The sequence below is a fragment of the Clupea harengus genome, chromosome 11 (assembly GCF_900700415.2).
Source record: "Clupea harengus chromosome 11, Ch_v2.0.2, whole genome shotgun sequence".
NCBI classification, from domain to species: domain Eukaryota; kingdom Metazoa; phylum Chordata; class Actinopteri; order Clupeiformes; family Clupeidae; genus Clupea; species Clupea harengus.
Window position 1 is genome coordinate 29,879,770 of NC_045162.1, and position 108,369 is coordinate 29,988,138.

The 108,369-nt window shown below is 40.8% G+C and overlaps 3 protein-coding genes across 6 annotated transcripts; 1 reads left to right on the top strand and 2 right to left on the bottom strand.

Moving 5' to 3' along the window:
• Window positions 1-2,769: 2,769 nt before the first annotated feature.
• On the bottom strand, window positions 2,770-7,505 carry psenen (presenilin enhancer, gamma-secretase subunit). Its single transcript, XM_012828711.3, has 4 exons — window positions 7,352-7,505; window positions 4,499-4,586; window positions 4,282-4,386; window positions 2,770-3,262 (listed from the first exon to the last, which is right to left on the bottom strand). The coding sequence occupies exons 2-4, from the start codon at window positions 4,557-4,559 to the stop codon at window positions 3,123-3,125; spliced, it is 306 nt and encodes a 101-aa protein (XP_012684165.1). The 5' UTR covers window positions 4,560-4,586; window positions 7,352-7,505; the 3' UTR covers window positions 2,770-3,122.
• Window positions 7,506-19,241: 11,736 nt separating this feature from the next.
• Window positions 19,242-77,865, top strand: kmt2bb (lysine (K)-specific methyltransferase 2Bb). 3 transcript variants are annotated; one of them, XM_031576841.2, is made up of 37 exons: window positions 19,242-19,638; window positions 27,281-27,356; window positions 32,160-35,284; window positions 35,551-35,762; window positions 35,911-36,024; window positions 38,646-38,802; window positions 39,697-39,907; window positions 40,076-40,140; window positions 41,089-41,325; window positions 42,566-42,657; window positions 43,545-43,658; window positions 45,685-45,798; window positions 47,010-47,156; window positions 47,415-47,507; window positions 47,850-47,967; window positions 48,550-48,663; window positions 50,396-50,610; window positions 53,138-53,239; window positions 54,329-54,439; window positions 56,266-56,342; window positions 57,320-57,534; window positions 58,923-59,026; window positions 60,016-60,153; window positions 60,307-60,465; window positions 60,586-60,703; window positions 60,815-60,893; window positions 61,002-61,162; window positions 61,460-61,615; window positions 61,760-64,835; window positions 64,948-65,043; window positions 67,076-67,179; window positions 69,117-69,251; window positions 70,075-70,327; window positions 73,287-73,394; window positions 73,552-73,635; window positions 74,302-74,431; window positions 75,647-77,865. In XM_031576841.2, exons 3-37 carry the CDS (start codon window positions 32,251-32,253, stop codon window positions 75,920-75,922), a joined length of 10,719 nt encoding a protein of 3,572 aa, XP_031432701.1. In that variant the 5' UTR covers window positions 19,242-19,638; window positions 27,281-27,356; window positions 32,160-32,250; the 3' UTR covers window positions 75,923-77,865. The 3 variants fall into 3 exon arrangements, with proteins under 3 accessions (XP_031432701.1, XP_031432703.1, XP_031432702.1); XM_031576843.2 differs by having other exon boundaries at window positions 64,951-65,043; XM_031576842.2 differs by having other exon boundaries at window positions 61,463-61,615.
• A 3,666-nt stretch (window positions 77,866-81,531) lies between these two features.
• igflr1 (IGF-like family receptor 1) lies at window positions 81,532-95,387 on the bottom strand. 2 transcript variants are annotated; one of them, XM_031576845.1, is made up of 7 exons: window positions 95,124-95,387; window positions 94,292-94,475; window positions 90,229-90,268; window positions 85,835-85,916; window positions 85,473-85,553; window positions 84,653-84,757; window positions 81,532-82,269 (listed from the first exon to the last, which is right to left on the bottom strand). In XM_031576845.1, exons 1-7 carry the CDS (start codon window positions 95,221-95,223, stop codon window positions 81,944-81,946), a joined length of 918 nt encoding a protein of 305 aa, XP_031432705.1. In that variant the 5' UTR covers window positions 95,224-95,387; the 3' UTR covers window positions 81,532-81,943. The 2 variants fall into 2 exon arrangements, with proteins under 2 accessions (XP_031432705.1, XP_031432704.1); XM_031576844.2 differs by having other exon boundaries at window positions 84,653-84,763.
• Window positions 95,388-108,369: the final 12,982 nt, after the last annotated feature.

The following is a 108,369-nucleotide window of genomic DNA, read 5'->3' on the forward strand; positions in this document are numbered from 1 at the left end:
CTCTAGGCATGTCAACCTCAATCACCGTGTTGATATGCCTCTTTTAAATGTCTCTTTCTTCCCCAGTAGTCATGTTGTATTGTCACCTCAAGCTGTACATACAGATGTATTTAATGCATGTAAAAATAAGGTGCTAGTCCTCAAGTCTCCAGTTTGAAATATATTTCTCCTGCTTCTTTAATGATTTGAACGTGTTAAAGAATGTAAACAACCTCAGTTCTCCACCCCTGCAGCCATCTACAAATCTTTGCAAGGTTTGCGTGTTTCAAGGACAACTGAGGGGGTGACATATTTGACAAGAATTAGGAAAATGTATAAGATTACCAGATTTACCTGGTTACATTATCTTGGCATATCGGATACAGCACAGAACAATCGTTTGTTATGCAAATTAAAACCGATGGAAATAAACTAGCACATAAATACATGTTCAGTGTTTTTATTCCACAATGACATGACAGTGCAGATATGGCATGGCCTGTGCTTCATGTGTACATGAGGACCAGAGAGGGCGTTGTTCCGGTCTGTCCCACAGGCTTCAGGCATCGCTACGTGACCTGAGTGATTGACATTTCTCTATCTCTTTTTAATCAGATTGAGAATGCATCCCAAAAAGAAAACAAGCGATGTACGAGTAACTTCAATGGGAATAAAATAATTCTAAATAACCTAGGGGCATTGGCTGGACCATCAGGGGCTGAGCTCAGACTCTTGGTGTTGGATACTGCACTGAGTGTACTGGCAAGTGTGTCATAGTTACCATTGGATACTGCACTGAGTGTACTGGCAAGTGTGTCATAGGAGAGAGTTACCATTGGATACTGCACTGAGTGTACTGGCAAGTGTGTCACAGTGGAGAGTTACCATTGGATACTGCACTGAGTGTACTTGCAAGTGTGTCATAGTTACCATTGGATACTGCACGGAGTGTACTGGCAAGTGTGTCACAGTGGAGAGTTACCATTGGATACTGCACTGAGTGTACTGGCAAGTGTGTCATAGTTACCATTGGATACTGCACTGAGTGTACTCATGCAGTTCAATGGGACTTCTCATCCACAAAGATTATTAGCAATAGTTTAAAACACATAATTGACAGAAACACAGTCACAATCACAATATAACTTTTACTTTTCAGATTTGGCTACATAAAACAATATACAGTATATAACTCAATGACTCCCATCTCAGTAAACTAATACAGGCACCAATAGGACGAGGCAACTGCAGTGACTGACTAATACAGGCACCAATAGGAAGAGGTGACTGCAGTGACTGACTAATACAGGCACCAATAGGAAGAGGCGACTGCAGTGACTGACTAATACAGGCACCAATAGGAAGAGGCGACTGCAGTGACTGACTAATACAGGCACCAATAGGAAGAGGCGACTGCAGTGACTGACTAATACAGGCACCAATAGGAAGAGGCGACTGCAGTGACTGACTAATACAGGCACCAATAGGAAGAGGCGACTGCAGTGACTGACTAATACAGGCACCAATAGGAAGAGGCGACTGCAGTGACTGACTAATACAGGCACCAATAGGACGAGGCGACTGCAGTGACTGACTAATACAGGCACCAATAGGAAGAGGTGACTGCAGTGACTGAAACCAGCATTGGAGTGAAAATAGACAGAGGGTACACAGCTCACCCAAGAGGCCCAAGGCACAGGGCACCGCCGAGGGGGAGGGGGAATAGGAGGGTAACCGTTTTATCATAGGTTAGTATAGGCTCCCATTATACAAAATAGCTTACTAAACAATAAAAAATTGGCTAAATCGGTCAAGATAGCGACCTCGGTTATCATCTGTCACTACAAGACCAAACTCTCTGGTTACCCCTGCATGGCTTGTGCCTGAAACAAGAGGTTTTGCTCTCGTGCAGCTACACTCTTGTGTCTCGGCCATAGCTAGCAAGTCAGTCATCTTTCCATCAGCTAACAAACAGCTGATTTTTCCACCATTAATGCACTTTTGTTTGCTAATGTTAAGGTAGCCTATACCGCCTGTAGGCCCTGTGACATTTTTTTTTCCTAACAGCAGTCTAATAAAAAATCCAATATCTCTGGTCTAGGAAGAGGAGAATATCTGCCTCACCTTTGAGATGAATAGGCTATATGGTTGCATCACCTATTTCAGGTGACAGCTGATTGTCCTGCACTTAAGCAACATTTGCTTGCCCTAATATTAAAGTAGCAGGGCCTGATGTCTAATCAATCGACATCTGAAAAAGTTTCCATTGCAAAGCCTTAGTGTCACTGCTAGATTAGACCACTTCCAATCAACATGAGATTAGTCCCACCCGTTCCATGTTGTTTCAAGAGAAACTAGACCATTTCAGCAAGCTAGCTTCTGTTAGCTAGCAAACTTTCAAACATCTTTCCCCCAGTCGTTGGCCCTCATCTTCCAGTGCATCTTCCATCTCAACAGTCAACATTTAGAGACTTCTAATTTTCAATGTCAAATTCATTATATCTGGTGATCATTTCGAACACAAACTGTCCGAACATTCCTAAACATTTCAGATATTTGGGTAGACTATATGGATAGAGATCTTTCTAATGACGATGGCTATCTGGCAGAAGCTGCAATGTGTGACACTGTTCTTAAAACTTAAAACCAATCTTTCTGTCCATTATTATCTGTTATCTGAGATCATTGGGCAGCAAAAGTAGTAAATGCTTATGAGTGTGACCACTACTCTGGGGGGTCTCTACTCGACCAAACCATTTATTAACAAAATAACGACATTCTTCCTTGTCATGCAATACACTTTCCTCACAGAATATTTATTGAAGCCAGGATAATACACTTTATTCAGATTCCACTGATAGTAAAAAAAAAAATAGTAAAAAGAAAAACAGTATCAGAGCTTGATGAATCACGAAAACATTTTATATTTAGCAAGATTTTAATTTGATAACCGTCTATTCACATTCTATTTTAATATAACTCATAAAATCATGTCAAATCATATTTTGTTACATAATTGGTCCCAATTGTTAATGGTTAGTGAGAATTCATAAATGATTTTGTCCTCAGTAATTGTGTCTTAAAGGCCTCACAGAGAAATGCTGTTTTGATAGTAGATTAGGGATCCAGGGCGTTCAGGGCTCTTACTCCACACCAAGAGGGATGGTGAAGGATAAGTAGTCCGACACTTCTCCCCACTCTGCTCTCAAGTGCTGGAAAATTGTGATCCAAGTTGTCAGCACTGCCACCCAAAAAAGTAAGCCAAGTGCTGATCTCTTTACATCTGAAAAAGAAATATAGGAAAAGCAGAAATATAACTGTTTGTTTTCAAATTCAAACAAGGAAAGATCCCTTTGATAGGGGAAGGTACAGACCCTAGCTGAGAGCTAGACAATATTGCTGTAGAAGAAGCTGGCGGGGCGTTTATGTTTGCAAATTCAGGTGTACGAGAACTCGCATTCAATTTAAGAATCAGTGCACAGCTAAGAACACTTTGGCGGTTTAAGAGCACATTTCCACACGTTCATGAATCCGGTAGGGGTCTTTCTGAAGGTTGGTCTTACGAAGTTCGTAAGAAGACAACGTTCGAGAAGGAGTTCCATTGTTACTACCGTGGCTTTGAGATACAACTTAACATTTAGCTGACTTCGTAGAATAGACTGATATATATTGTGTATCGTATTCAGCATGAAAATAACGATATGATTTTTGGTCCCTATCGCTCGGCCCTATAACAAGGTCATCAAATGTTTATTCTGTTGTGGATGACACTTAAAGCCTTTATGACCTCAAGCATATACGACATGAGGCTCGTAATAGCAGTTGAGACTGTTTCTAAACAGACGAGGCTACCATATCTTGGGTATTTCCATAGGCAATATAATCACAGGCTATCCTCCTGCATTTAGGAAACTGAAAACAACTCATCGTACATAGACACGGGGCAGCATAGCTGCCTTAGTAAAAGTATAGTACTGATATAAAAACACATAGGTAAGGTCTAACCTGCAATTATTCTATAGGCCAGCCATCAACAAACATTCCATAGGCAAACAGCTGCAGCCAAATCGAACCTATTATGGTAGCCTGTGTTCATTTGGATAGCTGCTTAGATAGTCCAGATTCAAATGTTAATGTAGAATTGCCTACACGGTTGCTCTAATTCACTACAGTCTGGACATAGGATTGAAATCATATCGGACACGACACAATTTACAAACATTAGGTTAGAAGCACATTTCGGCAATAAAATAGCTTTTCAGATCATGTGACTGCCTTGCATAGAATGTCAGTGGCACTCACATGTTTTAATCAGAGGTTGCTCATTGTATGTTGGCTTCACAAACGCTTCTTTGAAAAACCAGACGACGTTCACCAGCCACAAGAACGGAAGAAATGCAAACCCTCCTGAGGACAGAGAGAAGTACAACACTTGGTTAACACACAGGGGTCTTAACTTGGACATTCAGCAACTTTAGTTTAGAAAAGACAGTTGCCAGTTTGCAAACGTGCAGCATACCAAGGTAATATTTTCGGCAAAGGGTGAGCTTTTCCTCGTTAGGTACACGTTCCAGATTCATTTCCGTTTCGTCTTGATGTCTTGTAATCTAGTTGAATTGAAGGTAAATGAAAACAGCGAGTCAATGAAAATACACAATATCAGTTATTGTTCCAATAACTAATTTGGTCTCTATTAGTTGTCACACCACATTATGATACCATTGTGATGATAACATTTACATAATCCTTAAAATCATATCCTTACATTAAGTTTCATGACAAATGAAATTTAGTAAAGTTTGAAAAGCACATGAAAATGAGTGAAATATTCAAGTATGCACATCTCTCAAAGCAAAAACGATTTACTCATTCATTAGTTCTACTCACATAGTAAAATCTGTGATTTTCGTTTTAAGAGAAGAAAGCCCACTGTAAACAAAGCGACAGTGGGGTCCAAACATGATGACTTCATTTGGAGGCAAGCCCTACCATTGGGAAGCTGAAGGTGTGAAACCCTACACTGACTGTGCACACATATTATGCGTCTTGACATAACCTCAGAGTCGGGGCTTTTGCTCAGTGGTCATCCCTCAGTAAAGCCAGTTCGTGGAGCAACTTTCAACTGAGTTGAAAGGCAAAATCAGTTATGTGTCTACTAAAATAGACAAAAAATACTTTAACTTAAAACTAAACTAACTTAAACACCCAAAATGTGTGGTCACATATGTCTTAGGTACATAAATGTTCTCACCTGTTTATATTGTGATATAAGTATAATAATAATAATAATATCTATTGTTAACTTTAGAACTTGTCTACTGTTTACATAGAGCACAGCCTAGTGTTGTGTTGCTAGGCAATAGGCTGAGCCATTAATCAAATTATGTTTGAAAGAGACTGAGAGAGAGAAGACACATTCAGCAAATTAACTTTCTTCGTATCATTTCAGGGTGAAATTACTTCGGTATTTTCAACATATTCAACATTCAAGTGTTCAGGGTCTTACAACAACATGGCTCTGCAAGACCCTGAACACTTGAATGTTGAAAATGTTGCAAATACCACGAGTCAGACAAAAATGGGCCTTGCAACGGTCTCACTTAGTGAGTCGAAAATGAATGTATGTCAGTACAATACAGTTGTTCCCAAACTTTTCATGGCAGGCCCCATTTGACAATGGAAAAAAAACTGCAATCAAATCAAATCACATTTCCCTGTCATTTTAGAGTTAAGTCTCTTCATCATCATCATCATATATCAGCCTAGTCCCTCCATTTAATATGAAATGAGCACAAATATATTTCAGGATACATTTGTATTAAACTAGTACAGTTTATGTTAATGGCCGTCCTTAACATTATCAATGTGCAATGTTGAGTGTCACCAACAATGTATTTGAATGCATCTCCCTCAGGGTGTACGAGTAGGCTACAGTCATCTTTTTGACAGTAACAGCTATTAGATGATTGCTGTTTGTTATTGAGACATTAAGATGATGGGACTGTGCATGGCTACCAAGTTAGGTCTATGTGTATCGCATACTGTGTGTTCCTTACAGTAACTTTTTTAGACTGTAACTTATTTAGACAGGAAAATTAGTAGCCTAACTGAACTGGTGTACTGTTATTGATGCATATGTATTGAATATCGGGTACTGCTGACTGTATTGGTAGCATAATATACATTTTTTGTGACATAGGAATATTTGATATTTTACATTTTTGATTTACTTGAGTTTTATACCAAAATCACACTTAATGGCTCACACATGAGCAAATTGTTTAAATATTAATTGTATAACATTGTTAATAATACATTAAGAAAGTGAGAGTGAAGACATGTTGAGCACATTTTTCATTTTTTGTTCATATCTTTTCTGCTTTTCAGTCCTCCTTCAGACTTCTTATCTGCCAACACCAACATACTCCTTTGAACCCTATACATTCCCACTTGGTAGTAGGAATGTTGAGATTAATGGTGCGTTCCAGTTGTACTCGAAAGTCATAATTGACCTGTTCCAAGTCGGAAATGTCAACAGGAACTCCCCCTGAAGTCGGAATTCAAGTATCCTACCAAGTACTTCTCATATATACCAAGTTTCTCCATTCCGGTCAGGTGACTGGTCTAAACCAAGCATTCATTAGAAATACTTCCGGGTATACCGATTGTCTACACATTGTCTACCAACAGTTGCTTCTGCAGTCATGTCCATACAGGGAATACTGCGCTAGCTTGCTCTAGCTAGCAGATGTATTTATTGTTGTGCGAGTTGGTGCCATAAAGCATAGTTCTCGCCAGAGAACTCGCGCCCTGAATCCCAAAGTTACAACAGAACAATACCAAGCGCTTCAGGCGTACTGATCCAGTGGCCCAAACGCCATTGTCCATATTACAAATCAGTGTACCACCAAAATGATTTTCAAGCTGTTATTTTGAGGTAGAATTGTTATGTAATTACTTTGTTATTGTGGTGAGAACACTTGCAATACCTGATAGGTACCTGATCGATAAAGCTAGTTAAGGTTAACATCAGCTAAACTTGTGAAATTGGTGATGTATTAAGCTAAGTGACTTGCCTTATAGTCTATTTGCTAGACACTGCCGTCACCTACGTTTGTTAGCGTTGCTTTGTTGACTTTACAACCAATGCAGTATCCATTCAAATATTATGCACGATTTAACTTAACCATAGCTTTCCTATCTGCATTCTAAAAAAATATCCACTCTGACGTTGGTTGATGTTGATGTCTGTGACTTCAAAGTGAAGTTACACATCATATTTGTGTCGTATTGTGAATTCCATAACCTAACGCCAATGCAAGTGAGGAGTACATGAATGAAACCACCTTATTAGAGGGAATAAAAACCATACCTTCCGCAACTGAGGACGATAACTGGTAGTTGGATCACGGCAGTAACGTAGGCTATGGATTCGGTTGTCGATCACATTTCAGCTGTATCCTCGATTCTTCTGAGCGTTTAGCCAGCGACAATAACAAGAATTAAGATATGGCCGCCATTCGAAGTATTTTCAAAATAAAAGTGGAAACATATTTATAAGCTTTAAATTATACAATAAGAAAAATTAAGGAAAAAAAATCTTTATTTAAACCACTTTATGTGGTACGAATACGATAGGTACAATAAACATAAAGGTGGGAAAATACAAACCAAAGAGGCCTGTTTTTTTTTTTTAATACACAGACAAATCCAAAAATGTATTTACAAGTGGAAAAGGTGTTTGAACATCTACATGAATCATTCCACCTGTCTGAAATGCATATAATTGGCCTACACTAATCACCTACTGATGAACTTCAAATTGTGTGGCTGAGAATACAACAATTTGTGCATCCTTGATATGGGGGTTAAATGAAATCCTTATGACAAGTACTGTAAGGAAATACATATGTATTGACACTTATGTTTTTTTTTTTTTCTACCTTTCAGCAGTACTATTTATTGTCTTTTTACATATGAATGACATACATCACAATACATGTTGCACCTGTGTAACATAATAGGGAAAGTTCAACTCACAACTGTGTTCTGCCAACTCATATTAAGCACAGTCTATAGGCACAATTTATTCTATGACAAACAAGCAATATAAATAAAAACTTTTTTTATCAGCTATGTGGCTCTTGTGTATGAAATGCAGCTTTCTGGATGTGGTGATCTATACTAGATTTAATGGAGAAATGAATGATAATAAACAACAAAAAAACCTAAATGTTGTGTAGCCTACTTAATAGGTTACCATCTCATTCCATGGTTATTTGCCAGATCAGTCTGCTAAAATGACAACATTTGCAAATTTGCAAACATTACGCAGTATATTTATCTAGAGTAATTGAAACATTTGTCAAAGAAAACTTTGAAACGTACTTTTATTTTGACGCTTTCGCCGCCATATTGCCGCCTATTGTCGCGTATGGTTGCTTATTGTCGCTAGCTCCACGCTGCTTCCTTTTCTTCTTCTGTTAATTTATTGGCGGTTGACGTTCCAATTTGGTGCATTACCTCCACCAACTGTTTTGGGTGTGGAGCTCCAATGCGGATAAAGACGTTCAAAGCAAGTAAACAAATACAATTTAAAAAATAATAATACTATTACTAATTCATAGTGATACACTCCATATCCTTTCAAAACCATTCAAATAAACCTGTTGGTGTCATATATAATATAATATAATATAATATAATATCATATGTTTCCATACATACAACTTTTTTTCTGGTGAACAGGCCTAAACCTTCTAAGGTTAAATGCATTTAACTCTTTAACTTTCATTAATAGAAATGTCCTCTGTTTGTTACAGGCTTCACACTCCAACAGTACATGTTCTACAGTTTCTCTCCAACCACATCATTAACCTTTTCCTGTAAAATTCCCTATTAAATTTAGATTATGATTCAGACTTGTTTCGCCTCTTCTACTCCAACTACCCCTCCACCTGTTTTGTTACATTAAACAAATGTTTACCTGATATTTACTAGCTCAATAAAATGACCCCTGTTTAAACTAAGAGCAGATTCATCATGCCCACAAAATCCTAGTTCTTGCTTTTCCAAGTACAATACCACACTGATTAGAATCTTCATTATCTCAAGTTTTTTATTTACTTGGCTAATGTGCTTTTGGGTGCTTATGGCAACTGCTTGATCGAGGGCCTGGTCAATCCTTACTTGGCTGAATAGCTTTAATTTAAAGTAACACTATGCAACAATTTGACACATTTTGAGGTATGGATTTATAGGCAATTCGTTTTCGTACCATTCTCAAATTAATTTTGATAGCATATGGTCATGTGAAGGACAGATAAACATTATTGTAAAGATTATTGTGTCTTTCCAACTAGCCATCCAGGATATGCCCTATGTAGTTCTGTGTACCGGGCTGGAATACCTTGCAAAAATGGAAGAAAAGCTTTCACAGCATGACTTTGCCAGCTATACTGCCGAAAGACACCAGTTAGTGTGTTGGCAAGCTTCTATCAGTGTCAACTGGGCTGTTGGTGGTGTTTGCAAGGTTTTTGCATGCCTTTTAGGTAGTTAGCTTGCTAGTTTTGGAACAGAACTCCTTATTGCTGCTTTAAGACTAGATGTAATGTGAAACATGATTTCTCGAGTCTGTCCATTGCTCTAACCAAATTAGATAAATCTGCAAACCCCATGGTAACCCACGGATTGCTAGCACATGCAGCTATCCTCTCAAAACAGTACACATGGCCAGCAGTATAGCCTCTTGTGTATCGTGCTAGTAGTTAACCATGCAGTCTTAGCATATTGTTGCTTAGAAAGAGTTCTTACCTTGTCGTTACTTTTATTTGCACTAAAGCAATATCTGAGTCACTACTAGTCTTTATTTACAGATGATGGGGCATTCTGGATCATTCTGGATCAAAATGTCATATTTACTGAATTGTAGAGAGGTAGAGTAATACATGGGGTTTCCGTTTTCTGTTGGTCCAGGTCCTAGAATCAGAAGATTGCTAGTTGGATCTCGACTTCTGTCTTCTGTCTTCTTCTCTATCCCTACAAAACTACTTAAACACACACTACTCTTATTAAATGAGACACTACTTAAAGTAATGAACAATTTACTTATTTCAGGACACGTTCCATAATCATTCAAAATAGCAGTGATCAAACCATCTCTCAAAAACCTAACCTTGATCCAGATCATCTGGCTAACTATAGGCCTATATCCAACCTCTTTCTTCTCAAAAATACTTGAAAAGTTATTAGCAAAGCAATCTACATAAAAACAACACAACGAAGAAGACCTCAAATCTGATCACAGCACTGAAATGGTTTGAAAGTTTTGAATTACCTATTAATCGCATCTGATCATAGGTGCATTTCAATACGGGTTCTTCTAGACCAGGGGTACTCAATTAGAAACCCAAAAGGTCCACTCGCCAAATTTCCATTCAGTCCAGGGTCCGGAACAGTGACGATCAAAATCCAAAAACATAACTCCAACAAAAACGTTCAAACTATGCACGAAAGGGGATGTGGTCTGGCCTTATTTGTGTGAAAGGTGACACTTTGTGGTTTAAACTTAGGCATAAAAGGTGTAAAGGGCAGGCGGAGGCACTGATGTAAGTGTTCCTTAGTGAGTGTGCTCCTGTATTTGTTTTTCACCATATTCATGGTTGAAAAGGCACGTTGGTCTGTCAATCACGCACACTCGCACGCACACAGAGAGAGAGAAATTGCCAGTATCTCCACAAGTAGCAATACACACTCACAGCAAACAGAAAGTAAATAACCAACACACGAAAAGGTAATAATATCAACCAAAAGTAAATCAACCCAAAGAAAATAGCTACTTGTGATAGTACCATACAAAGTAGAGCTGCACGGACTAACACGTAATTCCTCAGCTTATTAGCGGACAAGGCACACTCACCATTGAACCGAGAGCAGACGAATCTAGCTCTCAGTCAATATTCAGTCAAATGGACGACTCAGGTCAGCTCTTTCCTGGCAACCCACGAACGCAGAAGATGGGGGATCTCACCGGCCTCCACTCCAACGCAGTAGGGAGACAATCAACTTCGGATCTCGTTCAACAGACTTCCGGCAATCCAGCAAAAGCCAACAACTACAAAAGCTCTGTCACAGACTTGGTTCCTCCGTCCTGCGTGATGTCCTGCGTGATCCACAGACTGTTCAGTGTTCATGTTAAAAAGGGTCTCAATCAAAGACATAATTATCCGCACCTGAACCATGCAATCAGGTGTTTGCGAGGCGCACCAGTCAAGGGGGCGTTGCCCAGCAGAGTTTTGAAAGTGAGCGGTCCTAATTAAAGAAACGGCAACGGCACAACACAATAAGCAACATCATAACAAACATACAGTCACTCAACACCCACATAAGGCTCACATATGACACTTGTAATTCCAAGTCTTGATAGCCTTCTGCTATCAAGACCCCCTCCTGTGGAATAATCTTCCTGCTTCCATCCAAGATGCAAACACCCTTTCCATATTTAAATCGAGACTAAAGACATTCCTCTTTAGTGCATCCCATAGCTATGAATAATGCATCAAAGACTCGTCACCTGTCGCAACATTTTTCACTTGCTGGCCATGTTGTGTTTAGCAGGATACAGACAGCTCATGTTGTACCTTTGACACTTTCCAATCTGGCTTTCATTCCAATCATAGCACAGAAACGGCATTACTCAAGGTTGTAGATGACCTCAGGATTAATGCTGACTCCAAAAAACTGGCCCTTCTGGATCTGAGCGCAGCTTTTGACACTGTCGATCATGATATCCTTATTGAAAGACTTGAAAATTGGGTTGGCCTCGCTGGTCCAGTAGAACCTATCTAACTGGCTGGGAGAACTTTGTCGCCCTTGGAGACTAAAGCTCTAAAAACATTTGTATGACCTTTGGGGTCCCTCAATGATCCATTTTAGGGCCTTTACTTTTCAGTCTATACATGTTACCCCTTGGTAGTGTCATTAGGAGGCACAACATCAATTGTCATAGCTATGCAGATGACACCCAGCTCTATATTTCTGTAACACCCAACAATTACAGCTCTATTGATTGTTTGGTAAATTGCATTGCTGATATAAATGTATGGATGTCACAGAACTTTCTCCAGCTCAACCAAGATAAAACAGAGGTATTAGTCATTGGTGAAAAAGCCGAAAGAGAGAAACTATCTGCACATTTAAAAACACTAGCACTTAACACCAAGCACCAAGCAAGTGTCATATTTGAATCAGATCAAAATTTTGAAACATATATAATATAATTAAAATATCTTTTTATCATTTAAGAAACATTGCTACGGTGCAACCATATTTTTCTCAGGCTGACACTGAAAGACTGATACACGCTTTATCACGAGCAGGCTAGACTACTGTAACTCGCTTTTGTCTGGTCTACCAAAAAAAGCCATTAGTCAACTACAAACAATACAGAATGCAGCAGCATGAGTCCTCACTAAAACAAGATGGAGGGCGCACATCACACCAGTATTAAAATCACTGCACTGGTTACCTGTTAGTTTCAGAATAGATTTGAAGATTCTCTTACTAGTCTATAAATCACTCCATAGTCATGCACCTGAATATATATCAGACATGCTCTCAAGGTACACACCCAGTAGATCCCTGAGGTCTTCTGGCACTGAACTCTTAACAGTTCCAAAAGCCAGGACAAAGAGACATGGAGAAGCAGCTTTTAGTTTCTATGCTCCCAGCCTTTGGAATACTCTGGCAGAATACCTAAGAGTGGCTGAAACGGTGGAAACCTTTAAACATGCACTTAAGACATACCTCTTTGATCACTCTCTGTAATATTGATCTGTTCTGTAAATGTGTGCATGCCTTGTGATATGTTTGCACTTACATGACATGGTTTTTCATCCCTCTGGAAAATCTGTGTCTCTTACAAGTGTTTGTAACCCCCCCCCAGTTGTATCCTGCCAGTCATCACATTTGCTCTCTCTTATAACGTGACCTTTGCCCCATATGCTGATGGCTGAGGAAACACTGTCCCCTCATCACCATACCCATTAAGTACATGCACATGTATTGGCAACAGAACTCTGACCACTCACTATGTCTCTTTTCCCCCTCCTGGTCTAGACTATCTTCACTGTGGGATGCTGCTGTAGTCTCTCCACCTGATCCACACACACACACACACACACAGTCTCTCCACCTGATCTACACACACACACACACACACACACACACACACACACACACACACACACACACACACACACACACACACACACACACACATACACAGACACACACCCTCCTAGTCTAGACTATCTTCACTGTGGGATGCTGCTGTAGTCTCCACCTGATCCACACACACACACACACACACACACACACACACACACACACACACACACACACACACACACTCACACACACTCTAGACTATCTTCACTGTGGGATGCTGCTGTAGTCTCTCCACCTGATCCACACACACACACACACACACACACACACACACACACACACACACACCCTCCTAGTCTAGACTATCTTCACTGTGGGATGTTCCTGTAGTCTCTCCACCTGATCTACACACACCCACACACACACACACACACACACACACACACACACACACACACACACCCTCCTAGTCTAGACTATCTTCACTGTGGGATGTTCCTGTAGTCTCTCCACCTGATCCACACACACACACACACACACACACACTCCTAGTCTAGACTATCTTCACTGTGGGATGTTCCTGTAGTCTCTCCACCTGATCTACTTGTAGAAACCCTCAGACTACACCTACTTACCCCCACCACACTGTCATACACTTATTTGACCCCATACTGTGTGCTAGCATACCCCTGCAATGTAAATAATTGCCACCAGTTTTCGTTTCCATTACTCTACTTACCCATGTAATGAAGTCAAATTAAGTCAAAGTAGCTTTAATGTCAATTTCTTCACATGTCAAGACATACAAAGGAATCGATAGGACGTTTCCCACTCTCCCACGGTGAAACATATAAAAGTGCACAGGCACAACAGATAAGACAAGACATTTCCTAATACTAAGTAAACATAAAGATTCACGTACAGTGGTTATAAATACTATATATATAAATACTATATATATAAATACTATAAATACGTAATACAATTTTAAACGTAATACAGGTGATAAAAGTGCAGAGTCCTGCGTGATTTTTAGGGGGGGGCGGGGGGATTTCAGCTTCCTGTCAGACTGGAGGATATGGCTGGGGGGAGTGAGGGGAGAGAATTTAGCTTCCTGACAGCTTGGTGTATGAAGCCATTTCTGAGTCTGGTGGTGCGGCAACGGAGGCTCCTATACCTTCTTCCAGAGGGTAGGAGGCTGAACAGACTGTGTGCAGGGTGGCTGGTGTCATTCACAATCGAGGTAGCTTTCCGGGTGAGGCGGGTGGTGTATGTGTCTTGCAAGGAAGGGAGTGGGGCACCAATGATCTTACCAGCTGTGCTCACTATGCGTTGCAGTGCTTTCTTGCTGTGTTCAGTGCAGCAACTGCCCCACACAGTGATGCAGCTGGACAGGATGCTTTCAATGGTGCCCCGGTAGAATGTGTTCAGGATGGGTATGGGAGCTTTCACTCGCTTGAGCTTGCGGAGGAAGTAGAGGCGCCGCTGGGCTTTCTTCGCCAGTGATGCAGAGTTGTTTTCCGGGGAGAGGTTGTGTCTTCCGCAAACTTCACCATGTGATTGGTGCTGTAGGTTGGTGTGCAGTCGTGAGTCAGCAGGGTGAAGAGCAGGGGACTGAGCACACAGCCTTGTGGGGCCCCTGGGCTGAGTGTGATGCTGCTCGAGATGTTGTTGCCGACTCGTACTGCTTGTGGCCTCTCACTGAGGAAGTCCAGAATCCAATTGCAAAGGGAGGTAACCTAATAGTAACCTTACAAGCACACTGTATACCCACTAAGCTTTTCTTTAATACTCGCATGCTCTCCCCACCTTATCCTTTTTCAAATTTGTATGTATCATGTATATATCCTGTTATGTTTGTATGTATGGTGTACATTTACCACATGTATGTTAGCATGCTCATCCTGATACATGTATGATTTCATCTGCCATGTTCGTCATTGTTTCCTATCCTTCTCCCCCCTCCCCTTTTTGTCTTTCTCTACCCGGCCAGCTTCAAGCAGATGGGTCCCCCCTTTTGTGCCACGGTTCTGCGTAAAGGCAGATTTATGGTCGTCCGTTTACGGAGACACGGAGACCCCTCTCCGTCGTGGCAAACCCTCTCTGAGCACCTCTCCGTGGCCTGATGTGCACCTCCCAAATTTTTTAACTATCCGTCTCCGTCTATCCGTACATACATCGCTGTTTACCTTGTGGGTAGTAGTATGCCAACATTAGATTGCTGGCTCAGACACCTCGCAAATCCCCTCAGACATATTTTTCAGTTACAATAACAGGGTTTTTACATTGCACAGTGTCTATTTCTCTGTAACTTTAAAAAAATCTAAGCAAAAAAAAGTCAAACAAACAACTTTTATGTACAAATACGACCGTAGAGTTTAGTCCGCCGCCATCTTTTTTTTTTTTTATTGCTTTTCAACACCCACAACCGTCGGAGAACCATAAATGAAAACGAGTCCGTCTAGGCAACTGCGTGACCACGGAGAAACTGATGCGTAGAAGTATATTTTGGCCTTAAGAATTCTTCCTGGTTAACAGGAAGACATTGGATTTACCACTTCATATATTTCATATATTAATGCATTGGCCTATTTGCATACCATTTGATTTGTATGTACTTGGTTAATATCTTTTTAATCTATTATACTTTTTAAAGTGCTTGTGATTTTTAATCGTATGTTCTTGTTTTTGTAGTCTGAGGCTATCAATCACTCTGTCAGTCAGTCAGTCAATCTACAATATGTTAATATTATATGAATTCATTAAGCTCATTATGGTTAATAGCTTTTAGTAAAGTAACATCTCTCTCTCCTCTGCACATGCATCCAATATATTTTGACTTCATAATTTATCCTTTTGTCTTTAAACGTCACAAACACACATTTTCAATAAGAACACGTTAAAATTGACCACTAACTAAGTAAAATAAACAATATAAAACAATATATTATATACTAAGCAAATGAATTAGACAAAGAATAACAGCAAAATGTTAGAACATGAAGCCCCCCTCAAAAAACAAAAAGGAACAATATGAGTTCAAATTACTAGGCAGTGTGAGCTAGGTGAAAAACCCCACCATATGACGACTGAATTGAGAAAAGTTATGTTTGAGTCGTATACAATAGCGGCTCGAGCCTAGAGAAACAGGTGGGGCTACCAGGTTTAATCAGCTGGGTGGGCCAATCCGTCGCTCAGTGGAGTTACTGGATTACTGAAACATCGAGAACAAGCGGATACCAGATCAGGTGGAAACTGGCTATCGATGGCCTATGCTCCACTATGGAGGGAGAAGGCCAACAACAACAACATCAACAACAACAACAACAACAACAACAACCAAGTTTAATCAAACACAAGTTTTATTTTTTGCAACGTGCTGCACATACAAATGCGTTGCTTGACAGAACACCATGTGGACCAACACCATGTGTTCTTGCTTCATTTCCTGTTATCCTCTGGAGCTTTCACTATGAAAAAGTTTAGGCCTACAGAGGACTCTCAGCCGGCCTTGACGGTCCGCCACTGTTATTATCCTTTCCTTACTACCAGTGCATACCAGTCAATCAAGTCATCGAACTCACAGCAGCAAGCGAGTACTCTGACCCTTTCCATACATGACCATACAATAGAGATCTTATTTGCCATGGTGGGCAGGAATAAACAAAAATACATATGCCGACCCGAAGTGCAATGTGGCCAGTAAGAGTCGACGCGAGGGGCTTAACACGACAGTGCAAAGCTAGCTAGCAGCGCTAATGGCCAACGGTTGTAGTCTTGATGTTTTCCCTCTTGAGTCTATGTGTATTTTTAGTTAGCGATGTGGAGTAATTTGTAAATACCCCAGTGGAATTTTCTTTGTGTTTTAGCGTTTTCGTCCACCCCAAGTCAGTCTGACGTCTGCGTAGGCTATATTAACCCGCTTCAGTTGACCTTCCCCATCAGTAGGCCTATGTGAATACTGGAGGTGCACTTCCTTATCTGTCTCTGTATCTGTTAAACCAACAACATTTCTCTATCGGTATCTGCATTTGGATAGAAAACCCGAAAATGGGCGTAGCTTATACATGAAGTCGTGTTAATCAGGCAAATACTGTATTTTCTAAACTAATATTCACTGGTAATGCAACTGGTGTGCTTTCAAAGCATCACATTGATTTAGTTCATTATTTATTTAGCATATAATTCATGGTTAAATATATTTCCACATACCCATGCTGTATTTTTCATCTCTTTTCTTTATTTTTATTTAGAACTAAACTTGTGGCCTCGCACAATTTGCTGCTAACTTTAGTCCCCTCAGTTGCGCTGGTTGCTAAGTGCTCCCAGATAGCACTGGTTATTTGTTTTGCTAGGGGTGCTGTAGAGTCCATTGCTAGGCCCTAAAAAATAGTGTGTGTGTGTGTGTATATGTTTACACATACAAACATTACATACATAGAAAGATATGTGTTATCAGTATTTTTTTGTCTTTTACTTGTAATGTACACCATCTGAACTGGGTGAATTGAATAACCTGTATTATGAATATCAAATAATGAAATATCATCAAAGCACATAGGTCTACTGTATAAAGCATGATAGCTAAACTCAGATTATTTGAGGCTATATCAAAATAAATGAAAAATGCTTCAGAGTAACACCTTTACAAGATAACATAATTATATGCTGATATTAATTTCCAAATTTCTACATAAGATGATTTTAATCAATATCATTGTGTGAAACCTTTGTCAGCCTACTAATATGAAAGAAATAGTCTTCATCATGGCCAGAGGAAGCATATTTAACATGTTTTATACAATTACCATTACTCCAGACGCTGTACCAGGATATGGTTTTGAAAGTTTCTTACATATAATGGAATAATGATCATTGCTTTGTTTTGAAAAAGTGTATGATTCCGCACAAGTCACCGGCTTCTGCCTACGTACGTCTGATGATACTAGGGGCTGAGCCCGCGCCCCCTCTCACAATTCTACAGCGGACACTGAATAACTCAATTGAATGTAGTCTACTCGACTGTCACATACACATGGCTATGTCCTAAACTTGTTTCTGTCTGTTTAAGCGTCCATTAAATACTTGGCAGCGTGTTAGTTGACGCCAAGTAAAAAAATCTATGAAACCTATAGTTGATACATTCAGCACGTTACATCTTAAACGGATGGATATTGACTGGTTGTTGTAAAGGGTTTTGAAAGAAATCTGCACAACATTGACACCTCTTCAATTAAACGCTGACTCGGTGGGGCGACTACAGAATATAGCGATCTCTTTCCAATCATTTGTAATAAATGAAACAACTAGTTTCATGTGTCGTGTTTCAAAAGTCATGTGTTGCAAACATAATGGACATTTCTATCTTGTGGTATATGATGATACTAATCGATTTAAAGAAACAGTAGTTGATGTATGTCAGTCATGGAGCAGTCATTCGCGCAATTTCGGGTAGAATACATATCTGTTCACATCGCATAATCTGTGCTTTCCCGAATAACGTATTTTGATTCGGGTGCATCCTTTGGCATCCACCAACTCTGATCACTGTAATGATACGTTTAACTGGTTTGTCCCCCATGAGATTGTCTAGGTTCAATTTTTTCCTAACACCGGTCTCGGCCAGGTAGCATAAAAATTCTAATGCGGTGCCGTTACAATTTGGGTCACTGAGCTACCTGAGGATCCAGTAAGAGAGTAGGCCTAGAGATTGCACAGCGACAGATGAATCAAAATACATGTGGGTAGGCTTCTGAGTCAGAACACTATTTAAGAACTCAAACTAACAAGAAAAACACAGCGGTTGCATAGCTTATGAAGCAACAAACCCAGTGTGTTCCAGGTTTAACCATGCACACTAGGCTACGTCATGTTCTGACGAAGTCAAACCGCAGTAGAACCAGATATTTCTTAACTTTCTCTTGCGATGCGAACCAAAGTGTCGAACTCCACTACCTGGGTGCCCCATGGTAAAGTGTGCCCGATAACCAATGCGAACTTGTTTACCATACGCAGAGGCGGGTCTTGTAGTTCTACGTGACGTATCAAACAGCAAGGTATGTTCTTGGTTGTCACGCGAAAAACTATCCTACCCAGAATGCAGTTGATTTTCTGTGGCGTCTCACCTCGCGCCTTCCCTCTTGTCTCACCCCAAAGTTGCCATCTATCGGTGTTGTTGTTGGAGTAATGATGGCGGCAACGGGATGCGGATCCGTTACTGTGCCAACTGTCGGAGTCACAGGTGGTGTGGCAGCAGCTCGAGGTCGGTTTCCCGGCCGACCATTTTCATCTCGTAGCCGTTTGCGATCAGAGAGACGATGGCAGTTAAGCCGGTCAAGGACAGAACCTGACGACAGTCCGACTGGAGGCCTGAGGCCTTCCTGCCTGGCACTTGGGTTGAGCGAAGACCAGTCTCATCTGCGCTTGTTGGGAATAGAAGCAAGCCACAAGAGCCTAGGAGAGGTTGGGTACAGCTCAAGTGGAAGCGAAGAAGTAAGTTAACTGTGAATAGAACCGTACTCCAAGATGATTTTGATGTAGCCGTTGTTCGTGATGTGTGTTTATCTACGTTGTTGAATTCGTCAACTGTGATCAGAGATTAAATGCGCACCTACCATATCGTTAGCGAATGTTGTGCGGTAGCAACAGCCAGTTAGCCCTGCGCTAGCCAAAGGTTGTTCGATGGGGATTCAACAAAGACTATGCAGTTAGCTAATGTAATTCACGTCAGAAGGCTAATGCTAGATACTGAAAGGTCCCCCCTCATGTGTTCTCGCAGTGTATCATCATTGCGATCTTAGAAGGCATAACGCTAAATAAGGGTAACTTAATTCAAAATCGGTTTTGCAATATAATAAACATGCAATATTTTCAGTGGCAACTTAGCTAATGTAGCAAGCAAAGCGACCAGCCGTGCGTGATATCGAGGCGGAGGGGGTGGGGATATCCACTGTTGTAAGTGGTTAGCAAGATACTATACAGGCCCCAACTGAGTTTACATTTGGGTAGCTGGTTATTCTGGTGTTTTTAAAAAGCCAAGTTGATATTCTGATGATTTCTCTTGGACAAATGTTGAGAGTGTCTCATTATTATCCTTCGTAAGCTGTAAGGTTAGCTAAGTATGGTAACATTAGCTAGCGAGATTGAGCAATGTGGTGTAGTTGTGCAGTGCTCTGAAGTACAGGCTCATGGAGGGAAAGCACATCGCCACAGCTGCATGACTATTCTTTTTTTCCCGGTATAAAGAATATGCCATTATGAGCACTACCTTTTAAATATGAGCATTTGTCCGATTTTAGATCGCTTTAAGTTGGTGTTGTTCCATGGCTTCCGTACGTCTCTGTACCAGGCTATCCTAGTCAGGTAACGTCAGGTGTACATGGTTTCCAAAGCCTCTGTATCCCCTGCAACGATTCATGTTTTACTGTGACAGTCAGTATGCAGGAAATGCAGAGAGGGTGTAAATGAAACAAAACATGAAAGGTGGAAATATTAGGGCAAGTAATGAAGAGTTTTGAATAGAAAAGGGTTTTCCCCTCAGTAGATAAGCTAAATGCTTCAAAAGGTAATGTGTTTAGCAAGAACTAGTGTGACTAGTGCAATACATTCTAAGCACTCACCTACTATCGTGTATGATGTCATTTTTCTTGTTAACACATCAGCTGCACAGTAATAAATCAGAAGGCAACATAATTCGGTGCAGAACATGTGATACGGTGTACCACCAAGTGGCTGTACTTACGGCATTATGGGTGAATAGCATTCACCAAGACCCCAGCAATCATTACTCACCCACGTCTCTCCCTCTTCAGAGATACTGAAAGTGCTGGTTTCACTGGCTGTTGATCAAGCGTATGTTGTTTCAGTGTGCATCTTATTCGTCGACACTGTGTTCTGGCCCAGACTTAACTGTAGACTTGCGTTATTGTCATTTCAACCATATACAGCTAATATAGTTAGATGAAACAGCGTTCCTTCAGGACCATACTGCTACATAGAACAACGCCGCTACTAGAAACAGATGTTAATGTTAATACTTTTCAATTCCCATTGCTGAGACTAGGACTCCAGACTGTGACTTAAGGCACTTTACCACTGCAGGGACTTAAAACTTGGCTTGAGCGTTGTGTCTTCAGGAACCACCAGACCTACAAGTTGATGTATTAATTTTGCTCTTTGACCATAGCATCAATTCCGAGCATGACAAAACTATACATATGTCTAGCGGCAGGGGCGGATCTACTTTGGGCGGCAGAGTGCGGTGTCCCACCATAATGACACTGACTTGTCACCCCAGCTTTGAGTTGTGATCGCATTCTTTCATATACACTTTCAGTGACGTTTGATGCAAGCATCGAGATGGTAAACATAATGCAAGTCATGAATGTGTGACAAGAAAGAGAGGACACAGATTGTATCCGAACATGTTTCATTCTCTGCGAAGCTTCGGTCTGAGCTCCATCCTCCAAAGCCTTTCTCATGTCCTCTGTAGTGTCAATAATAGATATTTAGATTTTCAAATTGTTCTATTTCTATGAGGAGGGTGTAATCTACCTGAAATACCAGCGGCCAGAGCCTTCTCTGGGTGTGGCTTGATATAACATCGTCGTAAATGCAACCTTAAACCAGGGTAGGCAGTTCTGTTTGCCAAAGGAGGCTTTGCTGATGTTGACAAATAAACAATATTGATTATTGATCTGCATTTTGTCAATATGCTTTTTGAGGCATTGATGTATTAAAATTAGCCAGCCTTTAAATGAGATACCTAATATGTGTGCTTTCCAATTCATTCAGTTCACCTTCCATTTGATGTAGTGTGGAATAATAGCTTTCCAAGATCACTAGGGTGCCCTGAGTCTTGCATAGGTATTACTGGGTAACCTTGCTCACCTCTGGCACCTACTTTTGTGCTGCTGGGTGTATGATCTTTCTGCAGGTAAAGTAGCCTAATGTTATGGGTCATTCCACGCCAAACGGGACAATGGCTCCCACTCGGCCGTCTCAGATTTGGCTGAAAAAATTCAAGGTTGTTCATACACTTCTTAATAGGTATAGTCCCAAATATTAGCTCTCTACTCCCAATAGTTTTGTCACAATAGGATGTTTTAGGGGTGAGTGGGTGCCTTGTACTTAAGATGCTTTTTTAGCAGCGTTTTCTGTACAGCCATTTTCAAATTGCTATAACTAGAAAAGTATTTAAGATAGCTCCTTCAAACTTTCTAGGCTTAAAATCTGATACCATAACTTGAATAATATGGATTTCAAGGGTGTGGCTTGGGTGATCATAGTATTCGGTGTGCTTGAATTTGCTCGGAAATTTTACTCTACGCTCTGTTGCAGCATCTTTGAAGACCTGTGAAAAGCTCAATGTTAAAGCTAGAGACTTGATATTATACACAGATTTTATACACAAGCGCAGTTTAAGCTCTGTGTCACAAACGTACCTTTTGCTTCCATAGGCCATTGAATGCTGGGCGTGTCCAAAAATCCCATATTTACACCATCACAAATGTTTGATATGTTAAGAACAAATATCTAATCTTTCCAATTAAATGCTGTCATTTTTTTGCTATAGCATTCCAAAAATTGAACAAAATGGGTTTTCATCCATTTTCAAGCTTTAATATCTTCCAGACTATTCATCACATAAGGACATCACATAAGGTTTTTTTAATACAGCATCCAAAGAATACATAGGAAGGTCTGTGTACAATATCAAGTCTCTAGCTTTAACATTGAGCTTTCCACAGGCCTTCAAAGATGCTGCAACAAAGCGTAAAGTAAAATTTTTGCGCAAATTCAAGCACCCCGAATACTATGATATACCCAAGCCACACCCTTGGAAGTCCATAATCTTCAAGTTATGGTATCATATTTTAAGCCTAGAGCTAGCTTAAATACTTTTCTAGTAATAGCAATTTGAAAATGGCTCTTCAGAAAAGGCTGCTCAAAAAGCGTCTTAAGTATTGCCCCCCCCCCCCCAAAACATCCTATTGTGACAAAACTATTGGGAGTAGAGAGCTAATATTTTGGACTATACCTATTAAGAAGTGTATGAACAACCTTGAATTTTTTCAGCCAAATCTGAGATGGTCGAGTGGGGAATTTTCCTTAAATTGTAACGTTTGGCGTGGAATGACCCTTATGGCAGACAAAAATATTGGAGAGTTTTGGGGAAAGGGCAAACGAAGCAACGTTAATGGTCATTTTGGATTCTGCGTTGGTGGAGCTGGCAATACCTGAATAAAACAAAAAAGGTGTGCAAAAAGTGCAAATTGGAATTTCTATACTTTTGGGAACACAAGCACTCTAATTTCACATATACAGATATCATAGTGAAATGCAGAAATCTATAGTGAAAGGCAGTACACTAGTACAACCTAAAGTTGTGGAAAATATGATCACTAGGAAGAAGTTACCAACTGATTCGCCACATGCCAAAAAGCTACCAAGTTGCGTTTATTTCAAATTTATAGTCAGAGATATGCAGCTACTTACCGTGGTAGAGAATCCCTTTTTTCTAAACCTGCAGGAGGAAATGAAAGCAGAGATTAGGGTACCCTGTCATTCACACTTAACCAATCTTGTGTTGAAATAGAAGTATGAAGATGCAAAGACTTCTGGTGCAACATGAGAAGGAGCAGGGCATCGCTCTTCCAACCCACTCCTAAATGTCACGAGCTACTGATAACTACCTAATGGTAACCGCACATGGAACTGATTCAGCATTTGCCATGAACTCTTCTGTCCTGTAATTCTCTCCCATCAAATGCAGTCACACAGCACCAAACCTGTGTTTTAAATCATGCAGACATGGAGAGGAAGTAGGACCTCCTACTGCGTGACCCCCAGTGTGTGTGTGTTACTGACAATGTTCACAATACACACCAAATGCCCTGCGGCTTTTTGGCCGATGGTGCGATGGTGTCATGGATGAGGTTGGCCGTGTCTGTCCATCTTTCCATGGTATTCGGAGGGACCCACTGATTTGCATTAAGTTTTGGTTTAGAATCTGAGTCTTGGTGAATATCACAGACATTGTGCAGTATGTAACAAGCTGCAAGTACATCTGGTGTCATCTTAGTGTCAATATTATTATATATAACACCACAGTCCTTTCAACCGCCCAAAAGTTTTCTCAACTCCCATCCTAGCTGAACTGAGGGTGTGTGTCTATTGTGACTGTTGTGACCGAGAGTTGATGATGCTGCGTGAAGACTTTCATAAGCCATGGCTTGAGGGGGTACGCTGAACAAATGGAAAAATCCGCTAAAGATCATTTGTAGTGGGTGTGCAAATTTATTTTCGACAGATTCTCACTGATACTGAGAAATATGCAATGAATTTCAGCTGGATTCTCGAAAACAGTTTTCACACCACATTATCATACAAATGCAATAATAGCGGAATAACTTTTTTCCAATAAACACATACAATTACTGTTTAAAAAGTACTTACAATTGTGATGAGTTAAATCTCTTCGCTAGTTGTCCTATTCACATGCTAAAGACTTTGTCATTACCTGTGGTTTAAGGGACGAGTCCACTGGAAGCAAAACACTACTCGGGTCCCATTGGGCTTCCTTTAGTAGTAGATGAGTGTCGCTATGGAATTCCATTGAAGGAGATTTAACTTGCGTGTGTATAAATATATATATATATATATATATATATGTATATGTATATGTATGTATGTATACATATACAGTACCAGTCAAAAGTTTGGACACACCTTCTCATTTTTTAGAAGATTTTTCTTTGATTTTGTTATTTTCTACATTGTAGATAAAACTTTTTTTGTTTAGTACATCATTCCATATGGGTTCTTTCGTAGTTTAAATGTCTTCAGTATAAATCTACAATGCAGAAAATAATAAAAGTAAAGAAAACAAGCTTTTAAATTCCAAGGACAATGAGATGTGTAATATGATGAATTTCTATCTGATGAGAAACTGGATGAGTACGTTTATTTCTTATTATCTTCTAACTAACACTAGGAGATTTGTGTTTTGTTATAGGCTAACTAGTTAGCGTGTAGTGGTGTATGACAAATAGTAATGTGCCACATATTTATAAACAATTCTCATACTTTGTGATTCTGTGTGCCATAGGTAGTGTTACATGGCCAGTCGTGAGTATTTTTAGATAGGTTAGTTTGCTGTGTAGCTCCTAGGCTATTTACTGCTTACTCCTAGTGTACTGTGTTTGGATGGTAATGGAGTGTCATTTGTGTCAAACTTTCTCTGAGCTCTAACAGTGGACTTTCTCCCGTCTTTAGCATCATAGATAGATAGATAGATAGATAGATAGATGGATACTTTATTAATCCCGAGGGAAATTTAGGATGTGTTTTAGGATTTAGGATGTTTAGCATGTGAATAGAACAAGAAGTATAAAAACCAAGTGGGTGTTTCCCCTGTGCGGCTGGTGCTGCGACTGAGCCGTGTGCAGATTTACTTCACATTACATTTACATTGTTACTTTTTTGGGTACTTTTCAAACAGTCATTTAGTTTGGCAGTGGATTCATTAGAAGGATGGTATGATAATGTGGTGGGAAGATTGATTTAGCAACAATATACATGACTTATAAAGGTCTACAGGGCTGATTGATTTAGCTATATAAAGGTCTACAGATTGATTTAGCTATATAAAGGTCGACAGGGCTGACACATTTTCAAAATCCCTGGTAGCCCTTCGGGCAGTTTTCAAATTGTGCTTGTTTGAAATTAATAAGACTAGCCCAAATAAAAAAGACAATTTTTCATGTAGAATTATATATATATATATATATATATCCGAGAAAGCAATAAAAAACATTCACATTTACAATCATCATAGATATCATCATATCAATATTATGCATTTTAATACATTATGCTCTCTGTTCTTTTCATGGCCGCTGCTCGCCCAAAACATTATTACTATAGTTATGTATCTGAATCTCACTAACACAAATGTTAATGCAAACATTTCAAGCACATAAAAGGCCTATACCTTACAGGCTACACAGATATTCTCTTCTTTATTTGGTTGAAATGGCAAATAACATATTTAGCTCATCCTTAGATTCTCTGCTTACTTTTTAAATATTAAGTTAATAAGAAATGTTGCCACGGTGATGCTGTTTGATCCTGTATTGATTAATGGTGTATTGTCACTTCAAGATATTTGCTTTAGGCTACAAATTTAGAATTTTTACCAAGATGATAAATGGGAGTACTGTTTTTGCTGTGTATGGTTGGGGCATAGTTAAAGTGACCTGAACTAGGTAGGATACTACAATATAAGACCGTTAAATATTGCACTAAATGAAATATTGTGTTTTTGTTGATTTTAGGACTTAGACTTTCAGGAATGACAGATCAGATGAGATGCTACTTACGAGAGTCTTACAATAAACCACACACTCACAAACTTAAATGCTAGCTAGTGCTAATGATGCTAGCTAGTGTTAGTTTTTTGTCTCATAGACAAGGCTTGTAACATGAAATCAAGCCTGTAAGATGACATTAACTATTTAAACTTGGACATTTATTGCTTAGTATGCATGCATTGTGTAGGCTGATGTTTCAGTGTTTTAAGAATTAACACATTTAAACATCCGCAGTTTTCTTTCCTTTTCTCTTCTGCTCCCGACTCTGGCTGCCTTCCCACCATGGATTTCATAAACTGTTACTTTAGCCTTCATATCATGTTGTAGTGTAGATGTTATGAGACATACACCTTTGTCCTTTATCTGCACCAAACAGAAATGTTTCATAAGGATTTAAAGGCTATTTAGAAGATGAACTAAGCCACGCCAGAGCAACTGGGGAAACATGGTGTGCCTTGTTATAGCAACAACTTATGCCTGATTTGGTTGAAATCAGGAAAATAGCGTCTATATGTAAAATGGATGTAAGATGGGCCATTCACATTGGCATACATCATCTGGGTCCTTCTTCAGTTCTTGAGATAATGTAATGTTTTAATTGTAGTGCCCACTTGGACACATTTTGGCACATCATTTTGTTGATTCTGTTTTCTGATTTAGGTGGTGGAACACACTTATCATGTTACTAAATACATTTACATGGACTTGACCTTTTAATGTGTCTGTGTGCAAGTTGTCATGGTGTTTTTTTTGTGTCATAGGGAGACGATTTCCGAGGTTTTGAAAGTGAGAATGGAAGCCCGCTGCGTTCGAGACAAAGACCTGGTCTATTAAGAAGTAAGTGCTCTTTGCCTACTTGAAAAAACTTACATGATTATTCATTGTTGTCATTTTCCTTGTGAAGTCCTTGTTAAGCTTTAACAGTTCAGTAGAAATGCATTCCATTTGGACAGAGTGAGAGTGTTTGCCAACAGCCAGACGACCACAGAGCATGTTTTCTTTGACGTAAACAGGGCCAATAGCCTCAGGTTCAAGCCACAAGAACCAAATGGATTTTCATGTCCAGCATCAGGCCATTGTCTCTGCAGTGAGCCCAGAAATAGCCCCTAGAACCTGCCCAACACTGTCTTGGTGCAAACGCATCCAACCCAGTTCACAAGCAAGAGTGTGGAGTTTAACCCAAGAGTGCTCCTGCCCAACACTGTCTTGGTGCAAACGCATCCAACCCAGTTCACAAGCAAGAGTGTGGAGTTTAACCCACGAGTGCTCCTGCCCAACATTCTAGTTCTGGTGCTGGATGGACTGATTCTGGAGTGTATTTCATACCATCAATGGAATATACATACCATTGTATCAGAAGGAACAGTTTTATAAATAGTGTAAAATACATATGGTAATTTTGATACAGTAATTAACAGTCTTTGAAAATCCTCTCCAAATATATGTCATAAAATCGTCAAAATGAGCAGTGGATGAAATGTGGCAAAACTATCCAAACACATTTTCTTTCTCAAAAATATGAAGACAGAGTAAATGAAGACCGACACAGTGGTTTAAATTGATTTAATCTGTGTTTGAGCAAAACAAAGACGCTATGTTTTTTCCATGTTAATGCAGATTTGATTTTTTATTATTATTAACCAATAATGCATAATAGTACTGTATATGGACAAAAGATGAAAGATGAAATTTCATTACACTTTTAAAAACATGTTTAGTTGTCATGTAAGCGGTACAGAAAAGATCTGCCAAATATCTTCTACATTTTTTTAAGTTATAGATGATTACCAGAATGTCTCTGAAAGTGCTAGTGTCACCCCCCTTATGTACTATATACAAAACTACGTTTAAAAACAACATTTGTTCCTGGTCATTTTAATGTACACTAAATACAACTATAAATACATCTAGAGCAAACAAGCTAGAGTAACTACGAACCAAGAGCAATTCACTGGAATACTGGAAATGATAATAAAGAATACGATTCCTTTCCAGCACACGTTTAGGAAAACGTCATGACATTTGCTATTTTTGTGCCCCTTCAAAGCATAATTGCATCAATCAGTGTATGCATATGGCATAATGTATAGTCTGCCAGTCAGTATGTAAGGGATAATATATAGTCAGTGTGTAAGGGATGATGTATAGTTTGCTGGTCAGTATGTAAGGGATGATGTATCTACGCCGGTAGACTGTGGTTATTTTGACATTAGTTAAGTTATTGAGAGATACTGAGAAATCGCGTGGAGCTAAGCATCCATGCGGCTGCATCCATGCTAGCATCCTAGCTCCACAAAGCCACCGTAAACACAAAGCCACCGTATACAGTCACAGGTATCATAATCCATAAATTAGCCGCGTCATTGTTTAAGCCGCGAGGTTCAAAGCGTGGGAAAAAAGTAGCGGCTTATAGTCCGGAAATTACGGTACCTGTTGCTCCAACTCCTCCCAGAACTCAGGAATGGAGTATTACTGCGGCCTCTTAAGCAATAGGTTGTTCTGATGTTCAGCACAGTGAAACTCAAATAAAATATAGCTATTTACAACAAACTTGTGGATAATCAGTGTCTTTCACCACCTTATGCATCTCCTGAGGGCATTGTTCTTTGCAACAACTGGTCAGAGCAGTTATGAAATTGTTGTAGCAAGTGCTTTTGGTGGGAGCCAACATTCTGCCATCGAACATTCTGCCATAGATGACCAACTTTCTCTTTCCTTTCTACTATGGCAGTCATTGGCGTTCTCAGTGGAAGATAACAGTTACTGGTTGCTTATCTTTCCACTGCTGTGTAAGGCACTCTCTGTCTCTCCTGTAATCCTTGTAGATGATGTTCCAAGGTTGAATACATCCTTGAGTTTGACGGGAGTATGAAAATGATCAAAGTACAAGTGGTTGCGTTTGATTTAACAGTGGAGTCACTAGCTGCATAATCATGTCATAGACCAGGGGTTTTCAACTGGTTTTGTCCCAGGGACCACCATTCTGACCAGAAAGTAATCCGCGGCCCACTGATGTGCTAGTGATTCCCAAAATATTTTACAGTCCCGTACCCTTCTTTTTCATGTTTGTAACCGCCGCCGCTGCCACGCCCCCTTCCCCCCGCACACATATTCTGCCTATAATACTTGTCAGTGTAATTTCTTCGCTGAATATGGGTCTACATCAGTATTTTGGACAATGCGACTTGGCTATTCAGACATAAATATGTCGACGGGCCCAGGTATATTTATAAAAATAAAAAAAGTCTATGGTGAACTGATCAACATAGGCTCATGTCGCGGACCCCCTGCAATGCCTTCGCGGACCAACAGGGGGCCACGGACCCCTGGTTGAAAACCCCTGTCCTAGACCATTTGCAGTGGGCTCATGTCCAGCTGAAGTCACAACTGTAACTGCTGTCAGCCATAACTGTTTTGAGTCCCCATTGGTTGGGTTGTTCTTTATGTATTGTCTGGTGCCTGATCTGTCAGTCCCTCCAGTTTAGTTTTCCTGACCTTTGCAAATTCAACACGAAATCAGCAATTTAGAGCATTTTTCGCCCATCCTGATTCTGGTATAAGGTTAAGGTATAAGGGTTGTCTCAACCACTGCTTCAAGTCCCTTTCGTTTTGTGTCAGGTGTGTGTGATGGATTGATTACCGTGGTAAAGTATGCAGGTATTAGACAGCTAGATCTTTAAACGGTTATCTCATTAAAAGTTAAATTAACTACTTACGCGTTGTGTTATTCTGTCTTGTATTCAATTGTGGAATAAAAAATAGGGTGCAAGCCTGATATTAAGGCATTTTGTTGGAGCCAGTTGTTTATTCAGCTGTTTGTCGTACATGATGGTATTTCAATATAAATTACTACATTTATTCGCATATATTGGGTAATTTGAGTGCGTAGAATATCAGCAATGTAAGGCCAGGAATGGTTAACAAATTTTGAATAATCATGTTTTCTGCTCCGTTTTCAGTACAGGGTTACTGTTCTGAATACTAACAAGAACTTGAACTTGGAAGAGAGTTGAAAGGTTTCAACCAGGGCATGGCATTGTATTTGGATAGAATGGATAAAATGACCATATAAGTACGGTTGTGAAAGTTCTCAGAAATACGGTTGCAAGGGTACTTATGTTGCCATTGCATTAAATGCAGAATTAAATTGACTATACTATTAATACTATTACAAAAAACAGCAAAGATATTCATAAATAAACTCTCAGCATGTGATTTGTGTATCTCATTCATTTGTTTTCCTGTTTATGTGGACTTAAAGTAGGGTTTAAAGAGAAACAAAAATCGTGACATTTCTCATAAATGTTTAGAAATCACCACCATCTTTTTTATCACAAAAAAAATCACAAAATCCGGGAGGGAGGGGCTGCTCTGTGAGGAGATTGGCCCATCCTTTCATATCCAACAACCTGTTGGAATGGCTGAGGGTGCTTTACACCCGATTTTCATGTGGCTGAGAGAGCTGTTTACTATCAGCTTCGTTCTTTGTATCAGGGTCAACTGCATGAACTGCATTTCCCACAGTGCTTTGAATCATTGGAGCCCACAGACCACGATGCAATGTCTTTGCCCTCATTCTGTACTGTGGGCTGGTCAACCTCAGTTCATTTCAATGCTACTGGAACACAATCCATTTATTGAGCTCATCTAGGGTTTTCTTCATCCATATGCCATGTTTATCACCATAAGAAGACGTGTTTGTATGCACACGAATCTGGCGGCATTAGTTCTACTGTAAAAAAAAATACGGCAAAGACTTCTGTATATAGTGAGTGTTATTTCTTATCGACATGTCAACTTCCATTTTACCTCATGCCAATAAACCAATAAATAGTTTGGAGGGCCTTGTAAGGGCTTGTTGTTGTTCCTGGTATGTTATATATTTAATCCTGTGCTTACTTTAACAGAATGACAGTTCTGATATAAATAAAGTGACTAGATAGCCTATTAGCTGGCTAGCTTGCTAATTAGCTTGCTAGTCCAGTTTGTTACGCTATTTTCCACACGCCATGACACTTTCCCCACTCAAAGCGAAGCAAGCGTTTCTATAGCATATATATGGAACTGATGCATTTCTGTAGATGAAATCCTCTCTGGCTGGTTCTGGCTATTGCTCTGGCTATTGTGGTTACATGACAACATAGCAAAGTTTCTTTATCTGCACTCAAAGTACATGTGCAGTTGTGCAACAAGTCCTACCTCTGAGAGTATATTTAGCATGCCTGTGTGTGTGTGTGTGTGTGTGTGTGTGTGTCTGTGCGCCGTGTGTGTGTCTGTGCACTGCCTGGAAACATTGTAGTCTCTGTAGGACAACATGTTGGTGCCCATTTGTTGAACCATCATATACTCTCTCCCCTTACCCTCTTGTTTGTCATTTATGTCAGTGGATATGTATGTGCCTTTTCTGTACACACAGTAATTCTTAACTTCACTGTGTTTGTAACGACGATACTGTAATGCACATTGTTTTCATGCCAATTTAAGTCACTTCAAAATTCATTAGCAGGGGAGATGAGTGCTTTTCATCAGCTCTCCCCCCCCCCCCAGAATCCCTTATTCTCTCTTTTTTTTTATAGGATACTTGTTTGGTGAAATATTTGCAATGGTTCTCTGATTGTGTCTTTTTCCTTCTCTATACAGGAAATGTTGCAACAAAGCCTTCAAAAAAAGGTTGAAGAAACCCCCACATGCGATTTCCTCACGTCGATCCAATCCTTCAAATGATATATTTATGGAAGATAGCTCTCACACAGAAGAGGCTTCTAAAAAAACAAGGAAAAGGGCCTCTCCGAAACAGGAAGTGCCATCTCCAAGGATCACAATTAAGTTGACAACTAAAGCAACACTGAAGAAGGAAGATAGTGCTCCTCCAAAAGCAGTGCAGAAAATGAAAGGACTCAAATTCGCATCAAAAGCCAGGAAAATACAAGGCGCCCAAATATCTCGTGTCCATGTGAAATTAAAAAGAGGAAAAGAAGTTATTGGAGAAGCACTTGGCTGTGGAGAGGGAGATAAGGATCAGCCTTTAATAACGAAGCGCCGTGGCCGCTCCGCAAACAAAGCAGCAGATTCCAATGTTCCTGAGAAGTCCGAAGTTCAACGTCAGGACCAAAAATCAGATGCTAAGTATCGAAACGTTGCACGCAAGCCAGATTCTGCACTGACCATTGAGAAAGTGGCCGAGAACGTTGAGAAACTTGAAGAAAGAACTGATGATGACAAATTGCTCATCAGGACCTGCCACAGAACCACTACTTTGCACCCTAATGATGATGGAGGATCAACGAAAAAGCAAGATCAAAGTATAAAAGGCTTGGCAGAATCTTTATTTGAGGCCTCGTCTTTCGATGATTTCAAGCCAGTGTCCAAAAAGAAAAAGAATAAACGGAAAAAGAAAAACCACAAAGAAGCTCGAAGAATCAATACTGTAATCCCTGTTGCAGGAGATGCGCCTCCATCCGTGGACTCCGAGATGGGACATTTTAAAACTGGCATAGACATGGGAATCCCTGGTTTAAAGCTGACGAGGGTCAGAAATACCAAATCTTCATCAAAAAGAAAGCGTAATAAGTTTGTATGGACCCTGACATTGGTCCAAGGCAAAAGTAAGGGCGGTCAGATGCAAGAGCTAGAAAATTCAAGCAAAGGCAATTCTAGCATAGATTCTCTTCAAATGCACAGTTCTCCTCCAGATGAAGCACTTGTTCCTCTGAGTGAACCTCCCTCAGATGAAGTGGAAGCTACCATTGAAAATCCTCTGGTCAAACACGAGGATCAAGATGAGTCATCTACACAAAGTGCAGAGGTTGGCACCCTGTCTCATGAGCTGGAAACTCAAGAGCCTTCTTCTCCACAGGAAACCACTCCAGAGGAAACCACTCAGGCAGAATGCGATGAGTCGCATAGTAATGAGGTAGTCCCTCCCCTTCAGATTAAGGTTGTTTCCACACCAAGAAAACTTGGCAGCTCAAAGCAGTCGTTTTTAATGAATCAAGTCTCTCAGACTCAGAGGGAGGGAGAGGTGTTTACGAAAGATTTTTCAGAAACAGCAGAGTTGATTGAAAGCTCTTCTCCAATTCCACAAGTTAGACAGAGCTCAGCTGTCAGTACCATAAGAAAAAAACGCTCGAGGCATAAACCATGGACAACCTACAAACGCAAGCCCAAAAAGAGCTCAGAGCAGCAGGACAAATCATCTTTTGCTGCGGAATCTGATTTGGATCCCTTGACACCAACAACCCCAGAACAGAATAGTAGCCATGGTGGATTTTCAGGACAAAAATCAAGGCCAGGTGTGAAGAGGCCCCAATTGACTGATATAACAGGTATTCAGAATGCAGAAATGCCTGAACCTCTTTTACCAGAGTCAGTCCCATGTAAATCATCTACTTTCCCAGATGTTCAAACAGAAATTAAAGATGAAAGCGAAAAACAATCCTTCCAAGAAAGAGATGTGTTGGTGTTGGAGCCCTCAGGCAGTGAAGATCTCAAAACGCAAACACGTATCGTGAAGTTGCCACTCAGACATGGAAAGAGAAGACGCAGGGTTTTGATTGGACGAAGGATGAAGATGCAAAAGCAAGGGAAATTACCAAAGGGTAACGATAGTTGCTCCGCACTAACCTCGTCTAGCCCTGTCAGTAAACGAATCGGTGTTCTCAACACCAAATATAGGAAAAGACAAGTACACACAGGACTTCATTACTTGGAAACCCAGAGGTACAAAGCCAACATGGATAATACATCTAAACAAAGGGACAAGGTCTTCGGTGGAGAAGGGAAGAGTGGTGCTGGTGATGAAACTATGTCTGATTCTACGGCAAGTCAGCGTGGCAAATCAAAGTGTATCAAAAATATAAAGCATTTCATTATGCCAGTTGTTACCGCTCGATCCTCTCGAGTGATTAAGACTCCGAAGAGATTTATGGATGACACTGGTATGTCTGTTCTTCCACGTAGAAACTCCCCAAAGAAGGCACACCAATTTAATGTGCAATCAAAGTTGCAGAAGATCAGCCTTGATTTATCTGACATAGAGGCCAAGTCTGTGTTTTGTGTGAAGGAGGAGGAGGAGGAGGAGGAGGAGGAGGAGGATGAGGATGATGTGTCAACAGAATCTCAGTTAAATCTGGATGTGGCCTCAACTCCGCCACTGAGTCAAAAGGAGGATGTGGATGTGGACAGCAGAACACATCTACAATCTCCGAAGATTGCTGGAAAAAGGAGATCCCTCTTGAGAGACCCCAGTTTCAAGTGGCACGCACTGGGACCAGTGGGAGAAGAAGTGTACACATTGGACACAAACGATGAATATGATTATGAAAGGTTTCTGGGTACCAAAGAGTTCCAAACTCTGATGGATTCTGATCCATCCACTTTACCGCTCTCCACCACTGAGGGAAAAAAGAAAAGATCTCGAAAGTTCAACAAGAAAATGTCAAACCTGAAGAAGCCCAAGAAGCTGAAGAAACTAAACCAGGGACTAGCATGTCGGAAGAGGAAAAAGATGGCACCCAATGTGGTTGGAAAGACCCCCCTGTTGTTGCCTTGTGATTTAGACAAGATCAAACAAGAGGACGTAACGGGTCCAGATCACTCCCCTCCCAAGGGTGATAAATCAAAGCTGAAGATAGAAGACCTGGATTCTCCTGGAGTTGTACGAAAGGTCTCTGTTAGTGTGCGTGCTCTTAGCTCCAAACTCTTGGCGATGCAGTATGGTGCACATGACTTCTTTGAGATGAATTCCCTTCCAGACAATGTACTGGGTCAGTAAATCATTACTGTTACAATCATTTCTGCAACTGCTCTTGTGAATTATGCATCATTAAATATGATATTTTACATGGCAGTTTGCCATCTTTACATTGATAAGCAGTATTGGTTACAACATTCTTAGTACCAGTAAATAATTTGTTATAAACATTGATGTTGAATGACTCATACTTAGTATAGTAAACTGCCGAAATGAATGTCTGCTTTTATTTATTTATTTATTTATTTATTTATTTATTTATTTATGTCGATATTTCAGACGAAGGCCCTGTGGTCTCTGAAGTCAGCAAAGTTTCACAGGATGATGACTTTGAACATAGGCTTGGCAAAAAGCTTTTGAATGCCGAAGAGAAGGGTGCATCACAGCGTGTTCGCCTCACAGGCGCAAACAAAAGGATGTTCAACCTTCTCAAGAAAGCCAAAGTTCAACTAATCAAGATCGATCAGCAGAAACAGTTAAAGTCTGTTGGGGTATGTATGACTCTTGCAAGACTATTCTTTTTTTCTTTGGTCTTTGTGAAGCAGTGGAACTGTTGTCAGAAACTGGTAGTATTTACTGGTAGTATTAACTTTGCCAGTCCCTACTAACTTTTTCTTATCCTGTGATTATTGTGCCCAGCTTGTCACAGGTTCATTTGCATCACAGGAAGCTGGTGTCGGAGTAGTTAAGCGACGAAGAGGAAAACATAAGAAGCTTTCCAAGTTAGAAAAGGGGGATTGTCCACTAGACCAGGTACAACCAATACTGAAGCCTGAACACATGTTCTTGTGCTCCTGCTTGGGCCACAGCCATGCTTCTTCTTCTTCTTCTTCTTCTTCTTCTTCTTCTTCTTCTTCTTCTTCTTCTTCTTCTTCTTCTTCTTCTTCTTCTTCTTCTTCTTCTTCTTCTTCTTCTTCTTCTTCTTCTTCTTCTTCTTCTGCAAGGGGTTAGGGTCCAGCCTTACTGTGTGACATGAAACACGCATTGCAGTTTGCTGTTTTATATAGCCAATTCTGAAGCATTTGTTTTGCCAGTTTCTTTGACTTATATTAGCAGAAAAACGCTTGAGGCGAAAGCTTATTTTCTTTATCAAGTCTCCGGACAACTCTCTCCCTTTGCCTGCCTGAGGGTGAGCGTGATTCAATAGCTTAAATGTAGGGCTTAGGAAAAGATATGTGCAGAAATGGAATATACAGTATACATAATTATGTTTCATAATTTTATAATCACCTGTAACTATGAATGGCGTTTTCGCTTAGAATGAGGTCTTCATATCTGCATAGGGAGTGGTACCGCGCGCGTGGGTCGTCTTCCATGGAGCCCACCATGTTTCTACAGTGGCCCAGAAGGGCCAAGCCACAACACTGGCTCTCGAGAAGGCCTTTTTACGTTGTAGCGACAGCTTGAATTTGGTGCTGCTACCAGTTAGAAGTTGAAGAAGAAGAAAGAACAGTAGGCAGTGCTACTGCTGTTGCTGGCTAACCATATTATGTTGAGAAGTTTGAGAACCCACATTTTGACAAATGGAGGATTATATTCATTCTTTAGCACAAGGAAACATGGATAAGCAAAATGAAATCGGGACAAGCGACGGCAGAAAACAAGGATAAACAATGCTACAATTTTCTGCTAGACTGGTAATTTAGCCTACCAATCTATAGGCAATTTGTTTCATAGCTTTAGCTAAAACATTGTTACCAACACGGTTAACCTTTTTCAGTGTTGAAAATATATTGCTGCCAGGACACTCCAAAACTAGAAATGATCCTGGTTATTGGATCCAAAACACCTCCACACGTTATCGTGATCATCCCACAGCTGCTGGAAGTTCTTGCCACTCAGGAGCATTGTGCCCAGATTAGAAGTGCGTGGCTACATATCCAGATTAGAAGTGCGTGGCTACATATCCAGATTAGAAGGGCATGGCTACATATCCAGATTAGAAGTGCATGGCTACATATCCAGATTAGAAGTGCGTCGCTACATATCCAGATTAGAAGTGCGTGGCTACATATCCAGATTAGAAGTGCATGGCTACATATCCAGATTAGAAGTGCGTCGCTACATATCCAGATTAGAAGTGCGTCGCTACATATCCAGTAGGGCTGAACGATTTGGGGAAATAATCTAATTGCGATTTTTCCCCCAAATATTGCGATTGCGATTTAATATGCGATTTTTTTTATTTTATCCAAAACATTTCCCCAACAAATCGTAATGAATGATTTAAATAAGACCAACACAATATTAGATACATTTAGTGTAAAATATTATTTCCCACATTTTACATTTTTATTTAACGGCTCATTACAGAATAAAGAACAACAAATCGGTGGCTTTGTCACTGTGCATTTAAGTAATTTAAACAAAGTCATTGTAAGAACAAACACAAGCATGCACTTTTTAAACACTGTGTGCAAAATGTACCATCTTAAGAAAAAAAGATTTTTTTTTTAGACCACGTTTTTAATCGCGAACCTTGCGGTTAGAAAATCGCGTTCTATCATATCGCGATTAAATCGCAGATGCAATTAATCGTTCAGCCCTAATATCCAAAATTAGAAGTGCAGGCCATGCCTGCTGTATGGATTTTCTTTCTGATTGAGAATGTGTGGCACATTATGAAGCGTGTCATGCGGCAATGAAGGCCGTCTATAATTTCACAGCCGGACCTGAATGATCGACTCATTATGGACAATTCCACTTCATAATCTTAAACTGGGGTCTTCAGTGCCCAAAACTGTTGGTGATTCACAGTGTACACAAGCTTGAAGTCATACTACTCAGATTTGAAAAAACATTACATTTACCTCAAATATTTGTGTTGATGTAATGTTTTCAATATAGTAAACGGTGAATAGATTTTCTTTTAGGCACTCTTAATGTTGTCCCAGATTTCTTCAAAATGGTGTTGAAGTGATATACCCCTGCCTGCACACTCTAGTTGCTGCTGATTGAACTGAATGCAAAGGGACTAGACACATCCTTAACTGGTGGTGTCCTCTCGCCCTCATTGAACTGAATGCAAAGGGACTAGACACATCCTTAACTGGTGGTGTCCTCTCGCCCTCATTGAACTGAATGCAAAGGGACTAGACACATCCTTAACTGGTGGTGTCCTCTCGCCCTCATTGAACTGAATGCAAAGGGACTAGACACATCCTTAACTGGTGGTGTCCTCTCGCCCTCATTGAACTGAATGCAAAGGGACTAGACACATCCTTAACTGGTGGTGTCCTGTCCACCTCATTGAACTGAATGCAAAGGGACTAGACACATCCTTAACTGGTGTTGTCCTCTCCCCCTCATTGAACTGAATGCAAAGGGACTAGACACATCCTTAACTGGTGTTGTCCTCTCCCCCTCATTGTTAGGACGTTAATAGAGCTGGACCTCGAATTAAGCACGTGTGTCGAGCGGCTGCTGTCGCTCTGGGACAACCACGTGCCATGGTGCCTGATGACATCCCTCGGCTGAGTGCGCTGCCCCTGCATGAGCGTTCGGGCATCTCCCCCTCCCTCCTGGCACAAGGTAAACTGCAATGGTGATGGTGAAATGATGGTCCATTCTTCCTTTCGCTAAGTTCATTCTTCCTTTTGCTGAATGTAAAAAAGAAATGGCATCTTCAGATTTTTGCATAAGTCCAAGAAAAAAAATGAATCATTCCATTTGTATCGGTTGGTTTTCTTACCTTTTTTAAATCATCAGGAGGAATGTTCAGTGGCACAAAAGTCTAAAGTGTGTTTCGATGTTTAATGTTTCACCCCCTTCCACTGTTTAGTGCTGTCTTTGGAAGGGAGAAATCTTGATTTTAAATTTGTTCACCACAATTTCATTTTTCAGTACAGAGAATGTTACCATGTTTTTGAGCTTTTATAATGACATTAGATCCCCTCTAAGCATATCTGCTCATTAACCAATAACTAGAAAGCTATGTTTTGAAAATAGTGCTAAGCTCACAAACAGTTATGCGGAAATCTGACCATTTTAGAATGTTCTGCTTCAGTAAGATAGTGAGTGGATTGAAACACATTGAAATGTATGCAACTGGAAATTCATAAATCATACTTTCTGAAGTGGGAAACGTTTGTTGAACTTGGGGAAGAGTGAGTTCTTGGGATTTCAAATTATATATTTTTTAATTATTATTGGCCAAATGATATACTTGTGTCTGTAATTTGGTGATGCGACTGTGATCCGTGGTATACTGCACTGTGGTATTGGTTTCTTTTGTAAACGGATCCATTGATGAGCTCATAAGCAATTCACGCTTTACTTGAATGGCCAGGGCTTGTCTGAGAACCACTGCTATACAGGACATTCTGATTACAGGAAAGGATTCACAATAGATCCCATGAACCTATTTGACATTCTAATGTGTTTTTTTTTTCTGTCTTGAATTCAATTTGTCTTTAAATATTGTAGGTGTTGGATCAGTTTGGGATCCCGAGAGCCCAGATCTACCTGAACAGAAGCCCCTCAAACTCCGCCGCCCCTCGCGGAACTGCTTTGGGCTCCGATCCCGGAGATGTGGCGAGTGCAAAGGCTGCGCACACGTAGAGGACTGTGGGAGGTGCATGAACTGCCTCGATAAACCGAAATTTGGTGGGCCCAACACTAAACGGCAGTGCTGTGTGTAAGTGTTTGAGCTAGCTACCAGTCTCATTATTTAACAAATTTAAACATTTGTTTAGCAAGTTACTGCTTCCTTTGTCATGTAACTGTCAAGTTTGAGTTTGATTCTCAATGTTTTGTAGCTCTCTTAAAATATATTTAAAGCATAAATTATTTCCTATGCTGAAAGAATGAAGAGGTGTGACCAGATAGAAGAAAGGAAGGCGTTGCGTCTCTCAGGAAAGTTACATAAAGGTACGTCTGGTTTTATTACATACTTTTTGTTAGTGATGCAGATGAACAAATGTATGCTTTCCTTTGATCAAAGAGCATAGCATCTCGAATCCAGGCAGAAAGCGTACACATCCCCCGAGGTAGATGAGTGGCAGTTTACCCCTTTAATCTCCATTACAGCCATTGCGTGACCTTAAATGCAAAAAACAGAAATGCTTATGTAAACAAAGAATAGCATTGACATCAACCTTTGAAACCTTATTCTCAATTATCCAATAAATCTATTTCTCACTTAAAACCTATGTAAAATAAATAAAATGTCAGTTATGCAGTCACAGTTAGCAGTTCTATGTGCCTGGCAATGACTTCATTTCTTTATGTGACACACGGGTGAAAGCCCTTTACCTGATCAGTGGTTTAAGCAGTTCTCTTCGCATATTCAGTGTGCAAAGGCCATTACTCCACTCACGGATACCATTTCATACCGTAATTGTCGTGACAAATCCTGGTTGTCAAACGTTAGATTGACGCTTTCAATAGGACGGCTGAAACATGGCGGTCAGTCACTACCTTGGGGGCTCAGGCACAAAAACCTTCTTTGAAATAAACGTGTGTGTGTGTGTGTGTGTGTGTGTGTGTGTGTGTGTGTGTGTGTAAAATGGGATGTGTCGAGACTGAAATGAACGTGTGTGTGTGTGTGTGTGTAAAATGGGATGTGTCAAGACTGACATGAGTGTGAGTGTGTGTGTGTGTGTAAAATGGGATGTGTCAAGACTGACATGAACGTGAGTGTGTGTGTGTTCCTCCTCGCCAACTCCATGTCTGGTCTGCGCACATTTGTAAAGGTTTCGGTCATTTGGCGACACCTAGAAGTGCACCTTATGCTTGGAGTAATTAGTGTTTCCAGCGATGTCTCAGCTACCCCACTTCAGTTGTGTAATGTTTGTCATCTCTGCCTATTCTGTTTAGGCTACTTAAAGCGCAAACGTGTGAGTCAGAGTGGTGGCCAGTCCAGCACTGAAGAGGGAGATGGTCCAGATGGCATGGCGGAGGTTGGAGACAGCCCATCCGTGCGTAAACTGCCCAGACGTTGTGTGAGGCCACGATCCTACTGTGACCTGCTTGATTATGACTCTGATCTGGACATCCTCACAAGCTCCCAGTCCACACCAGCTAAACGCAAGGCCCTTGCCGCCCGCAACACCGGTACATTTGAACACTTCCTGTTCCTATTTCATTAAGATTTCAAGAGCTCAAGTACGTGAAATTCTTAAAGAAGGCAACTGTGTACAGTACAGCACTTAAGCTACCAACATGGCCCTTTGTCATTGATTGCAGCTTAATGAATCTATACTAAATATATCTATGCTTTACTCTTGCCCTAGGAACACTTACCTAGAAAAGCACGCAAGAAAAAAAAAGCAGGAGCAAAATTGCAACTCTGCATGAAACTAGGATTGCATATGTTTGTGGCCCAGAATCATATAGATGTTTTACCATCGTGCACAGGATCATATAGATGTTTTACCATCGTGCACAGGATCATATAGATGTTTTACCATCGTGCACAGGATCATATAGATGTTTTACCATCGTGCACACAATCATATAGATGTTTTACCAGCGTGCACAGATTTGTAAACTGGAGTGTTGACGTAAATGGTCGCTGCTCAAGCCTACTGCGGGACGTATTTTGGTGAAGTTGTAAGTGAAGACTATAGAAGTGTTGGGTGCATCCTGTGCAATATGTGTTTGTAGTTGGTCGCTAGAGGCCATTCCAACTTCTGGTTACCAAGGTGCCCTCCCTGTATGTTTCCCGTTAAGGTTTTCCAAGTGAGACGAGCAGTAGGCTAGTTAACTAGCATGATATTAGCTAGTCTGTACTATGTCTACTGTTGCCAATGTATTTCATAGTCTCCCTCTAGGCTCCTAGCTGTTCTAGCCTAAGAGCCTTGTTGAATTCAAGAGAATGTGTTGTTGTGCTTTAGCGGCATTTGTTTGACCAAAGGATGTTGTGAACGCTTCAGGTAGGCTATGCTGTCATGAAGGCTTTCACTGGGATGTCCCCTCAGACATCAGCTAGTCTGTATCCATCACTGACAAATGGCAAACACAACAAGAGTTTCTCTAGTTTTAGCATTCAGTGTCAAAGCATTTAACTGTACATTGTAATTAATGCTGCCAGTATGAAAAAGCTGTAAACCCAGTTTTATGCAATCTTTTTTAAAATTAGATTTTGAACTGTTAGTATGGATATTGATTCCATGATCAATAAAAGTAATATTGAGTAGCTGCACCCAGTGTTTCACAAACGCAGGTCCTTGCAAATGCCCAAACTGACCACATTAGAGACATAACATCAGACTGCAGATAAACAGCTTAGACACAAGATCTTTTTGTCATTTCAAATAAATATATTTTGTTGTCTTTTTTTTATTTTTTCCAGACGAATTCTTGGGGGCTTGTTTGCAGGAGGATGCACGACATCGCAAGCCCATCTTTCATAGAGGATCGTCTGGACGGCGTAAGATCGAGAAGGTAATGGGGGTGGCCAGGCTCACTCTAAATGATGTTTTCTACTCTGAGTCGGATGCTTTCAGAGTCGTATGCAAGTCAAATGGAAGAGCCCATATTTGTACGCCTTGACTGGTTTGTAGCAGATAGGTCGGGGATGTCTGGACGAAGCCCATGGTATCACTCAAAAGATCTGATTTGAGAAACGAATCTGACTTGCCTGCCTGCGGTCTGAACATAGCTGGAGTGAGAATGTTCACGGGTGGATGAAATCTCCCTGGTCCAAAATGTTTTTTTTTTTGTATTTTGATTTTGTTTTTCCAGTTTGCTAGGCATAATAAAAGATTGTAGAGACATAATCTGCGTAATTATAGTGTCAACAACATTACCAATCTGATATTTAATAAAAAATATATATATCCTTATACCAGAGGCCCTCAGAAACCCTGATAATCTGATTGTGACAATCTCTCTGGCTGGGGGGTTTATATACAATAGAAGAAAAGGAATAAGGGCTTACACACATTTGCACATTTGGCTTTGCCATTTTTCATACAGTTTCATGTGATTTTCAAACGGTACATTTTGAATCTACAATGAATCGTTTTCCCTGCATATCTGAAATCAGGCATATGTCCTGGGAGTTATAGAGAGGATACCGGTGATCGGAATTCATGACAGTTGGTTCAGGGTCTGAAACGTTCTCTGTACTGGGGTGGCACAGAGAACCTTTCAGACCCTGAACCAACTGTCATGAATACAGTGATCACTGATTTCTCACTTCTATCATGCAGTGAAAACACACTTTTCTTGCAATGTATGCAGCACGTGGCGTCTTGTTCTGTTGGACGAGCCATTATTGCTGGAATGGTGTGAGACTCTTGTGTGGTTTGATGTTCCCTCCTCTGCAGAGCCCTCTGGAGCAGACCCCCCCCAGTGTCCTGGCGGCTCTCGCCAACGGCTTTAATCAGTTCGAGAGGGAGCCCTCCTCGGAACCCACGCACAAGATCAGAGTCGACTTCAAGGTAATATGCTACAGTCAGTTCAGTAATGTTCTGTTTTGTTCATGCCACACATTAACCCATTAAAAAGAAGAGTTCATCTTAGCATACTTCATTTGGTGTTTGGTCACATGGGTCTACTGCGTTTCTAAAGAAATCTGGCTTAAATGGCTTAAAAGTAGTAGTTGGCATGAAGATATATGCGCAGTGCTCATATTTACATAGAGTTGTCTGTTGTTTGGCTTAATATCAAATATGTATACTTGTTTATGGAGACTTTTCCATCGTATTCAATGGGAATTTAGTCAACATTCAGATCCATGCATGTTTGATGATGTTGGTTCATCTAGCCTTACAGCACCCTTGAAACATGCATTGAATTGGAAAGGAACTACACTCCTATTGAAAACAATGGAAAAGTCTCCATAAAAAATGTAAATTTTATCTTATGCCTAACATTAGTTAATAACAGTTAATGTTGGTATTGTTGGTAAACTATCTTCATGCTGCTAACTACTTGTTTTAAGCTATTTTGTACCATTTCTCTAAATATCCGTAGTCACATGTGACCAAAGACTAAATACAGTATGATAAGAGAACAGCCATGTCTCAGAATTGGCGCACAATCAAATAATGGGTATCAATAAACTCAGAAGATGATTAAAAGTGCACACTTATTTGGGTATCAATGAACTCAGAAGATGATTAAAAGTACACACTTATTTGGGAATCAATGAACTCAAAAGAAGATTAAAAGTACACACTTATTTGGGAATCAATGAACTCAAAAGAAGATTAAAAGTGCACACATATTTGGTGTGTAAATATTTGGAAAATACCCAAAATTGAAAAACCAAACCCAAAAAATTCTGTGGCCCTTTTCCTTATCATATTAAATCTAGTCTTTGGAGTGCGTTAAGCTGTATAACAGACTTATCATATTAAATCTAGTCTTTGGACGAGAGTGGGGTAAGCTGTTTAACAGACTTATCATATTAAATCTAGTCTTTGGAATAGTAGAGTGCGTTAAACTGTATAGAAGACTTATCATATTAAATCTAGTCTTTGGATTAGAGTGCGTTAAGCTGTATAACAGACGTATCATGTTAAATCTAGTCTTTAGAGTGCGTTAAGCTGTATAACAGACGTATCATGTTAAATCTAGTCTTTGGACTAGAGTGGGTTAAGCTGTATAACAGGCTTATCATATTAAATCTAGTCTTTAGAGTGCGTTAAGCTGTTTAACAGACTTATCATATTAAATCTAGTCTTTGGAGTGGGTTAAGCTGTTTAACAGACTTATCATATTAAATCTAGTCTTTGGAGTGGGTTAAGCTGTTTAACAGACTTATCATATTAAATCTAGTCTTTGGAGTGGGTTAAGCTGTTTAACAGACTTATCATATTAAATCTAGTCTTTGGACTAGAGTGGGTTAAGCTGTATAACAGGCTTATCATATTAAATCTAGTCTTTAGAGTGCGTTAAGCTGTATAACAGACTTATCATATTAAATCTAGTCTTTGGACGAGAGTGGGTTAAGCTGTTTAACAGACTTGTATAGTCTCCCATGTCTGCCACAACGGAGCTCATTCAAGGAAGCTGTACCCTGTACTCTGTAATGGATCGGCATGGGCCTTATTAGAGCAGCTTTCTCTAAAGCCTGAAGCACTCATCAACTACCAGATACAACTAACTGATACAGTTTGGACTAACTTTTAATCATATGTAACCATAGAACCAGATATTGGGGGGGGGGGGGGAATCGATCGAAAACTATCAAAATCGGTCCAGTATTGACTTAGAACGCTACAACTGCAGAATGGTTTTACAATTTAATCTTATGATGCAAGCATCTGCGTCGAAGTAAACTGCTTGTTTTCACCACTGACGCGCTCATAATGGTGTGATGAGTGTCTGCCAACCCGTACAGGGGTAGACGGTGTCTCTTCACCTCAGTGAAGCCAAAGAAACTGTAGAGATTTCAGTAGTGATTTCAGTTTCTGTAGAAAGAGAATGACACAGTCATGTTTGTGTTGCCTCCCCTCCCAGGAGGACTGCACCGTAGACAATGTGTGGCAGATGGGAGGCCTGAGCATCCTGACCTCGGTGTCTCTGGTGCCACAGCACGTGTGTCTCTTGTGTGCCAGTCAAGGCCAGCATGAGGTGAGTGCTCTTGATTTACTCTCTTCTCTAAATGGCACACTTATTAGTTTGGTCCCGTGTACTATCAGTATTCCTGGTTCTCATTCTTCTTGATTAGTTTTCACTAGGAATGTCATAAAAGATATGACATCTCAGTATATTTTTGATGTATTAAAGTTAGCCAGCATTAATATTAGACGCCAAATATGTATGTTTTCCAATTCATTCGGTTGGCATTCTGTTTAATTTAGTCTTGAAGACTTAGCTTTCGGAAACCTCAAGGGGGCAATATAAAGTCTAGTTCTTCTGAAGTTGCCTTGCTCACATTTCTCACCTCTACTTTTGTGGTGAATGTGGTTTGCAGACTAAATAGGCTAATGTTATGATGGATAAACAATATTGGAGTTTTGGGGAAAGGGCAAAAAAAAGCATCGTTTGGAGTTTTCTAAAACTAGGGTTATAGTTTAGTTTAGTCAAACAGACTAAGCTGTGTCACAGGGTCTCTTCTGCCTCATTGAGCACGAGAGGTGATAGACGGGGATGGTGCTGAAGATGTTTCATCCACTTGAGTTAACGGAAGGGAAGGGAAGGAGAGGAGAGGAGAGGAGAGGGGGAGGCCAGAGAATCAGAAACATGGCAGATGAATTCATACACGTATCAGGATAAGCAGGCTAGCATACGTGGCAAACGTGCACAATACATTCAAACATAAAGATGATATATACATGATACAGACCAAATGAATAGTGGATTAAATGGGAAGAGAGCATTTGAGTGTTGTAGAAGAGCTTTGTGGGTATACAGTGTGCCCGTAAGGTCAATATTACAAGGGGGAGTGGGTATACAGTGTGCCCGTAAGGTCAATATTACAAGGGGGAGTGGGTATACAGTGTGCCCGTAAGGTCAATATTACAAGGGGGAGTGGGTATACAGTGTGCCCGTAAGGTCAATATTACAAGGGGGAGTGCCCGCAAATGCTCTAAAGGTCACGCTATGAAGAGAGAAATGTGGTCAGTAAACATTCATTTCAGTAGAATAGTAAAGTAAAGCCATTAGGACAAAACTATGTTGAAAAGTGAGAAAAGCATACTGTGGGTCGCACCCTATGTAGATTTCCTGGAGTGGTCTTGTTGGTTTGTACATGCAAAATGAGTTTCATTTCTCTATTTGTAATATGTGTCACTCAAACCCGTGTAACGATGCAGTAAAACTAAAGATTGACTGGTATGCAGATGCTGTACTGCCAAGCGTGCTGCGAACCATTCCATCGCTTCTGCCTCGATCCCACGGAACGTCCGTCGGAGGAGAAGAAAGAGAATTGGTGTTGTCGCCGGTGTCGGTCCTGCCATGTTTGTGGACATAAAAGCAAACTTTCAAAGGTACTAGCATAATGTGTGCACATTCATTTTTTTAAAACTGTGCCAGATTTATTCATTTCTCTAAATTCAGTGTGGCAGTGTCGGATATTTCATCTGGGTTAATTCATCGGTTTCAAGAATGTTTTTATGACTTACCAAAGCATTTGTCAAACTCACACTGAATTACCCCCTCTGTTCTGTCAGTCCTTGCCCAAGCTGAAATAAAAGTCTCTGAAATCTTGAGGCTAAATGAGATGAATGAGTGTAAATGTTTCACAGCCTCTGCTGGAGTGTGAGCGGTGTCAGAACAGCTACCACCCCTCCTGCTTAGGGCCGAACTACCCCAAACCCAACAAACGCAAGAAGACATGGGTGAGTCAGATGCTGACTGCAGTATACTACAGAATACAGAAGACAATGGCTACTAGAAGCATCTAGAAGTACACTTGGTTGAAGCAGAGACTTAGCTTGTGAATGCTATTTCCTTTTTTCTATAACTTTGATGTCCCCTTAAAGTGGTTCATCTGTCTCGAAGGTGTTATGATCGAGCAGTATAGTTCACACTATCCTTTTTGCTCATCTTTAATGGAGTTATGCCATTTCAAAATATCCTGGATAATTCAGCATGAATTGTGAGGATACAGCGTCCCTCTCAACAACACATCATTGGTAGTAGAACACTTAGGTGATGCTCTACTCGTGTGTGTTGGTCAGGTATGCATGAGCTGCATCAGATGCAAGAGCTGTGGCGTGACCCCGGGGAAGAGCTGGGACACCGAGTGGAACCATGACAAGGGCCTCTGCCCCGACTGCACCAGACTCAACTCCCAGGGTAAGATCATCATCTGCAACATTTACCATTTCTTTTTTTTTTTTTAAACACTTTATTTATTGTGATTTTTTTACCACTTTACAGACAATACATTTTAGAAGTTATATGATATAAAATGATATTACAACAACAATTGACACCTCACATGACAAATGACAGACATACCTAAGGGAACAAGAAAGAAAAAAAAAAGACAAAACAAAACAGCATCGCAGTATTTCATATATTATTATTATTATATATTATTATTATTATTTATATTCATATATATATATATATATAAACATTTACCATTTCAACTGAATGGCTGCTTCATGTTAGATCCTCTGATATCCAGTTTCATAGCTCGGGTTGAGCTGTGTGTGTAAAGGGTCATATTCTTAACATTAGAGCCTTTTGGAATGTAGTTCCAGAACATAAACAAAATAATTTGCTCCTTAAGTTGGTCTTGAATGAGTTTTCATCAACTTCTTACAACTCATTAAACTTTGCTCTTAGATTTCCGAGTTTTAAATGATGTTGAATGACCTTTAGTCTAGCACCCTTACTAACGGTCTTTTTCCAACCCTTCTGTGGGCTTAGGTAACTACTGCACCATCTGCTTTAAGTGCTATGAGGACAATGACTACGAGAGCCAGATGATGCAGTGTGCTACCTGCAACCACTGGGTGCATGCCAAGTGTGAAGGCTTAACAGGTGAGTCTTAAAGACTTATTTCACCAAATCTGATTATTTTTTTTGGATGCCTAGAAAGCGGATTTCTACAGGTGCGTCACTCTCTCTGAAGCAAAAGACACTTTGTCAAATCTAGACGAACGAGAGTGCTGAAATGCATGCTGCTATTAGCAGAACGCCAAAGGACTGATATAGAGCGCTTCATTTCTTTCTATACTGTTCGAGAGCACTATGGGGGTTCTTGGAGGAGTGTTGACATGACAACATGGTGAACAGCAGTCCATGGACAGATGTGTTGACATGACAACATGGTGAACAGCAGTCCATGGACAGATGTGTTGACATGACAACATGGTGAACATGGACAGATGTGTTGACATGACAACATGGTGAACAGCAGTCCGTGGACAGATGCCCAAATCCATGGTCTGCTGGTGCTCTGGGGTAGACTCCTGTGCAGGCAGGCAGCGCTGGAAAGAACCAACTGGAGTTACCGACGCCTACATTGTTACCACAGCAACCCATGCATATAGGTTGTTGATGTCTGGTCACACTAATTCGGTCTGATCACTTTGCAAATAACAATACGGACAAAACACAGTCGTCTCAAAAGATTGCTTTTTAAAAAAAAATCAAAAGCAAGAAATAAAGGCGGTATTAAATATACTCAATTTGTCAGACTTCCAATGTGTACAATAGGTACAGTCAGTGAACGCAAGTCATATTTACGGGGAAACGGTTGGTCGGAAGAGGCTCATTGACTTGATGGGGCATCATTTCTCAGAAACGCCTGCAGACCACCTTAGGTAGTAGGAAGACCTCTTTTCTCAGAAACTGCATCTATGTTTGTCGTTATTTGGTTAGACCACTTCCTGCCATCTCTTACTCTCATCTCCATCCATTTCCATCTCTCGTGTCAGATGATCTTTGATGTTTACCAATATGTCACTGGCTGTTGCACTGTGCTCTTAATAGTTCACACTAGACACATCTGTAATGTACTGAAAGTGTGATACCTGGATCCTGAATCCATAACCTTTGTGTTATTAGCACTAGATGGTGTGAATCTTCACTGGCCTTAGGATTCGATCCAGGTCGATTCTCTCCTGTAGGCCCTTAAAAAATATCAAACCAAAAAAAGGCCTCCTTAGTTAATGAAATAAGATCAAATATCTTCTATACCACAAGGTAGCGTAGACAGAAATGGATATATAGCTGAAAACTACATGGAAAGTTTATTGAGAAGTACCATGGATTGCTTTTTGCTATTATAATGCCACCAGTGGTAGCAAGTACTAGCATTAAGCTAGTTAGCAGCTTAAGGAATGAAAGCAATGTGCCTGTTCACTGATGCGATGGCCGCACATAATACAACGTGTTAAAAATATGGCAAACTTGTAGCTGTACTTGGCTAGTTATCACAAGATAATGGGTATTATGTACAGGTACTATGTCTTTCAAGAGTTATGTGTAAGTTAACTTTTCATTCATGGATATTACGGTTGGTTGCAGTGGAATGATTTGTTTTCACAATCTGTAAGCATACTTGCCTACAGTGTGTATTGTCAGTGCTGTAATTTAAACTTCGCATGCATTATAACAGCTACATGTTGCAGATAAATGTGTTTGAGCTGTTTATGTTCATTGTGTTAGCATGTATGTCAGGTCATTTCATTTGAAAGATATCAAATCATTTCATTTTAAGGATTTAAAAACAACCTGTTGAGCTACAGCAATGCTCTTCTCTTTTTAGATGACCTTTACGAGATCCTCTCCAATCTGCCAGAAAGTGTGGTGTACTCCTGTCAGCCGTGCACCACTCATCAGTCCTGTCTGGAAGGGTCGCTGACGGGAGAGGGAGTGGGCTGGAGGGACCTGCTCCAGCTGGAGCTCCGCGCCGGAGTGGAAAAGGTTCTGGCCTGTCTGCTGAGCTCCACTCTCAGTCAGCACCTAGTCACATGCAGCCAGGTAAGGACACTCAACTGCACTCTGTACGTGTTCAGAGATCAGTATGTGTTAGATTAGTATGCCTTAGATCAGTATGTGTTAGATTAGTATGCCTTAGATCAGTATGTGTTAGATTAGTATGTGTTAGCCTAGTATGTGTTAGATTAGTATGCCTTAGATTAGTATGTGTTAGCCCAGTATGTGTTAGATAAGTATGTGTTAGATTAGTATGCCTTAGATCAGTATGTGTTAGATTAGTATGCCTTAGATCAGTATTAGATTAGTATGCCTTAGATAAGTATGTGTTAGATTAGTATGCCTTAGATAAGTATGCGTTAGCCCAGTATGTGTTAGCTTGGTTATCAGAGTTGAGTCTATACTTAGTATGGACTTTTAGAGCCCACATTCTAAATCATTAGTGCATTATCCATCTAGAGCTGAGTGCTAGATTCAGGTACTTTGGGGATTCTGACAAGCTGTGATAGTTTTGGAAATTAAAGCAACTTGAAACAGTGGTGCCAAAGTCAATTGTGCACAGGTTCAGCTATGATAACATGTGCGTAGCATGCAGCATGTCATTTTTAAAACCCTTAGAAATTGAAGTGTGAAAAGAAGCTTTGGCTAGAATTTGTACAGAAACATGTACTGGTCATAGTGATGACGTTTGGGTCGCTTGAGGTGATTTCATAAGCTCTTGACAGATTGTTTAGTCATTCATGTGGACCGTTAAGTGGCCATATGATATATTTCTGTCCTCATGTTACACAGTAACAGTGGAGGGATAATGGCCTTTGAGCACACCTTTGTTCAGGACCGTTGATTCTGCCTCCCCATGCTAACACAACACGAAGCTTTTTCACAAGGGAATGTCATTTCTTTTAGTTATACACAAGAGATGTTAAATCAGCAAGGGAGACTGAGTAACATTTCATGGATTATGATATAAACCCCTAAAGACTACGTGTAATTTAAGGTTGGCCTAAATCAGAATAGAATCAGACAAGAATATATGTCAATATATAGTGTAGAAAATGCACCCATATCCGTGTAAAAACACTATGGGCCATGACACTTCATCTGACTGCAGACAAGCACTTAGAAGATTGCTTTAAAATGACTGGCTTGTTTTTTTTGTGTGTGTGTGGGTAAATGTGAATGCATAGGGTTGGCAAGCCTTTCCTGTTTCGTTGAATTCCGCTCACGATGCCTCTAGCTGGCAGTGGTGTCTTGTGGTGCTTATCTACCTATCCCTCCCTTCCTATTACTCAAGTGGTCGACGAAAGCCTCATCCAAAAGCCACTGGCTAGCCCTTTCAGCTGAATCTGAAAACTTCTTCAGCGGAATTGTTAGCTCAACAAAGTAAACTGTTTGCTCACCCTCCAAGTCCACTCCCATGTAGAGTCGAATGGTGGTTACCACAATGCCCTCTGCAATGAAGTTTTCTACCAGCATCAGCTAGCAGTTTTCAATTCCATTATTTACCACATTTCCCAAACTTTGATATTCTAATCCACATGCAAGTCAAACCTTGTTTTACATTTCAAAAAGAGAGGCTAGAATCTACATTGGAAGTGGAAGTTGGCTGATTATTTCTGACATTTGTCATGGCTAAAGAACTTCTTTGGTGATGCACTGACACCACTACCACTTGAGTTACTGATGCCCTGTACACACTAACCCGGGTTTATACAAATATGCATACTCGCTGTCCACACTACTGTTTTCATATAGTTTACCGAATGTTTGCCATCCACGTTGAAATGACAACTGTTGTCATAATTACGCCACTCCTGCCCCTTAAGATGGCAATCAATTTGTAAAGGCTCCCTCTCGACAACCTGAAGTTTTCTCTCCACTCCTTAGGCAAAGCGATTTGGTGTACAAAATTGTCCCACCAGCTAGCTGTTCGGCCAGTCTTACCCAGAATCGCTGCTCCATGTAGTGTTTAAAACGTCTTCTTTGCCTTTTCCCCCCATCGTTCAAGCACACCAAGTACAATGCTCGCCCTCTGCGTACGAGTAACGCGTATCTATTCAGTATAGCTACTTCTAACTGAAGTCAATTGTAGAGACAGAGCAGCATATTCATTTCACCTTCCATCTTTATTTTGATGTTGGAGCGTCTCGAGCGTAAGCTAGCCCCAGTGCCATGGCAACCGAACATCAGTGTATCTGAAATCCTCCGTTTCCCCTGTACACAACACAACGCAAACCCAGAGTTTCAAATGTATCCACCTCGGCGAGCATTTTTGAAAAGCATCGTTTTTAATGTCGGAATACGCCGTGTACGGAAGGGCTAAACGCAGAAATGTTAGTTACCCGGGTCAGTGTATGCACGGCATTCATTTGAGAATTACTGAAAATTCTTGTACCTCATTATGTAGTGTTTGTTTAGCTTGGTCTTTCTACAGTATTTATTTCTTGTGTGTCGTTATTTTATTTTGCATTGTGTATAGTAATTTTACATTGTGTATAGTAAAGCCATATAGAGAAGACCATTTTCTCAGTTTGTATGTGTGGGTTAATACTGTCTGTCGTATGTTCCCCAGTGCTCCATTCAGCAAGATTCTGAAGGTGATTCTGAAGAGCTAGCAGTCTGTGATCTCAATTCCGTTGGGAAGAAATTCGATAAAGGCTTGTATACCACTCTTGTAAGTCTGTCTGGCATTCGGCACACAATTTTAGAATAAAGCCTAATTACTGCTGACTCACAGTACGCTCACACAATGGACTTAAAAGTCTTAATACAAATAAAAATGTATAAGAACAACCGTATATGGTGAACGTTATAGCAGTACTCATTTTGAAAAGACCAGAGAAATCTATGGTTTATACTGTAAAAAAAAATCTATAAGCCCTGTAGCATCATAATATGTATTCTATGTTTTACTCAAGCAGTAGCCTACTAACCAAGGCTGTATCAAAGCAAGTATGCGAGCTGAGATAAATACTATAAATTGTCTATTGGTCAATAGCAGCACAATCTGTTTTGTGCAAACAGAAGTGCCCAAGTAAAGTGAAAGACTGTTTTCAGGTTCCTAGCACTGACTGCCTAACTGGGCCTGCAATACAAGCAGAGGATGCCTTGGGCTGGAACGTTTCCGACATTACAACTCGGGGTTTCCCCGACTATTCAGTTAATCGGTTAGCTACCAAATGAACCACCAATAAACTTAATTACAGTATATATTACCATGCTGATAATGAAGCTGGAATCACAAAATCACATCACAATTTGTGCTTCTACAATATGGTCATGGCCTACTGTTTTAACCTATAAGTTAGAAAGGATAGCTAGCCTTATTTATTAATACAATGGATATGTGCCCAACATGGTTCTGGGGGATTCTAGCTCTGGGATCTGTAAAGGTCTGTGAATGTTTGAGTTGCTAGAACCAGAAGTGGGAACGTTGGGTGTGCTAGCACCACCCTCCACCTCCCTTTGACTAATGCTTATGCAAATGAAGGCAAGGACTAGATTCATATGCCAGTACATTTAAGAAAATGAATGGATATTGGTGCAGATGTTGGTAAGTGTATTATTGGCCTAATTTGTAAGTTTAGGAGCTACCTTTGCCAATAGAAGTACACCTTTTTGTATGCATAATTAACATATTTAGCTTTGTAAGACTTACAAACAAGAGAAATGGGGAATAAATATACCTCTGCACATGCACACGTAGTATATGCAACTCCTTATTGAAGTGTCATCGTAACTTCTCTTTTTTTTCTTCTTCCAGAAATCTTTCCATGAGGATGTGGTAGAGGTGATCTGCAAGCAGATGGAGGAAGAAGAATCTCTGCCCGAAGACGAGAGGCCCACTGCTTTGGCCCGGTCTTACTATTTAAAGGTCAGTGTTTATATGCTTCAAAATGATTAGTTTGCTCAATCTTTATCAATGCATAAATTGCAGAAGTTTCCTGTCATATCCATGGTTTACAATGGAAATGTAACAACCTTCGTTGCATAGGTTACTTACCGACATTCACTGTCAATCAGTCGAAAAATCTTAAATACAGGTAATATGGTAATGATGAGAATAGCAGATAATGATGAGATTAGCAAGAATCATCTGTTCATTTGAATCATGTTCATTTAAATTCAAATGCATTTTGTTGTATTGGCTTTTGAGTAAAAAAAAAAAAAAAAGGCTTGAGCTTTTTTGTGCGCTGGTAAGGACAGTGCACAGATATAGTCACAGGATATAACTGTTAACTGCCCTAACATGGCACAACTGTAAAGCAAAACAAGAAAGCAAGCATATTTCTAGGGGGGTGAGGAGACGGCATTCGTGCACAGTTTAATGAAATACATATTTTATACTTCATGGAAGGCATTGCAATTATGAAGAATTATGAAGAAGTTTATTGAAAGAAATGCAGAAGTTGGGATACGAGAGGATGGACAGAACTCCGCTTACAGACATATCTTCATGTAAACAGGGTTTATCAATGAACCACTTACCCAACATTGGGCCTCATTCTCGAACATTTTCTTAAGTGTCTTCCTAAATATGTTCTTACGGACTTCGAAAGAAAGAAAGAAAGAAAAATCTCCGCCGGATTCATGAACGCCTGGAAACGTGTTCTTAAACCGCCAAAGTGTCCGTAGCTGTGCACTGATTCTTAAATTGAACGCGCGTTCTCGTGCACCTGAATTTTCATACAAAAACGCCCCGCCAGCTCCTTATAAGGGCATGCAACTAAAGACACGCACATTCCACAGACTCCACAGGCAACGCAAAATCAACTTCAGACTGATCGAAATCATGTCAAAGCGGAAAGTGAGCACCGATCGAGTAAACGCAGACCTAACTTCACCGGTGCATAGGTGGAGGTACTGTTGCAGAATGTAGATGTGTCCATTCTATTCCACTATGGCTAACGTTATTGATAAATAATATATAAATATTCTCGTATTTATTATAATAAATTAAATATATTAAATCCGAGGATGTGTGTAGAATTGATGTGAAAGCAATCACCAACGATTTCTCACTAATTCAGCCCTTAAGAAAAATCTGGCCGATTTATGACTGCTACTTAGCGTTCTTAAATGCCGGTCTAAGTTAAGAACAAATCCCAGATGAAGAGAACTTTCATGAATGCCAGATTTGTCCCGGAAACTTCGTAAGTGGAGATGTTCTTAACTGCGTTGGAGAATGAGGCCCATTGTCCTGTTAGCCCAGTTCATTTCAATATACACTGCACTCCGGTGGACATGTGAACGTACTGAATAATATTGTACAGTTTCAAAAGCACATGCCCTGATTAACAATGTAACACTCAATTTGGAAGGGAAGACATTTTTCAAAACGTCTGATATGCTCCAGTTACGTGTCAACAAAGTGAATTGTTTTAGACAACACAAGAAGTACTGCCGTTTATTCCTCAGAATCCTCCAGAATATTCCTCTAGCTGAGACTATTGCAGCCGGCATATGTGTTGTTGAGAATATAAACTCTTCACGTTCAGCTAGAGGATAAGCCATGCTATCAATCCGTTGGGGGAAAAATGAATGCTTATCTACAATAACTTAATTCGTTGTGTTTCATTGTTTTCATTGTGATTGAAGATGTGTATAGAGGTGAATAGCTAGGAAGAGACCCTTATCCAATTGCTTAAGATGAAAGTTTCTGCTAGCTCACATTCTAAGCGGCCATTTTGGTTCTTTCAGCTGATGGAGGAGGTCTTCACTTGGTTCAACAGTCAAGACCCTAAAGTTTGGGAAACCCGTGCTAAACATCTTCCTCCGTAAGTGAATTCTTGTCAATGTTTCATCATATACTGTGATTTAAATGGATGAAATATAGAAATTCCCTTTTGCATTTGATTCTGCAGTTGTATGACTTGGATGCAGAGTAGCTATATCTCCAACATGAGTTGGGTTTCTCTGGGAAGAACAGGGTTTCCTCTTCACTTTACTCCATCATCCATGTCTCTTTGTTAAAAGCAGGAGGGAATTCCCATCTCTCAGGCCCTCACTCCCCCACAGCCCTGCGGCAGGAACAGCAGTATCAGTCAGATCAGGCTAGATCAGTATAGAGGAGTATCCCAGAGTGGTAAGACATGATGATGATGATGATAGAGTGCTAAGCAAAAGTACACAGGTTGGTGGCTTGAGTCCAGGAAGTGTGAAGTTTCTAATTTTGAAGTGTATGAGAATTACAAGGTTTGCAAGGTCTCCTAATTCCTCCAGAATAATGTCACACTCTTCAAGTGTGAAGTTTCCATTCCAGGTTGATTCCCTCCATTGCATTAATCCGAATATATGAGATTGCGCAGCTTGATGCAAATTCAAGGAGTGCACGCAAAACACTTGCAATGGGTTGCATTTTTCATTTCTGCAATTTTTCTGCAAAAAACTAAATAATCTACAAAATTAAGTGCGCGCGATTGATTAATACATTCAGTTTAGTCAATGGTTTGGCAAAATGACTGCAAAGAGATGTTGTCCTGGAGTCAGTATGAACTGCTTGTGCAGCTTTTCAGTGATCAATGACATTTAGTGTTAAAAGTTAGTTTTCCATGTATATTGGGTAGTTAAATTCTCCTCTTATTTTTGGTGGAGTACAGCACAGAACAAAAAGGTAAGATTGACTAGCTCCTTAAGATGTTGACAAGTTAGAGAGTATGCAGTCAAAGGTTTGAGTGTGAACACATTGCTACACCTGTGATATGTCACCGATCTCCATACTCTTCTCTAAACTGGCCATCATTCTGTCTCCTAGGGGCATACTCTTACATGCAGTAATGCCTCCCACCGCGGAGCACGTGTATGCTCAATGGTGTGGAGGGGACGAAGAGTGGGACCAGGATGGGAGCAACGGTCTGCTTGCTGTGAACATGGCAGACGTGTCCAACCTCACTACCCCACTCACACATAACATCAACAGTACATTTAACCCAAAAATCCACAGAGCTGCTGCCGGACTGAAGTCAAAAGGTACATTTGCATATTTTTTTGTAAGTCAAATCTATGAGACTGAAACTTCAGCTAGGTATCTTTTCAGGCAAATGACACGCTGTGGTTTCCGTAGCTAACTAACACGGCAACTATAGCAACCTGGCAGCAACTACAGACAGTTGGCTGGAAAATTTGCATTTCTCAACGTCAACTCACTGATAAAAACTAGTCTTAGGCAGAGTCATCACCACCACCACCATCACTCGCCCACTAACCAATCCTGTAAGAAATAATGAGGCATCTATTGGCCAAGGGCTTACTCTGAAAGGGAAAGCGGATAAGTACTCCCCTGTGCATTACTGATACATGTACATTTACATTTAGTCATTTAGCAGACGCTTTTGTCCAAAGCGACGTACAAGGGAGAGAACAGTCAAGCTAAGAGCAATAAAAAGAATAATAAGTACTCCCCTGTGCATTACTCATACATGTAAATCTGTTCCATTCCCATGTATGCGGTGGGAGATGTAGCCTATCTGTTAGCTTCCATTAGCTTCCATTCCCATGTATGCTGTTGGAGATGTAGCCTATCTGTTAGCTTCCATTAGCTTCCATTCCCATGTATGCTGTTGGAGATGTAGCCTATCTGTTAGCTTAGCTTATATTCCCATGTATGCTGTGGGAGATGTAGCCTATCTGTTAGCTGTTAGCTTATATTCCCATGTATGCTGTTGGAGATGTAGCCTATCTGTTAGCTTCCATTAGCTTCCATTCCCATGTATGCTGTTGGAGATGTAGCCTATCTGTTAGCTTAGCTTATATTCCCATGTATGCTGTGGGAGATGTAGCCTATCTGTTAGCTGTTAGCTTATATTCCCATGTATGCTGTTGGAGATGTAGCCTATCTGTTAGCTTCAATTGGAGATGTAGCCTATCAGTTATCTTATATTCCCATATAGCCTGTCTGTTAGCTTATATTCCCATGTATGCTGTGGGAGATGTAGCATATCTGTTAGTTTATATTCCCATGTATGCTGTGGGAGATATAGCCTATCTGTTAGCATCTGTTAGCTTATATCCCCATGTATGCTGTTGGAGATGTAGCCTATCTGTTAGCATCTGTTAGCTTATATTCCCATGTATGCTGTGGGAGATATAGCCTATCTGTTGCTACTCAAAAGCTGGTAGTATGCAGGAATGGCACTGGCGCGTATTCCCACTAACACCAACATAGCATATTGCCAACAAAATCATGGATGTCATTGTTAGTGGAATGGGATGTATGAGAAATTAAAATGAATGTACTTTTTGTTGATTGGGGTTATATAAAAAGTAACATCAATCCAATAAGTTGTGAGAAACTTGATGTATTATTATAAACGTATTCAGAACATAATTTGTAAATGTGTTTGGGTGCATGAACGCAGGTATGAAAGAAAGGCTGTCTAAAGTGGACATGGACACAGGCTGGTCCAAGGAGGATGAGAGGCAGTGTGCCCTTTGTCAGAAATACGGGGACGCAAAATCAAATGTAAGTATCAGAAACTCCAAGGTTCTAAAATCCCTTTTTTTTAGTTTAAATGGCTAGCTCATGGACTATGTATTTTAATGTGTGTTTGTAGGAACAACACAATGTATTTGTAGATCGTGTCAATGTAAGTTTTATCATATGAACTTGACTAGGACTGCCAAGTTAGAGAACAATGTGACAGTGCAAGGATACACCCTAATAAACCCCAAATAAAGCAGAGCAGAAATAGGATTGGAATGGAAGCACTGCTGACGACTTAAATACATACGGTTGTAGGTTTGACACTGCGCTTTTTGCGCAAACCTAGTTCCGAAAAAACAGTGCTTCAGACATGGTACAGGCATAATCAGTGGGAATCAGAGTTTCGGTGACCTCAAACTGTGTGTTCGGCAAGAAAACAAAAACGTTGCTTCTTCTTCGGCACAAAGAAATGCCTGATTCATTTTGGAGGCACATTCTTTGGTCAGATGAGACTAAGATAAATATGTTGGACTTAGATGGTGTCTAGCATGTTTGGCAGGAACCTGGCCAGGACTAGCACAGTGAATGCATAGCCCTTACAGTGAAACACAGAGGTGGGTGTGTGATAACAACGGAGCTGCAAAAGCCTTTGGGGAGATGATGACATTAATAGATGGCGCCATGAATACCTGTGGAGAAACTAAGATACTGGCCGACAAGATGACTTCCAGTTTCTAGAAGCTGCCAGAATATTCCAGCAACAAACAAAAGTATAAGATTAAGATGTGATTGCTTGCTCAACCAAAGAAATTGTTTACAAGAGCTCTAATGTTCAGACGGTTTAGCTTTTCAGTAAATGTAGAGAGTTAAATAGATTCATGTTGATATGTTGGAGACAACAAAAAAAAAAATTCACAACTGCCTAAAAGTTTTGCATGGTACTGTACGTGAACAAATGAGCTTTCCAGTAGCTTTAATACTTTTACTTCTGATCAAGCTTTCATCTTTCTTTTCCGCACTTTCTTCAGGAGGCAGGAAGGTTACTCTACCTCGGACAGAACGAGTGGGCCCATGTCAACTGCTCCATGTGGTCTGCGGAGGTGTTCGAGGAGGATAACGGCTCCTTGATGCACGTCCACAGTGCTGTAGCCAGAGGAAGACTCATGGTATGTTTCTTTTGTTACCCTGTTAATTAATGTCTGTTTCCTAATTCATCCTTATCACCTCCAAAATCCTTATCACTTCAAAAAGAAGGCCCAATACTTTGCTTATCTGTTCTATGCCTTTTTCTGTCCTGCCTGGCACCATGCTGTTCCCAGCGATGTGAGCGCTGTTATCGGACAGGAGCAACAGTAGGCTGCTGTTTGACCTCTTGTCAGAGCAACTACCACTTCATGTGTGCCCGCACTCGTAACTGTGTCTTTCAAGATGACAAAAGAGTTTTTTGCCACAAGCACCGCGATCTCATCAGTGGGAAGGTAATGCCCTGAGCAGTTTTGTTTTTACTATTTGAGTATTTTAGACTTAAGAAGCATGCCTCCGTTTGTGATAGGCATATTGTATGTTTCCTGTTTTTTCACATTGTTATTTTCCCCCAGATGATCACTGGCCAGGGTTTTGAAGTTCTTCGGCGGGTCTATGTGGACTTTGAAGGGATAAGTCTACGCAGGAAATTTCTCACTGGACTGGAACCGGAGTCTGTTAACCTAATGATAGGTATGTTTCTTTAGTTTTCAAATGTAGAGTGGTACAAACGGGGTTATTATTGCTTTGTAGTGTCATTTTAGGATTCAAGGATCTTGGCACTAACTTGATTTTCATGTTCAGGTTCTTTGCATGTCAGCAAACTTGGTAAGCTGACCGGGCTCTCGTCTAACCAAGGAAAGCTGTTTCCTGTGGGTTATGAGTAAGTAGCTGACTGCTAGTGTCGTTGTCATCTGACTGAACAAATGTGGTTCTAGTGTCGTTATTTCCCATGTGCCATTCTTATTTCCATTTGATTGTTTTGACTCAGATGCTCTCGCTGGTATTGGAGCACCAAGAATCCTCTTCGCCGCTGCAAGTACAAATGCAGAATTTGGGAAGTCAGACCACTGATGCAGGAGAAGCCCGTGGAGGAGTGCCTAGACCAGGGGGACAACTGCACAATAGCCCACAGCCCCTGTCCAAATTCAGGTGAACATCCACTCAAAATACAAATGCTTTACATTTGCAGCAGCCATTGATCCAGTCAGTACAGGACCTTTGGTTCAGTAGAAGCTGATTTTTTGGTTTGGTAAGCAGCTGTGTGGTTGTATGTGGTTGCCTACAGTGAACTCATGTTTAATCTGTGTACAAGGTACTGAAACATTTGTTATTTAGGTCTGTAATCAATGGCAAGCGTTAAATAATCAAACACATAATCAAGGTACTCTGTTTCTTAAGTGTAAAGATGAGTAACATGCGAGTTTATCCTTTTTTGTTTTGACTCAGAAGCAGAAAGGATTGATGTCACCCTGTCTGACTGTCCTCCAAGTGAAAACAACCCCAGAGTATCCCCATTTGCTAGACCAGCCCTGGGATCTCGACACAAAGTCCCCCAAATTCGACGGCCTGCTGGAGGAATGTCCAGGCCATTGCCATCTCCAGGTACACATTGGTTAATCTTCAGCAAGACCGACAGCTCATGCATTATGTGATGTTTCAGTTTCCAGTGTCAGTCCACAATGGTGATGCTTTCAACATTATTCCAAGAATCGTTTGTAATCTATTTTTTTGCGGTTCTCTCCGTAGGTGCGGCTAGGACAAAATCTCATCATATACTGACTATAAGTGACTATGATGAAACACTCCTGCCACGACGCCACAGTCCTCACTACCAAACTTCGAGCTCTCGTCACGCGACAGTTCCTCCTCTGGGATCCTCCTCTGGATCATTTGCTCTCCGAGCTGGGGGATCTATGCACCCTAAATCCTCCCAGTCTTCATCTTCGTCTTCGCTGGTACCCCTTGGTGCTGCTGAAAACCTACTGACCTCATCGAGTTGCCCTGTAGGTCGAAATGCTTTCTCCACTCGTATCCCTCACTCTACCTCTGGGTCGCTCGCCCAGCCACCCTGGCCAGGGGTCATGGATAGCCCCTCGACCTCTCTCTGTTCTCCCAAGCACTATCCCCCAAGATCAAGACTGTCTCGTGAGTCCAGTCACTCTGACTCTATAGAAATGCCACACAATTTCACGTTGTCCTTTGGGAGTGTCTCAGCTGAGAATGGTTCATCGCTGCACGAGCCCAAGGGGGGGACACAGAGGCCTGGTCATGTGGACCGTGGGCAGGAATTTGCCTACATACCTTTCCACGTGGACACAGACATGACTGTTAGCTCCGAATTGAAAGCCGAGCTTGAGATCGATGAAGCGTTAATAAATGAAGGTGTGGCTATGAACTGTAGTGCTCAGATTGATGTGGAAGGAGAGATAAACCAAGACGATTTCTGGGACAGGGACTTGGACGAAGAGAAAGACAAGGGGCTCACTATGTCTTGCACCACTACTACTGGTGCCTCGAGGGAAAACTGGGATAATGCCTCGTCTGATGAGGAAATGGAGAACTATTTTGACTTTGCTCGTACAGTTATAACCCATCACACCCAGAAAGACACCCAGGCCCCTCTGTCTCCCTCCCTCAGGCCGATACCTCAGCTCGATGGTGTGGACGATGGAACAGAAAGTGATACCTGCCTAACCAATGTAGACGTTCAGAATCTGAAATGCCCTGGTCAAATCCCAAATCCTCTGCAGTCAGCTGAAGTTTTACCAGCAGTTAAAACAAGTAATGGTCTGAGCATGCAGTTAGAAATCCCAGTCTCTAACACTCAGCCTGATCCCACTGGTGGACGCAATCCAGAGGAGTCGATTGTGGCTGGATCAGTTTCCCTTTTTGAAACGAGTAAAAGCTTACAAGACAACAAAAGGCCATCTTCTTTGACTAATCCCATCTTAAATTATGAAAACTCCCAATCATACAGCATGTCCTCACATAAAGGCAGTGACGCCTCTTGTCTGCCTTTGCCACAGAAATCCACATTCATGGAATCCCTTCAGGAAAATATTAAAATGAACTTTGAGGATTTGCAGGATGAGAGTGCTCTTCTGTACCAAGGTCCTGGTTTGGACCTGTCTGTGGAAACACCGCTGATCTTAGACAAGTGTGAGCCGTCTTCCCCGAGTAGTTTTACGGAGTTAGTGCCAGTCCAAGACGGTGTCTCAGTGGACACTCCAGATTCGGAGAATTCGAAAGAAATGTACTTAGATCCAAGTAATGGGCACTTTGTATCATCTATGAACGGCTACACTGTTTACACGCACCAAATGTCAGGGTCGTCATCGGTCAGTTCACTCCCAAATGATCTGAGTGAAAGTAAGAAATCTGCATCTGATTTGATTCAGCCAGGCTTTGTTACTCAAGGAGATTCTCAACAGCCGTCGGTGCATCGATTACAGAGCAATCCTACTGACCACCCTTTCTTTACTATGTGCAAGTCTGTCTCTGCTCCCAGCCTCCCGTTGGGTCCTACGCCTCCATCCCCTGTGGACGGTTTAAGGACTAAACTAAAGGCTCCGGTAGAATGCCACCTATCGGCTCCGTCTGTTCCCATGGGAGGTGTGACATATGCATCCACAGAAGTATCACAACAACAGGAATTCAAACCATTTCCAACGTCATCATCTTCTACTCTGACCTATAGTCCAGTTTATCCCACTGTTTCACAAGCCCTGAGTTCTACCACACTTGGTTTCCTTGCATCATCATCTTCAATAACCTCTCAGACGCCAACTCCGTGCCACTCTGTGTTCTCAGTTCTACAGCCAGGCTCGGCTCCTCTGGTCATAAATGGATACAACTCCAGTCGCGTTCAGAAGGAAACGACTTTGGGTCGGACCATCTCTATCAATTTTTCAACCCCACGATCAGCAATAGAGCCACAACAGCAGATAGTAAATCAAGCGTTACCTGGTCATGCAATTCTGACTGTGAAGGAGGTAGGTGGGCCAAACGTTGATCCTACTCCGCATGTACTGCTTGTCAATCGCCTTGGTCAGATCTTCGTCAAAAATCCTGAAAGCAATACCTTTCAGCTGCCAAGTCCTAATTCTCCCTCGTACAATTGTGTCACTCAGATCGCAAGCCTACTTCAAAGTAATGCCTTTTCTGCAACATTGGCAGCTGCAGGAACCATGTCTGCCACTGCCCCAGTAGTTCCCTTGTCAACACAAGTTTCAAAAATGATGACTCCTGTTCAAAGTTCCGTTGCCATCACTCAGTTATTAAGTTCTAGTAGTAATGGGGTGGACCTGGAGATCAGAAAGTCCCAGAAAAATTCTAATTCTGCTGTACCTGGATCGAAGAAACCCAGAAAGAAGAGAGAACCCTTGTTATCGAAAAAGAGCAAGTCTGAAATCAAACCAGACTCCAAAGGAAACCTTCCTCTTGTGAAAGCAAAGATGTCTTCAGATTCTACAAGCTCAGTGGACAGTGCTCAAGCTATAATCAATCAGGCAATGGCGGGCTATTATAACCCAACTCGGACTGTCAGTCATACACAGAGTACCTCCTCCGTAAAAACCACCTCAGCAGTGGGCAAGGCCCAGACTCTGAGCTCTGTCCTCCCCACACCATGTGTCCTCACTGAACCCGAGCCAGCAGCCACCCCTCCGTCAGAAGCGTCACGTCCACGTACCCAAGTGCGCATAAAGAGGGTGTCCTCCATCTCCGATCGGGCCGGCACTAAGCGACCCAAGTCTGAGATCGTGGAAATGGAGCCCCTATCTGGACCGGAGGACCTGTGCAAAGTGAGCTTGGCTGTGGCCAGGTGAGACGCTGTTACCAACCCTAAATTGTGCCATCTCATTATTATTATTATTATTATTATTATTATTATCATCCCTGGTTAATTGGTTAATTTACATTTTTCCCCTTGTTAGTAGGTCTGGAGCTCGGATTAAAGCTCCAACAGTCAAAGGAGTTCTAGACTTGGACAAGCTACAGGAAGAGGGTAGCAGCGACTCTGAGAGCATAAGGTAAACCTTTAAGCAACACAGCCTGAGTCCTGTTTGGTTCACTCTCACAGGATAGTAGTGTATGCACCTGCCCCAGCACCTTTTATATATATAAATATGCATGGGTATGATTATAGTATTTAGCAGACGCTTTTGTCCAAAGTGACTAAGAAAACATTAAAAAAGACAAAAGGCAGTAAAATAGTTTTAGCAGTAGCAGTAAAATAGGCTATAATAAAATAATTCAAGAAACAATATTAGGTACCGAATAATAATATTAATAATAAAACCGATTAATAATAATAATACCAAATGCCAACATTTGGACTATACAGTAGGCCTTAAGGAAATGAACGAATTAGACAGATGATAATTAAAAAGGTTAAGTAAACACTTTTTAAATGTACCAAGGCTGTTGTTGAATATATAATGAGTCCGCAGCACAGTCGACAATGCCTCAATCAAAGATTGCAAATGTTTAGATACCACCACAAAATATCATTTTGATAGCATAGCAAAAATATTGTAAAATCCTGATGGGACTGTTATACAACAGGCCTGTTAATGGTTAATTAGCTATTTCATTAAATCATGGCTCTTATTGTGTGACTCTATTAGTCCTCTTCTCAGTAACATAGGCATTACATGTACCTTATGAAGTTTGTACCTATTTTATTGTTCGGTTAGACTAGTCACGTCATTTGACCACGGTGAAGTGACATTGACCACATAGCTGGATCTCTCTCATTAAAGGTTAAATAAACTACTTACTCATCATGTTATCCTGACTACTATTGGCAGTTGAGCTTCATGATTGGACCATGAAGCAATGAAAGAAGGTGGCCTGGTCTGATGAATCAAGTTTTCTCTTCCATCATGTGGACGGCCGGGTGCAAGTGCCTGGTTTACTTGGGGAAGAGATTGGAGTAGGATGCACTATGGGAAGAATATAGCACCACTGTTTTTATAAAATATTTGGGGAAACATTGACATCCAGGGGGGCACTGTGGCGCAAGCCGATAAGCCCCCCATTTACGGGCTTCATTGCCCGCGGGGACACAGGTTCAAGTCTGGCCTGCTGTCGTTTCCCGGTCCTCTCCCCACCTCTTCTCCGCCTCGCTTCCTGTCATAACACTTCACTGTCCTGTCCAAATAAAGGCATAAAAAGCCCAAAATAAATCTTTAAAAAAAAAAAAAAAACATTGCCATCCAAAGATGCTTTGTTGACCTCTTTTTCTTTCCCAAACTCGACAAGGACATTTTCTTCCCTTTCTGCACTGGCCTGCTCTTTCTCTGTACACATAGAAGGCATTTTCAAACGCTGCGCCACTTTACAATGAACCAAAGTAAATGCTTGCTGACCTAGTGGACCCTACCAGTTGCAACTACAATTCAGGGGAGAAAACCTGCCAGGGCTTTGAATAGTCAACACAACATAAATGACAACGTGCCCCCGGATCACAGAAACTCCCCCAAACTCACTAATGAACTGATTACGGCTAAATCTCAAGGCTAGTTCAACTGAAGACCATAGTCTGTAGAAGACTGTAAACGAAGACACACACTATTCATTGTTTCAACACACTGATCATTGAAAAGTTACAAATATAAATACCCATCGTCAAAAAAGTTTGATTACATGAAATGTACATATAATTTGTAGGTAACTATTTAGTACATCATCCACAAATGAGTTTTGATTGTATGTGGTCACATGAAGGAGAGATAATCAGACCTGTGTAGTTTTGTGCTCAGGGTTGGAAACACCAAGTGTAGTGTGATGGCTAGCCCAAAATAACACCAAGTATAGTGTGATGGCTAGGCCAAAATAACACCAAGTGTAGTGTGATGGCTAGGCCAAAATAACACCAAGTGTAGTGTGATGGCTAGGCCAAAATAACACCAAGTGTAGTGTGATGGCGAGGTAGCTTGCTAGTTTAAGAAAAGAAAAAAATGTAATGCCTCTTTAAATAATAATCACACAATTTTTCAATAGTTCATCTAGGTAAAGGTATAGCTTGCTCAACCATACTTTATCCGTTTCCTGTAACAGGCCTGGACCTTGGGACCGTTTGGCCATGTCCCGAGCTGGAGACAAACTACATGCCTGGGAAGGTGCAGGGCGATACTCTATGACTGACTGGAACAAGTACTCAGGTAAGCTACACACAAATACAACCTCTGGTGATTTTCTTAACGTGTGGTTATTCATCATAGTGAAAACAAGGAACAAAACATTTAAATATGTCCTGGTCTCAAACCTCAGAATATAACCAAAAGAAACACATCTGTAATAATTAGGATCAAATACTGATCCAAGGTTGTAAACATAATTTCAAGAAAAACTATGGCACTATTTTAAGTGGAAGATGTGAAGATCTCTCTCTGAAACAGTTAAGGGTTTACTCTTACAAACAGCTAATTGACCACAACATAAAGGAATACAGACACCGGAAACTTAGAAAATAAAACATTTATTTAAGGCAACGTGAAGATGTTTTGCCACATGCAAACGAAATGAGAGGAACCTTTTAATATCACCCATGCAGGCTTCTACTGGGCCCGACCTCTCTGGTCTTTATAGGGTTAGGGTCTTTATTCTAGCACAGCTGACCGCCCCCCGTGAGGACCACCCAGTCCAGAATCCTCTCTGGTCTTCATAGGGTTAGGGTCTTTATTCTAGCACAGCTGACTCCCCCCCCCCCCCCTAACCCTAACCCCCCCCCCGTGAGGACCACCCAGTCCAGAATCCTCTCTGCTCTTTACTCTAGCACAGCTGACTTCCCCCCGTGAGGACCACCCCGTCCAGAATCCTCTCTGGTCTTTATTCTAGCACAGCTGACCGCCCCCCGTGAGGATCACCCAGTCCAGAATCCTCTCTGGTCTTTATTCTAGCACAGCTGACTCCCCCCCCCCCCCCCCCCCCGTGAGGACCACCCAGTCCAGAATCTTGGACAGTATAGAAAGTACATCATAGGTCAAATTCTTAAGTTTAGAAGTTTGCTTTTATTGCAACGGCATGACATCAGAAGTGTGTGTGTGTGCGTAATGATCAAAAATGTACTCTGTATAGTTTTTCACTAAAAGACCTTTCAGACTACACAACCTTTTAGTCGCTTACTGGAAAGTACCAGTTGCAGGCCGCAGGTGAAAATCGAAAATCGTGAAAAACTACAGCACCATGCCGGATCTAGCTAGACCGGAAGCAAAACAATAGGCACGCCGTTTGGGCTTGGAAGCCGGCCAATAGTAGTAGGCTAACGTTACGGTTTGAGTGAATGGTGAGCGCGATAAGGCGAAATGGATGATAAAAAGCTTCTGAATGGAAAGTTTACTTTTAAAAGTTGTGTTGTGCAAAAGAAGCGAGCTTCACTGTTGTCTAAAAATGTCAACAGGCTTGTCTGTTTGAGTAGCTGACTGAAAGCAAAGAAGTAGTAGGCTTATCTTTTATTGGTTACCTAACTGTTACGGTTCATTGTTTCTGAAATAAGAGGCCTGACTGCTATGTTCCCAGCAAACTTGAAAAAAAGAAAATATTAAGCCATGGTTTAACTGCACTATAGGCTGAGTCCTTGTTTACCTGAAATGTGCACTTTACAATTTTATTTTGTACCGCCCTGTTTGGCAATGTTGTTTTTCAATAAAATAAAACATTTGCATAAAGCAAGCCAATCAACTTTTCCATGTTGATAAGAGCATTAAAATGAAAAAAAAAACGATGAAAAAAAAAATGAAGGGACATTTAGAATAGATAAAAAATTGCGATTCATTTTGAGTTAACTATGACATGAATGCGATTAATCGCGATTAAATATTTTAATCGTTTGATAGCACTAGTTTTGATGGATTTCATACACCACTGTTGTACTGTATTATAACAGAACCCTATTTTAGTTATGGTCGCACTACATCATAGGTGCTACTGGGGCTCTGGTTGACGGTGTAAGACTGGGAGCATTAAATTGGGTTACCAGAGTAACCAGTAGTGAATTCTTACACCTACAAGCCAGCAACATATAGCTAGTTTGAAACAAAGTTCACACAAGGGTTCGACCAGTTTGCCCATCATTAATTGTCTTACTTTTTTCTACTAGGTCCCACTTCTTCATGTGATGAGCTGCCGCCGTCCGATTCAGAAGATGAAACCAAGCCTAACCCAGACCAGCCACACCTACGCTTTGAGATAGTCAGTGACGATGGTTTCAGCGTGGAAGCAGACAGCATTGAGGGTGAACACCTGCCGTCTACTCTGCATTTTATTGTTTCATTGATCCACAGTATATTTTACCGTGTCACAGTTGTTAGGCAGTAGCTTCACCACAGCTTAGAAAAGCTTAGAGTAGACACTGATCTTGGATCAGATTCATTACTTTTATTAGATGAAGTCTGAATTCAATTCAGTTTTATTGATTTATATTGCGCTGTTAACAGTAGACATTGTCTCGTGGCCTGAACCCCCCCTAGAGCGAGCACAAAGCGACAGTAGCAAGGAAACACTCCCATTTAACAGGAAGAAACCTTGAGCGGAACCCAGCTCAGTGGAGTGGCCCATCTGCTTGAGGCCGAGGGGTAAAGGGCTGAAAGAAAGTTAGGCGAATGAAGATAAGGCAGATCATTCATACACAGAATCAAGAAAACACTTCAGACACACATTATGTATGTCTACATGGAGCAGGTGTACATCATGTGTACAAACAAGTGGCAGGGCATAGAAAGGGGGAGCGTGACGTAAGAGAGTAAAGCCAGCATACACATATAGTGGTCTTATAGAGGGGTCTTATTGTACTCATTGGGTTGGTATTCTCCACTGGGTTGAGTGGATGCGTGTGATAGTACATATCAGTAAAGTCATGGCTAGGCTAGCCCTCAGTGGACGTAGGCTATCTGTTTAGAAAACATTTACAGGTTATAAACAAGAATTACAAATGATATTACATATTCAAAATCTGACCGCATATCCATTGCACACGCATTTTGCCATCTCCATTTGACAAAAGGATGTGAAGTAGTGGTGTTCTTTGACCTGATGGTTTTCCCTTTCTTGGTTTGTAGTGGCGTGGCGGGCGGTGACCGACGCCGTGCAGGAGGCGCGTGCTGCCCACCACCTGAAGCAGCTGACCTGCATGGGCATGAGCGGTGCCCAGATGGCGGGCATGCTCCATGACGCACTGGTGTTCCTGGTGGAACAGCTAGAGGGCGCTCACCACTGTCTGCACCACAGCTTCCGTTTCCACAAGCAGGTGACCCAAGAAGAGGACCTGCCTGTCAACCCAAGTGGTTGTGCACGTGCTGAAGTCTACCTACGGTACGTGCTCATAGTGACAAGAACAACTTTCAATATGTTCAACTTCTTCCAGTATAGTGCCAACTATATCTGCAACATAACACTGGACTTTGACTTGAGAAAATGTGTCCTACAGACAGGCTTTTTGAAAAAATATTTACAAAAGCAAATTCAAAAGACGGTAAATTTCATTATCAGCATAATTTAGACCAGACATCTACATTTACATTTACATTTAGTCATTTAGCAGACGCTTTTGTCCAAAGCGACGTACAAGGGAGAGAACAGTCAAGCTAAGAGCAATAAAAAAGCATGGTGTAACAATAAATACTACTTTACATGAGAATTAGAAAAACAACAACCTAGAAAAGAGGAAAAAGAAGTGCAGGAATGTAACTGCTGAAGTGCAAGTTAAGCGCTAGTCAGGTGCCAGTTAGGAGGGGAGGTGCTCTCTGAAGAGTTGGGTCTTCAAAAGCTTCTTGAAGGTAGAGAGGGACGCCCCTGCTCTGGTAGTACTAGGCAGTTCGTTCCACCAACGTGGAACTATAAATGAAAATAGTCTGGATTGCCGTGCTTGCACGGACGGCAGTGCCAAACGACGCTCACTAGACGAGCGCAGCGTCCTGGGTGTAACATTTGCCCTTACAAGAGCATTTAGGTAGGTGGGAGCAGAACCAGTAAGCACTCTGTAGGCAAGCATAAGTGACTTGAACTTAATGCGAGCAGCTACTGGCAGCCAGTGGAGCTCGATGAGTAGCGGGGTGACGTGTGCCCTTTTCGGTTGGTTGAACACCAGACGCGCCGCCGCGTTCTGGATCATCTGTAGTGGTTTCACCACGCAAGCCGGCAGGCCCGTTAGGAGGGCGTTGCAGTAGTCAAGGCGGGAGCTCACCAAGGTTTGCACCAGCAGCTGGGTGGCATACTGGGTTAGGTACGGCCTGATTTTGCGGATGTTGTATAGCGCAAAGCGGCACGACCTGGAGACAGAGGCGATGTGGGCCGTGAAGGTCAGTTGGTCATCAATAATGACCCCGAGGTTTCTTGCTGTTTTGGATGGAGCAAGAGATAAAGAGTCAGTATTGATCTTGATGTTGTGGTGGATGACCTGTTTGGCTGGGAAGACCATCAGTTCCGTTTTGGCCAGGTTCAGCTGAAGGTGGTGATTTTTCATCCATGTGGATATATCAGCGAGACAGTCCGAAATCCGCGTCGAGACCGTGGTGTCCTCAGGAGGGAAAGACAGAAACAGTTGAGTATCATCGGCATAACAGTGGTAGGAAAAACCATGCGAGCGGATGATAGGGCCCAACGAGGTGGTGTAAATGGCAAAGAGAAGTGGTCCCATCACCGAGCCTTGGGGCACCCCAGTGGTGAGGCGGTGAGGTACAGACAGCTGACCTTGCCATGACACGTTGAACGAGCGCCCAGTGAGGTAGGATTCAAACCAGGAGTGCGCATTGCCAGAAATGCCCATACTTGACAGTATGGACAGAAGGATGCGGTGGTTGACTGTATCAAACGCAGCTGATAAGTCAAGCAGGACGAGAGCCGAGGATTGAGCTGCTGCTCTAGCTGTTTTTAAGGCCTCCATTACAGACAACAGGGCTGTTTCGGTGGAGTGACCGCTTTTGAAGCCAGACTGGTTCAGATCGAGGAGATTGTTCTTTGACAGGAACTCGGTGACCTGTTTGGAAGCTGCCCTCTCAATGGTTTTAGATAGGAGCGTGAGAAGTGAGACCGGTCGATAGTTTTCCACCTGAGTGGGATCGAGAGACGGCTTCTTGAGCAGCGGCGTTACCCGAGCCACTTTGAAAAGAGAAGGAAATGTTCCAGAATTAAATGAAGCATTAATCACCTGTGTTATTGCCGGTAAGACGGCAGGCGATATGGCTTGAAGGATGTTGGATGGGATGGGGTCCAGCGGGCATGTAGTTGGACGGCTACCTGTTAGGATTTTGGAGACCTCACTCTCGCTGAGAGGGATGAAAGAAGGAAAAGATGAGCTATTGACGGTTGCGCCCTTAGGGGAGGGGGACAGTTGGTCGAACTGTTGCCCGATGGCTGCCACTTTCTCTGTGAAAAAGGAAGCAAAGTTATCAGCAGTGAGGTTAGTAGCTGGGGGGGGAGGAGGAGGGTAGAGCAGAGTTTTGAAGGTGGAGAATAGTTTCTGAGCGTCAGTTGCACCGTTGATTTTGTCATTGAAAAAAGTCTTCTTAGCAGCAGTGATGCTGGATGAGAAGGAGGCCAGCAGTGTCTGGTAGCTTGCAAGATCGTCCAGCGCGGCAGATTTGTGCCACTTTCTCTCAGCCGCTCTGAGATTGGAGCGCTGCGTTCGGAGGGTATCACTCAGCCACGAATGAGACTGGGTAGATCGAGCAGGTCTGGTGGAAAGTGGACACAAGCTGTCCAAGCATGAGCTCAGAGTGGAGTGGTCTAAGTGGTCTACCCTTCAAACCGGACCCCAGACAATGGATGTGTAAACCAGACTGCCCGGTAGAAAACCTGGACTACCTGGTAAAGAAATTAAATTCAAAAACAGACGTCTGGCAACCCCTTTTCCAGTCCTCGCCAGCTACAATGTGCCCTCTTCATCCATGACTGCAGTGGACCAATGTTTAGTTTCTTAGAAATCAGATGCATGAAATAACCTTTACTCCGCAAAACAACGATACACTGATGAATATCTTCACAAATCTGCTTTATTTTATCCATTTCAAACCAGGAATGCCTAGTACCTTGCTACCCAAGGCACCTTTTTATCTGACACAGAATTGTTAGTCTGCTACTGAAACTTGTGAAATGTTTTCTCATGCTTTCCTGGGACAACAACACTATTCAAAGAGAAAATACACCAAAGTGTGGTTATTGTAACCATTGAACTGAAAAAGGAAAATATAACTGCCTCTTCCTTTTCAAGTTGAACTGCCTCTTCCTTTCCCCTCAACAAATACCCTGACTCATATGTTACTTCTAATTACAGGAAGTCAACTTTCGATATGTTCAACTTCCTGGCTTCACAGCATAGGCAGCTCCCAGACATCGGGCCATATGATGAGGAGGAGGATGACGTCCCATTGAAGTCTATCAGGTGAACATTTTATTCTCACAGTCAGGCAGTAGCCTTTGTGTCTTGGACCCCAACATTCAATATCGTAGGGAAGCATAGGTTAGAGTATTCTCTTCCATGAATGCATGCCTTTATCTCTTCCTGTTTAATAATCTCTTTTGGTTTTGTTCTGCGGCAGACGTGTTACAAACCAGGAGCTTCCAATGGCCATGCGCTTCAGGCACCTGGAGCGGACCTCAAAAGAAGCTGTTGGCGTGTACAGGTAACGCAGGAGGCCTGAGGAATGAATGCTTCTCTTCGGTGTCCTTTGCTTTAAGAGAATAAGAGTATGATACAGGCTATACTATTATACAGGCCATACTATTTAAGAAATTGAGAGAAATCTTTCCACTATTATTAACCCAATTAATAATGACCCATCTCAGTTCTTCCCCACTGATGCTGGGGGCCGGCATGAGTGTGAGCTGAACATGTGCCATTGACGTGACATGACGAAGTCAACTAGTCACACAGCAGGGCTTTAGTTAATGAAGAACACATTTGCTGTTTGTCTAAAACCAGCAAGCTAACTAACTTGGTTAACATCAGACTGCACCAACAACTAAAGCACTTATCAAAAGCTAACTAACTTGCAAACTTAGGTCACCAAAAAAACCCTGCCATATAACTTTCTAACTTTGAGTATATTTCTAACCATAACTGTTATTTAACTCTATTATATATAAAAACATTGCATTTGACAAACTCAGATGGGTGATGTATACCAATAATGCTAAGATGAAGCTGTAGACCTAACGCCAACTACCAATACAGCCCAAAGGACTGATGCTAGAAGCTTGCAGTGGGAGAACATCTGAAGCTGTAAAGGAATATCGTGAGCTATTGGAATGTACTGTAATGTCACCATTTTCTCTTTCTCTGAAAATAGGTCTGCCATCCATGGGCGTGGACTGTTCTGCAAAAGAAACATTGATGCAGGAGAGATGGTCATTGAGTACGCGGGCATAGTCATCCGCTCCGTGCTAACAGACAAGCGAGAGAAGTACTACAACAGCAAGGTGAGCACTGCTGGAGATCAGTGTTTCCGTTCCCTGCTAATTGACCATTTTTAACTGGCCAAATCTGTAATTGGCTGAATTTAAAAATCCATTTGAGAACAGTGTTGTAGTGTTAAGGACAAATAGAACCTAACCTTACTGGGCTGTACTGGCTAAAATGGCCTGCATTCTACCTGTGTTGTGTGCCCGAAGGTAGGAGCCTCTCTCTGAAGAGTCGCATTAAGATTACATTGTGAAGTTGGAGGCGAGTCGCATGTATTGCAAGTTGCTAAGAAACATTTTCTGGACACTTTTGATGTCATCAGCAGCAGATGGAAAAAACTGTTGCTTACTTGATGTAGCCTAGTGTAGTCTGGATTTGATGTAGCCTAGTATAGTCTGGATTTGAGGTAGTCTGGATTTGATGTAACCTAGTGTAGTCTGGATTTGATGTAGCCTAGTGTAGTCTGGATTTGATGTAGCCTAGTGTAGTCTGGATTTGATGTAGCCTAGTGTAGTCTGGATTTGATGTAGCCTAGTGTAGCCTGGATTTGAGGTAGCCTAGTGTAGCCTGGATTTGAGGTAGTCTGGATTAGATATAGTCTGGATTAGATATAGTCTGGATTTGATGTAGTCTGGATTTGATGTAGCCTAGTGTAGTCTGGATTTGATGTAGTCTGGATTTGATGTAGCCTAGTGTAGTCTGGATTTGATGTAGCCTGGATTAGATGTAGCCTTTTGAAACAGCCTAATTTCTGACATGTTTGCCCTTTGCATACTGTAGGCTACAGTACAGTTTAGGTTGTATTTGCATGTATGATTATCTTCTAGAAGACATCAGCAATAATAACATGAGAGTAAAAGGAATGTAGTAAAACCTTTTTATCATTTAAATCAAATCTAAACAAAACTCAATATTCCCCACGGGGAAGTGATGACTTCTACATTCGACACACTGACCAGCAAGAAGAAACATCCTAGCCGAACCCATAAGGATTGTTCATCAATTGCCAGATTTAGGCTGACTAATCATTCTGATTGAAGCTTTTAAACCAGAGTTAAATAGACTGCCCTGTCTTTAAAGTCTTGTTTAGTAGCTCTCTTTAATGTCTTGTATTTAAGGTAACAGTGTGGACTGTTCACTTTTCATCATCTCAAACATAACATTTAAGGGTTTTAAGGGTTGCTTGTTTAGTCTAAAGTGACATTGTGTTTTCTTTGCTCTTGTGCTCGTAGGGGATTGGCTGCTACATGTTCCGCATAGATGACTTTGAGGTGGTCGACGCCACCATGCACGGCAACGCGGCCCGTTTTATCAACCACTCCTGCGAACCCAACTGCTACTCTCGCGTCATCAATGTGGAAGGCCAGAAGCACATTGTCATCTTTGCTCTGCGCAAGATTTATCGCGGCGAAGAGCTGACTTATGACTACAAGTTCCCCATTGAGGATGAGAGCAACAAACTGAACTGCAACTGTGGGGCCAGGCGCTGCCGCCGCTTCCTCAACTGATCACCCAGGGGACGGGCTTCTCACGGCTGCGATTGATAACAGAATGGATCACCACCAAGGGACTTGGGATTGAAAACAGAATTGCAGAAAAACATCACAGACATCTTTTCTTCATTCACAGTGTCTCATTTTCTAATACGACGAGAAGAGAAAGGGCAACAAACATTATGGGTCTTCCAAAATAAATCACAGGACTTTTGACTTCTTCTCTTAGGCTGGTTGGTTGGCATAGTCACGGCCATCCACACTGACTCAACATTTCAAACTGCAAAACCATAACTTCTGTTTTCTGCAGGATACAGATTACGGGAGGGGAAGTGGAACATTTGAGACTCCACACTTCATTTTTGTCATTCTTAATATGCTAGTGGTTAGAAAAAGGACAGGGGGTGGTGTTCAGTTATCTTGGCATGCTAGCTATCTGCTGGGCTGAGGGATTATCCTTGATGTTTATTCAAACAAGAGACCATTTCTTTTAAGGCCATTATCTTTCTATTCCTTGATTTTGCCAAAACAGTTAATTGATGTTTCTTACCCTAGATCAGACATTGGAGATGGTTGCCATAGTCTCGTTTCCTGTTCCTTCCCACACTTTCGAGTGCCTCTTCCTGTGTGACTGAAAGCTCTCTTTTTTTGTAAGATTACTATGGTGCTAGAAAAGCTCAGAGCTTTCTTTCTCAGGTTCTATAACTGAAGTGTTGCTTCTTTTTGACCCAAGGGAGTAATTTGTCAATATTCTCTCACTCTGATTTCTCTATTTGTTTTTGAGACTCATACAAATTTTTAAAGTGACAGTAGTTCATTAGTGTCATGCCATTATGAAAGATCACAGTAGAGTATTACTTTCTTGTTCCTTGGTCATAATAGAGAACACTAGTCATTATCATGCATTATCATATTTGTCCTTTTGTAATTACCTGTGATATTCATTCATTTATGACATGTGTTGTTGTGCCGTCACACCTGACTGCTGAGAGATTCTCTATCCAAAATGTCAAAGTTTGATTCCTAATCCTCAGGCTGAAGCATCATTTGAACATAGGCTGAGACTGCCATGAACAGGTCCTGCTAGTCCGCTTTATGTATCCTGTCCTATAAGGTCCATTGCTATAGTCTGTAGATAAGTAATGATGGACCCTGAGCAGGTACTGTTGTATTCAGGATCACACATGACTGTCTCAAGGGTCTGTGGTCTTGGTATTCTAAAACATTTAAAGATACGTGTTTATTCACTTCACATTTTGATGTGTTCTCTATTTCATCAGTTGTCTCGAAGGTTGTCTGCAGTTCTGTCAGCCTTGGTAACATGGTGTTTTATTTCACACACTTTAGCTCAACTGCTTGCGTAGCCAGACAAATGGTCGAAGTTGTTTCAATATGCATGTAAGTGTATATGCATACTTTTATGAAAATACTCTCAAGGAAGTCAGATTGCTGTCCAGTGCAGTCATCAAAGAGCACCAGAGTACTTTGTGTGGTGGAAAACCAGCCCCAGCCTTCGCCCTGTCTTGGAAGAGTTTTGTTGACCTGTCCTCCCTGTGTCATCACATGAAAACTAGAAAAGATGGAATTCCGCAAATATTGCAAGGATTCTACCTCAACTTGTTAAGCAATGACATCAAAACTAAGGCAACTAACAAAAGCTCCGAGATGTTATTGCCTGTTTTGTGTGCGATGAAGGACTATGTGACTATTTCATCACTATTTCTTTTACTGCTGTTGAAAATGGATGCTCAATTTTTTTTTTTTTTTAAACATATGAACAGTTTTTTTTTAAAAAAAGACAAAATAGTGCATAAATGTGCAAAATGTATCCTTGTAACTTTGTACAAAATGAACCCCAAGTTGTAAATAGTTGTATCATATTTCTAAAACGGATTCATTTTTCTATGCACTTTTTTATTTATTGTTATCTGATTAATAAAGCTGTTAAGACATTTAAACAAAGTGCATTGATATTTTACTGATCAAGAACTACTTTGGGTCTCAATCCAGTTGGACTGTATGGTTAATATGCAAGGGATAAGGGTGACCCCTTCCTTTTAAAGTCTCCTAATTACTAATTATCAAGTATTTACCTGGTAAATGTATGGTAGATTATAATATATTATTGGGTAATTACCACAGGTAATAAGCAGGTAAATACAGACAGGCTACAGGCTACAGCTGAAATACTAAGTATAACCTCCACTGTTACCCATAAACTCAACTAAGTACCAGGTAGTAGTGAACCGTTTAGGTTGGTAATAACTGATATATTTGCGTACTTTGTAGGAAAGTAGACAGCCAATTCTTAGAAACACCATCAATTCAAGTTACAAACAGAGTTATCCCAGGTTTATGTTAGTAACAGACCGAGTAAGTACTAACTATGACATTCCTTTCGCTTATATAGTTATGGTTCATGGCTACACCCATTTATAAAAAGGTTTATTAAATCTACCTTCTACTTACCTGGTAACAAACGGTGTTCCTCTAGGGTCACAATACATCTTAAACGCTGTGTACTTTCATGCAGATGTTTTTACAATTGACTCTGAAATTGTGCTGTTAAAAGAAGCCATGTTTGTTTCCATGGGATTGCCATACTCTTTGGATGGGGTTATTCCCTTTTCCATGCAGTTATCACAAACTTCTACCATATATGTTCTCATTTACTCAGTAAGTCATATTAAACTACTTTAAAAGGAAGCCTTGTTTGTTTTCATTGTATTACCAGGCAATACAATGAATACATGGTTTCACTGTTGTGTTGGCTAATCTTCTGCAATTGAAAAAAAATCAAAGAATAAATAGACAAATCTAACTTCATGAGGTACAGAACAAATGAAAATATGCTTGCATCAAGCATATTTTCATTCGTTCTGTACCTCATGAAGTTTGTTCTCTGTGATACAAACACAAAGTTAGATTTGTCTATTTATTCTTTCATTTTTTTCAATCATTTTTCACCCAGTATGTTTTCCTTTGTATGTTTGCCCATTTCAGTATCTTCCCTTCATTAGCTTGCCTTTTTAACATCATTTAAGATTAGCCAACACAACAGTGAAACACTGGAGTGATGCTTGCAGAAGATTGGTTTATACTTTTTGATACATTAGGTGTTATTTTGATGACTTTTTTTTATTTGCTTTCAAAAACCAGGAAACCTCTGTGTGATTCCCAACCTTTGAACAGTATATATATATATAGCTTGCTTTACTTTTAATGTAAAGTGCTTGTCTTATAAGTCTACACTTAAGTATATAAGTATTCATAGATCTTTTAGACAGTGCTTTTAGGATATTTAAACCGCATTTAGCATTCACAAGCTACAAACATGTAGGAGACCTATGAAGTTCTCCCCAACAAGTAATGGTTTGTCATTTTTCAGTTTTTGGGCTTCAGGGGTACCAGGGTTATCACACTATGTATAGTACAACATTTGAGCTTCTTCCACAAAATTCCCTACTGAATACAGTACTTTTACCTCTAAACATTGTGGCAGAAATTACAATATTTTTGTATTTCAGGACATCTCACATCTGGTAAAAGGTGTAATCACCATTTTATACCAGGAGTTTCCACTTTGGGGTCCAGTCTTGTCCAAAGTTCTACCACACATTGCCGACAATGCATCACACACATTCAGGTTGCCAGCCTAACTTTCTCTGCTAATATGATCAGTCATCTTCTATTCATGCATTCTATAAATAGGAACCCTATGAGCACATTTATATCCTCAATATGTTGTAGGACCGTTATATTGGCATGCTGGCATCACTCTCTTACCTTACTATCCCCCTTTCTACACTCTGCAACCTTTATGTGTGCCTGCTGGACAACTGATCCAAATTAAGTGCATTTCACAGCGTTTTAGTACTTTTAGTATAGGACTCGGACTTGAGTCCTTATTCTCAGGACCTGTGACTCGACTTGAGCACTGATGACCTACTCCAGCATTGACTGCATTAGGACTCGGATGTTTGAGACCAGGTAGGGCTGTGCGGTATTAACTACTTACTAACTGAGAGTGAGGTCATGAGTGTTTGCTTCTCTCATCCTCTCCCTCTCTCCATGCAACCCTGCTCCCACTCGCCCTGCGTCTACAGAAGTCCTCTAGAGCAGGGGTACTCAATAGGCGGACTCCGGTCCGGATCCGGACCCAGACGCAATCAAATTTGGACCGAAGCCAAAATCAACATTCTAATTGAATCATGATCCAAGCGAGTTTTCATTGGTGCGTGATTTCGCGCTATATATTTTTTCCTACTAGATGTGGTTTCTATCTTCCTTGTCCAATCCAGAGGTCCAATCAGGAGCTGTAATAACAACATCACTATAACTCACTCACTCAATGTTGGCCGCGAGCTCTGTGGGTCACGCAGGTTGTGTGTGTCAATGGCAATAACGCGGGCAGATCGATTTGTGAATGGTATCTGTTTCTCAGCAAACGAAAATCATGGCGTGCTCTAAACCCAACAAAAAGAGAAAAGTTGATTCCAAAAATCGTGAATTTTAGACAAAGTGGACTGACAAGTATACATTTGTACTGCCTGTGGGGAGCACAAAACCGATGTGTTTAATCTGCAACGAGATGGTTGCCCTTGTCAAAAGTGGTAACGTGAAACGTCACTATGAAACAAAGCCTGCACACTTCGAACAAAATTACCCCCAGAACTCTGAGGTAAGGGCCAGAAAAATAAACCAACTGCAATCATCATACCAAGTAACATGCAGTGTAATAGTTAGATCAGCCACACAACAAGAGCGTGCATACCTCAACATACTGTTGTGAGTCTGCCTTTTCAACCATGAATATGGTGAAAAACAAATACAGGAGCATACTCACTAATGAACACATCAGTGCCTCTTCGCCTGGCCTTCACACCTTTTATGCCCAAGTTTAAAGCACAAAAAAGGTGTCACCTTTCACACAAATAAGGCCAGACCACATCACCTTTTGTGCATAGTTTGAATGTTTTTGTTGGAGTTATGTTTTTGGATTTTGACCGTCACTCTTCCGGACCCTGGACTGAATGGAAATTTGGCGAGTGGACCTTTTGGGTTTCTAATTGAGTACCCCTGCTCTAGAGTCTAGACTTCATAGTGGCCAGTAGTGATGTGTCGTTCGTAAACGATTCGTTCATTTTGAACTAATTATTACAAGGACTTGGGAGTAACGAGTCCTCACAAAGAGAGATTCGTTCATTTTCTCGTGGCCGCGCATCGGGACTGTTGCATAGGCTCAGCCAAGGAAACAGAAATGATTCGTTGAATGTAGGTCACGTAGAAAAGGATCCGAAGACTCGTACAAAGACCCAGTCGGGAAATGAACTAATAATTTCTGTTTCCTCTAGCTACCAGTACTGAGCCTATGCAGGTCACATGGAAAAGGATCCAAAGACTCGTATCCGGCAGAAGAACGAATCATTGATCCAAAGACTCGGTTGGCAGAAGAACGAAACATTGACCCAAAGACACGGTCGGGAGGTGAACGATTCGTAAATACTGTTATTGACAACCAACTTCAGTCACAGCATGATACATATTTATCGTTATAACAGTTAGAAGTTAACTCCAGACCTTTCTTAATAAATGTACTTCTCAAAAAGATAGAAGACAATTACTCATGATAACATATCTTTATGATTGTAAAATAAATCTCTGGTTTTGTCCAATGCACTTGCAGTGGTGTTTATTGTAGGTAGTACGGTTTAGTGCTTGTATAATAGCTGCGGTCAAAGCTAAAGCAATCTGCTGCTTTGGCTACTGTAAATACTGGTGGTTTGGTGAATTGGTATACTTGCTTACCTTACATACCTTACATTCGTAGAGCTGCCATTGGAAATCAAACTACTGCCTCCCCTGATGCTTTGATCCAGTCCCAAATGTGTAATCTAGTTTTAGAAAAATTAAACTGACACTTCCCACAGCTATACAGTAAGCTCTAAAGGACGATTAGTTAACATTAGGAAAATAACATGGCCCTAAGGGCCAGATAGTCAAATTCATTCGAAAAGCATTCTTGTATTTAAGTATTTAAACTTGTTCCTGGGGTTGATGGAGTTTCGTGAGGACATTGACAGCATCATGCCGGTCAATATCGTGAAGAAGCCAGGCCAGTTGGCCCACCGTCCACTCCGGAGATCGGGTAGCAACTGCCTCCAACATGGCCACTAGGGGGCTCTTGCTGTCTCTCCTGAAGTAAGCATAGTTAATCCAGGTGGATGAGAAATCGCAGCGGGCAGCCAGGTGACGAGTGCTCCTCAATCCCTTGACATCTGGGTCCAGCAAGATCAGCAGCTCCTCCAGCACATCCAAGTTGTTCAGCAGAAGTTGTAATGGTGCCGCTTGCAGTCCAGGTGCTAAGCACAAAAGGGGAAAAAAAAGGAGTCTAGTAATGTCAACTGTCCCTTGTGTGGCTTCTACAATTAAGCAATTTGACACTTACACTGTAGCCCATGCTAGGCACTATATAGCACAATGTTCAAGACTAGATAATGAAATGATTGATTTGTTTAATTTCGTGTGAAATTTAACAGGGAAGATACTGCTGCAGCTAACCAGGCCCCTTACCAGAAACACTCCAGTAAACAAGGCTAGTGTTGCCTCGTAAACTAGTCTAAAGCCAGTCTCTAAAAAGCTAACGTTAGTCTGCTGTCATAACATTAGCTAGCTGGATAGAGGGGTGAAGGGTAATTAAAATGAAATTAAGGTAATTTTTCACCAAGGATACACAACGTATGGACATTATTTCATCCTGAAAGTATCCAGTTTGGCTAGGTATTCTGGTTTCTAATCAAGTATTTATAGAAAAAGCATAAAAACCTGCACTGAAAAAGGCTGACATGAAGAAACAAATAAATGATCGTCATTGAAATATAAACAATAAACAATAAACAATAAAAGCATCTTTTCAATGCCAATGTTCTATTCTTCAGTTGAGTTATATATTTTTTTTTAAAGGAATGTTATCAATGCCAGTTTCATTTTTCATTAGCTCCACAAGCAATGACTATTAGCATAGTCATAACTTAGTTTTTTATAACAAGAGCATTGTAATGGTTTTGTTGCTCTGTCAACAACGATTTTACAAGGCTTGCTTGGACATGCAGTTTTTATTAGGAACTCTGAACAGCAAGCTGGTTAGCTCCTGAATATGTGGTTTGTAATGAATTGAGTGCTCTGCTTTCAAATTCTGTGACTTCAGTAGACTATCAATTATTTGTTTATTTATTTATTATTTATTTATTATTTATTATTTGTTTAGGTAACCAAAAATACAGACAATATAGAAGCCTCTTCAGTTTCACAGACTTCATAATGTTGACTAGTCCCTGCTGTATAGGCTATCTGATTAGGACTTACCTTCTGAGCCTACCATTAATAAATAACTTCTCGTGGCTATCAATATGTGTTTTGTAGTTGAGTTGCCCCTGGACGTATGAGATTCAGAGGGATGGAGAGGTAAGGCCAATCGGACACTGTTGTAAGCAGTTGTGTAAACCAAATCTGTCTCTGTTCCATCCACCTTACATTAAGAGTTCTGCACATTGCACAGACACTTTCTGATCTAGGTTAGAAATGAAGGAACTCGTAATAATGACGATCATAGAGATTGATGTGGCACCTGTATTGTGCTTCAGCATCATACAAATATGTTCCAATCAGGGGTGCAAACTCGTCACCTTTGGTCATTTGTGTGATTCGTGTAGATCTGCAATACAAATATTATTAGGGGGGGGGGGGGGGGTCCTCCAAGTAATCTGCGAACGCAAGCTGTCATGAATACTTTTTTCAAGCTTGTTCGTTGACAGGCACGCTTTTTATTTCGAGTCTTCGGGTCTGTTCGAAATGGATTCGAGCGGCCTTTTTAAGATGGCATTTACGGTGACGTGTGACGTTGGTACGCTGAAAGAACGTTATGATGTCGCTACCCGATCCTAGTCCATGCTCATGCGCATGCGTCACTTTGCGACATTGTGACATTGTCGACAGCGAAGCCGCGCATGCGTCACAACGACAGATCATATAAGATTGCCGGTTTCAATCATACACATACAGCGGGTAAAATAAGTATTGAACACGTCACCATTTTTCTCAGTAAAAATATTTCCAAAGGTGCTATTGACATGAAATTTTCACCAGATGTTGGTAACAACCCAAGTAATCAATACATACACAATATTTAACATTAAACAATATTTATTTAAGACAGAGGGTTTTTCCTCCTCAAAGTGAGTATAGGAGTGTATTGTAGATATGACAGCTTCTTAAGAGGCTGGTAACCTTTGGAGAGATCTTGGTTTCCTAAAGTGCTGTAGTCATTTGGTGATTTTTTTTGGAAAGTCTTTTTGTTTATTATTTGCGGGGGTATTCACTGATTTTACTCACTGTAAACAAATCTGCACTATTTTCACGGGATGCCACATTGTTCGTTTTATGCTTCATTCTTGCTACATCATTCACCACCAACACCAGCTTGCCCTTTACGCTATCATCTGGGAGCTGCTCATTCTCACATGCTGACCTTAACAAGGCTCCGAAGAGTAGATTAAGTCATCTGAACATGTGCGTCGATGGAAGGGATACAAATCTAAGAGATCTAACTTTTTTTTCAACATGGTCAAAGCTGCAAATTTGTTTAAAATTGACTAGAAATACTGCAGAATATTTTGTGTTGATTTTACATGTGATAACTTCAAGATGGAAGATGCTTGCAAATGGAAAAACCACAACTTAGCTTACCAATGATGTCATCAAAACTTGTTGTCACACATGGTACCAGGGTGTCGTGTTGAGTTTCTGTTCCTGTTTTGGAGCTACACGGGGACTTTCTGTGGTTTTCCATCCCTGTTTCTTGAAGAAAACATTCTATCAGACTAACCAGCTTGTACATATAATTGCACATAGGACAATGAGGAGCAAATAAATCAGTTTGAATTGATATTCAAAACATTAGGGGCCGCAGATGCACATTAGCTATATAGCATCTTAACGGTTGTGTCCTGCATGGCCCCTGGTAAATATACTAATGAACAAAATGTTTTTTTACTTAGATGATTTTGAATGTTTCCTTTTGATAATTAAGTGGCTATGAAATTGTATAGTAAACAACAAAAACTGATCCAGAAAGGGAAAAACAAAAGAGGTTCCATTTTAGCTGGCTGCATAGCATGAGAACCCATCATTAATAGGAAAGATGTCACATAATGTCATTTCAATTTGTAGATTTTGATGGTTTTGTTTCAGTATTTAAAAAAATTAGGAAATTCCATATGTAATTTTCTAGGGCATAATCTACTAAAGTGGAATCTGTTTTGTGTGCTTGTGGTTACATGAACAGCCACATGCACAAGTGTGTCAAGATACAATACGTGTCTAATCATCGACCAACATCTGCTACACCAGAACCCGATGTTCAATACGTATCTAATCAACTGACCCAGAACCTGATTTTCAATACGTATCTTATCATCGACTAACACAGAACCTGATGTTCAATACGTATCTAATCATCGACTAACACAGAACCTGATGTTCAATACGTATCTAATCATCGACTGACCTTTGGTACACCAGAACCTGATGTTCCGCCGCCTCAGGATGTAAAACAGAATGGCAGAGACCAGAATTACGGGGATGATCCCTGGGAAAGCAAATCATGTTTTCATGAAGAAAAACAGCATAAATCCCTGGTTTGGGTGCTTGCACAAACAGGCTCAACCTGGAATGTTCATCAGAGGGAAACTCTACCAGAAACCTAATTACAAAGGTCAATGTCTGAAGTATGCACGCAACATCTAGATAGGCCATGGTCCTTTCGGAAAATAAGTGCTGTGAACAGATGAAGGTAAAACAAATTCTGCCATAAAAATGACTGCTGTTCTGGATACTGAATTGACCTGAATGGTCCAAATGTGCCCTTACATAACACACTTTCATGATGATTAATCGGGTTCCGTCCAAAAGTAGTTTGACCAAAAGTAGTTTGACCAGCTGTTGTCAGCACCTGAAGATAAATGACAAAACACCTTATTTGAAATGACTTAATCCCCTGTACTTGAAAAATAATATATCACAATAGCATTAATACTTTGAAATCACGATGATGAATAGAGAAATATGAGCTCATTTTGTCTTGAATATCAAATCCAATCTTTGAGCCACTTATCATACAAATGTGCTCCACAAACCTGAAAGGGGACATATTATACTCCTTTTTTCACAAGTTCACACAGTTCCCTAGGGTCTTAAATAAAAAAAGAACACGAGGATCATGCGCCACAGTACTCCTCTGCCAGATAGAACCCAGCCTGACCAACCCTGACCAAGAGGCCACCGAACAAGTTTGAGAATTAAGGACATTTCAGAATAGTTAGTTATTAACTTTGTCACGTCGATATTTCTTTTTGCATATTTGTACATTGGCTAAGGTCATACGGTGGCTGGCTGTGGTATTGCTGACTGTGGTAGCTATGTCACAGAAATTCCCACTGCTAGTGATTAGAGTTTGTAAACAGTGTGTTTATGTAACTCCCACTGCTAGTGATTAGAGTTTGTATACAGTGTGTTTATGTAACTCCCACTGCTAGTGATTAGAGTTTGTATACAGTGTGTTTATGTAACTCCCACTGCCAGTGATTAGAGTTTAACCATCCAGGTTAAAAAGACATTTCCTGTATAATGAAAAGTGTTTGGGTTTGGGAGTTGGAGAAGTTATAGCCCTTTTCTCCACTCAATGTGTGAAATAACAGGCAGGGAGGAGAGAGTCAGGAGTGACATTGCCAAGCGTTTAGATTCTAAGACCTACTGTCATTTTGAACTACAACTTGATAAACTATAACTAGCTGAGGATTAACTGGATGAGTAGGTGTAAAGATGTCTAATGAGGACACCATGAGACGTGCATGTGTTATTTAAAGCACCTTGCTATTTAAAAGTAGTATTTCTGTTGGGTACAATATTTGGCAACACGATAGTAAAGCTGCAGCAATCTAGCGCTATATAGCCCATCTTAAGTGTGTTTTACTGTATGCTCGTGTATGCTCTTAGGCTTGTTATTGTCTTCAAGTCATGGGTGGAGTAATCTGCATCTCCACAGCTCACCCAGTGCTCCCTCCAATGACTGGTGTGTCCCCTTTAATAACAATCGCTTCAGTCAAACACTAACTAAGCCTTTAATAACAATAGCTTCAGTCAAACACTAACTAACCCTTTAATAACAATCGCTTCAGTCAAACACTAACTAAGCCTTTAATAACAATAGCTTCAGTCAAACACTAACTAACCCTTTAATAACAATCGCTTCAGTCAAACACTAACTAAGCCTTTAATAACAATCGCTTCAGTCAAACACTAACTAAGCCTAACCCTTTAATAACAATCGCTTCAGTCAAACACTAACTAAGCCTAACCCTTTAATAACAATCGCTTCAGTCAAACACTAACTAACCCTAACCCTTTAATAACAATCGCTTCTGTCAAACACTAACTAAGCCTTTAATAACAATCGCTTCAGTCAAACACTAACTAACCCTTTAATAACAATCGCTTCAGTCAAACACTAACTAAGCCTTTAATAACAATCGCTTCAGTCAAACACTAACTAAGCCTAACCCTTTAATAACAATCGCTTCAGTCAAACACTAACTAACCCTAACCCTTTAATAACAATCGCTTCAGTCGAACACTAACTAACCCTAACCCTTTAATAACAATCGCTTCAGTCAAACACTAACTAAGCCTAACCCTTTAATAACAATCGCTTCAGTCAAACACTAACTAAGCCTAACCCTTTAATAACAATAGCTTCAGTCAAACACTAACTAACCCTTTAATAACAATCGCTTCAGTCAAACACTAACTAACCCTAACCCTTTAATGACAATCGCTTCAGTCAAACATTTCCATGAGCTGTTGATCCGTCATGCATCTCATGACAATTATTGGGAAACATGGCTTCCCCTTTCATTTCTTTTTGAGGAATGCATCAGTCAAAGTTAAAGGTAAACATTACTCATCACTGTTAGTTGAAATGAATATATTTTTGAGAATATGCCACTCCAACATCTGTCAGGGCATGTGACTTGAGTTGTAGTCCATTTCTGAAACGAATGGAGCAATTTCATGTTTTTCAGTGTTTGTAGAGTAATAACCTTGTGAAAATCTCAAACAATATTTTGCCTTCTTTCAAAATTTTGATATGGCTCTTTTCATTTCAGAAATGGACTACAACTCAAGTCACATGCCCTGCTCACCGTAGCAAATGTCTTGTCCATCATGTTCTCCCCGTCGCCACCTAACCACTCTCCCTGGGAGGAGCAGCACTGCTTCACATGCCCTGACCTAGAATGGTTATCACCACACGCTGATTCATTATTACAAAAATATTCAGCCAGCCAGGCAATACAAATGGGCATTTTGATCAGCTCTGTGAGGCGTTCAATTCAATGTGAATATCTCTATAGGACATTCGTTGTAGTTCCTCATCATGTAGTTACAAAAAAATGGAAACAATTCAATTTGTGACTGAAAATAAACTATGATCAACCAGAATCAATCAAGTTTCCAAAAGTATATGTCATGGAAGCAATCCAATAACTTTTCAATGTAGACCGAAAAATGTCTTTATGGAGAATCCCGTTCATTTGACCCAGCATCAGGGCCGCTGCCTCCAGGAGGCCACTCCATCACTTAATTTCACCCAGCATCAGGACCGCTACCTCCAGGAGGCCACTCAATCCCTTCCCCTCCCTATACTCACATAAGGCAACCTACTTGGAGTTTTTCTACCTGACTCACTTGCATAAATCCTCTGCATACTGCTGTATTGAGCTCGATACTAGGCTACCAATCTGACAGACATTTTTCCTGCGGATGGGTTAAAGATCTACTTTTTGTTGAATTCAGGGTATTGCTCCTCACAGTTTTCTAGCAGTCTATTCTGTGTTCATACACAGTCCTGGCTCTGTGAAAAAGGAAACAACATAGTGGCTCAGACCGATTTCAGCCCATCTAATTCTGGATTCTTTAGAGATCTATCTTCATCACTCCAAGTAAATTGTGCTTTATCTGTATTTTTGACTCTTCATCCATGAACACATTGTGAGTACAGGAGTTGTATACGATACGATACGATATAAGAAAAGATGCATGTTGATAAAAAATGATTCAGTGCGATTGTATCGAGATATGATTCGGATCGTCTTTTTCATGAGAGATTCACACCCCTATTAGGTCCCTATTGAACAGTCCATTTAGGGATCACCAATAGAATTCCAATCCCCCAAAGGTTGTTAGAGGTTCTGAAAGCTCTGCCTCATAATCTTGTAATAGGTCTCTATTTTTTTCATAAATGTTTCCCGACATGAAAAGATTTTCTTCAATTTGTATTACTAGCATAAACCACCATTTGAATCCATGGATTATACTTCAAAATCTTCCCTTGAAGTCTACCTGAATCCAGAATGCCCCTGACATAAAATTAATACAGATAAGGATATTTTGCCTCAAAGTGAATTTCAAACACTGTTGAATATCACAGAGTATGTAAAACAATGTAACCAATATAGAAACACACATTGTCCGTTCAGTTGTAATGTACCAGCATTTTAGAACACACCATTTCTTAATCAGTCTCCGCTGTTCGCCCAAAACCAAATCTATTCTTGAGCTATTCTTGAGTTATCTTCTTTCCTGTCGTTTGAAGCATACCTTTTAGCTCCGGCATTGGTATCCCATTATTATCACTTCTTTTAATTGAAAGTCCAGTTTTGAGAAATGTTTAAGCTTAGCTTTAGAATCTTCCATTTTCGCAGTCTGGTCAAATATAAGTGTAGAAAAAGAGCAACTGCAGAATAAGCATAAACCCAACCGGTGGGCTCTCACACGCCCCCTTCATTGAGGTAGAGGTACTGTTTGCCTCCCCTCCGTGCTTTTTCACTGCGGTTTTATGTCAGATCAGCAAGACTAAATAGGTCCTTTGCATGCGCTCAACCCAGTTTGTGAGGGATTGCACAATCTGAGGAGGCACAGCTCATCACTGTCTCGCTGTCTCCTGTCTATTTGAACAGGACATGCGCAAATTCAGCGATTTTGATTATAAAAATGCTCGAAATGATTGGAATCATGCAGAAATTACATTTATAGCACAGATCATTTGAGAAATATTTTGTTTTTTACTTTTCATGATGACAGGTGAGGCTCTGCCTCCCCTGACCGCACGTCTCTGTCCAGTGGATACAGCCTGGGCTTCTAGTGGGAACAACAGCTGTGTTTTCCTTCCTTCACATGATCAGATACCATCAAAATGTTATACTCACTACCGTGACTCCATCCTTGCACATTCCAGTGGTATGCTCCCTAGAACAGAAAGTCACAAATGGATATGGAGCCTCTAAAATGTACTTTACTCTTTTCAGACTGAGTGGAACATTCCAGTTTTTGGATACTTGTTACATGAATTATGTTACATTGCAAAAATGAAATATAAACTGCCCATCAATTTCGTCAGGAGCCCTTTGGAATGAGAAAACACAATACAGCAACATAAGTGCAACACATCAACTAAACCAACTAAAAACCAACCATTCTGGAGAAACATTAATACCAGGTGTGAATGTAATATATGAATATGATACACATTTTAATGCTAGGTTGTAAAAAGCCCCATAGACATGTTATGCCACAACTAGAGTGGATTTTGTCTGTTCATTGCCCTCGGACACCGACGGCAAAGAAAAGCTTTGAAAAGAAAGAAGCGTTGCAGTGAGCACGCCATGCCATGTCCCAGCTCCTCAGTAGCAAAACAGGGTGTGCAACATGTGAGCTGGAGCAAGGGCAGGTTAAGGGCGCAGCTTCCTACCACAGCCACATCCAATTACTTTTGTATTGTACATTTAGCGTGATGAAAAAGCAATGATGAATACCTTATGATTACCTGAGGCCAACGTGACAAAGACAAAAGAAGAAAGAAACAATGCAAGCAAGGCACGTTACAGTTACGCCAAAAACACAGATAAAGCGCATCTTAAACTTAAGTGTACAACTTAATCTTTAAACACAGATAAAGCGCATCTTAAACTTAAGTGTACAACTTAATCTTTAAACACAGATAAAGCGCATCTTAAACTTAAGTGTACAACTTAATCTTTAAACACGTCACAAGTCAATAGGAACACAAATGCAGACACCACAGGCACAAAGTAAGATTTAATAATAAATAAAAATAAAAATAGTTAGTTGAATTTAAATGTTTCAGAAAGCGCATCTCAAATGGCCCCCCAGTTCAACACGGATCAGGAGAAAAACAGTGCGCTTCAGCAAATTCCAATTCCTGCAAGACAGTCTTTCTTCTCTAACATCATCAGCAAGAATATGAACAATGCTCAAGTTCTTTTTTCAACAGTTGAAAAGTTAACTAATCCCCCTTCACAATTAGGACCCGAGCTTTTCTCCACAAATAAGTGCAATGAGTTTGATGATAAAATCAGACTGAACATATTATCTCAAATGCAAATCACTCAAAACCTCGAACCACCAGCAACAAAAAGAGGAGCACTTAACTTGATGTCTGAATTTTACTTGACATTGACATTGACATTGAAAAAACAGTACAAAACCTCAACTCTTCCACATGTGAATTGGATATTCTACCTACCAGCTTTTTTAAATCTGTCATTCACCTCATAATGACAAATCTGCTTGAAATCATGAATACATCATTACAGACTGGCACATTTCCTAACTCCCTGAAAACAGCTATTGTAAAACCCTTACTGAAAAAGAATAACCTGGATGCCTCCACATTAAACAACTACATGCCCATATCCAATTTACCATTCTTGGGACAAAATGATTGAAAAAATTGTCTTTAATCAGCTAACCACATTTGTTGTCACTGAATAACTGCCTTGATGACTTTCAGTCAGGTTTTCGTGCTAATCACAGCACTGAAACAGCTCTTGTTAAAGTTATAAATGACATACGCCTAAATACAGATGCAGGTAAAGCATCAGTCCTAGTATTGCTGGACCTTAGTGCAGCCTTTGACACTGTTGATCACAACATATTACTTCATCAACTAGAACACTGGGTTGGCGTCTCAGGTGTCGTTATCAAGTGGCTGAAATCATACTTACAAGACAGGAGCTACACCTACGTCCCTGCACGTAGCATGACTGTTCTCTCCCTTGTACGTCGCTTCGGACAAAAGGGTCTGCTAAATGACTAAATGTAAATGTAAATGACCTGTGGAGTCCCCCAGGGCTCAATTTTGGGTCCACTTCTATTCAACCTTTATATGCTCCCACTTGGACAAATCTTAAAGAATAATTTGATCTCCTATCATAACTATGCTGACGACACCTACATTTACTTAGCTTTGACACCTAATGACTATGGTCCCCTTGAATCTCTTTGTCATTGTATTGAGCAAATTAACCACTGGATGTCTCAGAACTTTCTCCAGCTAAACAAAGACAAAACTGAAGTATTCAGATGTAGGATTGCCACCCTTCTTAACAAAAAAGGACTTAAAGCAAAGGATACTGTCAGAAATCTTGGTGTCCTCATAGACAGTAATCTAAATTTTAACAGCCACATGAAAGCAATTACTAAATCTGCATTCTACCATCTCAAAAACATTGCCAAACTTAGGGGTTTTATGTCAAAAGATGACTTAGAAAAACAAATTCATGCCTTTATCTCCAGTAGTGTTGATTACTGCAATCGGCTGTTCACAGGCCTTCCTAAAAAAAACTTAAACAGCTTCAAATGATACAAAATGCAGCAGCCAGAGTTCTTACAAAAACAAAAAGAACTGACCACATAACCCCTATACTGAAATACCTGCACTGGCTCCCAGTAAATTACAGGGTTTACTTTAAAGCACTGCTGCTTGTTTTCAAGTCACTTAATGGGATAGGGCCAAAGTATCTATCTGACATGTTTCAGCAGTACGTACCACTCAGATCTCTCAGATCGCAGCATAAATTTCTATTAGTAAAACCCACTGTCCAAACTAAACAGGGTGAAGCAGCACTCAGCCACTATGCGGTTCACCTCTGGAACCAACTTCCAGAAGACATTAAAAATGCTCCAACGTTTCCCAGTTTTAAATCTAGACTAAAGACCAAACTTTTCTCAGATGCCTTCTGCTAACTCGCTATGAAACAGTTCCTTGAAGCATTATTGCTTACTGTAGTAGACTAGTGATTTTTATTATTCTTGTTTTATGCTTTTATTTCCTATATTTTACTGTTTTTATGCCTTAATGTTCTCATGCTTTTATTTCCTATTATTTACTGTTTTTATGATCATGCACTGACCTTTTGCTTTTATTTATGTGAAGCATTGTATTGCCATTGTGTATTTATGTGAAGCACATTGAATTACCACGGTGTAAGAAATATGCTATATAAATAAACTTGCCTTGCCTTGCCCCAGCTCAGCTGCAACACCCAGTTAATGAGTATGATGACAAACAGCTGAGTTGCCAATCAATTATAGAGCTGAGGTAACGGCAGGGTCCCTGGCATACAGGAACCCAAGTATGCCCACCCTTCTGCCCCTGGCATACAGGAACCCAAGCATGCCCACCCCTCTGTCCCTGGCATACAGGAACTCAAGTATGCCCACCCCTCTGTCCCTGGCATACAGGAACCCAAGCATGCCTACCCCTCTGCCCCTGGCATACAGGAACCCAAGCATGCCCACCCCTCTGCCCCTGGCATACAGGAACCCAAGCATGCCCACCCCTCTGTCCCTGGCATACAGGAACCCAAGCATGCCCACCCCTCTGTCCCTGGCATACAGGAACCCAAGCATGCCCACCCCTCTGCCCCCTCTTGGATACTGCCAATTAGCAGTCTACTACATTAACATTTCTTATGGGTTTACAAATGGCTACAAAAGTTTGATCTGTAGAACAGGATTTTGCTTTTTTTTAATGTTTTTTTCTGATTTGTGCTGTTAGTAGCATTATAAAAAGGTAAAGGTCAGGTATTTAGCAACCGCTTGCAAAGCAGAGACGCGAATACATCATGTAACAGTTGAATTGAATGACACTACAGTTTAATATGTTCAGCAGGTGCAGATGGTCAGGCAAGAGTGCAGCGAGAATATTTTCAACACAGGAAGAGCAGGCAAAATAAAGTCTAAGCACACCGTTTATGTGTGCACATGTTTCCTAATGGGGGTGGGGGATGAGCCACGGCCGGCAGCAACTCTGCTTGTCAATACGTGAAATTAACTGCACACCACAGTGTAGCCTGTAGAAATGCCCCCACCCCGAGAAAGGGTCATTCTCAGCTGTTGACAACAGACAATCTTGAACCTTTTCTTTGCAAAACTTGACAAAACGTAAAACAGTTTTTTTTCACTTACACATTTAAACAGCATTGAGTGTCTGCTGTAGGAGTGCAGTTAGCGGAGACCGGGGAGCATGACGTACAGTATTTACATCTCAGGAAGCTGCCATTGTTGTAAGTTCCGCTACTGCAATACTTATACTCCCACTCATGCCGTCCTCCATCATCGCTGAACCCACAATTTGCTGAAAACTCTTTACCTTGTTTAAATGCAAAATAGTTAGTAAATAGTAAACAGGCCAACAGATTAAAAAGTCTAGACAACATTTATAGGCTTATCAAATCCTAAGAACACAATGGCCTTAGTCTTGCCCCTAGTCCATCTGTGGGAGTTAAAAACTGTGAGTTAAAATTAAATAACCCAATAATAATATTAATAATAATGATAATAATGAATGAATTAGGTTTGACCTGTCTTTCAAAAACATTGACATTGGCTAATCAATAAGGCACCCTATTTAGGCTATAGCTTCGGCCAATAACACAGCCAACAATTATATTCCCAGTCTAACAGATACAACTGACCGGCAGGATCCAAACAGACCCCATGGAAAGCCACGCGTAATAAACCATGTGGGGTACCAACAGCCTCGGCAATCATTACTTGTCTACTATGCGTAGGAGAGCAGCTTAAACTGTTAGACGAAGATGTTTGAAATTAATGAACCTATAGGCTACATCAGAATGCGGCTTAAACACGAGAATAACCATAGCTGAACTGACGTTTAATGGTCTTGTTCGCTCCCACATGACAAACACTCACTGCTTAAACTTTAATTCTAGCCAAACAAAAACTAGCAGTACAAAAAAATAAAGGCACAGAGTTCGATGTGTTGGCTGAAACCTACCCGGCTTTATGGGATATCTTTCTAGGCAAGAAACGCATGCATTCCTGTAAGAATCCCAGCGCGTTGTCAAGTTAAACTTGCACTTGCTGGAGTGAGCCATTGTTGCCTGTTGCTACAAGCTGGTGTTAAATCAAACTGATCTGGCAAAGTTAAGATATAAATTCACCGTCACGCTTCCATAGAACTTCTATGGAAGTGATGATGCGGTGGGTGGGGTTTCCCCTCCGCGTAGCCTCCCTGCAATAGGGATGGCAAGATTCACCGATTCGTGCTCTTACCATGCCACTGTTTTTCGATCACTGGTCGTTCGTTATAGCTTCTTCTGGTATCGTATCCATCGGACGTATGGAGCAGAATCCTCCGCGAGCCACGGAGATTGCATGGAGCACAGTTGACCTCTGGGCTAAAAGCAGTGAAGAAAAGTCCTCTCTCTTTTGCTTTCTCTTTCGTAGGCTAGATAATGACTCCTATAGTTTTCATATTTCAGTTCATGAATAGGTATTCAGTATGGCTTTAATAGAATTTCAGTCCCTGAAGAGATTACGTATGGCTACAACGGCCAAAATGAGCTTCTATACCTTAAAATAAATTGTCCAAACATAAACCATTGGAAATTATTCTTTTATATGCTATACATGTGGTTGTGTTTTATCCTTGTGCAAAGTTGCATAACGACTGAATGGCAGGAAGTTGTTTTATGAGTTGATAGATAGATAGATAGATAGATGAATACTTTATTAATCCCGAGGGAAATTTAGGTCATCCAGTAGCTTATACACATATACACTTATACACCTCACCGACATACATACATAAATCACATATACATACACATAGGGAGAACATATATACATACACATAGGGAGAACATTTTCACACAGAGTGTTTCCAGATACAGGCCCTATTGTACAGAGTGCAATGATTTTGACAGTGTTGGTGTCCAGGAGGAAAGTGATCTTGTGCAGCTGGTGTGGATAGTGCAAAAATAAATATATGATATGCATTCATTTCAATTTACACATAACAAAGTTCACGGTTGATTTTCTCCAAACTTGATTTTCTGTTAAAATGATGATAGGCCTACCTTATAAATATGTGAAGTAAAAATGGCTATTTTTAAGTTAATGTTTGATTTGCTATATGCTTAATAAATGAATCAAACTATCTGTTCTGAACCATATTGAATTGCATAGCATCATATTATTTTGCATCACATCATACCGTTGCATTGCGATGCGTTGAATCAAATTGTGTTGAATCGCAGTGCATCACAGTAGGGGTGAATCATATTGATTATAGTGGCATCATATTTAACTTTAATGTATCGGGTCGTTGGCAATGCATCTAGATGTGTATCACATTGGCATACCTTGTCTGCAACCTATGCAGTGGATAACCTATCTGGCAGAAGCGCTTTTGTTAAGGGCATAGTCGAGAACATGGGTGTTTTTTTAAGTGTTTTGTAACCTGTAAAATGTATTTATGTAACATTTATTTATTTACTCATCTGTGTCTCTTTACAAGTGTTTGTAACCCCCCCCCCCCCCCCCCAGCAGCTGTCTCTTAGTTTGACGATGACCGTGCTGAGTAGTCCTTTACGGTGCCAGTGCGGTTAGTACGTTTATTTTATTTCCTGTTTATCTATCTCTAGAAAATCTGTGTGTTTTTTACAAGTGTTTGTAACATTTGTACATTTTGTAATTTCATCCAGAGGAAGTGGTTGGTCCAAGATCCCATTTTGAAGATATTATAAGAAATTGATTTGATGACTAATTCAGTGCAATCTTTAATAAAAACACTCATTGTTTATTTAATGTTAATGCAACTCTAAAGCAACAGTCTGTGATATTTTGTGATAAATATAGTGTAGCTTCCCAACGTTCCAAGTATTAGGCCAAAAATTGCTCCTCAAAAAGTAGAATATAGTCAAGTTGACATAAGTGTGGAGGGCAACACAGACTGGTGTGTTTGTATGCATATGTCCGTTATGGTGTAGTGGCCCACATACCCAGACACCGCGCAGATGGAACGCAGTGTGGTTACATTCAGCTATACCCTCAGTTTTATGTTGATGTGCTGAAATTGTAAAATACATCTTATAGGCTGCAGAGAATGTACTTTTGAAAAAAAAAAAATGCAAATGGTGAGCGGTTTGTCAATGCACTTTTGTTAGTCTGTCAATAAATGTCACTGCATTTACATTTATATGCGAATCAGGAAATACATTTGTGAAACACGTGACATTTATTTGTGAATTTTGAAACTGTTGGAACTCCATAGTAACCCCCCCCACAGAAGACCACAGAGACAGTGATTCAAATCCTTAAGTAACGAAAAGGTTCAAGAAAATATCCAAGTGTTCAGAAGTCCGACTTAGGAGCACTAGAAGTGGAGGTTACACCAAAAGGCTGTCCCCCAAAACTAAGCATCTGAGGAAGCCCTGAGCTGGTGGACGAGACCACCAGAGCCATTCAGCCTAAGGCGGTGTTCACATTCACACCTAAAGCAATGGTTGAGTGGCTCAAAAACGGTGAAGTAAATGTTCTAGAATAGCCAGGTCATAGGCCGATCAAAATCTAAATGAGAATCTTTAGCACTACAGAAATGCCATCCAACCAACCTAGGAATAGAAGAATGGTAAAAACACTGCAATGTGCAAAGCTGCCACTTACTTAAAAAGACTTAAAGCTACAAAGGAGTTCTCTACCAAGAATTCATGTGATTTGAATACGCCCACCAAACTTGTCCTTTTGTTGTCCCCTCCAAAGGATGTGTAGACTTTTTGAGCTAATGTTCATGCTGTCGCATTTATTATGCACTAGGTGGCAGCATAAGTGAATGAATGAAATGCAGTCTTTGCTAAGCCAGTGGCGTGTAGAAAAACAAAAAAGGAGAAGAGGGAGAACAGAGCGAGATGAAATGTTGTGGTGTATTTCTATGCTGTTACAGAATGAACGAAAAACAACCAATGCATCAATACACTTGTCTAGGACATCTTTTTATTTCAGTGTGCTGAATAGCACTTAATAGAAATATACTAGGCCAGAGCATAACTGTTCGAAATGCAAATACTGATTAGGAAAATGTTTGGAGCTATCTTTTGTAAACCAGAAAATGGTGATGGATAAGGTGTCGGTTTTTTCTGCGTATTCTATGCAACAGACCAGAAGCACACACAACACGCTACGATGGAGCGAGAGAAGGAGGGATGGCTAGGAAATATTCTCCATAGTGTAGTGTCTCTTTTGTGTTGGCCTGATCTTCAAAAACGGTGATGTTTCGTCAATGTCCCAGTAGCACTCCTTGCTCCTTTCTCTCACCACACTTAGCGGTCGGTGTCTCCATACGGCAAACCCACAGCAAAACATCTTCTGCATCATGTTCTATACGATGTTCTTCTCTTCTCAGTATAGCGTACAAGTAATATTTCAGTTATAGGAAGTTAGACACAACACAACTTAACACAATGGGTGTGTCTGGGGGTCCGGTTCAAGGTGTAATGGCCTTTTTATGCTACTCTGTTTTTTCACGAAAACGGACACATGGGAGAGTACCCTCGGAGAGCCCCGGAGAGCTCGACGTGCGCATGCTGAAATTCCTGAGGTCTGAGGTCAACGTCACTGCAGAACCAGCCGTCGCTCACCCTGCAGACCCAGCCGTCGCTGACCCAGAACCTCCAGCATCAATTCCCGACACCGGCCCAGCAGCACCCCCTGATGACTCTGCTGCCCCAGGTACCCCAGTCCAGAGTGCCCCTGTCCAGAGCCTCATTTCGGTGATGGCTTTGTCATTACATACAGTATGTCCCTATAAAATATTACAACGGTGATGGCTTTGTCATTACATATGTCCCTATAAAATATTACAACGGTGATGGCTTTGTCATTACATACAGTATGTCCCTATGGAATATTACAACGGTAATGGCTTTGTCATTACATATGTCCCTATGAAATATCACTTGGGCATTAAATATTTCCCTATGAAATATCACTTGGTCATTAAATATTTCCCTATGAATATTACTTGGTTTACACAAATCCTCATGTGATGTTAAAGATGGACTCTTTTCATGGACATGAATGCTTTTCTTACACAAAAAATGTGTGAGATTGTTTTTCTTTTTGGGCAACATCTGCCACATGTTTGCATTTACCATGTGTTTACTGTGTACATTTACCACTTGTTGTTTCCCCTCCCCTTCTGCCACACGACCCCTCCCCCCTGCCTATCTATACCCGGGCGACCTCAAGCAGATGGGTCTTTGCTGTAAGAGGGTTCAGGCACTCATTCATTCTGAATTGAATGAATACAACATTATATTTGATGCTCATGTCAGGCAGTCCAAATGATGTCTGATGCCTGCATTTTGATCAATCAGGTGAACCTGAGGCAGACAAGGTGTCTCTGCAGGGACCTCTATGGAGACTTTGAATTTTGACTTTCTGTCCACACAAGTTTTATAAAAAAAATGTGGTTCAACGTTCAATACAGATTAATAAATGATTTGTTGTTCAATAAACACCTTGTGTGTCAGTGTGAATTTGGCTTATCAAATTGGGGCAACTTGACGGCACATTCCGAGGCTTATTTTTGTGTGCTCTGAGTTACAGTAATCACAAACCACAGTTTTCTCCTAAAAACGATGTACTTGGCTAGAGATATTATTGAACATGATCAATCAGACTGAAAAGGTCAAGAGATAAGGGATCATGGGGTGAGGGCAGGGGCGGCTCGTCCATAAGGGGAAAAGAAAAAAAAAGAAAAAAAATCCTGATGTATAAACGCAATATCCTTGTAAGTCGCGTAAATGACATGTACATTTAAATGTAACACTTTTTTTTCTGTCGGATTCTACCACTAGACCGTCTGATCTGCCTCTGTATGTCATTGTCGAATCAGGTGTCGTTCAGTCAGCCTAAAGTCGTGCTTCAAATGGCCCCGCCCCTTCTGGGGCGATTTGGGGCGAAATGAAAATCGCCCCAGACCTCTCCCATTGACTCCCATGTTAAATCCATTTTTTTCACAAAACAGAGCTCTCAATGCATTCTCTATGGCTTCCGGGAGGGCTCGCCCCTCCATGTCGTGTCATAAGTAGTGGACGTAAAAGCCTATACGAACGTCATACAGCTTCGACGGAGGCATATTCTGTCAAGATGGCTGCCCTGTCCAGAATCGTTCTTTGACAGAAACTGCTTTTTAGTCGGCGTACTAATGAAGATAAATTGACAACAAAACAATTAGGACTTCCTAGACCAAATTTATCCATTCAACAGGTTTCTACAAAGGGAGGGAAATCCTACATCCAAGAATTGGAACGAAAGAAAATATCATGTGTCCTGTTAAGCTATGTTACATCATACAACATTTGAGACACGTGGATAATGAAAAAGTGGGATCATTTAATGTGGAGCCACATCATGTTTGCTTATGAAGGCTCCTGGATGCAACTTCCTTCCATAGCTTTCCACCTGTAACTTGCTACTCTATGTAGCAAGAGGGGACATATTACTGTTGTGTGCTGCCAATAGTGGACAAAAAGGTATTGCTGTATGAGTTAATCAACCTACTGAATGGGTCGCCTTAATCATTATCAAAAAAATTGCCCCCCCTGAGAATTTTTTCAGGAGCCGCCACTGGGTGAGGGTTTATGTATGTGTCCCTTTGACATCCCCTTCTTTTGATGTTTGAGATCAATTAACTGAATCTGTATTATTTTCCCCTGAAACTCATTTGGTGGACAGCCTGTCGGATCAGGTGGAAGCACGTTTGATCACCATTGTGCAGACTGTGGACTTGTACAAATGCACAAATGACAGCATGTGCATCCTTCCCCTCCTCTCTCAATGGCAAGGGCGAGGGAGTGATACCTTTCAGCGCTTCCCTGCAGACCAGTTCGAAGACTTAGGAGGTCTCACATGAGGAAATGGATGACATGAGAGATTCTTTTGCTCATTTGAAATGGATTGTGAAATGTAATCAAACATCACGTCCTGTCCAATGTCATCAACATAAAATAATCTTCCTGAGTCTATACCTCCATCCTATCATATGCATGTTCCCCTCACACACACACACACACACACACACACACACACACACACACACACACACACACACACACACACACACACACACACACTCTCTCTTTCTCTCTCCATGCATCAACAACACAGTCAGTCAGACGGTAAAGTTAATAGCCATCCTAATAACAAGCTGGGCGTCGAATGTCTAAGAAGGGGGAAAGCACTGAAGTGCTAATGGAGTGGGCGGCGGTCTCTTATCTTCTTTTTTTTTTTTTAAACAATGTATTTATTGTTTTTCAGTTTGCAAGTCATATCAAATTGAATAACAACAGAACAATACACAGCAAACATTTTCACCCTGTTCCCCCACCCATAATAATAGAGTAACTAAATAATAGTTAAATTAAAAACAGATAATAAAAAGAAAATAAAAAGAAACATAAAAGCATACTTTACACACTGAATAATGGGTGTTTTTTGTTGTTGTTTTTCCTACTAGTCAATGTACATAATCAGATAGTTGTCCTACTCCCCCAGAGCCTGTTCTTGCTGGAGCAAGTTACCAACATTAGTATTATGCCTTAAGAAGTACCTAAAAGGTCCCCAGGTATTATCAAAAACATTTTGTTTACGTCTAACAATATACGTTATCTTTTCCATTGACATGTTTGAGGCCATTTCCTTAACCCACATACCAATTCTTGGGCCATCAACACTTTTCCAATTAAGAGCAATTATACGTTTAGCTTGTAATATACACATATCTATGAATCTGAACTCTTTGCTTTGTAGAAGTGGTATGGTAGGATATAAACCAAGAATAAAAAGCTTGGGATTCAATGGTAATTTCTTTGATAAAATTTGATCAATCATATTAACAACATCTTGCCAGAAGGTTTTCACTTTCCCACATTCCCATATACAGTGAAACAGTGTCCCCCTTGCCTCATCACACTTAATACAGGTATCAGGAATATTATCATTAAACTTATGCAATTTCACAGGAGTTATATATGTAAGCATCAGCCATTTATACTGTAGGAGTTTTAGGTTGCTGCTGACTGACTGCCTCTGTGCCTCTTTACAAGCCTCTCTCCAGTCTTCTAAAGATATTTCCTCCTCTATATCTTCATTCCATAATCTCAGTTTTGATTCTGATGATTCAATAGATCCAGACACAAACAAGTCATACAGAGTTGAAATTAAACCTTTGCCATAACAGTGTCTAGTGACTGCTACTTCTAATGCAGAAATGGTCGGTATATCTAATGAATGGTTTTGAGATGAAGATATAAAACTCCTAAGCTGAAGATATCTGAAAAAGTTATTATTTGGAATGTCATATTTGGTAGATATTTCCGCAAAAGACATAAACACTTCATCCTCCTCCCTGTACATGTCTTGTACTTTCCCTAACCCCTTTTCAGCCCATAGTTTAAATCCTCTATCCTTTAGCCCTGGTTCAAAGTTGGCATTACCCCAAATAGGACTGAAGCGTGAATGGGACAAATTTATATTCAAATATTTGCAAGTGTCGAACCAAACATCAATCATATTCAATACAATAGGGTTGTCTGTATTTTTCTTCAGATATTTACGGCCTGCTGAGTACAAGTACAGGTGCAATGGTAAACTCGGTTTAACAGAGCAGGATTCCAAATCAATCCAAGCAGGGGGATTTCCGGAAGAGAAGTAAAACATGATCGACCGCAATTGAGCTGCCCAGTAATACCATTGGATATTTGGGCATTTAAGGCCTCCTCGATCATATGGTAGATAAAGTAAAGATAGACGTAATCTGGGACGTTTATTTTGCCAAATAAAGTTGGTAAACAATTTCTTGATTCTTGTGAACAAGGATGAGGGAGGGGGTAGGGGGATATTCTGGAACAAATAAAGAAATTTGGGGAGTATATTCATTTTTAGAATATTAATCCTGCCAATCATTGAGATAGGTAAGGATGTCCAACGCTCTATTGAGGAAATACTAGCTTCCAGAATTGGGTCATAGTTTATCTGAGCAATCTTATTCACCTCAGGGACAATTTGTATTCCCAAATATGTAAAATTATCTGTTGACTTGAAAGTAGAAGCATATACAGGACTATTTTTCCTCTCTGTTTCATTAAGTAGCATTATAGATGATTTTGAGTAATTAACTTTATAACCGGATATTTTTCCAAATGTTTCAATAAGACTTAAGAGCGCTGGGATAGATCTATGTAGATTTTTAATCATTAATATTACATCATCGGCAAAGAGCGCTATCTTATGTTCTAAATGACCCTCTCGAATTCCATAAATATCGCTATGTGACCTCACCGCTATAGCAAATGGTTCAATCGCAAGGATAAAAAGCAATGGCGATAAAGGGCTCCCTTGCGGGCAACTTCGACAGATGTTAAAAGGTTTAGAAACCTTACTATTAGTCAAAACTTCTGCAGTAAGCCCTGTACAAAGCAATCTAACCCATTTAATGAATGTACCTCCAAAGCCAAATTGTTTTAACACCTCAAACAGATAGGGCCATTCAACACGATCGAAAGCCTTCTCTGCATCAAGTGAAAGTAAGGCCGTGTCTGTGGCCTCTCTCTGACTGTATAAAATATTGAGCACTCGTCTGACGTTATGAAAACCCTGTCTCCCTTGAATAAACCCATTTTGGTCTTCCCCCACCACCCTAGGTAGAAGATCCTCCAATCTTCTTGCTAAAATTTTACAAAGTATTTTTGTGTCTGAATTTAGAAGGCTAATTGGACGCATATTTTCACATTTTGTATTTGTTTTCCCTGGCTTTGGAAGTAAAGTGATTAAGGCGCCCCTCATAGATGTGGGGAGAAGACCATTCTCAAAGGATTCCTGAAACATCTCCAAAAGGGGTGATATTAATTTGGTTTGAAATTTTTTATAGATATCTATCGAAATGCCATCTGGGCCGGCCGATGTAGCAGCCTTCATACAGCCAATCGCTTCTGCAATTTCCAATACAGTTACATTTTGATCTAATGCTCTACTTTCTTCTTCCGAAATTTTGGGAATATCAAGGTTGTCTAAGAATTGTGTCTGCGTGTCCAGATTAGGAGAACACTCAGAGCTGTATAATTTCTCATAGAAGACTCTGAAGGTCTCATTAATCTCTGTCGGGTCCACTATAGTCCTACCACTTGGGGCTTCAATACAATTAATAGATCTTTCTGTTTGTTGTTGTTTAATGCGCCATGCTAGAAGTTTTCCGGGCTTTTCCCCCTGATCATAGTAGGACTGTTTGAGTCTCATTAAATCAGCAGCTGCTTTGTTAGCTGCCAATTCATTGTACTGAGATCTAAGCAGTAGCAGTTTTGAATGTACATCCGTAGCTATATGTCTGTTATAGTAGATTTCTGTTTCCAGCTTTTTAATTTCCTCATCTAATGTCTTCATTTCAAGTCGTGTAGCCTTTTTCTTTGAGCTAGTGAAAGAAATGATCTGGCCCCTAATAAAGGCCTTGAAAGCCTCCCATCTTGTACTAGCAGAGGTCTGGGACTTGTTACATTCAAAATACAGGTCTATTTGTTTATCTAAGAAATCTACGAATGTGGGATCCGTAAGCCATCCCGGTTGAAAACGCCATTTTGGGGGATCACTCACTAATTTAGTATCTTCATAGGTCAAGGATACAGCTGCGTGGTCAGAAAGGACTATACTACTATAATGACATTCGTCAATTTTGGAGACAAGTAGTGCTGAAACTAAAAAGTAGTCTATGCGTGAGTGAGTTTTATAAGTGCTAGAATAGCAGGAATACTCTACTGCATTTGGTTTACCATGTCTCCAGATATCCAACAGATTTAATTCCTTCATAAAATGGTGTAACGTCTTTCTCGACTTATTGTGAGTATCATCTAAACCAGTCGACCTGTCTCTTGAAGAGTCTAACGTGCAATTAAAGTCACCAGCTATTATGTATTGTCCGGGGAGATTTGATGCAGTCAAAAATAAACTATCATAGAATTTAGGGTCATCTTCATTGGGACCATAGACATTTATCAGAGTTATGGTTTCAGATAATAACCTGCCCTGGACCATAATATATCTACCTGCAGAGTCCTTAACTACATTTTGTACCCGTAATGGGACAGATTTATGAATTAGTATCATAACCCCTCTAGCATGAGTGGTGTAGGGAGCAGACAACACTTGACCCTGCCATCTTCTGGCTATTTTGGAAACATCCTCACTCAACAGATGTGTTTCTTGTAAAAATACTACTTTTGATTTCAAGGATTTTATCCTGCTCATTACTTGTTTCACCTTTGTAAGTTTGTTCAGACCCCTACAATTCCACGAAGTAAATTTTATCTTACAGCTATCCGACATTAAATCCAATATGTATTAATGTATCCTTAGGAACCATTTTGGTAAAGTACATTGACAAACCACACCCGAAAATAAGAGGACAAATAATAACGTAAAACAAAAAGCCCCCACCCCCACCCCCACCCCCATACGAACCTGAAGTCCATGCGCTCTGAACCTCCCCTCCCATCCCACACTTTAAGCTAACGATAAAGCGAGTTACTAACTTTTTCTTCCTTCTCTTAAGCTCTAACTAGCTTTCTCATTTTTCCTGAATACTAATCACACATAACATAAGTAATGTAACATTGAACTATGCAACATTTGCAACCTGTAGCCTGGTCACTAGACATATTATAAAGTAAAACCGCCTGAACACATTTAACACAAACCTGAAACCCGCACATGCAGGCTGGAAAACGGAGAAAAAGGGCAAAAAGTTCTTAGCCTAGCCACATAAAATCCACGATGCGTTGTAGCCTACGTCCAATAGGGCTAAACCAATGTCAACTCTGTCCAATGTGTGCTCCCAAGTTGACGATAAATGTCACTTCACCTTACCAGTGTTTGGGTGCTTAAACAGTGTCTCTCATCCAAATTTAAATCCATTGTCCACAACAGTAACGTTACATTTTTAACGTATGTTAGCCATAACAGCCTAAAGAAGTGATGCTCAGTCCTGTCCGTGTCAAAGGGATAGGCTAAACAAAAACGGAACAATAATAATTTCGTGGAAATGGCTATAAAATAAAGTAAAATTTAGTAAGGCTACTGTGTTACTTTCCTGTCGGAACCTTTCAACGGCGAGCCCGACTCAGTCCTTAGTTCAAAGGGATTGAATAAAACGGTCCACCTCTGCCGCAGTTTGAAAGGCGTGGGATCTCTCTTTGTGTGTTACCAGAAGCCGGGCTGGAAAGATGATTCGGTGTTTGTGGATCCCCCTGTCTCGTAGCTTCTTTCGCACCTCATCGTAGTCGCGCTGCATTCCTGTGCACACCAGCAGAGAGGTCCACATAAAAACGAACCGGCTTATTCTGGTACAAGACCTGTCCCTTGGTTCTAGCTGCCTTCAGTACCCGCTCCCTGTCCTTAAAGTTCAAGAACTTCATGATTAAAGTCCTTGGATGAGCCGTGCGAGAGTCATTGCTTGGCGGAGCGCCTATTCTATGAGCCCGCTCCACCACCAACCCCTCTCGTGGTTCCATGTTCAGAGCCTCCGGTATCCATTTCTCCAAAAATTCAGTTGTATCCTGACCCTCAGTCTTCTCTGGTAGCCCCACCAATCTCACGTTGTTTCGCCGACTTCTGCATTCCAAATCATCAACTTTGTCAGCAAGGCTTTTGACTGTTGCTTTCCAGTGTGCTAACTTTGGATGTTAGCTTGTTAACGTCATCCTCCACATCAGAGATCCGTTGTTCGGCATGCTCTATGCGGCCTGTGCAGTCCTGTATCTGTTTTTTTACATCCGCAATTGTTGCTTGCACTCCATCAATTTTTTTATAAAGTCCACTTTTCAAAGACAATATGGCTTTCATGATATCTTGATTGCTATTCTTGTCTGGATCTAATATTTCGTCGTCTGCTTCGTCAAGGTCATCCTCGTTAGCCATACTGTCAATCTGAATGTTGCTAGCCTCCTCGACCTCCAAATGTTCGCCGTCTTGTCGTGCTTTCTTTTTCTCTTTCTTTGCCTTGTCTTTAACATTTTTTCCTGACATTTTAATTATGGATACTCTTATACACGTGTTGCGTGACTTTTGACAATATTTTGATTAGTATTGTAGGATTAAATTACATTCCAGCAGTAGAGCTTAAAATGTGCGACCTCCTAGCACCTCGCCATACCCGGAAGTCGTCTCTTATCTTCTTGGTGTGGAAGCTAGACTATGATTTCTGTCAACCACGTATAAGTCCTGGTCAATAGTCCTGATCAATAGTCCTGATCGTCAATAGCCTCATATGCCTAAGCAGGGGGGGGAGGTGGGTCATGCTTAGGAATTCCTGTGTTGCCAGACATCAATTTTCTGCCAACACCCACAACTAAGCTTGTTTTGCCCATCCTGATCACAAGCTGGGGGGGGGGGGGGGGGGCTCTGTTCAACCATACACTTGCTGTCAAGCCTGGTTCACTAGGGGGCTGGGGAGGGCACAAGCATGGTTGACTAGGGGGCTGGGGAGGGCACAAGCCTGGTTCACTAGGGGGCTGGGGAGGGCACAAGCCTGGTGAACTAGGGGGCTGGGGAGGGCACACGCCTGGGTAACTAGGGGGCTGGGGAGGGCACAAGCCTGGTGAACTAGGGGGCTGGGGAGGGCACACGCCTGGGTAACTAGGGGGCTGGGGAGGGCACAAGCCTGGTGAACTAGGGGGCTGGGGAGGGCACAAGAGCTTTTATTGTTGAATAACTCTCAGAAGTTGCTGCATGATCATATGGGAAATGGAAGGCATTTTTTTGAGCTTGCCGCTTTTTAGACGTGAGCATATACGGGATCTGATTGGCAAGCGCCTGTGCTGTCAGTTATGCATGAAAGGCAATTTGATTGGCTGACGCATGCATTGCCTCACGAAAAGTTGAACATTCTTCAACTCTTGCCGCAAGCAAAGCATGAAACACAACGCAAGGGAACCCAACGGAGCCACAATTCAGTTGGGCAAAGGATGACGTCACCCCATTCGAAATGAATGGGGATCCGTCAACCCTGACGGATCAACGCATTCCAACGCGTAGGTGTTAATGCTGTGTCAGGGACGGTGATTGGTCATCTAATTAGACAGGTGAGTCCCATTGCATGATTAGATAGGTGTGTTCCTAGGCTGCCAGGTGAGTTCCAGCCTATCAGGAACTCCTTGGTAGCCCCGCCTAGGTAGGTTATAAATACCTCCTAT

What these genes read in the sequence shown, in the direction of transcription:
- igflr1 (XM_031576844.2), bottom strand. Translation starts at nt 95,223, where the DNA reads ATGGCTCACTCCAGCAAGTGCAAGTTTAACTTGACAACGCGCTGGGAT. An exon ending in CAGGTTCTGGTGTACCAAAG is followed by an intron (nt 84,764 to 85,472) that starts GTCAGTCGATGA and finishes GTTTTCTTCAAG; the next exon opens with AAACAGGGATGGAAAACCAC. An exon ending in AAGTTTTGATGACATCATTG is followed by an intron (nt 82,270 to 84,652) that starts GTAAGCTAAGTT and finishes TTTTGTGCTTAG; the next exon opens with CACCTGGACTGCAAGCGGCA.
- psenen (XM_012828711.3), bottom strand. Translation starts at nt 4,559, where the DNA reads ATGAATCTGGAACGTGTACCTAACGAGGAAAAGCTCACCCTTTGCCGA. An exon ending in TTGCCGAAAATATTACCTTG is followed by an intron (nt 4,387 to 4,498) that starts GTATGCTGCACG and finishes CTCTGTCCTCAG; the next exon opens with GAGGGTTTGCATTTCTTCCG. An exon ending in GCAACCTCTGATTAAAACAT is followed by an intron (nt 3,263 to 4,281) that starts GTGAGTGCCACT and finishes TTTCTTTTTCAG; the next exon opens with ATGTAAAGAGATCAGCACTT.
- kmt2bb (XM_031576841.2), top strand. Translation starts at nt 32,251, where the DNA reads ATGGAAGATAGCTCTCACACAGAAGAGGCTTCTAAAAAAACAAGGAAA. An exon ending in ACTAAACGGCAGTGCTGTGT is followed by an intron (nt 39,908 to 40,075) that starts GTAAGTGTTTGA and finishes CTATGCTGAAAG; the next exon opens with AATGAAGAGGTGTGACCAGA. An exon ending in GTGAGCTTGGCTGTGGCCAG is followed by an intron (nt 64,836 to 64,947) that starts GTGAGACGCTGT and finishes TCCCCTTGTTAG; the next exon opens with TAGGTCTGGAGCTCGGATTA.